This window comes from Colossoma macropomum, unplaced genomic scaffold (genome assembly GCF_904425465.1).
Source record: "Colossoma macropomum unplaced genomic scaffold, Colossoma_macropomum, whole genome shotgun sequence".
Taxonomy (NCBI): Eukaryota; Metazoa; Chordata; class Actinopteri; order Characiformes; family Serrasalmidae; genus Colossoma; species Colossoma macropomum.
The window spans coordinates 1,850,027-1,980,871 of record NW_023494802.1 but is presented as its reverse complement, the minus strand read 5'-3'; the positions used below and the strand labels follow the sequence as shown (position 1 = coordinate 1,980,871).

The following is a 130,845-nucleotide window of genomic DNA, read 5'->3' as shown; positions in this document are numbered from 1 at the left end:
TCTAATCAAATATGCATGCAATCAGCCACCAGCTAGCAGTAATTAGCATTAGAATTAGCCTCCACTGTGTTGTGTTTGTATAACCTGTGGCAAGGCCTTCTCCAGACACTGGTGCCCTGGTAAGTGGCTCTGATTTTGGGCAGAGAGACATTAAGGTGTCAAAACGTCAAAAGAAAGGTAGCAGCCATCAATTAGCAGTAATTAGCATAACAATTAGCATCAGCTCAAACATGCTGCTTTTCTTTTTACAACCTGTGGCAGACCATGGTTACATTTTCTCACACACTGGTGAGTGGCTCCAACTTTGGGAAGACTGATAGTAGGGTGTGAAATGGTCAAATGGAATCAGCAGTAATTAGCATTATTATTAGCATCGGCTAACGCATGCGGCCAAGCCTTTTGGCCACGTTTACCCCAAGCAATCAAGAGTACCTCTAACTTGTGGGCAGAGTGAACTAAAGTATAAAACACTGAAGAATGCTAGTACCCATCAGTTAGCGGGAATTAGCATTATGGGAAGGATTCCTGTTCACTGACAGCTAGTAGCTACTGATTGCCACATTTGCCACTTTGGTACCACTATTTTTTTTCACATAGGCAAAGGAGTAAAAAGAAATGGGGTAGCCACCATTTGGCAGTAATTAGCATTAGAATTAGCCTTGTAGAAATGGTTGATGGCTCCTTTAGTGGCTAGTCGCTACATTTGCCTTATTAGAGCAGAGCAATTTGGAAATTTGATAACCAGAGGCAATGCTAGTTAGTGGAATTGTTTATGTTAAACTGGAGAGATTGAACTGTGATGGCTGGAGTTAGATGTCTGCATCTTGATTGCTGTTGCTACAACTGCACAGGTCTTAGCTTGTATAGTTGATGACAGAAAACAGATCTGAGAACATTTAATCGTTTGGCAGACGCTCTTATCCAGAGTGGCTTAACCAGTGCAAACAGCTGTAGGCAAGGTGATAAAAAAGTACACAGAGAAACTGAAAAGCTTGATGATATCCTAGCTTGACCAAATGCATCTTAGAGCAAAGACAGCACGTTTTATCTTAACACCTTAACCCCTGTAGACCCATTAAAGTGAAATTCCTCACTCAAAACAATATATTTGTTAGCACTGTAGTTAATAAGTAATTCAAGTAGTTACCTGATAGTGTGTCTTGAAGGGAATCCCACCAATTTTGTAAAATTTCTGTATAATTCAACGGTTCAACAATCAAAACTAAGTCATCCAGAGAGCGCTGATGTGAAATGGTTCATTAATTTACCGTCAGAAACCACCAGTGAACATTTTGTATGCATATGTGAATGATTTTTATATGTTAATGTTATATTGATGGTAAAATAGTGTTAAATCTAAAGAAATATGTTTACCTGGGGGACTATTTTGCCTTGTAATGCCCTAAATGGATTTTAAAAATACGTTTTAGGCTAAAACTTTCTCAAAACTATTGTAAAACGATGTCTCAGGTATCAAGCAACATATCTACACCCATATCATGCAATAGTTTTCTGTGAGGGAGCTTCTAGAGGGAGCTTCAGGCGATAACATCTGTAGATTTTAAGAGGCTAACCAACTGTATTTCATTTTCTCTCTCCAGGTGAGCGTCCATTTTCCTGTCCTCACTGCAACCGGGCATTTGCTGACCGTTCGAACCTTAGAGCGCACCTGCAGACCCACTCCGAGGTGAAGAAGTATCAGTGTGGCACCTGCTCTCGCACCTTCAGCCGCATGTCCCTCCTGCACAAACACACGGTCTCCAGCTGCTGCCCGACCGCCTAGCCCACACACGTACATACGCTTCAAAGCCATTTACTGCCACCTCTCCACTGGCTGAGTGTGGGTAATGATCTCAGCCTAACCTGGTGCAAGGAGGCAATTTTAGGGGGCCAAGCAACTCAAGAACGAACTGAAGTTTTGTGGGCTTTTTTTTGAAGTTCAGTCTCAAAGTGCCTTACTTTTACCTTCCTAGCAGAGATATGATATATTTTGCCTTCTGCTGGTTTTCAGCCTGAACTTGCACTCTCACAAAGAGGCAGTGTGCGTCGTACGGACACTGAAGAATGTTTTCCTAACCCAGTTCGGTGCCTGCTGGGGTTTTTTCCTCCAGTTGCTCATTCCCAAGATGCCCATTGGTGCCGGCTGGTCCGGCCCTCACACGGGCAGCTGCTGGAGAGTGTGTGGGGGCGGGGGGTCGTCTCTCACCACACTTTGCAGCGATGTATTGAGACAGCTGCCTGAGCACCGGGCCTGAGGACAGATGCCTCAGCCACGGAAGCCTTTTCCACACTTCCAGTCTTGCACCAGCAAAGGCAATCTGATACTGGAACTGTCAGTTGGTGTCTAACTAGACTGTATGTGGAAAGAAAGTAATGCGTTGAATTTACTTGATTCGGAATGTGCAAATCATTTCTACATGAATAAAATATACTATGTCATGGCATTTACTGCCACATTTGATTTAGTCAAAGACAAAGTTATATCTATTTTATTCACATGGAAATGATGGAGGCGTTTAAATGCATGTTCAGAGTAAAGGCCTTTATACACCGAGCGTGATTTATATGGACACCATATATATATAATTGGTGATATCTTGCACACCAGAAATAGTTTCTTTCAAGCAACATATTTTTATTTTTCTGTTTCAACTTTTGCAGGCAACACAAACTCACTCCACCAATTGTCTCTGCTGTTGCTGGCAGCCAAAATGACAGGTTGGTTGTGTCCCAGCACTGATTAGTCGGCTTTATCACGGACGGTGTTAGCACCTCGAAAGGCAACTCAAACTGGGCTACGGACACCCAAGTTACATGTGGTTGTGGCACCTGAATGAAGGAGCTCTTCGCACTACTTTCACTTTTACGAAATGAAAAGTAGCACAAACAGTTTCACCATTTGTCTGTTTTGTAAGCAACACATTTTTCATTGGTTGGGTAACAAAATAGCAAAATTCCCAAGAAATCACGTCGTGTACCGTGATGTGAAAATCGAATATTCCTCATTTTCATGACGTTTATTAGCGTCACGTTTGCTGCATAGTGGCCCTAACAGCAGAGCCTCACCACTGATTGTTTTATTTCTAAATGTTTGTATTGTAGACGTATATTGCAGGCTGGTGAGTGTCTGAAACCTTTTTTAAAAACATAATAAAAAGCAATTTTGGCTTCATTTAGTCTGTGCACTAAAGTGCTCCAAAGCATACCACTGGAAAAAAATACTAGTGGTTTGCATTTACTTGACTGAAATGTATGAAACATACTACATCCTCTGAATTTTATCTCTCATCACATTTGTTTACATATTTTTGGCCTTAATTGTGTTGATGTTTGACATTTCAATCAAGCAAATTCAAAGTGTTGTAAAAGAGCAGTAGGGCTGATTTTTCTTCTCTGAAAAGGACACTACAGCACTGTGCTATAGGGCTCAAACCAAAGAGTGGCGCCACAACCTTTTCACTTTAAAGAAAAAAAAGAGAATTTTGCCTTAAAATGCTGCAAAACGGAGAAAGATTGTGGACAATATCCTGCAAGCCATAGTGACGTATGAACCTGAACCTGCCTGTGCATGAACCACATGTATTTATACAGTGACCTTCTCACAGAAACGCTATGCAATCACTTTTGTTTTGTTCTGTTTTTATTTTTTGGGTCCATTCTATATCTCCAGACTTTTGTACAGTCAACCAAAGTGTTTTTTCAATAAACTAATTTATGTTTGGATAAGAAAGAGCGTCTGTTCACTGTGTGGTATGAGTAAAGGCTGATGAAAGAGACTGACGGTGTTTGCTGTAAAGCTTTCTCAGCAGACGTGGCGCAGCGTGTGCGTGAGTAAAAGACGTGTCGAATGACGGATAGATGGAGCACCTGCACACACCTGTCATGCTCTCGGCTCCGGCTAACCTGAGCGCTAACATAGCAGTAATAACACAAGCCGGCAAACACTTGGACGAGCCGCAGATGGTCAGAGAGTGAGAAAGAAAGGGAGAGAGACACTGTACTGCACTGAAAAAGGGAAAATGGAATCGGGCCAGGGGGAGAGGGACAGGGAAAAAAGACTTGATCCAGAATCAAGAAAGTTCTCGTGTATGAGGGATTTGTCTTTGTGAATTTGGTGCTTATGTAGACAATACAAAGAGTAAGGTTCATAAGGCTACGTAAGCTTGTCATGACAACTGACACAAACCTACATAGACGGTTATAAAGGCTTGATCCAACAGACATTAATCTGTCTAAGGGCTGCTTTTGTCATCTCTGATGTCATACAATCGTATGGAAATTTTGGGTGCTCTGGTCAAATGACATGATTTGTTTTCTGAATGTAAATAAGTTACACATCCTCTACAGAGAACACACTTCTGCACATTTTAATACACAGTTACTGTTAATTAATATATTGGAAATCAACGATAAATAACTTGTACTTGGCTGTTTCGATTAGAATTATATGAAATTAAATAAATGAATAGGTGTCTCTGACTTTTGCACAGTACTATATGTATGGATCATTCTACCGCATTGGTTTAGAGTTAAAAACACATTTGGCACTTTTAACTGATCTTGGACTTCCTTGAAAATCCTTTTGCTTTGAGTGACCCTATATCTTTATTAGGTGAATTAATTTATTCCATTTTGTCACTTACAATACAATTACAACACTACCAAATGTTTCGGTAGAGACAATCTTAGCTAATTTTGTGCAGAACTCAAAAACACTAGCCAGTACATGACTAGCAAACACAGATTTGAACAGCTGGACAAACAAAAAATCATCATATGTTCATTAAAACACGAAAAGCGACAATTATTAATATTCCATGCTGATTTTTGGACTTTGGGGCACATTTACTTCAAAACAATGGGATTATTGTTTTGTATTATTGTTCACCATGTGGCCATGATGGACAGGGATGCAACCTCACTTCCTGGTCTAAAATGCTGGGGTGTGGTTAAAATAAGTCTCTGCCTACTGATTAAAACTCTTTGTTTGCTATGTTTCGGTAGTGACATAAAATGTGACACAGCAATTTCTGAATAAAGTTTTTTAATTTCAAAATTAAAAATAATGACAAATATAATTCATTAAATTAGACATTCAAAAAATGAAAATATTACTTTCGCAAGTGTAAATTTAGGGGTTAGGGTTTGGGACAGACACCTCCCAGAAGAAAGTAATGATTTTGTATATATTATACTATCTCTACTAATGACTTGGGTTTACAATGGCAATTAACTAAAACAAACACTGTCATATCACTGAACCAAACATTCAGTGAAGCATTTTGTGTTATTTATTTGTTTACTATTTATATTCTCTATTGCAGTTTCAAACCATGATTATTAGAGCTAGGCCTTCAATTCATGCCATAAATGTTAAAACTCGACCAAAACGTGTAGAAAAAAACCCACCCCTACGACAATACTAACTTCCTGCTAGCATTTCTATGGGATTCTTTGCTTTTATTTTATGATTTTATGTAATAATCTACTTAAAGCTTGTTACAGACATATTAGCTTATATTTTACCTTGTTTCAGTTTCACACTGACTTTTTCAGTAGTGAGCTCTAGTATACAGCTTTTTCCTGACTTCCAGAAGGCCTCTCATGAAATTGCCCCCATTGAAAATCAAAATCTGATTGGTTTGATTCCTTCATACAGAGCATTAGGACTTCTCTACAGCTCCTGAGGTCCTAATCAATAGGATACTTTGTTTAGTTATGTCTATCTAGATACCACAGAGAAAAATTGCTTATTGGGCAATTTTCCACTAAGTGATCTAGGAAGTTACCAGTTTTTTCCATTCAGAACTTAACAATGAAACAAAAGTAATATTGTAATACTAGAGTTTAAAGACAAATAGAATGCTTAAATAAAAATTAACTAAATATTACAAGCATGCATTTTAAGTTCCCAGAAATCAATGGGTTTTCTCTGAAGGCCTGGAAGTTCCATTCTGCTCTAATGTCAATTTACAAAAGCACCAATTTTGCCAAGAAAAACTCCTCGTACTTGCAAAACTACTTGCTGACTAAAGTGATTCTGAATTGATTCTAATTATAATGTCACAAAGCCTGGAATTACTATTCCATCTTCTTTTTCTGTGTAGTGCAGTTTCTCTCTCTCCCTTTACTCCGAATGTAGTCCTTCAGCCAAGGCATGTTTGGTGCTTCTTTAGTTTTAGCACTGGAGCAATGAGGCTAATGTAGCTAATGAATAATATAAGCCTATGCAACACCAATTAGCATCATGTAAACCGCAGGCCTAAACTCGCCTTAAACTGTGCTGAGTTGTTGAGAAATCTCTAACATGTTTGCTTATGAAGCTTCTAATTTTCTTTTCTAAGCATTTTCTTTCTCTCTTCCTTTCTTACACATTAAAAAAGAAAGAAGAGAATGCTAAAAAAAGAAAGAAAAGGACCAGCCAGCACCACACACACCAGTGCATCCAGCCTCACATGCACTGCTCCACGCTGGAGTCAGTTAAAGACGGGAAGCCCCAACAAACTGAGCCTCCATTCTGGCCTGAAGTCCAGGGGCTTTCCTCTCTCTCTCTCTCTCTCTCTCTCTCTTTCTCTCTCACCCTCTCTCTTTTTTTCTCTCTCTTTCTCTCTCACCCTCTCTCCCCCTCTCTTTTTTTTCTCTCTTTCTCTCTCTCTCTTTTTTCTCTCTCCTTCTCTCTCTCCTATATTCCTCTATCTCACTCTCTCTTTCTCTTTTGATCTCTCTTTCAGACTCTTTTCTTTCTTCTTTCTCTTTCTCTGTTCTCTCCTTTTTTCTCCTTCTCTCTCTCTCTCTCTCTCTCTCTCTTTGATCTCCCTTTCTCCTACTTCTTGCTCTCTTTCTCTCTCTTCTCTCTGCTGTTTCTCTCCCTCTCCCTTTCTCTGTTCTTTATTTCTTTATCTTCTTTCTCTCTTCTTTTTCTTCTCTCTCTTGCTCTCTCTCTTCTCTCTCTTATTCTCTTTCTTCTCTCTCTTGCTCTCGTTTTCTTCTCTTTCTTCTCTCTCTTGCTCTCGTTTTCTTCTCTTTCTTGCTCTCTTCTTCTTCTTCTTCTCTCTCTCTCTCTCTCTCTCTCTCTCTCTCTCTCTCTCTCTCTCTCTCGCTCTCTCTCTCCGCCCCCGCCCCTTTCCCCCTTCCCTCCAACCACATGTTGGATCTACAATGCCCTTGTGACCCGCTCACTGACGCCAGCCAGTCTTGCTGGAGTAACGATGCACTTCCTCCGCAGCTTCTGAGGCAGAGAGCCCTCTGTGTGTGTGTGTGTATGTGAGTGTTAGGAAAGACACTGAATAAACCGTCAAAAGTTTGGGAACATCTCGCCTTCTTTTGCAGTTTTCCACGTTTGATTTTCACTGTTACTTTTCAATTAAGTAATAAAACATCACTGTGAAGGTTTAGCAGCTCTGTGCTAATGCTTTTGTTAAAAGCACAGAAAGTCTTTCTGCCCAAATGTTTAAGTACTGACGAGGGGATAAAATTGGCTTTTGGTTTTATTCTCTAGGCTTGTAGTCTACTTTTGTTGAGGTCAGTTGTTTTTTTGCAGAGAAAAACAGCAAACATTTTTATTTAATTAGCAAATTGGCAAAGAAAACATGTTCAAACATTTTAAAGCCATTTAGGCTGGGCATTCCAAAACTTTGCATGGACACAGTATACCTGCACCACATATTGATTCACACTATATTGCCCAATATATAGTCATTTTTCTCTTTTCAGGAGACTCACTTTCAGGTTCTCAAAGAAATCTGCAGACACACCTCCAAAGTTCAGTCTTACAAGTTGGTTGATCATTTTCTGAAGTAATCAAACACATTCAGTGATGTTGAGGTCTGGACTTCTTTGTTTGATGTGTCTGTCTCCTTTTCTCAGTGAGGCGTCTTGACAGCTACACATCCTTTCAGACCCATAGAGCTGAGTTGTTCTCTCACAGTGGAAGGATGGACAGAAACACCTGTGGATGTTTTCAGATCTGAAGCAGCTTGATTTTCTCCTCTCTCTCAAAGACGAAAGCTTAAAGTGCTGTTTATGCGATGGGGGCAGCTTTGGTGTCTACCAGGTCTTCTAGGTGGTTGTTAGGAGTCCGTGTAGCTTGGATTATTTCATAGCTTGTCTCCCCAGAAATATCACCTGAAAAATGAGTAACTTAAAAATTAAATAAATGAAGGGCAGTCTCTGACTTTTGTACAGTACTTTACCTTTATACTGTATGATGTATACTACTATACTGTACTTGTGTGTACAACATTACTACTTAGTTGTTCTTTCAGTTATAAATGTAGAAACACAGCAAAAACAAGACCAGTTTCATTTTTAATATTGCAAAGTGACAAAGAAAATGGCCAGTGTGGGTGTTGGTAAGGTACGGGTTTTGAGAGTTTTCGGCCACTTGAGTTTGATGTGGTCGGCCTGTGCTGCAGACACTGACTCAGTCATGGCAGACACATTGCGGGGGGAGGGGAAGGGGGGTTTATCCCCTCCAGTCTGGGACTCATGTTCTGAGAGGGTGAAAAAATGTGCGTGGGTGGCTTGATGGATGACAAGGAATGATGTAAGGATGGCTCCTTGCACTGGAAGCGACATGGTTTACATGAACAGCCACTCTGGACTTAAAGGAAAAGCACTGCAAGAAATCAAACGTGCAGTTTTCCTCCTTAAATGTACTCAAGCAGCAAAGAGTTTGCTTTTTCAGCCTAACAAGCTCATAGCGAACGATTAGCATGGTGCTAACTGCATGCCTGAATCTTCACACTCTAAACTGTGTTGAGTTGTTCAGTATCTCCAATGGACTTGTTTATGTGCTTCTGATACTGTATGACTCACTGTTATTGATAAAAAAATATGGACAAATGTAAGTCTTCAGGATAGAGAAAGACCATTCAAACCATTAGGGTTAAAAACGGTTTTTGCTTCCCAATCTTTATGGTTACCACTACTTTCTTGTAGGACACCTTTAGATCCCATTAGGAAACAATCAAATGCATCTGGAATCAGTCCCAGAATGCCTGTTAAACCTTTAGAGTCCTTCACACTGTGATATCTGCCCATCAGGAAAAGCCAAAACACATTAAAAAACCACCAAAAACCAACACTTAATGGTTTCTGTCTTTTTTTTTCAGCCGGCATGTTTACGTCATACAGCATCAAGCAAGTCTGTTTGAGATTAATTAGCAACTCCATACAGGTTGACGCAGCTAGCACAAGCTAGATGTCGGCTAGAAACTTCCATTACTTAGCTGTATTAGCCTCTAATGGCTAAGGTAGCTAAGTAATTCAGTTAGCACAATGCTAATTTTGGCTGAAAGTTGCCCAGTTAGCACGATGCTAATTTTAAAATGCGGCGTTCACACGTTGCAGATTATAACATCGCTCCAGGCCTCATGGTGGTCCGCGAACGACGGCAGCAAACAGAAATGGAAACGTTGCCATGGTGACAGCATAGCTGGCAAAAATGAAAGTTCTCATTTAAGGTAAACAAAAGGCAAAAGGACTCTCTGTGCTCTTTTATTTATTTATAAATTTAATTTTTGTAGTACAATGGGTGGTCCTGTCTTGCTGAAAAGACCACCAGGCTGGTTTATGCTGGTTAATGCTGGTCTGGTGCTGATTTAGCTGGTCACCCAGCATGTACTGGTTTCTGCGGTGATCAGCTATGCTAGTCTTTGCTGTTTTTCTAGCAGAGTGAACTTAACAAGGAGATGTTCAGTGTTTATTGGCTCCCAAAAAAATCAACATTCAGTTTATTTCACTGCCACGGTTGGTGGCAAAAGTTGGGAAAATGAAATGCTTTATAGAATTCTGCTTCCCGCTGCTGTAAGCTAAAGCCTGGCAACACTGAAAACAGGGTTTGCCACCATTCGTCTACTGCCAAATTTTTAACATTTCAAAATAAGACATGCAGTTTGCACAGTGCTAGTTGTTGGCTACAACCTCCCATTATTTGTTAGCCATGGTAGCCTTGTAGCTCCAGAGCTAAAACTGAAGATGCAAACTTCAGACACCAAATAAGTCTGATCAACTGCATTTGAGTTAAGGGTGAAAAACTGCAAATTTGATATTTCGACAAGCTGGTCCTTTAAAACACTGTTTTGCTGTAATCATCTCCTTTTTCTTCACGTTCGTCTCCTGTTTGCGCCGCTGGCCATCATTTCTGAGAGCCTGACGGCGGTGTGTATTGTGTGTCTGTCACTAATGGAGCTGGAATGTCACATTAGTCAAGGACCACATGTGTCATGCTCACAAAACTAACACACACACACACGCTTAGGTCCTGTGAACACTCACAGACATGCACACACTTAAAGGGGAGTTCCACTACTTTTTCAAAATTTCTACATAATTAAAAGGTTGAGACATCGACATATAAATAATCAACAATAGTTTGGTGTGAATTGTTCCGTTCTGGAGAAACTCACTGAGTTGGAACTGATCACAGGGGTGGTGATAGGAACCAGATGTTGGAAGAGTTCAGTGCCAACGAAACTTTGCTTTACAGTTCTGGGTATTAACCAGGTAAACATGTGGTGCAAATGGTGGTGATTATTTTGTATAACTTAACTCCTTATCTAGTACTTTGAAGTTTCTACTTCTTAGTTACCTGGTTGATAGCTCAAATTTAGGAGATTGTAAAAGAAGGTTTCACCACTTTTTGTCTTGTCTCTTATATATATATATATATATATATATATATATATATATATATATATATATATAAGCCAGTACATGACTAACAAGCACAGCTTTGAACAGCTGTACACAGATATATCATATTCTTCATTAAAACACAAAAAAGTTTAATTAACTGCAAAAAATCTGTGTTTTGGAAGTGAGAATTCTTATTGTTCCACACTGATTCTTTGACTTTAGGACACATCTACTTCACAACAATGAGATCCAACTGCTCACCATGTGGCCATGAGGGACAGGGATGCAGCCTCACTTCCTTCTCTAAAATAAGGCCCCGCCTACAGACTTAAACTCTTTGCGTTTTGGTAGTGACATGATCCTGTGGGACAGCACTTTCTCAATGAGGTTTTTTTAATTTAAAAATCTAATCTAATCTAAATCTAAATGTAAACTTCACTTGCAAAAATCAAAAAGATCTTTTCAAAAACAACACTGAAAAACAAAATGCAAAAAAAATGTAACTCAATTTTTTAACTTATTTTTTCAGATTTATCACTATTTCACCATCATCAACATTCCATATAAAAGTGTAGGTTCACTGGTGGTTTTGGACAGTAAATAAAATGTCTATATTTGTGCTGTAGTCATGGCGACCCCTGGTTCCTATCAACACCACTGTAAAGAAATTGTAGAGTGTCTACAAACAACCATTTCACACAAAACCACTCTGAATGACTGTGTTTACATCTTAACCACTGAAGTATGCAGAAATTCTGAAAAATTGGTGGTGAATTTCCCTTTAAAAACTTGTGTCAACTCACATAAAGACATGTTTTGATTGATCTCACAGCCACAAGGTGCGTCTCATGCTGACTAAACCAAAAGTATTCGCCCCCTCCAGCTGGATAAAACATAAAACACGCCCTCCTGTTCCAGGCTGAGCTGTGCTCTTGTTCTGCATTGGGGAATTGGGGAGAGAGAGAGAAAAAAAGAGCAGAAATGTTGCAGCTAAAATTAGAGTGGTTTTTCCGCTGACTCTGGGATTGGGCGTTTAGGGGAGTGAGAGCAGAAAAATCTGAGTTGGTGTCGTGTTTGAGCTGCAGAGCTTTCTGTTTGTGTGTGTGTTCGTTGCGTTATGCGACAGCACTGACACACACTCTGGGAATGGGGCAGATTCAGTTTCTTTGTGAAGACTAACACTCGATTCACACTGGAATTCCCAGTCTTGCGCAAAACTCCAGTTCAATCCATTAAGTTTTATGAGCATGACCAGTTACAGCATTGCCAAAGCTCCACTGAAATAACAAGCACTAACAGTAAAATATTTAAAGGGCCCAAATCATGGAAAACTCACTTTCCTCACCTCTTTGAAACAAAAGAGCTGGTTGTACTTTGTAATCTAGAGATGCACTGAAATTTTGACAACAGCATTTCAGTTTTGTATAAAGCACCACAAAGTGTGTATTGTAACAAGCTTGATATCGTAACAATAGAAAAACCCTTTTTGGTGATATATAGAACCCTTTTCAAAAGGGACAGAACAGAACAGAACAGTTTAAGATATCCATGATGACGCCATGAGGGATGACGCCAAAGAGGCTGAATGACGCCAAAGAGGCTGAAAAGTGGAGCCAACCATGGAGAAATCTTTGAGTAGAGAGAATAAGCAGGAAAAAACATGATATTAACACAGGAGACAGTCGAATTCTGTAGTTTTGATCATTTTTGAGTGTTGAGAACTGTTCACGATTGATATCTAATTGACTGATTGATGATTAACTTTTGCAATGTATTTAAATCTAAGTTTTTTATGCATTAGCTAGACATTGAATACAGTTAGCAGGGCTGACGTTAAGTTAACTACAAGCTAACACTGATTAATTCCATTAATCAGATACTTACTTCTGCAATGACGATGCTGTTTGATGGTGTAGTTCAGGGGTCACAACCCAAATGTTGAGAAGAGCCATTTTGTCCTTTCAACAAAAATCAAACCACCTTGGGAGCCACAACATTTTATGTCCATTTTATTGTTTTGTCATCTTGGCTGTAAATATATCTCAGTATGTGCTAATGTACTAGTATAGGCTAAAAATATAATATAAACGAAAACTCAGACTTACTTTGTGCTTTTCAAGCTTTTTCTTAGCTATTGCCACTTTTCTTGCATCTCCAGCAGGAAACTTTTCCACAAAAGTAGGACAGTTTCTTGTAAAATGTCTTGTAAAACAAGGCTGAAGTCAGCTTTTCATTTGCCAGCTTATTGTTCAAATTTTCTCGTTCCACCTTAAATGGCGCCTGAGGCACCAGAATGTAACTGCTGCACCATTTAAGGTGGAATGGGAAAATTTGAACAAGAAGCTGGCAAATGAGAAGCAACTTCAGCCTCGCGACTTTTTTTGTGTTTGACAGTTTGACAGTTGTAAACGTATCAGGAAACCAGCTGGACTGATTATAAATGCAAATAAGTTCATTAATCTCCGAATTATTGTTGTTCATCTTAAATCTTACTTTGCCTTTTCGTTAGCTACTAGCTAGGCCAGATTGATGGCTGCATTGCTATGGTGACCAGCAGACTGCGCGCCAATCTTCAGGGTTAAAGGGTTAATAAACAGTTCTACATTAACTCCAGTGTTTAAAACCATTTATTGTTAAACTGTGTTGAACGATCAGCAGAGCTTTATTTTACTGCAAAGGAGGACCATTTTATTTTTATGTACAAATCGAATTCTGCTGTGGAGCCGCAAAAGTACATTAAAAGAGCCGCATGTTGCCGACCCCTGGTGTAGTTGAAGATTCAAAAGAGAATATTGCTGATTCTTCCACAGAGTAAACAATTATATGATTATATATCGATTTGTATGCTTTTAACTCCTGCAATGCATAAACTGATGCAATATTTAAGGTAATTATAGATGTCTGGATATGATATCGCAGGCACTAATGCATAATCAGCACTCAAAAACTACTTATTGATTCAGGATCAACTCCTCTGATCAAACTAACTTTTTCTTCATATCTTGATTTGGAAGCTTTAGTTGGTGTTGACTGCTCACACACATTATGCTGATGGAATGTCATCAATATAGCTGTGAGATGTTTGTCTGGGTTTCACAAATTCTGTCTGAGCTGCTTTTGAAGGAGTGAAAATGTAGTTAATTTAAGAGAAAAGGCTAAATTAATGGTGCATAAAATCACATTTTAAAAAGCAGATTTAATGAAAGTGTGGGAGTTTTTGTTGCTGTTGTGCTGCAGTTTCCAAATACACAGTTTCACCATTCCAGCTTCTCCCTCCTGGGCGGGAAGCTCATGCAGTTTACGCTGACCTAGTTTGAAATGGGGGGCTTTTTCTTTTTTTTTTCATTCTCAATCCCCCTATTAACTCTCTCTCTCTCTCTCTCTCTCTTTCCCTCTGTATTGCATCTATCCATCTAGCAATCTATCGATCTTCCATCTCCATTTTCTTCCTTTGTCTTTAAAAATTTCTCCCTCTTTCTCTCTCCCTGTATCTGTCTGTTTCTCTCTTTCTCTTTCTCTTTCTCATTATTTAATAGTTTAGTTTAGCCAAAGCATCATTGAAATAACATAAAGAGAACATCAACATTTAGCATTAAGATCTCTCTCTCTCTCTCTCTCTCTCTCTCTCTCTCTCTCTCTCTCTCTCTCTCTCTCTCTCTCTCTCTCTCTCTCTCTCTCTCTCTCTCTCTCTCTCTCTCTCTCTCTCTCTCTCTCTCTCTCTCTCTCTCTCTGTATGGGCCCTAGCCCCTCGACCTTGGGACACAGGAAGCTGCTTGTCAGCCGCATGTAAACAAGAGCCATCCTGTAGCTCTGATAAAAAGCATCTGGGTGGAGAGAGAGAGAGACAGAGAGAGAGACAGAGAGCAAGTGCATGTATGCATAATCACACACACATATGTGTGTATTTTATTTTAGTATACTATTAGTATGAAAGAGGAATTCCACCAGTCTTTTAAAATTTCTGCATACTTTAGGGGTTGAGATGTAAACAAAGTCAGTCAGAGTGGTTTGATGTGAAATGGTTCATTGTAGAAAAACCTACTGCCGTGTTGTGATGTCTACGACACAAATACAGCCATTGTATTTACTATCCAAAACACCAGTGAACCAACACGTGTCTTCTGAGCTTTATATGGAATGTTGATGATGATAAACTTGTGGTAAATGTGAAAAAATAAGTTTTCTTTGGGGAATATTTCACCTCTGCATGGACCTTTCTGCCATACAAAAAAAAGCCTTTTAAGCGGAAAACTTCACAAAACTGTTGTAAAACAATGTCTCAGCTATTAGTCAGTGTATTCATAACCATTTCATGTAATAACTTTCTGTGAGGGAGCTTTTAAAGCTGGATGTCTGGTTCCTATCACCACCACCGTGAACAATTCTGACTCAGTAAGGTTCTCTAGAATGTAACATTTTGCACCAAAACACTCTGAATGACTGTTTACATGTGAACCATTTACTTACGTAGAAATTTTGAAAGAGCAGTGGAATTCCCCTTTGAGCATTCCTTCCACTGTTTTGGCAATTAAGAATTGTTGTGGGTGAAAAACATAATAGTTAATAAAAATAAAGTAACCACTCAAGTATTTTCCACCACGGCAGTGGTTAATCACAGTTCCTAAATAATAAAAATGGTTTGATGATACAAGATTTATGAGATCCACTCAAAGCTTGTGTGGTTATGTACCAAAACAGTCATAATTCATTTTGCATAATGATTTTCCAACAGATTGTTTTTGTTACTGCACATTTTGAGACTGATGTATGTAAATGAGCTTTGTTATGATTGGCTTCTCTGTATTGTACCTTATCAAAAAGCAGTCTGTGGTGAAACACTCCTTATAACTTCATCACCTATGGAGTGACATCATGACATCACAAGAACAATGGCTGTTTTTGAGGCTTGATTTCCATATATGGACTGTGTGTGTACTGGGAAATCAATGGTACATTTTGAACGTTAAACAGTGTCTACACACCACATCAAAGTTCCTCCTGACATGATATCAGATCTTCCCCTTTAGATCCGCACAAACTTTTCCCAGTGCACTGTTGAGAGTATCCTGACCAGATGTATGACAGTGTGGTACAGCAGCTCCACTGTGGCTGGCAGGAAGGCCCTGCAGAGAGCGGTGAAGACGGCTCAGCACATTATTGGTGCCCAGCTCCCCACCATTGGAGACCTTTACTGGCAATGCTGTCTGCACAGAGCGATTGTCATTAGGGACCCCTTCCACCGCAGCCATACACTGTATAACCACCTGCCATCCATGAGGAGGTACAGGAGCATCCGGGCCAGAACCAGTCAGCTCAGGTCCAGCTTCTTCACAGCAAACATCACACTGACTCTACTCTGCACTGGTAGAGCATTGCTGTGTATACCACACACATTGTAAATAACCTTAGTGATTAATTTAACCTTATTATACTCAGTACACGTATGTTGTATTCTGTTGTATACTTGTTACATTCGGCATACTTATTACACTGTATACCGTATTTATTACACTCTGTCCACTGTACATTCTGTTCACACATAATCTATACATTTAACACACAACTCAAAACACCACTATTCTATACTTTATTTACATATTTATGTCTATATTTTGATATATGTTGCTATATATTTATAACTGTTATTTGTTTTTATTACTATCTATTAGTAACTACAGTAATATTATTAGAATATACACTGATACACTGGTCTTTAACTGTTCTTTAACTAGTTAATATATTTTGTATATTTATTACATGTACACTATTGGAAGCCAGGCCCTCTTGTCCAACATCAGTGTCTGAGCTCACAAATGCTCTTCTGGGTGAATGGGCAAAAATTCCTACAGACACACTCCAAAATCTTATAGAAAGCTTCTCAGAAGAGTGGAAGCTGTTACAGCCGCAAAGGGGGGGCCAACTCCATATTAATACATATAGATTTAGAATGGGATGTCATAAAAGCTGCTGTGGGTGTAATGTGTAGGTGTCCCAATATTTTTGTCCATATGGTGTATATATAGATAATATTACACTGCATTTTGCTTCATTTTGCTAACTGCATTTCATTGCCTTGTACTTGTGCTAAGCAATGATAATAACGTTGAATCTATCTATATGAACCCTTTAAGCATTTTACCATACTTTAGTAACAGTTGTTGGGAGGTTGGGGTGGGATTTATCTGTCACTAGTGGGCTGCAGCCAAGATGTATTGTTATGTAGATGACCTGGGGACTACCTGGAGACTACTGTAGCACAGGAAGAGTCTTGTATAGACATTTTGGTACCAAGTAACTCCTTCAAGGCAACTAATTTGAGAGCACGGATCTAATTAGAAAGAACAGATGATGTGAACAGAATGACCGCTGGTAAACAAATGACCACAATTACAGCTCTATTGCTGTACTGCACATAAATGACTAGAAATATGCTTTTTCCTGAAGAACATGCAGAGCAATTGTGCAGCTTAAGCCATAGGTGGTTGCTATGGTGGTAATTATGACATTTTTGGTATGAATATTATTTTTCCTATGTGTTTGCCATGGTATCTCTAGTGACTGCTATGGTGTTGCTTGGTGGTTGCCATGAATTTGTAGGTGGTTGCCAGGGTGTTGCTTTGCTAGGTGGTTGTTCTGGTATTCTATGGGTGTTGGCTAGGGTGTTGCTGTTGTATCCTAGGTGGTTGCTAGGTGGTCACAATGGTGTTCCAGGTTATTGCTAAGATGTTGCTATGTGGTTACTATAGTGTCATGGATGGTTGGTAGGCTGTTGCTAGGTGGTTGCTAGGGTGTTGAAATGTGGTTACTATGGTATCCTACATGATTAACAGTGAGTGGCCAGTGTAATTGTGTCATTGTGATATAAGTGGGGTGCACACATTTTTGCCCACTATTCATTCCTGTGTGGAAAAAATCATCATTTAACAAATATTGTATAAAAAACATACGTCAAAACAAAAAGCTGTATGCTAGCACACGATTCCAAATCAGACCGAACATTCTGGAGTTGAAAAGGTGTTGATATCTTGAAAACTGATAATTTAGTGGACAAATATCTTTGAAAAATAATAATAATAATAATAATAATAATAATAAGCGGAAGAAGAAGAATGGAAGTTGGTTCACAATATTGGAGCACATTGCTTCTATTATTCTAAACGGCTCCCATCAATCATCTGATCTTCCATAAGTCACTGTGAAAGGATCACCAATATACAAACCATGTAGAAGATAAATTTATAGCTTTAAACTGTGTAATAAGGGAACTTTTGCCAATCTGCTCCTGCTCATGGGCACCGTGGGTGTGTAATCCTGCCCCATGTGGTCTAAAGTTACATTCAGGGGAATTTAGGTGTGGGCGCTGCTCCTGGAACAGTGCTAAAGGGCCATATGTAACCACAGCTGGACATATATGGGAACATCATAGCTGAACCATCTCTGAAGAATGACATGTTTGAATGTTTAAGCCCTGACGTCCTGCATCTTTTGTCTGAAGCTGTGGTTTGGAGGGTTGAGTCACTTCTGTCGTCTGAGGCTGTCAGGGTGTAAGGGAGCTTTTGGTGAACACGTTTAGTTTATTTCTTGCTCTCTCTCTCTCAGTTTGATGCCAATCCAGTGCTTACTTTATCAGTATGCCTCACAAAGTGGCTAAATCAATCAAAAATTAAGTGTGGGCAATGTGGCAAAAATATAACATCACAGTACTTGACATTTTCACAACATACAGTACTGTGTACAAACTCAGAGACCACCCATCATTTATTTAATTTTCTGTCATATGGTCATTCACTACAAGTTATTCGTTTTTCAAAAGAGCACATATGTAACATAAATTACACAGAAGCCTCAAAAACTAAATCTAATATCAGCTGTTTAAGTGTTCAGTGTGTCACTCTTTAGCTTTATTACAGCTTCCATTCTTTTCAGGAGACTCACTTTCAGTTTCAAAAGAAATCTGCAGACACACCTCCAAAGTTCAGTCTTACAAGTTGGTTGATCATTTTCTGAAGTAATCAAACACATTCAGTGATGTTGAGGTCTGGACTCTGGGGTGGTCAGTCCATTGTTCAGCTTCTTTGTTTGATGTGTCTGTCTCCTTTTCTCAGTGAGGCTTCTTGACAGCTACACATCCTTTCAGACCCATAGTGCTGAGTTGTCTTCTCACAGTGGAAGGATGGACAGAAACACCTGTGGATGTTTTCAGATCTGAAGCAAAAATAAAATACAACAATCTCAACATAAGAAAAATTAGATACATTGACTAGATTTAGGACAGTTTTACTTGCATCATACATCCAATGGGAATCCCTGCGGTGTCAACCAGTCCTGACTGCTAGCCTAGCCACTGATCTATAATCTAATAATTCTAATGAATGCAACCAAGTTAGGATTAGCGTAACTCTTACCTCATTTATCAAACAAAATAAAAAAATAAAAAAACAGTGATTCTGTCTTTATTTTGCACAAATAGAATAACAAGACATTTCTTTACCCTTTCAATCAAAAAAAGATGGTGCTTCATTTTCTTTACTAAAGAACCCTTGTAGCACCATCCTTTTTAAGTGTGCATGTTTACGATCAAATAGCAAATAGATTTTTTTTAAAAAAGGTTCTATATAGCACCAGTAGGGTTCTTCTATTGTTACAAAAACATTCTCCATCTCTCTGATGAACCATTTCACCATGCAAAGAACTATTTAGTCATGCAAATGGTTCTTTAAGTGTTCAGGGTGCTAAATAGAATCATTATCTTTACAAAAGAACCCTTGAAGAACCATCTTTTTTAAGAGTTATGTTTACAACACGTAGCGATGGTAACATTCTTTATTTTGGCCACCAACAGAAAAGCTTTCTGACTTTAAGAATAGAAGAAATCATCATTAATATTTTTGGACAAGTTGAATAGTCACTAGTCTCTCAGGCACTGGCCTGTTTTTACTCATTTTGCAGCAAACTCTCTCTCTATTTCTCTCTCTCTCTTTCATTTCTTCCAGCAATGCTCTTTCCCCCAGTTTGTTTGTCCCCCACGCACATCTCTCTCTCTCTCTCTCTCTCTCTCTCTCTCTCTCTCTCTGAACAGCATGTACTATTCAAATAACTGCAATACCCTCATCTTCTCCTGTCCAGTTTCATAGCAAATCTTCAGCCCACCACACAGAGCAGAACTCTGCCTCCACTCCACAATGAGCTAATAGATTGTGCATGATATCCGCAAGCTATTTGGAACTGGAGCGAGGGATGATGAAACACATTACTGGAGGAAGAAGTGCGTGAGAGGGAGCGAGGCAAGCGGGGGAAAGGGGAACGGTGGGAGAATGAGTGTCACACTTGTGTTTTTCATTCCGTTCGGCAGTAAAAGAGTGATGCGTATCATGATGATGATGATGATGACGGGTTTGTATTGCGGTAAAGAAGCTTATGAGCCCCCCTGGCTTTAGTGAGAAAGAGAGAGAGGACAACAGAGAGACACAAAAGGGTGGCAGACATCTTTACGTCTCTCTCTCCGCACAAAAACACCTGAAGTGAGACAGGTGACCAGCTGAAGAGACACTGACACCAACCGCATGGAACTCAGCCAAAACAGACCATTCAGTCTCACAGATTTATTACAGTTCAGTGAAGTTAGCCAGCATGTATGACGTTATATACAGGACCACCACAGAGCAGGTATTATTTGTGTGGTGGGTCATTCTCAGCACTGCAGTGACACTGATATGGTGGTGGTATGTTAGTGTGTGTTGCGCTAGTGCGAGTGGATCAGACACAGCAGAGCTGCTGGAGTTTTAAATACCTCAGTGTTGCTGCTGGACTGAGAACCAAAAATATCCAGCCAACAGCGTCCTCTGGGCAGCGTCTGTGACCACTGATGAAGGACTAGAGGATGACCAACACAAACTGTACAGCAGCAGATGAGCTATCGTCTCTGACTTTACATCTACAAGGTGGACCAACAAGGTAGGAGTGTCTAAAAGAATGGACAGTGAGTGGACACAATGTTTAAAAACTCCACCATTGTAAAGAAATCTGACTCGTCTAGGTAAGTTTCTCTACAATGAACCATTTCACATGCCTATTAAGCCTCTGTGAATGACATCTCAGTGATTGAATAGGCCCTTTTCACAAGAAACGGAGTGGCATAAACACTGGATAAAAGAAGTTCCACTGTTGCCTTACAGACAGTTATCAACCTCAGAAATACAGGCGTTCGTATGACATCAGCTCACCACAGAAAGATGAGTCACTTTATCTTTGTCATAGTTGCCAAGACTGGAATTCAAGGATGTGTCCAGAATGGTTGGAGAACCAAACACACAACAATCTGAGAGTCCAAACTAAATAAAGGACATAAATGATTCGTGGAAAAACTCCTTCACTGCTATTAGACAACAATAACGTCAGCTAATGTCTACAGAGTGATAAATCGATGGATGGGTGAAAATAACTATAACCAAAACGCTAGATTAGCCATGTTAGCTGAAGTTGTTGAAACAGCTCGCTAACAAACTAGTTAGCAAAAAGCTAAAGACACACACATTGGCAGGGGGGCGTGTCGGGTCATCATGGTCTGTAGCGACACTTTTACACAAACACCAGCTCCACAGAATGAACATCTACTCCCTGCCGAGCACTCGCTCTCTCAGATGCCAACAGCTTTTGAGGAAGAAAATGTACCTCTGAAAGCGGCTGCAGCAGCAACTTTGAAGCACGAACTGCACGTTAATATTGGTCAGTAGCACTGAAATGCTGACACAGAGAGTCTTTTCCTCCGTATGACGAAGTTTATTCCTTTGCTAATTGCACAAACTCATTTTATCTCTCCTCATGGTCAGCTGACAAACCACTGAAAATGATATAAGGTTGTTTTTGCTTCAAACTTGAACACTTAAGTGAGCTGTACATGTTTTACTCATCATCGTTGTTGCTTTAGCGGAAGCAGCGTTTCCCTACAACAACTGCTACCAGCAGAAAAATGTGGAAATGTGAAATGGGCCTATTATGCAGAAACAGCACTCCTAGGGGACCCAAAGAGTAAAAACAGACTTAACGTCAAATTTTTTTTTTGTTTAAAAAGAGAATTTTCAGATCTTGAAATATCCTGTTATGTCTGACATCCTCTACAGCCAATTTCATTAGTCAGATTTTTGTAAAGTCTCATTTTTTAAATTTTATACCAAAGGAAAGCAACATTTCTTTGTATAACGGCATCTGCCAGCTTAAATGTCCCAGCTAGACACACTGTGATGCCGGACACTTTATTCAACAGTGCATAAAACCCGATTCTATCAACAGATCGCGCTACAAAGGGCGTAGAGTGCGTCTCATGATGAGGTACACAGCCTTGCGTAGGCAGGGACAGAAAAGAGAAGGGCGGAGGGCGGTAATTAGAAGGGGTTAATGAGGGTAGGAGAAGAGATTTAAGGAAAAAGGGGGCAGAGATGAAGTGAACAAAGCGAGAGAGGGAGGTGTAGGTGGAGGCAGGAGAGCGAAAGAAGAATTGCTGTTTTTCTGAGGATCTCCCAGGTTTAGGGGTGTGTTTACCACTGTGTGTGGTGCACCTGGCGAAAAGGAGAGAGGGATCACCTGCGCTCTCTCTCTCCAGCCCGCCCCCCTCCCCACCCACGTCTCTCTGCAGGTATTTGGCCCTCAGGATCCTTTGGATGGGCCGAGAAGCGCAAGGTGCACTTTTGTTCTCTTGTCTGGGCTTGCTGAGGCTCTGGGGCTCCTAACAGGGCTGCTTAGTTTTCTATTGTTCCAGTGCATTCCAGAGAGAGAGAGAGAGAGAGAGAGAGATAGAGAGAGAGAGATACTGCAATTGATATTTAACACTGAATAATTGTTGCAGTTGTAGAGAGAGAGAGAGAGAGAGAGAGAGAGAGAGTAAAGAAGAAAGAGAAGAATAAGAAAAAAATGAGAGAGATGGAGAGAGAGACTACAAAGCAAATAGAGAGATAAAAGAGACAGTTGAAATAGAGAAAGAGAGAGAGAAAGAGAAATGAGAAAAAGGTAAGGGCGAGAGAAAGAAGAGAGAGGAGAAAGAGAGAAAGGAAAGTACAGATAGACAGAGAAAGACAGAGAGAAAAAAGAGAGAGCACAGAGAGAGAGAGTGAAAGAAGAGAGCGTACAGAGAGAAAGAGAAAGAAGAAAGAGTACAGAGAGAGAGTGAGAGATAGAGGGGAAAGAAAGAAAGAAAAGAGTGGAGAGAGAGTAGAGAGAGAGTGAGAGAGAAAGAGAGAGAGAGAAAGAAGAGAGTGGAGAGAGAGAGTAGAGAAAGAGAGGAGAAAGAGAGAAAGAAAAGAGTGGAGAGAGAGTAGAGAGAGAGAGAGAGAGAGTGCTGGGGTTTAGGGTCAAGACAGCACAATGAGCACAGATTGCTCACACTCGTCCGCTGCCTTGTTCCTTCATGTCCCTGAGGAAAGCCGCGGGTGCGTGATTGCACCTGCTTGAAATCCAAACCCTCAGGCTGAACTCTTATCTCCACATCAAATACCCAGTGAGTGAGCGTGTGTGTGTGTGTGTGTGTGTGTGTGACATGCATGACGTGTCCTCTTACCACGACTTATGTCAGTATATCACGTTCCTCCTCACAGGAACAGCTCAGCACTCAGGAGCCTCTGAGATGTGGCGTATGCTGCACAGCTCTGATTGACTTTGTATAGCTGTAATTATTTTATAACTCACACTCACATTTGTATTACTGTCTTTACAGGGGTTTTCCTGTTAACCTCTGCATTACTAAAGCCAAACTCTAAATGCCAACAAATTTCTGCCTCACACAGCTGTGACCTTTAAGGGTAATTCCACACTTTCTTTTCAAAATTTCTGAATTCAGAGTGGTTTGGTGTGTAATTGTTCAGATTTCTTAACAGTGGTGGTGATAGGAACCAGGGGTCGCCATGACTACAACACAAATATAGACATTTTATTTACTATCCAAAACCACCAGTGAACCTACACATGTCTTCTGATCTTTTATACATAATATAAAATAGTGGAAATCTTGAATATACAGACTTTTCAAACTGAAATTTAAAAAAAAAATGGCAATGGAACAATTTTGAAGCTCTTTATTGTGAAAGAAGAAATTTCAAGACATTGCACTTTCTCTCTCTCCCTCTCTCTCTCTCTCTCTCTCTCTCTCTCTCTCTCTCTCTCTCTCTCTCTCTCTATATATATATATATATATATGTAGAAAGAGCAAAAAAAATTGTATCTTGTCAAGTGACATGAGCTTAAATCTAGTCGAAATATCTAATATTTCTAATATGAGACCCATTATCTTGAAAGTTCTTCATAGTGCAGAGCATCAAAACTTTTCATCCTAGTTGTTTAAGAAATAGCCATTAAGCCTTAAATCAATGTTTACAGATTTTGAGATATTTTGCAGTGAAGATATTCCTAATTGAAGTATATAAGTAAAATTTTCTCAGTATAAGCAGATACTTTTTTCTTCATTTGGTTTTAATTTTGACAGATTTCTGCAGTGTGCAAAAAAAGATTTTAACATAAAACCATATGATTTTAGCTTTTAGAGATGCAGGTCTGATTTCTGTCACCATGACTATGAGCAATTCTGACTCTGTAAGTTTCCCTACAGTTTTGAAAAAATGTTTTTCCATGGGTGAAATGGTTCTTCAGATTGATGGAAAATGTGTTGCATATGGTTATATATAGAACCTTTTTTAAAAAGGTCTATATAGAACCTTATACAATATGTTTTTCATCAATCTGAAGTACCATTTCATCAGGCAAAGAAACATTTAAGCATGAGATGATTCTATATAGAACTCATGGTTCTAAATAGAACCATTGCCTTAACTAAAGAACCCTTGAAGACCCATATTCGAGAGTGTAGAATGGAGCATTTCACACCAAACCGCTCTGAATTACCTTGTTCATAATGTATTAATTATGAAGACATTTTGAACGATCGGTGGATTTTCCCTTTAAACTAAGTAACCAAAAGTAAATCTTATGCCTTTTGATTTTTGTTTTTATTTTCATGCTTTTGTTTTTGCTAATATACATTCTGTTTCACTTCCTTCATCGCTATATCAGCAGGATGCTGAAGATTTGCTCTGGTATGTTGTTCTTGGATGAGTGCAGCGAGTGCCGAGAGCAATAGAGGATCACTTTCCTGACTGATTATTATTTCTATTATTTCCTTTTCAGTGAGGAGACACTACATGTCCAAAAGTTTGTAGACACCTGCTCCTCTAGCATTTCTTCTGAAATGAAGGGTATTAATGGTGAGTTTGTCCACCTTTGCTGCAGTAACAGCCTCTACTCTTCTGGGAAGGCTTCTAGATGTTGGAACATTGCTGTGAGAATTTGATTGAGCATTAGTGAGATCAGGTACTGATGTGGGATGATCAGTTCTGGATCACTCTAACTCATCCCAAAGGTACTGGATGGAGCTCCATCACTCCAGAGAATACAGCTCTGCCGCTGCACAGCCCAATGCTGGGGGCCTTCATACGCCTCTAGCCCACTCTTGGCATTGGGCATGGTGACCTTAAGCTCATGTATGGCTGCTTCAGAGCATCCCATTTTATTAGCCAGTGCTTTTCTATAGAGAATATACAAACTGTCTCAATAATGGGGCACTTTAAAGTAGCTGAATTCACTCATTAGAAGGACTTTCCAGATACTTTTGGACAGATAGTGTAAGCTAAGTAGATAATAACTAATTTCACAGTGTATTTGCCATAAAGCTAGTATTTTCTTGACTTGTATATCTACTTATGTACATACAAGAATAATATTGCAGTGAATACTGTATATATACTGAAAGTGCAATATATAAATGTATCAAATATGCTCCTTATAAATTGTCACTGCCATGCAGTCATATTGAAAAGTTTGAACCCCCTCAGTCAAACTACAAGTTATGCCATATTGGGAACAGTTTGACACATTGGGATAAAAAGTATGAAATATATGCCATAACTTTTACACAGGCCGTGTTTTATGTTGTGTGTAGAAGAAGTGTTAACAAATTTTTACATAGAAAATCAACAACACATGTCATTTGACTTGGGGCGCTGAACTTACTGCTTACTGCTGACTTACTGCTGAACCCAAAGTGGCATTTATGTATATATACCTATGATCCCACGTATTGTAAATAAAAATGTGAATGTCTGATTCCACTGTCAGTTTCTAGTTGGTAGCCTCAGGCCTTCAGTTTAGCTCCTGAAGTCCTAACCAATGGTAGAGCTTGCTTGGCTGTATCTATTTAGATACCACAGAGAAAATGATCCTGATTGGACAGTGTTCAGTTTGAGATTTTGACTCTTTTGTTTTCAACCAAAACTTAATAATGAAATAAGAGTATAACCACAATTCGTGCAACAAGCATGATGGTTACATTAACTGAAAATGAACTAAAATTGAGTCAGTGATTTTTATAGCACTTTTACAGCATATCTTATTTCACAGAAATATTCCCCACTGGATGTTACAGACTGTAGGTATTCTTCTTCCTATATGTAATTCCCATATACAATTAAATTCCACTCCACTGTATTCCAGAGAGAATCTGCTTTGTTTCCAGACACTGTTGCGTAATGGATGTGGGGTGAAACGGAGACGACTGCGATGGTAAAGGGAGACTGTTTGGGTGTATCTGGGGAGATGGAGGTCCCAGCGCAGAAGGCCGAGCCAGGTGGAGCGAGGGAGGACAGAAGGTGCTTTTGCCCTGAAGGCAGGACCAGGTGGGACCACACCTGTTCACCAGCTCTGCACAGAGATTCTGATTACACTGCCTGTCAGAAGTTTGGGGACACTTTGCCTTCTTTGGAAGTGTTCTCAGTAATGACTATCACTGTTACTCTTCAGTTAGATGAAAAGTATCCATGCAAAGTTTCAGTTAGGTGATAAAGCATCTCTGTGCTAATGCTTTGGGTGTATTTATCTTCAGCACTCAGCTTCATGTTCATCATGCAACTTCAACTTCAAGTGTCTTACTTGGTAAGAGCATTATTTTCTCCAAAATAAGGATTTTTGACAGCTTGCATTTCAAAACTATTGCTAAAAGATCATACTGAAGCTCTTTAGGCCCAAAGGTGCTTTATATAAAATATCTATATTTTAAGGGGCCCTAAGTAACTGCTTATATCTCTTATAGGAAGAAACGGCCCTGTATATAACTACCTAATTTTGATTACAACTATACACATCACACACAAACACACACACAAGTTGCTGAGCTGTGACAGAACGAGCAGCCCGTTTGGCTGAAGTGTGTGTACAGCTGTCACAGTGTAACTCTAGCCCTCTGCCCACCTGAGCACTACAGCTACAGCTATGACTCACACACAAAACAATAGCATACTTCTCTCCACTTCTCAACTACACACTGCAAATCCATGAACTAATCTTACCGAAGTTCATACGTACCTTTAAATATAAGGAATATTGAGAAATTAGGTGACATTAAAATTAAGATCAATCGCTATCTAGTTTACTGGCTGCCATAAAGGTTAAGAAGAGTGCACTTGTTTACTTATACTGTCATTAATTAAATCAATTAAAATGAGCTACATTACTAACTGGCATTAATGAATGACACATATCATGTTGTTAGTCAAGAATAGCTAGCTAGCTTTTGATTTTTATGGATTAATGTCAGAATTAGATACCTAGCTTACTGACTGTCATCAATTAAGGTTTGCTTTCTACATTACTGACTGGCTGTGATTAATGTCCAATTACATGTCATTAATGTCAACATTAGCTAGCTTACTGTTATCATCACTGAATGTTACTTGGATCGTGAGAAGCAGAAAATAAATCAAATCTAAATCAACTTCGAACTACTGAACTTAAAAATAAATGTCTCTACAGATTTCTTCAAAACACTGAAAGTAAGTAGATAGATAGATAGATAGATAGACAGATAGATAGATAGATAGATAGATAGATAGGAGAGAGGAGAGAGGAGAGAGAGAGTTTAGCTATATGTGAAAAAGCCTTCAAAAGCTACATCTGTGAAACCCAGCTGACCCGTATGGAGCTCTTCCTCTCCAGGGAAAAGAAAAGAGCAGCAGCGACAAACATTCACCACAAACCTGCATCTGTCTCTCTCTGTGTATGTGTGTGTGTGGGTGTGTGTGTGACAGAAAGCAAGTGCATGTGCTGCCACTGGGGTGTGTGTGTGTGTGTGTGTGTGTCAAAGAGCAAGTGCACACATTTCCATAAATGGTGTGTGTGTGTGTGTGTTGTGGGCAAGTGGTATGGGAGTGTTCCTGCTATTACACTGACTCCACAGAGCACATACATCACATCAGCCTACATACTATTACTAACTATCTCTCTCTCTCTCTCTCTCTCTCTCTCTCTCTCTCTCTCTCTCTCCTTTTCCCTCTCTTTCTCTTTCCCCACTCTACACTTTCACTATCTCTTTTTCTGCCCTCCATCTTTCTTTCCTTTTTGCCTTTCCACCCTCTTTCTCTCTCTTTCCTTTCTCTCCTCTTTTCTCTCACTCCCTTTTCCTCCATCCCTCTTTACCTCTCTCTTTCTCTCTCTTTTGCCCTTTCTTCCTCTCTCTCTACCCTCTCTCTGTCTATCTCTCTCTGTCTTCTCTCTCTTCCCTCTCTGCCTTTTGCTCTTTTCTCTCTCTCTCTCTCTCTCTCTCTCTCTCTCTCTCTCTCTCTCTGATGTAGTCATGGGGTCCATGTGTAAATCAGACTGAACAATAGACAATAGAACAACAGTAAAAACAATAAGAGAGAATGACAGCAGTAAAGGAGAAGAAAAGCAAAACTTCATGCCATCTTTCACTGCACTCTCTCAGTGCTGAAGGCACACACTGAAGTCATTACCGCACTGCTTGTTTTTTCAGGGTTTCAAACCCTGAGGAGAACGGCCCCCCTGCAGAGGGGGCTGAGAGAATTCCCACACACGCACTGCGGAGCCGGCACCGCTCCACAGACCCCCGCCGCCACCGCATAAGCCTTTCCAGATGTGCCTACATCCGTCCCACTGCAGAGAGATGCCACCAAACACACACACACACATATGCACGCACGCGCACTCATTTACTTCAGGAGCAATTTGCCACAAAACACGACAGTATCACATTAACAATGCACTGATTGTACATGCCACGTGTGTCTACTCAAAAAAAAAAAGATTTTGTGAGTTTTGTTAGCAAAACCAACTTCTCAGACTGAACTATGCAGGTTTGGAAAAATATCCCTTTCAAAAACTAAAAGCAAGATAGATAGATAGATAGACAGATAGATAGACAGACAGACAGACTGAGTTCTTTAATCAGCATGGATAGTCAAGGCTCAGTAAATTATCCAACAGTATAAGAAAAATGTTCCTCAGTAAGTAAATTCCACGGATTTTAGATATTTCCAAAGGTGGAAAAGCCAGGTTTGACTGAGGGAACCCAAGGGCTTGAATTTTGGCCCATTACTCCTGGCAGAGCTTGTGTAACTGAGTCAGGTTTGTAGGCCTCCTTGCTCGCACATGCATTTTCAGTTCTGCCCATACAATTTCTATGGGATTGAGGTTAGGGCTTGATGATGGCCACTCCATTACCTTCACTTTATTGTCCTTAAGCCATTTTGCCACAACTTTGGAAGTATGTTTGGGGTCATTATCCATTTGGAAGACCCATTTGCACCTATACCCATAACTTCTTGGCTGATGGCTTGAGATGTTGCCTCACTATCTCCACATAATTTTCATTCCTCATAATGCCATTTATTTTGTGAAGTGCACCAGTCCCTCCTGCAGCAAAGCACCCTCACAACATGATACTGCCACCCCCATGCTTCACAGTTGGGATGGTGTTCTTTGGCTTGCAAGCCTACCCTTTTTTCCCCCATAATGGTCATTATGGCCAAACAGTTCCATCTTTGTTTCATCAGATCAGAGGACATTTCTGCAAAAGGTAAGATCTTTGTCCCCGTGTGCAGTTGCAAACTGTAACATGGCTTTTTTATGGCGGTTTTGGAGCAGGGGCTTCTTCCTTGCTAAGCGGTCTTTTAGGTCATGTTGACATTGGACACATTTAACTATTGATAGAGATACTGTTGTACCCGGTTCCTCCAGCATCTTCATAAGGTTGTTTGCTGTTTTTGCACCAAAGTACTGTACATTCACCTCTAGGAGATACATCTTCTTTCTGAATGGTATGATGGCTACATGTTTCCATGGTGTTTAAATTTGCATATTATCATTTGAACGGATGAATGTGGTACCTTCAGTTTCAAAATTGCTCCCAATAATATACCAGATTTGTGGAGGTCCAAACTTTTTTCAAGCAAAGAGGCAAGTAGGCTTAGACAGACAGACAGACAGACAGACAGACAGTACAATACTGCCACAGGTTCACCTCCAATTAACTGAAATGATGTCAATAAGCCTATTAGAAGATTCTAAAGCCATGATGTCATTTTCTGGAATCTTCCAAGCTATTTAAAGGCACATTCCACTTGGTGTATGTAAATTTCTGACCCACTGGAATTTTCATATAGTGACTTATAAGTGAAATAATCTGTTTGCAAATATTTGTTGGAGAAATTGTTGTGTAGTGTACAAAGTAGATATCCTAAACATCCTGCTAAAATGATAGTTTGTTGACCAACCAAAGTGTATATAAATGTATAACTTCAGCTGTATGTATATATATGATTATTAATATTATTAATATACTATTATGTAATATAACTCACCTGATGCATTTTTTTTTTGCCAAGGAAACTTGGAATGAGCGTATATTTATTAAAAAACAAAAGTGGTTATCATGTAAACCATTAAATATTTTACATAAAGTGGTTTTGTACTGTTTTTAATCCAATAAAGCTCAAACAGAATTTAGTAATTATTGATTTCTGCTTTTAGTAACATTTCATATAGTGTCCCACATTTTTGGAATTGAGTTTTATTAGTGCATTCCTCTACAAAAGAAAATTGTTTAAAACTATTTATCATAGCAGTACGTGTTTGTGGATGATAAAAACACTTTTGGGGGCTTCACTTAACCCCAATTTTTGGCCAACATAAGCGTTCTAGCATTTTTTAAATTATTTTTTCCCCATTTGTGCTCCAACTTTTGAAGAAAATGCCAAAAGTTTCATCCCTTTTGCTCTTTGACACAACAGGCTTTTTGTGACAAAGCTTTTTATATTAGTCACAACAGAGCACAAAATGTTAAAAGTGTCTGAAAGGAGGTGAGGACGAGAAGTTTCACACTGCAGAGCCACTGAAATGCAAAGAGCAGAGAGAAGGAAATAGCTTTGCCTTTTAATTCTCATCCTCTAACACACAACCACTGAAGACAGGAAGTCATAAAGGGGAGTTCACAGTCACTGGAGCCAAATGGGACAGTGATGGCAGCAGGCTGCTGTAAGACTGTGGAGGAGACAAGGTGCAAGTGTGTGAGAGAGTGTGTAGTCGAGGGTATTTAACAGCTGTGTGGCAACAGTGACAAAAAACCTACAATGAGTTGCTGAGGCACTAACAAGAGGAGCAACACTTGTGTGGAGACGGAGCTCGGCTACACTAAAGCATTCTGCTCTCACTCACATAAACACAGGCCTGTGCATATAGCAGTAAACTGTGTATATAATGCAGTGCAGTTAATGTAATCTGACACAGTGTAAAGGGCAGCTGGCATTTTCAAATTATGTACAAAAACTGACATAAATACAGTGGTATAAATACTACAGTATACTGGTTAATATACACTCTTAATAAAGATGGTTTTCAAAGAGTTCTTTAGTAAAGACAGTGGTTCTATATAGAACAATGAACACTCAAAGAACCATTTGGTTCTTCAGATTAATGGAGAACGTGCTGTAGATGGTTCTATATAGAAGATTTTTAAAAATGGTTCTATACAGCACCAAAAAGAGATTTTACAAATAGAAATACTCTTTTTGGTCAAAAAGACAACACATTCTCCATCAATCTGAAGAACCAGTCAAACATGAAATGGTTCTATATAAAACTAAACAGAACTTTTCCCTTTACTGAAGAACCTTCTTTTTTAAGAGCGTGGTATATTATAGTAGTATACCGCTGTTGTCAGAACACAACCTTGTACGTCCAAAATGGTAATTTTACAGGAGAAGGAAAAAAACCTACTTCATTTTTAACGTAAGTCAAAGGAACCAGACGTTTTTGCCAAGTCATTTTGAGCCATTTCTTTTGCTCCATTCATCATGAAATTTACATACAATATAGAGGGCAAAAGGCATTTTCAAATTATGTCAAAAACTGAAAAATGTAAAAAATGGAGATACAATTTTTTTTTCTGACAGCAGTGATGTGCAGTATATTATATTTATAGGGCAGTACAGTTGAATAGTACACAATAGTTGTATATACAGTCAGGTCTCAAGTATTTGAACAGTGACACATGGATTTTTGTAATTTTACCTCTGTACTCCACCACAATGGATTTGAAACGAAGCAGTCGAGATGTGATTGAATTGTAGACCAAAATACTGCGTTAACTGTTTAGGAATTACAGCCATTTTTTATATGGTCTCTCCATTTTCACAGGCTCAAAAGTAACTAGACAGTTGACTGATAAGCAGCCATGGCCAAGTGTGGGTTGGTCCCTCATTAGTTCATGACAAATTAAGGAGATAAAAGGTCTGGAGTTGATTCCAAGTGTTGAATATGCATTTGGTAGCTGGTCATAGGAACTCTCAGTATGCGCTCCAAAGAGGTGTCAATGCAAGTGCAGGGGGCCATCACTAGGCTCAAAAAACAAAAGTTTTTCACTTACTGAAGACAAAACTAGAGGCAGAAAGAGCCACAAACTGAAGGTAGCTGGAGTAAAGGCATTGCAAAGCCTAGCAACGCATCTCAAGGGAGGAAACTCAGCATAATGTCCATGGTTTCCATGGAGTCCAAAAGATTTGTATCCACGTATTAAAAATAATCATTGACTGTGTCAAATTTAAAGTAAATCCTAAACAGTTAATGCAATATTTTTGGTAAAGCCATTGAATTAAAGTTGCACGTTTTGACTGCCTCATTTCAAATCAATTGTGGTGTAGGGTGGCAAAATTACAAAAATTGTGCCACCTGTCTAAGTACTTACAGACACTGACACAGAGAAAGGGCCCGAAGACTGGACTTAAATCGCAATGCAGCTGGATCGTGAACTTTAGTGAAAAAAAAGGAAAAAAGACGTGTGTGGTGTCCAGTCACCACCCAGATTTTAGGCTCATGTAACAGTGAATTATGCGACTGAGTACAGTATATATATAGTACAGTGTGGTTGCATATACAGTACAGTGTAGTTATATATAGAATAGAGTGCAGATTTATTTTTCAGGGACAGGTGCCATTATTGTACGGTATAAACAAAGCTGTAAATGAGCCACAGTGAAACAAAAGGATTCATTTTGACCTGACCAGATTTTAAGAGGCAAAATATTACATACAATTGTTGTTAATAGTATAGTACAGATCCATATATATCAATGTTCATTCAATATATTTCAAAGTTCATTCAGTATATATCAATGTTCATTCAATCACTGTTGCCCTGTAAAAAAAATGGCCCAAAATGACTTGGAAAAAAGTAAAAAAGTCTGGTTCCATTGACTTACATTAAAAGTAAAGTATGTTTTTCCTTTATGCATATATATATATATAACTTCTCATAAAATTTTGAGAGACCCTGGTTTATTAAAAATTTTTTGTCCCTTTCTAAATAAGTAGTAACTAAATGTACTAAATTAAAATCTGTTTGGTTTTGTGTCTTTTTGGTAAAACCTGCTAAACTGAAAAAATAACTGATGAGAGCCCTACCTTGTAAATAATATCAATAACACCAAAGCCTTCATGCACTCTATCCCCTTGTTGTGATGTTAGCACTCCAACCTTTCAGGGGTTTAAAGCACCTTTGGTCTAAAAAAATTGTGTTTTTAACAATAGTTTAGAAAAGAGAATTGTTAAATCATTACTTAGAAACTGCTCTTCACATCAAACAAGACACTTTACTGAACATGAAGCTGAAGATAAATACACACAAAGCATTAGCACAGAGCTTTTTTAAGCTAGCTAAACCTTTGAGGAGTATTTTTTCTTATGTATTTGCAAGTAACAGTGATAAAATTCAACTTCTAAAAGAAGTCAAGGTGTGAAACGACCTTCAAGGGTTGAGATGAGAGGCAAAGTTGGGTTGTGAGGGCTTCAGATTGCTCTCCTGTCTCGGCCTACGCAAGCGTGTCAGTGTTAGCGCGTTTATTTCTGTGTTTTTTTCCTCCTCTTCTCATCCTTCTTGCCTTGACATGGACATTAAAGTGGGTTGTTACTGTAGCGCTAACATGCTAATTCCATTACAGGCTGCTTTTCACCCAGGTGCTAAATGAGCAACATGTCTAATTAGCTGAGGCTCGGACACCTACTCGGATCAAAGAGGGACAAGAGCGGAGTGCATGTTGGGGATTGGTGGGGGGTTGTATTAAAGTAGCTATTAAACATCCCTCCTCCTCAGCCCTCCCTCCGTCCCTCCCTCCAGCCACACAGAGCACCCTCATGCCACAACAGGTGTGGGGAGGAGAGAGCATGGGAAGAAAGGAGAAAGAGAGAGAGAGAGTTAAAAGAGAGAGAACACCTGTTGTAGAAAACTCCCACTCGTGATTAGAGCTTAGACAAAGAGACGCTGTGCTGGAAGCCGACTCAGAACACTAACTTTGGAAAAACAAACAGGAATAAACATGAAGAATTTTACTGTAGCCAAACACTGAGGTCACACTCTTTATGGAACATTATTTTCATAGACTCTTATTGACTCTAACAGTTGCTAAAGCTCTTAGCCACCTTCAGACTGCATCATTACGATGCATTTTCCACTGCTAGTCAGAAGCGAAAGTGTACAAAAGCGAAAATTAAAATTCGTAGCCAAAAACTGAAACTATCAAAAAGTTTGCCTTTTTTAATAAGCCATTTTATTTACGCTTTTGAATAAACATACTAAGGATAAAATCTACAAAGCTATAGCTATAAGACAAGGTAGGACACAACTGAGCTGACATCGCATAAACAAGTTTACATAACATAAACTTGCTGAAGTGACTACAGTAAATAGGTCACAGTATGTGTCATGGCAGTTCAGAACGGTTGGTCATCAATGGCAGTGAATTACATTATTTTTAGTTATTCAGCACTTTGGCTGTCGTTTGTATCAATTTTCATTTCAAAAGCTGAGGCTGCAGATGGCTTTAGCACAGCTATTGAGAACGTTCCTTTCTGCTTCCTTAGCTTTGCTGTATTCTATATCTTGATGTGTTGTTATGTGCTATCAAACCTGCAGTGGACAAGTTTCTTGAGCCTTGTATCTCCTCTTGATGTTCAACATGAACATGTTCCAATGTTCCTCACAGAAACTGTGAAACAGCTACACATGGCTGATATTTTTACTGTTGATCTGCTGGAGCTCAAACTGTTTGAACATGTCTGCACTGACATGCTTTGGAGAGTGAAGATACAAACAGCTTTTTTAATCATTGTTTTTTTCATTTTCATTATAATTAAAATTATTTTTAAAATCTATACAAATGTCTGTGTTTAATCTAGAACAGCCTTTTTCAAAATTTCCATCCTGCCTTAAATGGTGGATTCTGGTACCTGAATGTACTGTTTAAGGTGGAGCAGAAAATACAAATAAGAAGCTGATTTCAGCCTTGTCAGAAAGTGTTCATGCAAATTGGCATTAGCTTAGTGCTTACCAGAATCCTGTAGGGATGCTAGCAGAAGTTAGCATTTTTTTTGAGGTGGGGTCATGTTTCAACCACGTTTTGACATTTATGGTCCAAATTGAAGGTCTAGCTTGGAATGTATTGTATGCAACCTTAAACGTTTTTGAGTTGTTTAGGTTACTATCAAGTTGCACGGAAATTGAGTTGCATGTAACTCACAACATGCAACTAGTTATATGAATGTTCTACAGCTTTAGGATGTAAGCCAGAAAATAAGAGCACTGCTTGTTTCCATTCTGTTGGCTTCGGGTGTAGCGAAACAGGCAGTGATTATTTTGTTGTGTAGTGTGGTCAGGTGAGGTGTCAGTGTGATCAGTTGGACTCTGCACTCAGATCTTGTATCTGCTATGTTGTAGAAGTTGGGTCATCCTGCTGGACCGAAAGCATGTTGAAAACAGATGAGAAAAAGTTTAGAGTCAGAATCCAAAACACTAATTAAAACACTAGTCACTACTTACAGTCAATACACTCAGCACACACACACACACACATTCACACACACACACACCAACAGACACTAGCACAGTGTCCCTCAGCAGATCTCACTCTGTCTCTCATTAACTCCTCTGCAGGTGGGAGCATCAAAGTGGCACATACACTACCCTCAGTCCTACCGTGGGGGTCTGGAGCCAGGGAGACCCACCCCCTAATGAGCAGCTCACACACACACACACACATACCGGTACACACATTCACATACACAGGCAGCACAATTATACTACATTAATAATACAATATAATGTTAATTCTTTACATTTAATGTAAATTAATGTAAAAAGATTTAAGTCCAAGCTAATTTGCATGCTAGTGTTTTCAAACGATGAAGAGAAAAAATCAACAAAAATGGAGATGCATGTTTTCCTTTGGACAGCAATGATAATATATAATATATAATATATATTTGTCATTCAGTAATAACTTAAACAGTGTGGACTGAAATGTTACAAACTAGATACCAAAACAGCTTCATCCTTCCCTGCACACTTAAAAAAGATGGTTTCTCAAGGGCTCTTTAGTAAAGAAATGGTTCTATGTAGAATCATGACCAGTCAAAGAACCCTTTGCATGATTAAATGGTTCTTCACATGGTGAAAGCGTTCTTCAGATTGATGAACAATGATCTGTTCTATATAGAACATTTTTGAAAATGGTTCTATATAGCACCAAAGAGAGAAGAGAATCATCTACCGCTCTGTTCATTATCAGAAATTTATTACATTTTACAACATCATACAAATCATTTGAATATTAGCATCATATTAGAAGGATTTTGTACATATATCTGTTATTTATACATATATCTGTTATTTATAGTTATAAAAACTGATTTAAAACTGTTGAATTATAACATAATATAATATAATATAATATAATATAATCCCCTAATTCCTATTACTTGGTTCTTAATATTGCCTTTATAATAATGATATAACTTAATTTGTTGCAATAAACTGAGAAAAGCACTCTCTCTCTCTCTCTCTCTCTCTCTCTCTCTCTCTCCAACAAACACAAACACACAAATTCCTGCTGTCTTGTCGGATTTTAGTATGTGTGTGTGTGCGCGCGTGTGTGTGGTGGTGTGGTGGGGGGGCAGCAATGTGGGGGTCTATGAGCTGTAAGTACACTTAAAGTACACCAAAAGCCTTAAATCCTTCCATCATCCCTCCATCACTCCCTCCCATTACCCTCTCTCTGTGCCTTTTCTCTCTCCACTGAAGGCTGGCAGGGCGAGCTTGGGAGTGCTGGAATGGGGTGAAGAGCAAAAGATGAAAAAGAACAGCAAGAGGAGAGAAAAAAAAGAGGAGGAGAGGAATCAGAGGAGGAGGAGAGGAAGATGAGGGGAATTAATAGAGAAAAAAGAGAAATACAAGAAAAAAAGACAGAGAAAGAGGCAGAGAGACAGATGAAAGAAAGAAGCAGGAAAGAGAGAGAGATAGAGAGAGAGAGAAAAGCAGAAAGTGGGTAGAAAAAAGAAAGGAAAAAGAAAGAGCAAAGGAAAAAGAAAGAAAGAAAGAAAGAAAAATAAGAGAAAGAGAGAGAGCAAAAGAGATAGAGATAGACAGATAGAGAGAGAGAGAGAGAGGATGAAGGTAATCAGTCAGTGATAGTAGTTGATGAGGATTGACACAGGCAGAAGGAGAGGGGTGGGGGGTGGGGGGGGGGTTGATGGGGGTGTTAAAGTGAGCAATCTGCCAAAAAGGCAAGTGCAGCAGGGTGTGTGTGTGAGTGTGTGAGGCACCTTGCAACAGCTGGACTCAATTAACTACCCCAGGGCCCGGGGGGCACAGGGGCAATGGGGGAGTAAAGGGGAAGGGGGGGTCCGAGACGGCCGGCGCCAGGAGAGGAGCAACAGGTCAGAGAGGAGAGAGAGATTATAAAAATACTGCGGCCAGTTGGCCTGTCTGTGGTCAGTGCAGAGAGAGAGAGAGAGAGAGAGAGAGAGAGAGAGAGAGAGAGAGAGAGAGAGAGAGGACGAGACACATTGCACATGAGTGGGAGGGTTGCTGATTGACAGGAAGAGAAAAAAGGAGGAGAGAGAGAGAGAGAGAGAGAGAGAAAGAGAGGACAAGACATTGCACATGACTGGAGCCTTGTTTAATGAGTGAGAAATAGAGAGAGAAAAGAGGAAGAGAGGATAGGAGAGAGAAACAGAGGAAGATAGAGAGACAGAGAGAAAGAGAGAGGGACAGAGAGAAAAAGAGAGAGAGAAGAGAAAGAGAGGGAGAGGGAGAGAAAGAGAGAGAAAAGAGAGAAGGAGAGAGAGAGAGAGGGAGAGAGAGAAAATGGGAAAGAATACAAACACATATGAAAGCAGGCTTTGCTGAATCAGTGCAGCAGGAAGTTAGCGAGGGCGACAGCATTGGCCTTTTAAACTCTGCTTCCTTTAGAGGAGTTTCCCATCCAAAACACAAAAGTGGGACAGAGGAAAACGGAGAGACGGATGAGGAGGAGAGGAGAGAGAGAACAGATAGACGAACAGAGAAGCTTGCTTCAAGATTCTTAACAAGACAGTGTATTAAGATAGCAATTGACATCATAATGACAAACATATATATACGGTACTACCAAAGTAATAGTAGTAATAAGCTAAATATGTACAAAATACTTTCTATTGGGAGATGTTTGTCCCAAACCCTAACCCCTAAATTTATAGTCTTACTGTACTGAATTTATGAATGTATTCCACATGTTTATTCCGGGTTAAGTGTTTGCAGCGTAAAAAAAGAGAAGGACTCTTATTTTGAAGGGCGGGGTTAGCCCGCTTGCCATGTTTATGCCTGTACAACGACGCGGAAGGGGTGTGTCGGAGCTCGGAAGTGAGAATTAGCAGTTAGCATATTCCTTCCAAGTGTGAGGCAAGGCTGGAGCCAGAGACAGCCTGAGGTAAGGCCTACTGTTTGAGCGGAAGCTGTGTCCTCCTTCAGTAGCAGGAATGATATAATAATAATACTTTTAACATTTTTTGAACTATTTTGCATTTTTTAAATGTTGTTTTTTTAAAAAAATCTTGTATTTAAAAATTCCTGTCCCACATTTCATGTCACAACCAAAGCACAGTTTTAGTCTGTAGGCAGAGTCTTATTTTAGCCACGCCCCTGCGTTGTAGAGCAGGAAGTGAGCCTGCATCCCTGTCCCTCAGGGCCACATGGTGACCACATGTAACTACCGAAACAGAATTTTTTCAATTAAGTAAATTTTTTTATGCTTTAATGAAAAATATTATGATTTTATGTGTGTTACTGCAGCAAAGGGGGACACACTTACTTTAATTCCCTTCATTTCAGAAGAAACACTGGACAAGCAGGTGTCTAAAGGACATCCTGTGTAGGATCTGCATCAAGAAAGCTGTGAAGAAGTTATATGTTGTTAATACTGCTGCTGTACACAAGAGACTGAGGCAGATGACACATAATGCAGAGTAAAATACTGCTAGGTTAAATTAAATTACATCAGCGGTCTGTTCAAATTTATGTTTTGACAAAATAATATTGTGTTAAAGGAACTTAATTTGTGCTTTCATATTCAGTTGAACTAGATTAGACTACTGAGTTACAATGACAGATTTATGCAAAAGATAACTGTGTTATGCTGATTACTTGATTACTGATTACTTGGCCTGATTAAATAGAGCATATGCTAAAATATTTCTGTAGGAATTTGTAGTCGTGTCCTATTTTTTGCTTAAAAAGGAATTCCACTTATTTTTCCACTATGTCTGTATAAATAAATGGTTAGGATGTAAACAAAGTCATTCAGAGTGGTTTGGTATGAAATGCTCTGTTCTAGAGATACTTACAGAGTCAAAATTGTTCACAGTGGTGGTGATAGGAACCAGACGTCCACCTCTAAAAGCTCCCTCACAGAAAGTTATTATATTAAATTGTTATAAATACACTGCCTGATGACTGAGACACAGTTTTCAGAAGATTTTTGGCCTAAAATGTGTTTTTAGAATCTGATCATGGTGGAGGGATACATGTAGGTTGTTGTGAAGCAAAATAGGTTCACTGGTGGTTTTGGATAGTAAATAAAATGGCTATATTTGTGATGTAGTCATGGTGACCTCTGGTTCTTATCATCACCACTGTAAAGACAATTAATCATTTCACACCAAACCACTCTGAATGATTCTCGTTACATCTCAACCACTAAATTGCACAGTAATTTTGAAAAATCAGAGGAATTCTCCTTAAATAAACACTGATTTTTGAAGTAGGCCAAAACAGAGCTAAAAATAATGCTTGTTTTAAATGTAAACTTCCCATCTCACCTTGCTGAAAAGAAAAACAGCACAGACTAGCATGTATTCCATGCTGGTCTTAGCTGGTTTGTGCTGGTTTATACTGGTCTAGTGCTGGTCTGGTGCTGGTTGACCAGCATGCCAGCATCCAAAACACAGCATATGCTGGTTTTGCTGGTGACGAGCCATGAAAGTCTGTGCTGGTTTTTGTAGCAGGGATGCTGCTTTTGCCTGAGTTCTCTGTGTTTATAAACTTATTAATGCTGATTCACAGCCAGAGTGTTAACTCATCCACAGCTGGAATGCCGAAGTAATAAAAATGGGAGCTGAAGCTAATGTGCTCCGCTGAACTCAGCTACAGATCAACAGCAACATCTACTGGCATCAGACTGCCATGACAGGTCAGTGTAGGCCAAAAGCTGTTTTGGGAATTCTATGAAAAGGAACTGCAGTAAAAAATACCAGAATTTATACAGGATTCTTATGAGAATATTATTATAGATTAATATAGCTATAGTAAATTTGTTTTTAAAAAATTAAAGGAGAATTCCACTTATTTTTCAAAATTTCTGTGTAATTCAGTGGTTGAGATGTAAACAGAGTGATTCAGAGTGGTTTGACGTGAAATAGTTGATTGTAGAGACTCTGATTTCTTTGCAGTGGTGGTGATAGGAACCAGGGGTCGCCATGACTACAACACAAACATAGACATTTTATTTACTATACAAAACCGTCAGTGAACCTACACAAGTTTTTATTTGTAATGTTGATTAAGGTAAGCCAGTGACAAATCAGGATATGCCCTGCATGTACGTCCAATATATGTCTCCAACATCACTAGCAATTTCATAACCATTTCATATATTAACTTTCTATGTGGGGGCTTTTAGAGGTGGACCACTGTGAACAGTTCTGAATGTAAGTTTCTCTAGAACAGAGCATTTCACACCAAATCACTCTGAATGACCCTGTTTATGTCTTAACCATTTAATTTTTCAGATATTTTGAAAATTTGGTGGAACTCCCCTTTAAGCCAGCTCAGTTCATGACTGTTGTTCCTTCAGCCAAACACGATTATATGTTTCGTTGCTAAACATAGGACTTTACTGTACTGCCAGTAAGTTTCCTATAAGCTGTCCCACTTTTGCAAACTGTGTCCCAGGGTCTGTAATATTTACATAAAAACTATATTCAATACAGTTTTAATGTATTTATATTAAAGAGACTTGTGACTTGTAACTCGAAAACCACAAAATATACAAATGTATAGCTTTTATGAGCATTTTCTAAAAAGTTTCCCACTGCTGCTGAGTTCACCCTCCTATAGTTTACTACAGGTAGTCTTGATTACTATACGTCATCATAGGAACAATACAAGAGGTGAATATATCGCTGCTGTCGGAAGAAAACCTTGTACCTCCATTTTATCGTTTTTCAGTTTTTGACATAATTTGAAAATGCCTGTTGCCTTTAACATTGTGTCAAAAGTTCATGATAAATGGACCAAAAGAAATGGCAAAATTATTTGGAAAACATTCTGGTTCCATTGACTTAAAAGTAAAGTAGGTTTTTTACCTCAGGACAAAGACAAATGGACATTCATGATTGAATCATGAGTCTGAGTGAATAAACAGGACGTGACAGCAGTTAGTGGTGAGGAGGGTCTGCATATCAAAGGCCAGCTGCACTCACCTTTGATTGGTCAGTGGCAGCGCACTTAATCAATAGAAATCTCGTCAAGATAAAACTGAAGTACCTTCAGAGAGAGGGAGAGAGAGAGGATTACTTTTCTATAGTCTCGTCACAACATTTACTCAATTGTTTTTCAGTTTTTGACATAATTAGAAAATGCTTGTTGCTCTTTACATTGTGTGTAAATTTCATAATTAATGGGCCAAAAGAAATGACCCAAAACGACTTGGAAAAAAGTCTGGTTCCACTGATTTACATTAAAAGTAAAGTAGGTTTGTTCCTTCTCCTGTAAAGTTCTCATTTAGGAGATTTTCACAGCAGCAATATGCAACTAATTCTCTTTCAGACTGTTAATAAACCCATCAGTGCTCCCTTAAAGAAGAATTCCAGTGTATAATTCAGTGTGTGAGATGTAATCAGAGTGATTCAGTGTGGTTTGGTGTGAAATGGTTCAGATTTCTTTACAGTGGTGGTGATGGGATCCAGAGGTTGTCATATCTACAACACAAATGTAGACATTTTATTTACTATCCAAAACCACCAGTGAACCTACATACATCCTCAACATTCTATACAGAGTGTTGATGATGGTAAAATAGTGATAAATCTAAAAAAATAAGGTTTCTCCAGGCACTATTTTGCCTCACAACACTCAGGGAATGTATCCCTCCACCATGAATGGATTTTAAAAATATATTTTAGGAAAAAACTTTATTTCAAAACTATCATAAAACAATGTCTCAGACCTCACGAAGTGTATTCATAACCATTTCATGTAATAACTTTCTGTGAGGGAGCTTTTAGAGGCGTTAAGCTCTTCAGATGTCTGGTTCCTATCATAATGTATAGCTAAACGCCACACACTAATTAACCCCTAAAATTCCTAGGATTGCTACAGGCTAATGTGTATTATTCAGTATTTACATGAAAAAACAACCCAAAACTAAATTCTGAAAAAACAAGAACTGTGGACTCACCAGCAGGTCCAGCCATTTAAAGGGTTACACAGAGTGATGTTGTCCTGTTGATATCTGTTGTTATCTGATCATATGTGAATCAGATTGAACCCATTTTAAGAGTAATCCATAGTAGTTACTAAATCATTTATAGCAGTTACTGAATAATTTCTAATAGTTATTGAGTAACTTATAGCAGATCCTGAAAAATTCATTGTAATTACTGAATAACTAGATGCTTAATAATTCATAGTAGTTACTAAATAATTCATAATAAATACTTTATAATACATAGTGAACAGAGAATAATGCATGGTAGATTCTGAATAATTCATAGTGAATAGTGAATAATTTATTATAGATTCTGAATAATTCATAGTAAATAGTGAATAATTTATGGTAGATTCTGAATAATTCATACTGAACAGTGAATAATTTATGGTAGATTCTGAATAGTTCTTGGTGAATAGTGAATAATTTATGGTAGATTTGGAATAATTTAGATACTGAATAATTCATAGTAGATACTGAATAACAGAGTAGATATTGAATAATTCATAGTAGATACTGAATAACAGAGTGGATATTGAATAATTCATAGTAGTTATTAAATATTCATGGTGGACAGTGAATAATTTATAGTAGATAAATTATGCTGAAGCACCAGCACTAAGAGAAATCTCTTTTATATGCCAGTATATTTGGTGACTAATATGATTTATGTTTTTGTTTTGTAATATTTGAGGCCTTTACTGTGCAGCTTTGGCTCCCTCTGGTGGCAGTGTTTGATAGTAGCATCACTTAATCAATTCAGTTGGTTTGAAAGGCTTAGTAAATGTTCTTAATGCAGTAATCGTACGAATATTGAATGCGTTCAAGCAAAAAGCCCCAGATATGTGGAATCTAAATCTGAATGTGCTTTCTCACATTGCAGATACCAGCAATCAGCTGAAAAGATCATCATTATTCAGTCTGATGAAATATCAGTTTTCCATAAATAAGTAATTCTGAGTAATAAAAGCTGTTAAATGCAGTAATAAACAATAATGACCTAACATTTAAAATCAAATTTTATAATCACAATCTCTGAATCCTGCATAATAGTAATGACACATTTAGAATTTAGTACAACAAAAAAGTTAATGACAAGGTTTTAATAAAGTAGATTAAATAAAAAAAAACAAACAAATAAATAATAATGGGAGATTAATTTTTTACAGTAATCAAATACATAACACAAAAAGAAACAGACCAGCTTCTTTCAGAAATTCCCTCCCATCACTGAGCACACAGTCCAGCAGCAAACAGGCCTTGAACTGACCTAAAGCTCACAAAACCAAACAGGCTTTCAGCAACTCAATACACTGCAAAAAATTAGATCTTAGTAAGTCTAATTATCTAAAATCTAGTCATATCATATTATTTAAAAACTGGTTGTAACATTATCAGAACAACCCCATCATGAGAAATATTAGGTGTATTTTTACTTGCTAAGATAACATTTTTTGCAGTAAACTCAAAGTCTGAGGCTTCCATATACATTAAAGTCTAATACAGTCCAGTTTATTATTACACACCCAGAATACGCTTTATAAGACCACTGCATTACTGCCAGTCACAGCAACATGTGTATTTAGTTACATTGCCACTTCACCTGCTACACAAGCTAAATCTCTTTAAGTTACACAAGACTGGATGTATAACATTAAAACAACAACAAAAACAATAGAAACCAACTGAACTGTGTGGACCGTATGGTATTTAGGTATTTTCCCTGATTCAATACAACAAACTCAACTAAACAACTAGTGATCAAGTCCCACATCACCTAGAATAACACTGTCATTCAAAAGTTTGGGACCACTCATCATATTAATGATTTTTTAAACTTTATCCAGTGATAACTTACACAGTATATATTGTTATACTATGAAATGTTTACCAGAATTACCAGAAGATAACTCAAGATGATTGATTTGCTCAATATTTTGTTTTTTGGGAATATCAAGAGGTTATTAAATGATACATGATATACTGTAATTAATCATTTATGGTTTATTTATTTTTTCATTTTTATTCATGGTAATTTAGTAGTATGTTATCTGCCTGAGATTTGACCATCATGTTACAGATATGAGGTATTCTGGGTATGAATTGTTTTAGAACTTCATTCTTGATGTTCTGCAGCTTTCACATTATTATTATCTCATCATTAACAGATCTGTACCTCAGCTTTCTATCGGATCAGTTGAACCTGCAGAGCAGCAGCATCATAATAGAATAGAATTTTGTACATGGAAATTTTTTTTTATAATGTTGAGAGCACTACCAGTATATATATATTATATATATATATATATATATATATATATATATATATAAAATGTGGCTTGTGCAAAGGTTATGGCACATCTCACTTTATATACTTTTTCCAATATGTTAACCATAGCAAATAAATAAAACCTGTGCACTAACATTGTATTTTGGCATTTTCTATAAATTTCTACATTATTATATTAAGAAATATATATATATATATATATATATATATATATATATATATATATATATATATATATGTCATTTTTATTATGAGACTGTTTACATTTGAAGGATGTAAAATCATTAAAAACATCTCCAGATGCAGTAAGATCGTTAGTCACTTTATTTAGATAGAAATGTCTAAAAATAGGTAAAATCATCTGACAATATTCTTACAATTTCATTATATTGATTGTTTTAAGTGAAAATAAGTGAACACACCCTCTACAGAGAACAAATGATGTATTTTCTACAAAATTTAGCAAACAATTTTGATTTGTTTGCTGAATTTTGTATCCTAATAAAACAAGCATAAACCAGGAAAAAGTTATGTGTCATAACTTTTGCAGAAGCCATATTTTATGTTTTATTTAATTTTATTATTGAAATAATTCATTTGACATCGGATGCCCAAACTTTTGCACACAACTATGTTATTTAAGATTTATTCAATATTTTTTTTTCGAGAAAATCAAAAGGTTATTAAATTATGCATAATATACATTGTATAATTACATTATAAATTACTCATTTATATTTATAGTTCCAACTCTTGACATGCTTTCACTCACCAAAGTATCATTTGATACAACTGTGAGACTCACTACTAGCAAACTAGCTCCTCTACTTTGACTGTTTACTCTATTTTTGCATTACATCACATTGGACGGACGAGTAATGAGACGAGCTAAGACGACACACACTACAGTCATGTAATGATTTCAGTTGGTTTATGACCATTTAATGCTTTTCGGACGCAAAAACTTTTTAAATGGGGAAAACACTACTGCTTTAATGTTACAATTACAGTGTACAATGTGCAATTACTCAACTACTTGAAATCACTCCAAGTATTCATGTAAATCATATAGTAATCGTGTAGCCCATGGGGCTAAACAAGGCCCTGACATAGTTATAGCGACTGATCACTTCATTTTCATCACAGATATTTACAGTCGTATGCAAACGTTTTTTTTAATTTTCTAAGCAAAAATAAGTTCATCTTCTACAGAGAAAACACTTAAATGTAGCATTTTTTCTGCAAATGTTTGTGCAAAATTTCTATTTATTTGTTTCTGAGTTTAATTTATTGGAAAAACATAAAACACAAAATATAACGTGCTATTACTTTTGCACAGGCCACATTTTATGTTTTATTCTTCCCCCCTGATATAAGTTGTGCATTAAAATGTGCAGAAGAGTGTTCTCTCTAACTTTCACTCAGAACATATCAATCGGCCAGGGTGCACAAACATTTGCACACGACTGTATGTCTCACCGTTTGGACAAACACTAACTAAGCAAACATAAACATAATCCAGATGTGAACGTTTTGTCCAGGTAGAATCAGCTACAGTCTGAGAGGTAAATTTATGGCACGTGCGTTTGTGCTGTGGCCACCACAGAGGAAAGCACCATAGGTGGAGAGGTCCAGCTTCACAGCATGTTTTCCATGTTAGAATACTGTACTGACCTCTCCTCATGCACCAGGAGCAGGTAGAAACAATCTGTCAGTACAAAACTGTCCAGACAAACCAGCTTGTGCCAGTCAACTACTTGTGATTGAAGGTGAAATCCATGAGCATTTCTGCATAATTTAACAGTTAAGATAGAAACAAAGTCATTCAGAGTGGTTTGGTGTGAAATGCTCTGTTCTAGAGTAACTCAGTTAACCACAGTGGTGGTGATAGGAACCAGACGTCCAACTCTAAAAGCTCCCTCAAAGGTTTCAGAGAAACCATGAAATGGTTATGAATACACTGCCTGATGACTGAGACACAGTTTTATGATAGTTTGAGATAAAACTTTGGTCTAAAACAGGCATGTGAAACTGGGGACTTTCTGGGCCAAAGTGCTACAGAGATTAGCGTTTACCCTCATCTAACGCTCTGAATTTAGTCCATGAAGGCTTTGCTAATTAGCTGATAAGCTGAATCAGGGGTGTTTAATGAGGCAGCGTGCTGAAGTCTGCAGTGTTTCAGCCCACGAGGACTGGAGCCCAACATAGGTGGGCTAAAACATATTGTTAATGGAGCAGAGAGTACATAAAAGCAGGAAAACATTTTTTTCCAGATTTTTGCCATCATCAACATTACATATGAAGTGCAGATTCACTGGTCATTTTAATAGTTAATAAAATTAGTTTAAAAAATGTATTTGTTAAATAAAATTAAATTGGATTCGTTTGTGTCATCAACATTGCCCCTTGGTTCCTATCAGCACCACTGTAAAACACCAAACCACTCAGAATGACTTACATCTCTACCACTGAATTATTCCGACTTTTTGAAAAATTGGTGGAATTCCCCTTTAAATGAGTAGTTAAACAATAAACTTACACAGTTTTATCCCAGATGTAGTCAGCCAAGACATGTTTAACGTCTGAGGTTTCCTCAACTTTGGAATGAAAAATCAGGCTTGAAGATGGATGCTGCTACTGTTTTTAGCTATGCTAATGTACTTTAGTCGATAATCACAGCTATTAGTGAGTCACACAATGTCAGAAACCACAAAATCAAGTCTATTAGAGATACTGAACAACTCCACACAGTTTGAGGCAAATGAGTGTTGATCTAGCATGCAATGTGGTGCTCATGAACTTCTATTACTTGATAGCTACATTAGCCTCGTAGCTCCAGTGCTAAAAGTAAATAAGCAACCTTCAGACACCAAACTTGTCTTAGCTGACTGACTACACCTGAAAGGGAAAAAAGTGTCAATTTTATTTTTTAACCACACTATATCCTTAGTCTTCATCCAAATTAAGACTCCCAGCAGTTTAATCCAATTTCTTGACTTGTCTTGACTTAATTAGTCTCAGCTTGTTTTGTTTTGTTTTGTCTTGCCTTGCAGTGCAATCAAACTCCCGATTCCCTCTGAAGTAGGTGAATGGACATCCATGAGCGGCTCTTCACCAACCACCATAACATAGGACATTTTTTACAACACGAATCATTGCAATTAAAACTGACATTCAAACTGGGTCAAGGATGCATCAAAACGGCCAATGCACTGTGCCAGTGTAGTGATGTTGAGGAAGAAGAAGCTTTTCTTCATGGCCTTTTCAGAGCTCTAGATGTGCTCAGGAACCGTCAGGAGAGCGTCTTCAGCATCTCTGTCCACACTGACGTTCTAGAAAATCAGAGAACAAGAAAAAAAAAAAACAGAAACGTTTTTAAAGAACATGTATAGCAGCTTTTGAATTAAGATCTAGTCTGTATTTGCATTCATATGTATCAATTGTTTAAAAACATACCTGGAATACAGGATTTAAAAGATTAAAAGATTCTTAAAATTAAGTGACTGGATTATCAAAACCAAAACAAGTTACCCATTTCATGCAACAGTTTTCACAATTTTCACATGCATCAGAGCTATTTAAGTCATATTAGAGTTGATTTTAAGGACATTACATTAATAATGGCAATTATGGGGTCCAAGCACTTTCACCCCTTAAATGGCCAATTTGATCTCCCTCAGACTCACTTTGCATATATGGAAATGTGTACAACTGTATCAAAAACATACTCTACTTTTAATGTAAGTCAGCAGAACCAGACAAAGTCATTTTGGGCCATTTGGGCAAAAAGCTAAAAGGCAGATTCATTTAAGCTTTTATTTACTAAATTAGATTTTCAGTGGGACAAAAGTTTACATTTGGTGTTACTGCTTTTGTAATTGCTTAACTTGTATCAAACACTTGGAGTAGCCCAAGCTTCTCACAAGACTTGCCCATTCCTCCTGACAGAACTGCTGTAACAGACACACTGTTTCAGTTCACTCCGCAGATTTACTGTGGGATTCAGGCTAGGGCTTTGTGATGGGCACTCCAATACTTTCCCTTTGTTGTTGTCAAGCAAAATCAGTGACGTCAGGCTGCCAGTCAACATAAGTGCTAAAATAAACATTTCTTCAGCTGTAAATACCAAGACCAACACCATGTTTTACAGTCATATCTGTTCTTGAAACCCACCCGCTGACTTACATCTTTTAATATACAAATAATACATTATTTACAGGCGGCAAATCTTGAAAATTATGAAAATTTTACAGATCTATATGACTCTCTATAAACATCAGAACAGAAACCATACATTAGACAAGAGCTACATAATGTAATTTTAAGTGAGACTACAGTTGTATGCAAAAGTTTGGGCACCCCTGGCCAAATGACATGTTGATTTCATAAGTGAAAATAAGTTAACACCACCTCTACGAGACACTTCTGCATATTTTAATGCACAGTTATTGTTTATTTGCGAAATTTAACAAGTGGGGAAAACACAAAAAGCATTAAATGTCCAAAAGTTATAGCACATTTAATACTGTATGTTTTTCCAATATGTTAAACTCTGCAAGGAAATAGAAACTGTTCAATAAAATTTGCAAAAATACCAAATTCAAGTTTTTCCCCTTAGAAAAACAATAATGAGGTGTTTAAACTTTTACACTACAACTGAAACAGTACAGGTACATTTGTCTTTCCATGCAGGTCTAAATCACAGCACACACACAAACACACACGAACACATAGTACAATCAACCTACAAACACACACACCCAGAAATAAAAAGAGGCATTCTCTACTTTTGTTAAATACAGTTCTGTGCAAAAGTCCACACTTCATTTATTATTAACACCCATCAAAACAGCCATTAAGTACAAGTTATCTGTTTTTCACAAGATATTTCTGAGGAGATTAGAAGTAAGATAATCCACTCGGATAAGAAAAGAGAAAGAAAATAAGTGGGGAAAAAAGCAAATCATCACCTTTAAACAGCTGAATGTATTGTAATTGAGATATTTGAGATTAGAGACCGTTGATTAGTGTTGATTAGCCGAATGAGTCTGAACAGTCAGAACAGACTGTTTGATCATTATACCTGCAGACTAAGTTCAGTCAAGCCCAGGTCTTGTAAGCTGGGGGCTTTGGTCGGAGTGGGACTGGCCATGGGGTGGACACGACTGTGGCGGTACAGGGGTGTGGGACTGCCCTGAGGTTCATCGCTCTGATGGAGAGGCAAGTTTGAGGTTTAAATCAATGGCACTACCTCACAGAGGGCCATTAAACGGAATCATCTCAAAAAGCCCAGTTCATTGAAAAGGCGTTTCCCTGCTTTTCTGAAATAAAAGTTTGTTGAAGGACATAAAGTTTTATTTTCCAGTTAATTCAATCCATATATGGAAACTAAGCTGCATAAACAGCCTGTTTTAACATGGGCTTGCGATGTCACAACCATGAAAACATTTACATATGACCACCCATTCAGCTTAGAGCAGTTAAGCCCTGCCCATTCCTGTTGAAGTGATGCGGAGTGTTGTTCCTGCAGATAGTCTAAAGTTACTGGAATTGACGATATGGGAAACAATTAAACATTGCTGTTCCTGGCTGTCGGGAAGCAAATGTGTCATTCCAGAATTCCACAGGATCCACACATCCGAAAGGAGCGGCTCAAGTTTTTCTCCTACCTCTCTAGCTGTTTCAGCCTGAAAACAGTCTATTCCATACATTTAAGCCCAACTGCTTTTTGAATGAGGCACAATACAGGGCAGCCAATCACAACAGAGGTTATTTAGATTTACAGTAATGTGCGAAAGTCACTTTATGTATTTAATTTCCAGTCAAAGTGGCCACTGAATACAAGTTATTAATTTTTTGGTGTCTAAAAAGAAGAAAGCATTTAGCAGTAAATTACAAAGAAGCCTCAAGAACTAATTTAAATATTTTTTGTCCACTCTTTATTACAGTTTCTATTCTTTTCAGGAGACTCACTTTCAGTTTCTCAAAGAAATCTGCAGACACACCTCCAAAGTTCAGTCTTAGAAGTTGGTTTATCATTTTCTGAAGTGATCAAACACATTCAGTGATGTTGAGGTCTGGACTCTGGGGTGGTCAGTCTATTGTTCAGCTTCTTTGTTTGATGTGTTTCTCCTTTTCTCAGTGAGGCTTCTTGACAGCTACCCATCCTTTCAGACCCATAGTGCTGAGTTGTCTTCTCACAGGGGAGGATGGACAGAAACACCTGTGGATGTTTTCAGATCTGAAGCAGTTTGATTTTCTCCTCTCTCTCAAAGATGAGAGCTTTAAGTGCTGATTATCTGATGGGGACAGTTTTGGTGTCTACCAGGTCTTCCAGGTGCTTGTTAGAAGTCCCAGTTCTGGGAACATCTGTTGTTTTTCACTTGTTTTCCTTTGAACTTTCTCCTTCCTTACACAAGCGGATTATCTGATATCTAATCTTGTCAGAAATATCTCTTGAAAAATTAATAACTTGTTCTTAAAGGCCATTTTGACTGAAAATTAAATAAATGAAGATTGTTCTGACTCTTGCACAGTACCATATATCAGTCTTAAGGGCACAGTCTGTTGAATTCTAAGGGATATAGAGAGGTTGGCTAGGTCATGTAGAAATGAATTATGACTGTTTTTAATACATAAAACCACACAGACGTCATAAGTTCACCACAGAGAAATAATAAAATACAAGACAAACATACGATATGGGCCCTTTAATGTCCTGGGCGTTTATGTGGCGATGGGTCTTTTTTCACTACATGGTCATTCAGCTCAATCCATTTTGAGCCACTCACGCACGCACCCATTCATTTCAGCACATGAATGCAGCCTTTGTGCTCTGCACTTTTCCTAAAGAACGCTGCAGAACACAGTGTCTGTGTGCAGAAATCACATGAATATACAGCGTTCCAGCCAACCCTCAGATTAACATCACTTAACTATACTGCCATTAACTCATGCCCCATCTCAGAAAGGAACATTTAAATTGCTATTTGCCTCCTTTGAGCCACTTCCATGGAGCAAAATCCAAGCTTAGTAGAGTCGAATAACACTGTTCACCCTCTAGAAGTCACAGCTATCTCCATGGGTAACAAAATCATGCTATAGTTTTATTATTTCTGACTCGTAGCCTGTTGAAACAAGCGGAGAAATTATGTGGAAAGTGCAGATTCTAAACTTTCAGTCTACTCCACATTAGTGTCTAAGTAGAAGAGGAGATATTTTGTTTTGATTTGAATTTGATGGAACGTCACTATTGTATTGTTGTCTTGTATTGTAGAAAGACATTTTTTAAATCAAAATGAACAGGAAAAGTCAACAGGAAGAGCCAATTCAAACCTGTTCATACAGGCTGTAAATCGACTGTTAATGTAGTTAATTGCATTCTTAAGTTACTACACTTAATCAATGTTGTACTGTTGTAACATTATGACAATAATACTGTTGTAGCATTGGGACATTTTGCTTGGTCTAAAGGCCACATTACACACTGTGTTCAGTAATTACTTATTTTGTGTTTTGGTCGCCAAATAAAACGCGCCAGCATCATAAAAAAAAATAACAACAGTGCTCTGAAAGCTGAAAGACATTTTTTTAATAAAACTTTTATTTTATTAAGTGTTATCAGCTGTACTGAACTTACCACAGGCTTATCTCTGTGCGTATTCACCGCCTCAACATTCAGGAAAACTGATTCGACTTTACAGCCTACAGAGGAGACGGAAGAAGAAAGAAATAGCAAGAGAAAAGATAAGAGAGAAATAGAAAAAAAGGGGAGCACTACTGTTAAAAATAAGAAAAATAACAGCATCTTACAAAGACTGTATGTCAAATAGGGCTAGGCAATATGATTATATTTAATTGTTATGATGATAAATTATGTCACAATACGCTTTTCTGAACATATCATGACTATTGTCAGTACTTAAAGAACACTGACTAACTACATGTTTCATTAGTAATTGAGCATAATAAGGCCTGTTTATTTGGATTTAGTGCAGTTAAATATGATGCCTGCAATATGTTCCAAAAAAGTTGGGACAGGAGCGACTAGAAATACAAACATCTTAACCAGGTGATGCAATTATGCTGTGATATAAAAGGAACGTCCAGGAATGGCCAATTAGCGGGTTACTTGCACATCTATGTAGGCACCATTAACGCTGAACACACATTGGAGCAACATATGCTGCCTTCTAGATGCTGTCTTTTTCAGGGACGTCCATGCTTACTTCAACATGACAACATCAAGAAAGCATGGCTGCGCAATCAGAGAGTGCGGGTGCTAAACTGACCTGCCTCCCATTGAAAACGTGTCTTATTAAGCTCAGAATACAACAATATAGACCCTGTACAGCTGCACAGCCTTGTATAAGAGAAGAATGGCAAAAGTTCTGCTTTTAAAATGGGATCAGTTTGTGCATTCAGTCCCCAAATGAATATCAAATACTGTTAAAAGGAGAGGTGATGTAACTTGTGGTAAACATGCTCCTGTCCCACCTTGCTGCAGGCATCAAAATTGGAATGAGCATTTCATGGCTATCAGGACAAAACCTCTTATCTCCATTTTTCATTTTCTGACATAATTTGAAAAAGCTTTTGTGTCAAAATTTCATCATGAACAGGACCACAGAAATGGTCCAAAATAAAATATTTCTCCATAAACTTCCATTAAAAGTTAGGAACTTTTTTCTTTGTCCTGTAAAGTTATCATTTTGGAGATACAAGGTTTTGTTCGAACAGCAGAGATTTATTTAGAAACAAGTTCATAAGGTAAAACATCAAATATTGGTTTTCTGTGCCATTTTCAATGCAATGCATGTCAAACAGAATCCCTTTCACATACTGTATATCTGTATATATAATTCTACTCAGGCTTACAACTGAGCATTAAGAACTGCATATAACAATCAATAATACAACAATTGCTGATTTCAAAAGATAGAGAAAAATATATCATGATACATTTTCTGGCCATATCGCTCAGACACTGCTTTTAATTAATGAAAATGAGTCGTATTGAAGACTAGGGAAAATATGTCATGATAATCTTTAGCCATATTGTACAGCCCTGTTTCAGACACTGTTTTGAATTGATTGACTAAAGGACACTGACCGTAGGCAACAGGTGTGAGTTTAAGCACTGTGTGCAGAGGACACTTCAGATACGCCAGCTCATCTAAAGAGGAGCAGAAGAAAGAGCGTGAACTTTCAATCAAACTCTGAGAGGAAACTGAGCTTTTAGAAAATTTACATTCTTTTACCTGCACTTTTGTCCAGGAAGTAGGCCAGAAGGCAGCGCATCACAGCCTGGTGACAGATGACCAGGACGTTCTCCTGTCTCTCCAGCTCCATGATGACTGGCTCCAGCCTCTGGACCAGGTCTTCATAGGACTGAGACAGAAAGAAGAGAGGCAGTTAAGTCATAAGCATAAACAAACTTATACCAGAGCAGTTAATTTGGCTACATTTATACTGAAGGGTTGAAGGTCTGTCATGGTGTTTGGGTTCCGTACCACCATGACACACGATACCATAGATGGAAACTGGGGGTGTGGGGCTGGGGTGGTAGAGAACGTTCAACTTTAAGAGCTACACTCTTAAAAATTATGGTTGTTTGAGGGTTCTTTATTAAAGAAAATGGTTCTATGTAGAACCATGAACACTCAAATAACCCTTTCCATGATTAAAGCGTTCTTTGCATTGTTAAAAGTTTTTTTCTGATTGATGAAGAATGTGCTGTAAATGGTTCTATGTAGAATCTTTTTGAAAAGGGTTCTATATAGAACCAAAAAGAGTTCTTTTATTGTGACGATGTCAAACCTGTAACAATAGAAGAACCCTTTATGGTGCTATATAGCGCCCTTTTTCAAAAAGGTTCTACATGGAACCATATAAAACACACTCTCTGTCAATCTGAAGAACGCTTTAATGATGCCAAGAACCCTTTAATCATGCAAGGAGTTCTCTGAATGTTTATGGTTCTATATGAAACATTTTCTTTACTAAAGAACCCTTGACAAACCATAATTTTTAAGTGTGTAGGCTACTGCATTTTGTGTATAATGGAACATAAATAGCAGACATACAGACATATAAGCCACGCAGAACAACAGCAAAACAGAACGTTCCTGTGATGCTTTTGGCTTATTCATATGGTGAACACTGATCTTTCCAACTCAGATGTGAGCCACTTTCATATGTGCTCCAGTGTGAGCAGCAGGTGAGCAACTTGAAAACAATGGATTACAGCAGCAGCGAGTGTAGTCAGCAGACAGGAGTGAAACAGATGATTTTGGAAAATGAATCCAGGCAAGATTAGAATAAACAGAAATGGAGCAATGTCAAAATGATTTGTTCTTGGTTGCTGTTTATAACACCGATAATGCAAATGACAAAAAATATGCACGTGAATAGTTTCAGGGAGCAAATGTGTTCATGTTACAGATATGGGTTACTTACAACAGGAACGTAAACCATAAAGATTGAATCTGAGCCCAAAATCAGAACTCATCAATGATGTGCAACATGTTTGTTTTGAGGAACCATTTTTTTGGTAAATAAGATGAGTGAAGAACCTTTTTGAGAGTTTAAAGAAATTCCACATAATCTAAAAGTTCTAGGAAGAACCCTTAAATTGATCCAGACACTTTACATTAGGCAAGGCAAGGCAAGTTTATTTATATAGCACCCTTCATACACTGCTGTCTTTTGTAAAGCAAAGTGCCTTACAAAAGTCATTTAAAAGAAAAGAGTCTTTTAAAAAGTAAAGGAGAATAAAAATGAAAAACATGATTAAAACGATTTAAAAGAGAAAATCATTAAATTTCAAATCAAATTAGAAATTAAATTAGGATAATTTAAAATCAAATTAAAATTTTAAAATAAAACTTGGAGTTGGAAATTAGGAACCTTTAAAAGGTTCTTTACACTCACACACCTTTTTTTTTCAAACATGATTCTTTATGAGCCTTTTTTTGAGAGTTAAGGTGGTTCTTTATATTCTCATTTATAATAATGGGGGTGTCCAGTGTTAAGTCCTTGTCATCTCCTAACTCACTGCTTCCTTAAGGATGTATAGTAGACAGACCGCTGGTATCGCCATTGTTCTTCGTCCTAAAACTTCCAGCAATTATTTGACCCTTACCTCACCCTTTGGATAGCGATAGCGGTATTTATCTTGGTCTCTGAGTGCAAACTCCTCCGGGTGGTGTTCCTGAATCTCCTCATACGTCATCTCCTCACACACACCCTGCCAAGAGACAGAAACACTTCCGTTAGCTGAGGAATAGTCTTCAGAGAGAGAAGCAGTCAGTTAGCGGAGATAAAAATACATAAGACATGAGACGCATACTTTCTAATTTCAGTAATTTTCCTCTATGAGAGGACACAACATGCAGTCATGATCCAAAAACAGCAGAAGAGGAGTACTGGATTGCTGTCCAAGCAGCAAAGCTGCATGCTGAGACAACAGGTGTTCATTTAGAGCAGTGAGTGTAATCAGCGTCGTATATTTAGAGGCTCAGAAATGCCTGGAAATGAACTCAACCCTGCTATCTCCTGCCGCCATCAAATTAAGTCAAAATGTCACTCCTCTACATTTCCAAGGCTCTCTTCTTTGAAGACTAAACCTAAAACACATCTTCACTCAGCATTGCCATGCTGACATTAATTACTGTCACGATTGCGCGATTGAAAACATTATCGATTGCAATTTATATTCTCCATTAATCAACTTTGTGATTAGTTTGTAATTTAACTGATAAACAGAGTATATGCTGTTCATAATAAAGATGTAGTTTGATAGCTGAAACTGTGCATGGGTTTCCATGGCTGAGCAGCTGCTTGCAAGCCTTACATCATCAAGCACAATGCGAAGCGTTGGGTAGAGTGGTGTACTGGACTCTGGAGCAGTGGAAACATATTCTGTGGAGTGACAAATCACAGACGAGTCTGGGTTTGGTGAATGCCAGGAGAATGTTACCTGCCTGACTGCATTGTGCCAGCTGTAAAGTTAGGTGGAGCAGGGGTTATGCTATGGGGTTGTTTATCAGGGGTTTGGTCTAGACCCCTTCGTTCCAGTAAAGGGAAATCTTAATGCTTCACCAGACCAAGACACTTTGGACAATGTATGCTTCCAACTTTCTGGGAACAGTTTGGGAAAGAACCTTGTCTGTTCCAGCATGACTGAGCCCCAGTGCACAATGCAAGGTCCATAAAGGCATGGCTGGGTGAGTTTGGTGTAGAAGAACTTGACTGACCCTCACAGAGCCCTGACCTCAACCCCACTGAGCACCTTTGGGATGAACTAGAACGGAGATCACAAGCCAGGCCCTCTCGTTCTTTAATACAAATGTTTCAAATGTCCGTGTTTGAGCAGAGCTGGCCTATGTACTATTAAACCCCGTGTAGAAAGTAAACAACACTGCCAACTGTTTTTCAGTTAAGTCCAGATTTAGTCAACTATAATAACCCTGGTACAGAGCAATTCAGATATTGGTCAGTACTCACAGCATCAATCTCATTGAGGGCTTTCCACTGCTCGTAGGGAACGCCCACTGCCTCTGCAGTCTGGATGGTTCTCTTCATGTGACTGGTCCAGATCTTTAGGTCAGGGATGCACTGGCCCCTGATGTATTTCCCAAGTGCAGCAGCAAACTGAGGGGGGCATGACACACAATTTCATATGCATGAAACATCTGGTTTTTGAGAAGGATGCTACAAATATTGAGTGAGATGCTCAGAGCTCTCACAGTCACTACTCAGCTTTTCTCTATCTAAAAGCCTTTGGCACATGTAAACTTGTGTGTTGGGAGCTGAGTGAAAAATATGGACTGCCCAGTGGTGCTTGAGGATGAGATTGTGAACCACTGCCATAATGGTCAAGGATGTGTTTACTTTGACAGAAGACGTGTGCTGTCTAATCTTAAAGAGCACCAAGAGGTAGAGAGTTAACCTGGACAAAACAATACATTTCATTAGCCTTATGACTAAATGATTTTACAATATTTTATGTTCCTTTTTCTAGGGAGTAAAGCTATAAGAATGATGATCCCTTAACCTCTTAAACTTTTCATCTTGCTAATACTCCTGACTCTGTAAACTACAGAATGCATACATTAGTTTTGTAGTAGATACTGAATAATTTATAGTAGATACTGAATAATTCATATTGGACACTGAATAATTCATAGCATATATTGAATAATTCGAAACAGACACTGAATAATCCATGGTAGATACGGAATAAATAAGAGTAGATAATCAATAATAGTCAATAATTCATAGTAGATAATGAATAATTCCAAGTAGATACTTAATAAATCAGAGTAGATAATGAATAAATCAGAGTAGACACTGAATAATTCATAGTGGATACTGAATAATTCATAGTAGATACTGAATAAATAAGAGTAGATAGTCAATAATTCATAGTAGATAATGAATAATTCCAAGTAGATACTGAATTAATTTAGAGTAGATAACGAATAATTCATAGTAGACACTGAATAATTCATAGTAAATACTGAATAATTAATAGTAGACTCTGAATAATTCATAGTAGACACTGCTATACTCCTACATCATGCCCACCTTGTTTCCCCGAGGGGACAGGCCAGAATCCCCCCCGATGCGGCCCAGCAGGTTCAGCTCGCTCTCTCCATGGCGACACAGGTAGATCGTGCGTGGTGTAACATGAATATTCATCAGATAATAGACAATCCTACTCTGGATATGATCCTGCACACGATTCACCAAATACCTGATCCCTGCATTAAAGATCTTTATATAGGACAGATTTCTGTGTGAGTGAAAGAGAGAAGAGAGAGAGAGAGAGAGAGAGAGAGAGAGAGAGAGAGAGAGAGAGAAAGAGAGGACAAGACATTGAGTCCCAGAGTGCTTTCACAGCTACATAAAGCTCATTGGTCATAGTTTTTGATATTTTATATGCAACAACAAACTATGTATATTTAAATTCATGAACAGAAATACTTACCAGACACCAATGAATCGTTTAAAAAAAAAGTAATTAAATTATAAATAATATACAAATAATTACACATTAATTTTGCATTGAAGAAAAACTGTACAATAGAGTGCCCAGGGTAGGTGTCTGTGGTGAATGACCTCAATGTAAAAAATAAATAAACAAATAAAAAGCATGACCTACAAAAAATGATTTTTCTTTCATTTATTATTTTAATAATTGTATACTGTCATTCACTGTAAGCACTTCCTGAATTTATGGAAAAATCCAACTTTCCTTTTGATATCTTTCAAATCGTTTTGTTGTGAGGCAACTCACCTCTGGGACTCATGTATACGCAAATGTGTTAACATGAACAAACAATTCACAGACTTGAAATGTATAGTTTATGTCACTGTTTGAGCTTGGTTTAAGTGAATACACCCCAAATCCCAGTGTTTACAACACCTGGAAAGGAATATTATTAAAAAGACAAGGCGCTTTATTTATAATTGCAGTGTCGATTGCCAGGTCTGACCTGTCTCTGTCGTCATCCAGAGAAATATAGGTGACCTTGTAGCACTCGATCCTCTTCAGAAAGTCCTTCACTGCCTCCTCTTTGTCACAGTTAATATAATCAGGGCTGCTGAGCTTCACTTGCTGCAGAGACAATGTAGCAGAAACCAAAGTGTTAACAACCCTGGAGCATTCAGAGATTTTATATCACTCATTCTATCACACCATTTGTGTCTGAAAGGGCAGCTGTCGTTTACATGATCCAACATGTCGTAAGGATCCAAAATGACCTGCAATAAGATGTTGTTACATCATAAAACATCTACAGTGGGGTCCAAAAGTCTGAGACCACTAGTGAAAATTTTGCACTTCTTTCTAAATTAATAGAAAAATTTTCATTACAAATTCTATGAGCAGCTTAAGGATTGAGTGAAAAGTAGAATCTTTGAAAATTTTACTTGAGTTTCAGAATTTCTTTCTATTTGATATGTCCTTCTTTTCCTTTAATGACAGTGTGCAGTCAAGCTGGAACAGCATGATGTCACAAATTTGTTTAGTTTGAGTAGTGAGCTAGAAATAGTGCAGAATCTTGAATATTTCTTCTGCATTTTACTTGTCATAACATTTATTTGTTTTTTAAATTTTTCAATATTGTAAATATTGTTGTTTATTTCCAAGTTTAAAAGGGAAAAAAACACAGATTTTCAATGTGGTCTCAAAAAAAGGACTTAATTGGAACTGATACGTTCTCTGCCCACAAGCACATTCTTTAGCACTTATTATATAACTGTCTGTTTTGATGCCCCTGGTCAAATGACATGTTTTTGTTAATTTGTGAAAATAAGTAAACTCGTCCTCTACAGAGACACACTTCTGCACGTTTTAATACATAGTTACTGTTTATTTGCTGAATTTAACATTGGGTAAAAAAAAACATAAAACGTGTCCTGTGCAAAATGATGACACATTTTATATTTTCTATTTCATGTTTTTTTCCAATATGTTAAACCAAGCAAATGAATATAAACTGTGCACTAACATTTGCAGAAAAAACACATATTTATGTGTGTCCTCTGTGGAGGACATGAACTTATTTTCACTTAGAAAATCAATGTCATTTGACCAGGGGTGTTCAAAATTTTGCATACAACTGTACATCTTTGCAGAACATTGTTTATGTAATGTTAGCTATTCATAAAAAGTTCATTCTGAAACGGAATCACAGCTGTTTTTACCTTGATATTTTCAGCAATGATTTCAGGGTCCTCACAAATGGACTCCACGAAAAACACCTAGAAAATAGAAACAGCTTAACTGTAAACTACACTGATATGTTTTAAAGGTCTCAATTGGCTTACAAGCTTCAAAGAAAAAAAGAATAAAATAAGTTAAGATGTAAGGTTTTTATGTGAAATGCTTTGTTCTAGAGAATTTTTCTTTATAGAAGTGGTGATAGGAAACAGGGGTCGCCATGACTAAAACAAATATAGACATTTTATTTACTATCCAGAACCACCAGTGAACCTACACATGTCTTTTGAGTGTTTATTTGAAATGTAGAAGATGGTAAAATAGTGGTAATTATGTAACAGGAAGTTTTCTTTGGGAACTATTTTGCTTACCTCTCCATTATGAATGGATTTAAAATATATATCTCTGCTGTCGAAACAAAACCTTGCATCTTCAAAAAGGTAACTTTACAGGACAAGGAGAGAAAAGTTTTTAACTTTTAACAGAAGTTAAAGGAGAAATATGTAATAGTAATTTAATTAGTAATTTGTAATTAGTCAGTAGTAATTTTGGACCTCTTTTGTTGGTCCATTCTTGAAATTTTGACCCAACATAAACGGCAACTGTCTTTTTTAAATTATATATATATACAATTTAAAAAAGGCAGTTGCCGTTTATGTTGGGTCAAAATTTCAAGAATGGACCAACAAAAGAGGTATATATATATATATTTATAAATATATATATATATATATATATGTGTGTGTGTGTGTGTGTGTGTGTGTGTCTCAGTCATCAGACAGTGTATTCATAACCATCTCATGTAATAACTTTCTTTGAGGGAGCTTTTAGAGGTGGACGTCTGGTTCCTATCACCACCACTGTGAACAATTCTGACTGTAAATTTCTCTACAACAGAGCATTTCACACCAAACCATTCTGAGTGACTCCCTTTACATTTTAACCATTTAACTATGCAGGAATATTGAAAAAGAAGAAATGGCAGAACTCCCTTTTAAGAATATCATTTTATGTTGTGAAGATTTATATGTAAGACAAACTATCACAGCTAATGAACTAAGACTGGTGTAACTGTAGAACAGATTCCGTCTCCACTTTCACTGACCTTGTAGCCGTTCTCTTTGGCGAAGGAGAGGATGATCTCTCTCCGTTCACGTGTTGTGTTGGTGGCATCAAATACCTGGAGAGATAAAGACTGTGTTAATGCCCCATTTCTCCAAACAACATAAAGCAATATAGGGCAGTCTCTTGCTACATACACACACAGCTTAAACACGCTTTCATTCTATTTGCAATTGTTTCATTTTATTGACTATTTACTCTGTTCTCCCAAATGTTACTGTTTTCATCTCATAATTTCCTACACAATTAATCAACTATTATTTCTCTTTCATTCTTGCGTGCAAAAGAACATGACTGGGGGGTGTCGGGGGGACCCGGATAGGATCTCTTAGGGCCAAATGTTCTGAAATGGCCTTGATGTAAAGTGTTTTCGAACACCTTGATCAAGAAGCTGGAGAGCGAAATACTGACTGGTCTGTTCAACACTATAAACACATCTGTGCAATGTTTATGTGAAATGTAAAGATTTGCAAGAGTCTGATGAAGTTTCAAAACGTACTGTTCCCTCCTCAGCACATACAGTCCAAATACCAAAGCCTGTTTTGAATTTACTGGTTTGGTGATGTCACACTTCTACATTTCGTCCCCTTGGAGTTACAAGATTCTATCTCACATTTTAGTCAAAATTGAGTTGTTCACATATTCTTATTCTGTGACAACTTCTTAACATTATGTGAGGTGTTTTTTTTTGAGTTGTGTGCATTTTTGGACTCTTTATTTAGAAAACAAAAAGGTTCTATCTCCAGAGTCAAACTCTAACTTTCTATAAGCTTCTATCTGACTGACCTGCTACACTGGACAGTTTATTACAGTAGCTGGTTGCTGTCTAAGCTAAAGGACACTTAAACTAATGTTTCCTACCTAAAACTGACCTTAACTTATACATATTCTATCAATCAATGCTTTTTGAATAAGAAAAGGATGATTTATCCTAAAACAAGAAATAAAAGTCCTAAAAAATAAATAAATAATAAAAATAAATGTTTATTTTTTAATTTTTGATTATTTTAATTGTCATTGTCATATATGAGAGAGATGTGTTCCACATACCAGTTTTGCTATTTGGAATACAAAATCTTTGAAACTCAGTATCTCAAAACTGCTAAGAACGCAGATAGAACCTTATAATGCTAAGGGGACGATTCACCCCCCTATTCAGTCTACAGCAGTTTATTATTATTATTTTAAGAGCCGTCAAGTCATTTCTGACTCCTCCATATGAACAGTGTTTCTCCAGAATGTCCTGTCTTCAGGCTTCTGAATGGCTGGTTCATGATTGTCTCCATCTATCTTGTATCTGGACATTCTCTTCTTCTTTTACCCTCAACTCTTCCAAGTATAATTGTCTTTTCCAATGAACAGGTTCTTCTCAGAATATGTCCAAAATTATAGCAGTGTAGCCCCACCCATTCACACTGAAGTTATTAGAAGTGTTTCAGCCCAGACCGCTTTTTAAATGATGCATAATACAATCGCTCTCACCACAGTAGGCCTGAAACTGTAAGTTTTGCTAGTTCAGCTCAAGCATTCCAGCTGCTGTGGGAACACAACAAGGAAAACAAATGTCTATTCAAGAGTGAGGCCAAAACTGATAAAAGTGCTTGCTATTTATATATGAGTATGTATTCTGGGCTTGAAGGATTGATGGATTGTACTCATGCCAGATGCTGGATTCCTGCCGCAGTTTTGTGTTTGTTGTTTGCTGGAGTAACTGGGATCACTTAGCCTAGTCCATCTCTCAGTTTGGTCATCATTACACTTACTATACTTGAATACAACTGCATGTGAGCTACAGGGACTGGACAGACTCTCCTGAGTCTCTGAGTACTTCTTATATAACTGCTTTACTTGCTTTCAGAATCAATAATTTAGGTTCATAAACAGCCCTACAATTTCCTCCCCCTTCCTTTTTTCTCCCACACAGTTATCATTCATCGTGACACTGCTATTGTGAAATTTAATGGGCACAATCAGAAAATTGAGAATTAATAGACTGATTATAACAAACCTCTGCTCCTTACTTAACAGCAATTCTACATTTATAAACTTTGAATTCAAAGTGTGATGTCACAACCATGAACACAATGATAAGCGTTTGCCCACTCAGCCTACAGCAGTTTAATCACACCTATTCATTTTGAAGTGGGAGCTATTAGAGTAAAAAATGCAGAAATGGCATGGGTGGGGCTAAACTGCTGTATGCTGAGTGAGCAGACATTAATAAATGTGTTCATGGTTGTGATACCACAGTAATTATGAATTAAAACTGGCTCAGCTTCCATAGATGGGCTGTTTTGAGTGTTACTAAATGGTATTTCTTTTTTTTTTTTACATCAACAATGTTTCTGTATCAAACTCTATTAAAAAAAAAGGGGACATGTTGTTTTCACATGATATGGGTGCTTTAAAATGGTATAACTCAAAGCAAATGACACTGCACACAGACCGTAAACTGCTTAACAGACTGTCACTGTTGACTGTCCACTCACCGCCACCTGGCCGTGATCCTGAGTGAAGTAGGTAGACACGTCCTTCAGTGCAGCGAGGGCGCACGCTCTGAACACAAGAACACACAGCTACAACAAAACACTGGACACACGGTTGGGCAGAATACTTTAAAGCAAGGGTTCTCAACCTTGTCCACCTCAAGGCCCACTTGTTTGTCACTAGTAAGCATGAAGGCCCACAAGAAAACAAAACGCAACTTTTTACTTAATTTTTTGGGAAATTTGTAGCACAATGTATCCACTTCTGCAATATGTAACGTGCATCAGTGAATATTAAAATATTAATTTGAATGTTCCTACAACAGTTTCTTTTTGTAGTGTGGGGGGGGTGAGTATTTGTTTTTTAGAGTCAAGAGGCAAAAATCTTTTGTGCTGTTTTCGCAGGCCTCGTATTAATGTTACTTTCCATTTCGAAACATTTTATACTTTTTTATTGTTAAGCCAATTCTTATTTTATGGCAAACTGCGATCACAGACCCAGTACGAACCCCTGGCACCCCCTCAGTATTGGCCTGAGGTCCACCAGAGGGTGTTTCAAAGCCCAGTGGTTGAGAAACCCTGCTTTAAAGAAGTAGTATTGGCCAAATACTGAATACGGTGTCCTTAATGTATTCACGAACATATTCCATTACAGTACATAAAAAGTAACATTCAGAACACATTTGGAATTCATATTGATAAGGCACACTGGGAGAACTCTGCCCATAAAGGAGTTTAGTAACACTGAGATTAATAACTGATCATACTGATTTATCAGTCTACTCAGGCTTTAGCAGAGCTCAGTAACTCTGAGATTAAGCTGGTCCGTAGGAAAAGGACTGATATTAGAACACATATGAAAAACATAAATACCATCAGTAGTGATTTAACATATGTATTCATTTGAAGCCCAGTATTAACTGTAGTTAGGATTCCATATCTTGTTTGGTTAATCAATACTTCATAGTATTAAATCAAATGTGTTGATAGTGAAATTTAACTAATCTATGTAATGGCTGTTGGCATCCAGGAAAAAAGAAATGCTTGTTTCTTTTTACTAACGCCTGTCTGCATTCAGTCTAATGATGTATAGTGTTTTATCTTATTGCCAAGATTTTAAACAATGTGCTCTGACAAATGAGTTTTGCCTGTAAGCAATAAACATATTACTTTTTTTAAAATGTGAACAACTGTTTGCAAAAGTTAACATGGGCTTGGACTGTTTTGTACATTTAGGCAACCAAGCACATGAAATAAAATTAATCATGTACGTCCTTACTTGCGAATCTTCATCGCTTCTTCATTGTCTGGCCGGAAGAACTCGAAATTCTTGTAGGTTTGGACAGCCTCTCTGCGGTACTGCCCAACATTGAACACTATTAATGTGAACGAGACAAAAAGAGTGATGATTTAATAAACAAACCATGAAAAGTGCTCTGTAAATAAATTTGCACTGCCTTATCTATTTTACTGAAGTGTAAATAATGTGCACATGTGAAGCAAATTCAGTGTGGCACTTTTTTCAGTCTATCCTGTTTTAATCTTGTTTTAAAAACACCTAACCTCCTTTGGCTTTTCAGTTTAAGTCTGGTCCTTTTCCCTGAGTGCATTTCCAGGCACTTAATAATCTGATGAATGCAGAAAAACAGATTTTGTCAGTAATTGGTTCAGTGCATTTACATGCACATGGGTAATTAGATAATGGGAAACTCTGGGTCGACATGAGTCGGGCAGCCAATAAACTCACAGAAGAAGACGTGACATAAATGTAACATAAAACTCAGCGCCATGCTGCAGCTTCGAATCACATTAGCAGAAAATATGAATATATATCATCCAGAAGATTAAAAATATTTTAATTCTTCATTTTGTTAAGCATGTAGTCTTGTGTTGTGTTTCGTGGGTGCTGTGTTAAACACTGCTTGCTGTTTCCGGGACAGCGCTCTGTCTTCACAGGTGCAGATGGAGAGAAACGAAAGAAATCAGAGTACACATGCACTGAAAAACCCCATTACTGAGCTCAAATCCAGCCTCTTTATCAGAGTCCTTAATCAGATTTTAAGACCTTTATCGGATCTATCTCTCAGAGTGTGCTGTTTACATGACCACCATAATCAGATAACCTCCGAAATCTGATAACGATCAGATTATTGGTGTGCATGTAAAGTGTTCACTGCTGTACCCAAAGAATCTCAGTGGAAAATAAACTGACCTTTAGTTGGAACTCCGATCCAGTTGAGGTAGCGTGTGAGTTTTTTGGAGATGTAGGTTTTTCCTCTGGCCGGCAGCCCCACCATCACTATCATAGTGGGCGAGTTAGTGAACTGAGGCACAGACGCTGGAACACAGCAAAAAAAAAAAACGAAAAAAAAAATCTCATTACACATGAAACTACAACTTGACGAGTCTGTGAATCTGGAAGCCAAATTGATTATGGACCTTCAGAAGTCTAAAAGGTTATTCAGTTCAGTCGTATTCAATTTACCTCAATAATTTAAATATGTGACACAATTAATGACACAGTTTGTCACATAATAATTTGCACTTATATTCAGATTTCAGCTAATTTCTGCTTTAATGTCAAAAAATGACAAAAACATAAAATAGAAAAGGATACTTTTACTGTCTGCAAACACACAACAATAACCTTTCAGAAAATTTAAACCCTAATAAAACACCTCCTCTTCCACTTCAGATAAAAATGTGGTGAGGATTGAAAGATTCTCTGTTTGTGTTAAAGATAAATGATTAATATAAAACTACATTATTACAAGCTTAATAAATTAATTTGATCACTTCACTGTTTAGTGAAGAGTGGTGAATATTATGGATTTAAGTACAAAATCTCAAAATAATTGTAAAAAATTAACAGATCAAATGTTACAATTATCAGGTTAGTTCCTGTCCATCTCTAAATAAACTCATAAAATTAATCAGGGATGTAACAATACAACATATTGCACTGTATTAAATTGTATCGCATTGTGTTACTGTATTGTTTCTAGCAATTCTAGCAGGTTTTGTTTCAAACAGTGCTGTCAAAGTTAACACTATACATTATTGATAAACTATTATTAATGGCACTATTTATCATATAATATCAAACAGAATTCTGAATTTCCTGAAGCATGAGTTCCCTATAATACAGAACAGCTGAAAAGCAAGAAAAAATTTTTTTCGTACTTTCATGAGAATTTCTGAAAGTATTCCATCTGGATGACAGAACAGTGAAGAACGAGGGTAAAAACACTCACTACATCTGCATCAGATGTTCTGCAGAGTGCCAGATGCTTAATATGAACGGGAGCAAATTAACACCCCACGCTTAATGAGAAACACTCAGGATTTTAGATGAATCACTCCAGCTGATGAAAATCTCCATGGAGACGTGACATGAGCCTTTATCAGACACCCACTCGTTTAATTACAGCGTGTTAATTCAGCCTTGTGTACCAAGTGCTCTTTTTGCACATGTGAGTCAGAAAATGGACTGAACTTGTCCTCTTTGATTGCGTCCCACGAGGTTAACGGCCCTGTGGTCAGTGTCTGAAGCATGCTGTGGAACACTGATAACAGTTTCCAAGATAATTAATACAAACTCTACACAGTTTTCCCCCTTTCACTAGACTTAATCAGCAAAGACATGTTTGGTATCTTAAGTTTGCTTAGTTTTGCACTGGAGCTGTGAGGCTAATGTACCTAACAGGTGATGGAAGCTTAAAGTCCACCACATACCTCAAACAGATCATCACATGCTTGCTTCAAACTGTGTGGAGCTGTTAAACTTGCTCTGACACTTTATGACACACAAGGACAAAAGTATAGTAGCATAGTTTGAGAAGCAGAGTTAGGAGCAGTTTGACGTCTACATTTTGTTCACTTTTGTATTTATTTTTTATTGACAATATATTTTTACAGACTTCAGACACCAAACATCTTGGAGGAAATGTTCCGTCAAACTACCGCTGTAAGAAAAAGCAACATCAACATTGCTCAGAAGGTCACTTACAGCCTCTTCTTCGGCTCAGTTTGCTGCTCATCCATGGAACCCAGATCTTTTCCAGGGGGTTCTGGGTAAGTTCACTTTGCAGGTGAGCCATTTCCACTAAGCTTGTGTATCAGTGAAAGAGAATCTATCCAGCCGGACCGCAGGATGTGTCTGTCTGTGATGGTGGGCCTATCTTTGAAAAGCAAACTCAGCAGTGGACTAAGCCCTGTGGGTGGACCTGTGTCAGCTGATCCACCTGAGCTACCATACAGGCCATTAGGATGGCCTTTAAAACTACGCCTGGGCGATAGCGTGATGTAGGAAGACTTTAGCGACGATTACCAAGCACACTGATGCAATGCTTCAAAATTCATTAGGACGGCAAAAAACAAATGTTTTGATAGTCTATTATTCATGGGAATTAATCGTCTAATCAGTTACTGTCTAATTAATTACTGTCTGCTAACACACAACAATAACCTTTCATAAAATTAAAATTCTAATAAAATATCACCACAAATGTGGTGTGGATTGAAAGTTTTTCTGCATGTGTTAAAGATAAATTAGCAAAATAATATTACAATATTACAAATTATTTAACAATTTATTTTATCACTTCTAGTAGTCAATTTTAAAGGTTTAAGTACAATATTTCAAAATAATGATCATGATTTTATAGATAATTATCAGTTTAGTTCCGGTTCATCTCTAAATAAACTTATATAATTCATAAGGGATGTAACAATAAAACATATTGCACTGTATTACGTCGTATTGTATTGTGTCACTGATTTATGCCCAGCAATTTAGCATGTGGCTAGTGTGATAGCTTAGGGCTAACATAATATAAACGCTATTATAAACACTTGAATTTGGGTTTCAAGTGAGTTGCTGGAAGCTTTACATTGTGCAACTTAGGTGCAATTTAGTTTCATGTAGGTTTCAAGCAACTAAAGTTGCACACAAGGTTCACTGTGTAAAGCAAAGCTTGTACAGAAAAGTTTTTTGAAACAAAACTTTTCAACATTATTTAGTGAATTTATCATGTTTTGTATCAGCCAACTAACTCTTCACAAACTCAGTGTTTTGAGCTAAAAGGTCAGAGGTGAAATACAATGTGACCAGGCTAGCTGAGGTGAACGATTAAAAACTTTAGATTGACGTAAAATTCAAACAAAACGTCACCTACTATGGATCTATGGTCTGCGTCTGGTTTTAATGTAGTACAGTAATAATAAGACACTGAGTGGTGTCTCAGGTGATGTCCAGTGTGTGGTAGCCTGTATTCTTAATAGAGTATTTTTCCTTACAAATTTGAATATCAATCAATGTAATCAATGATCTCGATGGTTTAACAAGAAAATATAATGCTATCCCTCAGGCCTATCATAAATTCCACAATTTCCAAGTTTACCACTAAAAAAGATATCAATGTTAAAGTTAAAGCCTAAAAAATAGTTTAAAAGTAAAAGAAGGGACAAAAAAAAGTTTTTAACTGCGATTATTTACTTGTAAATTAACCGTCAGCTAAAGTTCCATGACTGTGACAAGCCTAATGTGAATCTTGACCTCTGAATCAAAAACCATATTGATCCTGAACATATGTGTATCGTGACACCCACAATTAAAGATTAGAATAACCTCAGCAGAGGAGTGTGGGGCCAGAGGACCTATGCCAAGCTTCTGACTCAACAGTTTTCCTGACCTTCTTGACTGCTTATAAACCCCCAAACAGACAGAGTGAACGACCCTGTAAACTGACACTTGAGTCTCAGTAAATTGGCAAAGAGCGCCGGTGGCCTTGGCACCTCTGTGGACGGGTATTTCAGGCAGTGAAAGACTTGTTCACTTCCAAATGATACGAATGAAGTTAATCTAATCAAATACTAATCCTGGTGCTTCTTTATGCAAAAAACATTTCACCTCAGTTTTCAGAAGTGTTCAGCCATTGCTGTTGTTATACGATACTATTTCAATGTAACTACACTTTTTTATAATTCAAGTTTAGACGTTTAGCACTTTCTCTGCTTGTTTTAGTGAACTATGGGTCAGAAATAGTTATATAAAACTACAGCATGGTTATCACTGGCAAAAACTGTGGCATCTAAGGATAAATACGAGCTTAATCTCTACCAGAGAAAGTGGTCCTACAACTTATTTAAATGCAATATCCTGCTAGGTCAGTTTTCAACAGTCAGTCCTGGTAATTTATCCAGTTCAGCAGGTTATTCAACAAACCAGGATCAGTAGTTATAGCAAAACTAGACTCCCACTCATTCAAGCTTGGACATGATGCTACAGTGAATACATGAACCCATCAAAAGCAGAGCAAAAAACATGAATGTCATTATTCCTCAGTTCCTCCTTAGGAGCAATTTCTGAACAATGCAAGGTACCACAGACATTTGTACAAACAGCTGTATGCAAACATAAACATCTTGGGACCACAGAGATACTGCATAGCTCAGGAGGCACAAATGAACTCCCAGAGCAAAACAAACTGCCAAGACAACAACAGAAAAACTGATGACAAAGTTGGAGGCATCAGGTTTGGACATCTGGATCTGCACTATGTACGTAAGAAAAAGGGTGAGGCTTCTAATCCAAACAACACAATGCCAACTGTGAAGCATGGTGGTGGCAGCATCATGATTTGGGGCTTTTGCTGGGAAAGTGATGAAAAGAGATGAAATCATGAGGAAGGAGGATCATCTAGAAATACTGAAGCAACACCTCAAGGCATCAACCAGAAAGTTAAAAGTTGTCACAGTTGGGTCTCCCAAGGATGATGATTCTAAGCATTCTTCCAAAGTTGTTTAACCTCTTAAAATCCCAGGCGTATTGCATACTAAAGCCTATTATTCAGTAACTACGGGGACCTCAATGCAAACTGGCTGACCTATTCTTAGGTTTTAGGAGTGTGTAATAAAACATTGGGCCTGTTGGTGGCCCTGGCCATTTAAGGGGATAACAACAACAAAGGGAAAGCAATGGAGTGTGCATCACAAAGCTCTGACCTGAATCCCACAGTAAATCTGTGGAGTGAACTGTGTCCATTACAGCAGTTCCATCAGGAGGAATGGGAAAGTCTTGTGAGAAGCTTGGGCTACCAAGTGTTTGATACAAGTTAAGCAATTTAAGGGCCATAACACCAAACACTAAGGATGCGTATGTTTTGACCTGCTGAAAATCTGATCTAGTAAAAGCTGAAATAAATCTGTTTGCCATTTTGAAAAAACCTCTCAAAAGAAACAAAGTCTGTGCACTAACATACAGAAAATGCAGGGTAACATGGAATGTGTAGAGCTGTGAAAAGTTGAGTTTGAATGTCTTTAGCCTTGGGCTATGTTAACATTTAGGCCTCATTAGTATACTACTGTCCATAAAAGAAGTCATACGTCATGATGTCACTACGAGTAAGCCATATATAAATATCTTAAAAAGTATGAAACAAAGTAAAAGTAAGTGAGTCCAACACAATGAGTTTTGCTTTGGTGGAAAACAGAGATCGTCCAAAATCGGAGCCGACAGATTTTTGCTCTTTAATTATTTTGAATTTGGCCGATCTGTGTTGCCGTTTCGTGAAGTAAACAATGTGAGGCAGATTAGGGCACTCACACTGTATTTGAATGCTGCTGCTACACTTGTAGTGAAATGTCACATAATTATATGTGCTAAATAGCCAGTCGGCAATGTAGCACATATATGGCATGTATTATTTAACTAATTTTTTAATTATAAATCTAAAATGCCTGTTTGGCCTGTTAGCCCTAGAATGCTATATTAGGGGTTGCATAGCCTAGTCAACTAACATATCCACTAATGGGCACTGTGGGCAGCAGTAAACTAGTCAAGGACAGTGCCTGTAATACAGAGTGGTAAAAAGTACAGTGAACAGACAGGAGGAGAAAACAGAACTCAGTTTTCCTGCTGAACACAAAGCCCAAAATATTTTCATACAATGGAAATATTACACAAGATGAAACCAATTCCACTGCAGACCGTGTAAGACTGAGCTGAAATTCAGGCTTTTAAACCAGACCGGGTAGGTATGGCTAGGTATGACTGACAGGCGAAACATCCAATCACAGACTGTTCAGCACAACATACACAATAAAAGCAAGCTTCTATTAAATAAATGAAAGTAGCACTCAGCAAAATATGAGGACATCTTGTTTACTTGCTACATAGGATCTCAAACACAACTCAAGAATAACGTTTTGAAATGGGATATCACAAATGTTTCCTGGCTCAGCGACCAAGCTGATACCTCGCTCTAAAAAAAAAGCTTACTGGTGAAAAGATACAACTGCTTGTTGATAACTACAGCTACTACCCTTTAGCTTGATAAACAGTTATTTGTTCCCCATCATACTGATAAACCGGTGCATGGACGTGTGGACAGCCAGAGCCAGGTTAAATTCTTCATTAGAGGGGATATTCTGGGAGCTGTGGTGATTTTAGCATGCAGTTTACATCAGACAGTCTGAGTACTTCTGTGTGCAGAGTGCTTGAGACTCAAACTCCCTGAAATACAACAACTCCTCTGCAATGCACATCCCATATTGAAGAAAATATCATAAAGGTGTTCTTCAGATAGATGGAGAATGTGCTGTAGATGGTTCTGTGTAGAACTTTTTGAAAATGGTTCTATATAGCAAGAGTTCTTTTATTATTACAAGCTTGACATAGTAACAATAGAAAGACCCTTTTCAAAAAGGTTCTATATGGAACCATTTACAACACATTCTCCATCAATCTGAAGAAACATTAAATGATGCAAAGGGTTCTTTGAGTGTTCATGGTTCTATACAGCCATTTTCTTTACTGAAGAACCCTTGCAGAACCATCTTTTTTAAGAGTGTAGGTGTAATATTTCCCCATACATTTAAAATAAATGCATTTTAAAATATATATGGCTAATATGACAACATATTCTGAAATTAGTGTGTGGAATGTATTTCAGCATGGACTGCAATGTATTTGAAATGTATTTCAAATATACAAATATACATGTCCATATATTTTTTCCATATGGGATCTTACACCTTAAACTGCAGCATCTGCTGCCCTAGTCCCTATTAGCAAACTACTGATAAAGCATTGTTCTTAGATGTCCAGAACACTGACCTTTTAGCCCAACCTGTGCAAAATCTGCCATCAGCCAATTTGGCTGTACAGAAACAAAAATTATGATGGGTGCATTCATAGTGGAGAGTGTTACCAGCACCCGGCAGAAATCTCTGGCAACAAGAGGCTCAGTCATGGCTGCGGATACACAATCATCATCATCTGATCAGAATCAATATAGCCTGGCTAATCTGCAGGCCAACAATAAAGGCTACTCTCAGCGGAGGACTCCTCAACTGGGATATTAGCTACAGCATCAAAAAAAGTTCTGGCCAGCCTCCCAAGAGAATGATGAACACTTAATTAACTGAATTAAGTGAATTCAGGCTTAGCTTTAGCCTGCTGGGGTCTGAGTGAGTGTGTTTTCCTCAATAAAGACACCAGTTCACTCAAACACAGAGAAAGCCAAGAACCTAAGATATTGCAGTGAGCCCCAGCTCATCTCAACTTTGCAAAAAAAGTGCTACAGATATAATTAGAAGTAAAGTAAATAAGTAGGGGGAGTAGAGCACAACTTAATGAAGGCTAAAACATGACAAAGTGGCATTTTATGTAGTTAAGCAAGTTCACGTAGATTTCGTATTCCAGTAAAATCACAGCTTGTCAATTTTGATAACAATCGGTAGATATTTTTCCAGATTCTCCCTGTTTTTTCATTTTTTTCATCAAAAGTGTTTTTAATTACTGAGGTGTATTTATAAATCACATAATTCACTTCTATATAAATTCAATTTTACATTTAAACTCAATCTTATTACATACTAAGGCTTATTATTCAGTAACTACACAGACTTTAGTGCAAACTGGTTGAGCTGTTCTTAGGTTATAGAAGTGTGTAATAAAAGTTTGGGCGCATTGGCAGGCCCTGACCATTTAAGGGTTTAATCTTCTTCTTGGGGGCTGTAATATAGTAACTCCCAGCGAGAGCGAGCCAGGCTAAAGTACAGCCTCCACACGGAGGGGTTAGTTAAAACGTAAGCAATATATACCTTAACATATGAATTTGAATGCCCATCAATATTAGCATGTTAATATTTGCTATTCTACTCCACATATTTGCGACATTCCACTCAGCATCTTTTCACTAATCATACTTATTTTGATGAACATATTTTATGTATTAAGTTTGGGAAGCTTGTCTTGTTCAAGCAACATTGAAATGTACTGAATTAGTTATGTTTGCACTTTTTTTTTAGCGACTGTTCCAATCAGCCCCTCAGTCAGTTATAATTAACCCACCTCTGGGGTAAGTTTCTACATCTCCACTCACTCCACCTTCAGCTGAACTGGTAATAAACGGTAAGTGCTGGAAACACAGCTTATGTTTTCATGTGCAGCAGGGATGTTTAGGTTGCTTAAATAAAAATAATCTGGCTAAAATACTTATTAAATTACAAAAGTGTGTTAGCTTATATTGAATCAAAGCGCTTTATGCAGATAAGACAAAAATAATAAATAAAAGGACAGAACAGGCAAAACAAAAGGAGAACTGCTCAAGTCAGTGAGAAAGCTGTTGTAGTTTACTTGTGGTCTACTAGGAATTTCACAAAGCTGTAAAATGTGTGTTTGTTTTTGAACGTTTTAAGAACACAAGTGTCTCAACTTTGCAAGAAAACCAGAGGAAAATGGCTTAAATGCTTCTGATTTAAATTTCTTTTTCCAAAAGCTCAATGTTTCAAAACTGCAAAAGCACTTTTGGTTCCTGAGGTTAAGATTATATGTAGATACTGTATATAATGCATATATAACATATTGTTATTACTTAGTTATTTACTTTGACCTATACTTACATTTCTATAATATACAATACAAATAGAACATATCATTCTTACATATAGTTTTTTACATTGACCTATACTTACAAATATATAATACATACAGGACATATTATTCTTACATTTACTTACTTACACTAACCTATACTTACATATATATATTAACGGGACATATTATTATTACTTATAGATACACATATAAAATATTTAGGGGACATATTATTGTTACATACAGTTGTGTGCAAATATTTGGTCAATTGACATGTTTTTGTTGATGTTGTAAGCGTAAATAAGTTATCACGTCCTCTACAGAGAACACACTTCTGCACATTTAAATGCACAAATACTATTTATCTGCTGAATTTAATATATTGAGGGAAAAACAAACAAACTTTTGGCCTGTAAAAAAGTAATGGCACAATTTAAAATGTATGTGTTTTTAATCAGCATATAAATAGAAATTGTGCACAAAAATATGCAGAAAATGACATATTTCAATGCGTTCCCTGTAGAGGAACTTCTTTTCACTTAGAAACCCTTAAAGAAAAGTCGTATGAATTTCACATGTGAATAAACGCATTAACTTCCCATATTAAAAACACGTTCATTTGTGAAAAAACACGTGATTGAAATACATGAGACTTTTCTGTAAGGAATCAACAAAACATGTCATTTGACCAGGGCGTTCAAACCTTTACATAGCACTGTGCAGATGCTACAATAAATATGGGAATTATTATTATTATTATCATTGTTGTTGTTATATAGGTACTTACACACTCTCAAAAAACATGGTTCTTTGAGGGGTTCTTTAGTCAAGACAATGGTTCTATATTAGAACCATTAACAATTCAAGAACCTTTTGCATAATTAAAGAGTTCTTTGTATCCTGAAAGGTTCTTCAGATTGACAGAGAATGTGCTATAGATAGTTCTATACAGCACCAAAACAGTTCTTCTAATGTGATGATGTCAAGCTTGTAACAAGAGCAGAACCCTTATGGTGCTATATAGAACCTTTAAAGGGTTCTTTGAGTGTTCATGGTTCCATATAGACCCCTTTTCTTTACTAAAGAACCCTTGAAAAACCTTTTTTAAGAGAGTTCTATACTGAGCCAGTTCTTGCTTAAAAGGTTCTTTACATGGTGAAATTGTTCTTCAAATTGGAAAAACAATGGAGAATGTGTTGGGTATGGTTCTATACAGAACCTTTTTAAAAATGGTTCTATATCGCACCAGAAAGGGTTCTTCTGTTGTTCCAAGCTTGACATGACATGACAACAGCTAACAGCAGAGCCCTTTTTGGTGCTAGGTAGAACCATTTGTAAAAAGTTTCTATATAGAACTATATACAATATATACTATACACTATTCAATCCGAAGAACAATTTCACCATGCAGAGAACCCTTTAAGCGAGAAATTGTTCTATGGTTCTGCCTCTACTAAAGAAGCTTTACATAAATAATACATATGAAGATCCTGTTACGTATACTTACCCGCATACATACAACACGTGTTAGTGTGACGTCACGTCCGACGCTGGACAAAAACAAGCGCGTGTAAGCCTGAAGTGTGGATCGTCCAATAGGAATGTCCCTCATAAATAGAGATTATGTTTTTGTGAAATACTCACAGTAGCCTCTGCCTTGTCCTCTAAAGGCCAGTTACGGCTACAGACACAATTACACTGAAGGCCTTCTGATCTAGACTCAGCCGAACAGCAGGACCCCCGCTGACCCAGGTCAGAGCAGGGAAGTACCAGCCAAATACGCAAAATAAAAAAAGCAAACATGAGACCAGTGTTGAGGGACAGGCTAATAGCCTCGGTTCTCACCTGTGCTCTCACGGCGCGCGCGTTTCCTAACCTGGACCCTCCAGCGCTCCATTGCTTCAGCTGCAACTGATCCAGCGTCCTTCCGAGGAGAGCAGCGTGGACACCAGGCTGGACTCTGAGCTGTTCCTGCTCTCCTTATTCACAGAAAATGTGCCTGCAACCCCCTCAACCCCCCACCTCACTGCGGGGACATTGGATACGCCTTTAGTGCAACTCTGCTCAGCTCAGCCGCAATAAATACCAGTGCATGTCATCGCCAAAAAGCAAAATAAAGCCACACCTTGCACTAATCTGACCCACCTTAGCCAGAATACGAGGCTTAAGTCGGCTTCCTATTCGCCAGCTTTTTGTTCCAATTTTCAGTTCCACGCCGTAAATTCCCGTTCCACCTTAAATGCATAACATTAAAGGCTTGCAATTTGCCAGCTTCTTGATCGAATTTTCCCGTTTCACCTTAAATGCACCACCTTAAATTCCCGTTCCACCTTAAGGCCGCTTATTAGAATTTCCTCGTTCTACTTTAAATGCACCACCTTAAATTCCCGTTCCACCTTTAAGCTTCTTATTCGCCAGCTTCTTTTCCAAATTTTCCCATGCCACCTTAAACGGTGCGACAGTTGCAAGCTGGCGCCAGAATGTCACCGCTGCACCATTTAAGGTGGAACGGGAAAATTCAAACAAGACGCTGGAGAATAAGACGCTGACAGTCAAGAATCCTCTGCCTACTATTTTAACTCTATCATATGCGGTTCATGACAGTCCTTGCAGCCAAATGCATACAAAGAAGCATTATTTTATTGTATTTTTATTATTATTTATTTTATCTCGTGCATGGTTGTAGCTCCATGCGCGCCGTCACTCAGTGCACGCTGCTGCCGTGCCACTACCGCAAAAACAAAATGCACCCCAACACAGATCCCCCCATTCCACGTTTTACGGCTCAGCTTTGACTCACCATGTGCTCGCAGTGAACGGGGCTCTGCCCCGCCGCCACCAGGGGGCGCCACCGCAGACTGTGCCATCGATGATCCGTTCATTTTGCAGGGAAAACAAAACGTCCAGCTATTTTTGGAGAGGCTCACGGTGGGTCTGTGCTGTGGATATTGCGTGTCAGATGTTATGCAAGCACACCCACATGGCTCTGATTGCTGTGAGGGCTGGGCTCTAAACTGAGTTTAGGCCCCCCCTGGTGGAGAGCAGTACACTCTTACAGGATCAGTTTAGCTAAGAATCTGCATTTTCACCAAAAATGCTGCTTAAGAGGATTTTTTTATTTCAAAAATATCTGCATAATTAAATTCAGTCACAGTTCAGAGTGGTTTGGTGTGTAATGGTTCAGATATCTTTACAGTGGTGGTGATAGGAACCAGGGGTCATCATGGCTACAACACAAATATAGCCATTTTATTTACTATCCAAAACCACCAGTGAATCTACACGTGTTATCTGAACGTTATATGTGATGTTGTTGATGGCAAAAATATATATATATATATATATATATATATATATATATATATATATATATATATATATATATATATACTGCCTTAAAACTGCCTGCATGTATCAGAATGTGTTTAAGGCCAGAATCCTTTCTCAAAACTATTGTAAAACAATGTCTCGGGTATCAGGCAGCTTTTAGAGGTGGATGTCTGGTTCCTGTCAACACCGCTGCGAACAATCCTGACTGTTTCCAGCGCCCTGTATTCCCAGGGTATTCCCAAAACATTACCAAAGTTAGCTTTTATGCTAATAATGAAATCTTTGTGTACATCCTCTATCAGAACATCTACCCTCCGTTTCAATGCTCTTATTAGCATGTCCTTATCGACTTCAAGTCTCAAATTACAGAAATTCAAAAAGTTGGCTTCCTATTCACCAGCTTATTCAAATTTCCCGTTCCACTTTAAATAATGCAGCAGTTACATTCTGCTGCTACATCATGGTGATAATTCACTTTTTCTAGCTGTATAGTAATCAATCTATGCATAAAGCAGTTATGCGTTTCTCATCTTATTTGCAAAAACATTAAACAGATACACCAACACGACACATCAGTTGTGCATTTAAACATCTTTATTACATTTCATTCTGAGCCGCCTACAGCTTTTTTCATTCTTACATACCAGGAACATCACATGCACAGTAGCGGTGAGAACGTCCCTCAGGGATATTCTTAGAAGAAGGGGGTCTGTTCCTTCCTGCTGACCTGAGAATAATCTAGCTTTGTAATATATGGTGCTATTAAACATAAGGGATATTATAATAGAGCCAGGAAACTCAAGCAATTTCTAAATGTGAGGATTCCACTGAGACAGAGGAAGATTAAAGGGAAACTCCACCAATTTTTAAGAAATTAAAAAGTTAAACGGGTGAGATGTAAACAGAGTCATTCAGAGTGATTTGGTATGAAATGCTGCATTCTAGAGAAACTTACTGAGTCAGAATTGTTCACAGTGGTGGTGACAGGAACCAGATGTCCACCTTTAAAAGCTCCCTCACAGAAAGTTATTACATGAATGGTTACATATACGCTGCCTGATATCTGACACATTGTTTTATGATAGTTTGATAAAGGTTTGGTTTAAAATGTATTTTAGCCCATTTATTTGAATCCATTACTGGCGGAAAGGTACATGCAGGGTGTTCTAAGGCAAAATAGTCTCCAAAGAAAACTTAATCAGATTTATCACTATTTTACAATCGTCAAACATTCCATACAAAACTCAGAAGACGCGTGTAGGCTCACTGGTGGTTTTGGATAGTAAATAAAACGTCTTTATTTGTGTTGTAGTCATGGCAACCCCTGGTTCCTATCACCACCACTGTAAAGAAATCTCTGCAATCAATTATTTCACACCAAACCACTCTGAATGCCTCTGTTTACATCTCAAAGAATCAAATATAATATAGACCAGCAGAATTAAAAAAAAAGTGCAACTGCAACAGAAGGTGTGTAAAAAGGCCTTATCTAAGATGTAGCACAGAAGGTCAGAAAGGTCATCTTGCATAACTGGGCAGAAGGAGAACACATTACTCAGCGTACACTCCTTACACTGCTGTAAGAGAACTTATTCAGCAAAACCACATATTAGTAAATCTCACCACACAGTGATTCCATTTGATTGCAATCCAGTGTGTCACGAAATCCTACATATCACCATGATTCAGTTGAATTTTATTATTTATTTTTTGTATGATTCTGAATATTGTTCAAAAATACATAAAATGTACAAAAGTGACTGAAGGAACTATTTACACAGCAGTGGAATACAGACCATAAACACAATTAAGGCAAAAACTCAAAAAAAAAAGAAAAAAGTGTGCCTTACTTCAAAAACACTATATGGCTAAAATTATGTGGACACCTCTGATTGAGTTCAGGTGTTACAGCCACACTCATTGCTAACAGGTGTATAAAATCAGGCACATAGCCCTGCAGTCTCCATAGACAAACACTGGCAGTAGAACGGGTTGTACTGAAGAGCTCAGGGACGTTAAACGTGGCACTGTCATAGGATGCCACTTCTGCCACAAGTCAGTTTGTGAAATTTCTGCCCTGCTAGATCTGCCCCGGCCAGTAAGTGCTATTTTTGTAAAATGAAAATATCTAGGAGACTTCACAAATGCTTTTTTGACTGAATGGGCACAAATTCACACTCACAGATGCACTCCAAAATCTTTAAAGTATTCCCAGTAGAGGGCAAGCTGTTATGACCACAAAGATCAGATTAACTTCACATTAATGCCCATGGTATAAAATTGAGGTGTCCACATACTTTTACCATACAGTGTTATATGCAAAACAAAGGCCGATACTGTGATTACATATCCTGCAGCCAAAACCTTTACCTTCAAGTAGTGTTATGTAAAGTTATATAAAGGTTAACACTTAAAATATAAACATTTCAAGAATCCACACCTGAATCCAACTCTTTCCCTCATCACAGTGACACAGCAACCTGCGCAGGTTCTTTCCACTAAAAGAAAACAAAGGAAATGGGCTGTGTCCAGAACTTCCTTGCTTTCTTTCCTATTCAACTTGATACAGGGTCATCACAGTTAACCTCAAAAGGAGGTTTACTAGGAGGCAATGGTGAGCAAATCAGAGCTTTGGGACATTAATAACTGTGAGTAGCTGTGAGTAATGTGTTCTTTCGTACAAGGAAAGGGAACTTGCTGTATAAGACAGCCGGCATGTGACCGTCATGTGACCATCAGCCAAAAATGTCACACTCTCTTGCAAAGAAAGCAGAATTATCCTCCATATGGCCACTCTGAAATTAGCTTTTTCTGTCTCAGCAACTTGGACAGTGCTTCCCAAAACTGACCATCTTCTTTGGTAAAGATTCATCATGTCTCATTTAAAGAGCCCAGATCATCAAAATCTAAATGTTCCTTACCTTTTTGTCACTAACATCAAACTCTGTTATTAATGTAAACACTGGTAAAGTTTCAAAACACTCCCGAGTTCATGGAGTTCATATGGAAACTCATTGCTTTTGTGATGTCACAAAAACCAGCAGATTTATGTACACCCACCCATTCAGCCTCCTACAGTTCAGCCTTATTTACTCCTTAGCTACATGGAGTGTTTCAGCCTGGACTGTTTTTTAATTGAAGCGTGATACAAGACAATCCAAGACAAGCCAATCAGAACAGAGCTAATTTACATATCAGTCTTAAAGGCATGGTAACAAAAACAGATTTGATTCTGCAGAGCCCCACTGGTGACATCTTGTATAAATAAAAATAATGCGTGGCCACGACTTAGTAAGGCGTGGGAATGAGATGATTAAGTCGTGGCCATGACTTAGTAAAGCGTGGCAACGAGATCCTAATGCATGGCCATGACTTAGTAAGCTGTGATCTTGTTCCCACGCCTTACTAAGTCAAGGCCACGACTTAATCATCTCATTCCACGCATTATTTTTATTTATACAGGATGTCATCCTCAGGGCTCTGTATGATTCTGAGGAAAAAAGAGATGTTAGAAAAAGGTAGTGTAAAAATGACTGATTTTGTAACTGCTTTTTTTGTTTCAAATTCATACATAGAGATTCATACATTTGAACATATTTGTCCCGAAAGCCTGTAGATATAAATGTTTGTGAAAAACAACGACGTCCTGTATAAAAGTAAATTAATATGTTCAACTAAAACACGCTCAGGTTTATAAGACATTCTTTAAGAACACAGTATAAGACATTCTTTAAGAACACAGCAGCACTCAGGAATCACAAGCTCATTAACTTTGTTAACTTTATTAATGCTAATATACATCATCTAATACCACGACACTGCAACATTTGGGGAAAAAGTGCAATATTGAATTTTATCAGTGTCCTGTACTACGGAGCCCTGTTGGTGACACCCTGTATAAATAAAGGCCCAATCCCATTTCACCCCTCGCCCCTACCACTTGGCCCTCAGCCCTCAGTTTTGTGCATTCACGTCTCCCGATTTTTGTTGAGATAGAGGGGCAGGGTGAAGTGTTAGGGCTACATGGCCCTCCAAGCAAAGGTTTTTCAGACGCACAGTCCAAACTGAGTGTTATGAGAAAAAAGCAAGATGGCTGCACAACTGACTAAAGAAACCCACAAATGTGACTATATTCTCTGTTAAAAAATACAGTAACTATTGAATTATCTTATTTTATTGTCGTTTCCTTTTCTTCATAACAAACATAAAATCGCTAGTAGTATGCTGATGTCTCGGCAGCTAACTAGCTGGCCTTCCCATTTAACTTTAAATGGGACCATTCAAGGTGGAACAGGAAAATTCAAACAAGAAGCTGGTGAATATCTGAATACTGAAAAGGTTGTTATTTAATGTACACTCTAAGTGTAAATCACCATCAACAAAATGTCGTAAATAGTTTATTGTTCAGAAAAGACAATTTTACATTACATAATAAACATATAATTGAGACAGAATTGGGGTACACTGATGAGAACGATCAAGCATAAAGGAGTAGTCTATACGTTATAATAAAAAAAAAAGGGAAGAAAACAATGCCTCTTAGTTCACTGGGAAATCTATTTTTTTGCTCTACATCACACTAAAGTGAAAAAAGTAACAGTTATAAATTGAAGCAGAAAACTTCCCCTGAACTCCGCATTAGCCATCAATTCATCAAAGTGATCATGATTAATTATAAAAATGCACATCAGCAGAATGAGGGGAAAAAAACAGCAATAATGCAAAATAAAAAAAATACCTCATGAAATTTTCATACAACATGGTAAAGCGTAAATATGTTTAAAATCTAAGAAGACTAAAATGAATGCTGTCGATAGCTGTTAAGATGCTTGACATACTTTGCTTGTATGAGCAGAAACAACTATGACCATAGAGGTTGGAACTAAAAATTAGCAGTAAATTATCAGGTGGAATTTAAATTTCCATTACAAATAAAATTCCAGATGTGTTGGGAATGTGGGAGCCCCTTCACTCGTTAGGATTCGGATTTGCGTCTGGATACTGGGAGAGGTCGAAGGTCAGAACCTTACTGATAACACAGTCTCCTTGCTGCAGACAGAGAGAATCAAATTAATTACAATATTATTTATTCATTAACTCACAGCGTGTCTGCTCACTGAGACTAAAGCATCAACATAATGACAAAGATATCAATTTTAACTGCTTACATTTCAGATAAGTAAGAAAAATTCCTGTAAAGGCTTAGTTTATTACAGATTATTATAACTTACTACTGTTAAAAGCTTATACTGAAGCTCTTTTGGCCCAAAGCTCATTTAAACACCTGAAAGGTTTGAGTGCTGATGATGGTATAATCTTCGGCCTTTGGTTTCACTGTCACTAGTACAGACTTTTTTCAGAAATGTTTGTTGGTTTCAACCAACACAAAAAGGTTGTTTGGTTTCAAAAAATCATTGCCGTTTCAACACTATGTATTTATTTAAAGAACATGATTAAAGCAAAATAACATTAGAAACATCTGTTTGACTGGTTAAACTGTAATTAAGGATTCCTACATTAAAAGGAACTTTGAAAGTCTGTACATCTTTCACTAAAGGGATTTACGCTCCTTTACATAAAGGTGTGTGTGTGTGTGTGTGTGTGTGTGTGTGTGTATATACACACACACACACACACACACACACAGTTTAGATAGCATGGATTGCTAACACATGCTTCATACAAACGGCAGAAGAGATGAAGCTACGCCAGGCAGCTGCTTCCATCTCTGATGTGATATTGCAGCTAGGCAGCCCTTCAGTTGGACCACACAGGATGTATATCAATGCCATATGTACAGGGCCTTTCATGGACAGTGTTCATGGGTACACATTTTTAAACATACTAACCTCAGGATACACTCCAATTAGGGAGTCAGCCTTGGTGTAGAACTCCTCTTTCAGTGAGATGACAATGGCTTGAAAGTTCTGAATAGACTGATCCTTGATGTAGTTAGCCACCTAGAGGACAAACACAAATATAGGTGTGTATATTCTTTATGCAGGAATAGGATTTGTAAAATTACAGGATATTTGATCACTGGACATGTCTAGCATGTCTAACATCTAATAAAAAGATTTGCAGATGAAACATTATTCATTTCCAAAGGTAAAAAAGTGCTTGACTTTGTAGACATAGACAGACATGGAAACAGGAAATATCCATTGGCTTTTAATGTTCAGCTGTATATCCACAGTAAAACATTTTACTGAGCTCAACGTTCTCTTGCTGTCATATAGATTAAGACAGGGTGCCTCTTACTGGGCATAACACCAGGAGATCACAAGTTTGAATGTCGTGACTGAAAAAGTTGATGTGTTTTAGCTGATATTGACTAAATTGTGGGTCAACAATCTCAGCCAACTGTTATACTGGTTGGTCTCTAATCTGTAGTCATTTCAGAACACACAGAACGGTTCTTTAGTTTGACTATGGAGTTGTTATCTTCAGGATGTGCTTAAATACCCAAGACTGACATAATTAACAGTATGATTTGTGAACACCAACCTTGCCAATGTTAGTGTTGTCCAAGGCTGCATCAATCTCATCAAGGACGAAGAAAGGAGCAGGTTTATAGCTGTCAGAAAGGAGACATTTTATGAGTAAGATTAAGCTTTATGGGAACACTGTATAAAAATGAAGAAAACTTCTAACTTTGGTTGTTTTTAAAGGAGGACTAACCTGTGGATGGCGAACAGAAGGGCCAAGGCAGCCACAGTCTTCTCTCCTCCGGACAGGTTATCCATAGGCCTGAAACGTTTACCTGGAGCCACACAGTTGTAATTAATCCCATCCAAGTAAGGCTCCTCTGGGTTCTCCGGTCCAAGAAAAGCCTGCAATTAAATAACCAGATTTTTACACCATTCAACTAGAAGAGTTCTTCATACAACTCCTGTCTGTGAATAAAAATAGTAGATGTATGAAAAAAGACACTGTAAACAAATAGATTATTGTTCAGAGAGTAGATCCAGAATATCAGGACCTATGAGTACTCACCTGAGCGCTGCTGTTGCGTGACAGGGCTTTGTAGATTTCATCAATGTTGGTGGCGACAGACTCAAAGCATGCGTTGAAACGATCAAACCTCTCCTTCTTTATCTGCTCAAACGCCTGCTTGGCTTTCTTTGCTCTCTTCCTGGCAGCTTCAAATTCTGAAAATTTAAAGTGACAAACATTTAATCTTTTACCTCTGAAGTTCTTAGTCCTATTCTGAGGATTTGCATATCGAGCTCAACTCATTAACACTTTAAGGACAATGGCAAAAATTGTTGGTTTCTGATGTTTAAAGGGCTTATATTAAAGCAATAAGCCATGAGAGGCCATGCATTACCGCGATTTTATCACAGTGAAGGGTGTTTTTAGGCATGACGCAAAGTGGCCAACATAAAATATTATAAAATACACAATTTTTCAGAAAATAATTAAGTCATTATTAATGATAACCGACATAAAGTATTCCGCCAATAAACATAGTTCCTTTAGAGTAAGGTATCATTGGCAAGTAACCATGGATCGCTGAATTGAGCAGAAGAACCTTCAGCTGCCCATCACTGTATGTTGCAGTCATTTCATGAACTTTTTAACTTTTTGTTGTACAACAATGAACATATGATAAAGCACTGTGTAATGCATTAGCTTCGCTTTATAAGTACTTTTTAATCACCAAATTACTACCGCAAGTCTTATTTGGCACCAATCCAACAGCAACCCTCTTCCCACACTGTGGCTGAATCTTAAATGGCTCCCTGCTCCTTACATAGAGCACTACATAGAGGTTTACATACTGGATCCTGCTGCTCAACAGTGCATAATATAGCCAAAAAATAGTCATTTGGGATTCAGCCACATCCATACTCAACAAACAGTGCACTACGTGGTTGTAGAGGCTAGAATTTTTAAACTTCCATAAGCTAGCACGCTATTTAGGGAGTACGGAGCCATCTGGGATTCAACCTGGGTTTGATGCTACTTCACATTTGAAGCACGTAAGCTATTCAAGTGACATTCTTTAGACTTTTGCCGTTTTACAGTGAATCATATTGTAAGTACTTTAATTCAAGCCTGTGATATTAATGATTGAGTTCTTTTAGCCTGTTAGTCAGCTAACCAGCCTGGTTCTAGATAAGAAAAAAAGTTTTCAGCCCCTCCATTTAAACAGAAACAGGTTCTTACTTCATCAGTACACTTGGTGTTCCATGTGAGGAGCATTAGTCAGATTATCCCATTAGCAGCACAATGATTTTTCATGTCGTGGTGCAGTAATACAGAGTTCAGATGTGAGGCAGTCATAGGTGTGCGTCTATCATGTATTTCACAATGGCTTCAAATGCAGCTCAGCCAATCAGATTTCAGGACCCATCAGAACCCCTGTTTATAATGGACCTTTTTCTTGAATTTAATGATTTGCCCTGAGGTCCCACTTATGATTCTTGTGTGGGTTTATATACAAAAACAGCCAGAATTAATTTTTCAACTTCTCTTTACATCTTAGGCTGGCTTTACGTGGTGAAATTTCCATGCAACTTTAGCTGCTTGGAACCTACATGCAACTAAATTGCGCTTGAGTTGCACAAAAAGTGTCCAGCAACCCGTTTGAAACTCCATCAAAACAGTTGCAAGTGTCTCAGCACTGCAGAACAAGTTTAATGATGCAACCAATCAAAACAGTAGTAATGTATCATGTGATCACGTCAAACCATTGATTTCACTGGATCCATAGGCCAGAAAATAAAACAGGTTTACTGTTCGGCTGTGATATGTAAATGAGCTCTGTTCTGCATTGTCCTGTATTGTGCCTTGTTCAAAAGGCAGCCAGACTGAAACATTCCTTATAACTTTAGTGTGAGTGGGTGGGGCTAAACTGCTATAGGCTGAACAGGTGGATATATGTAAATGTGTTGTTTTTGTGACATCTCAGAAACAGTGAATTAAAAATGGTCTGTTTTTGCAGCTTAGTTTTCATGTATGGACAGTATAGACTGCAGAGTGAACAGTATGTTATACGTAGACCTCAAGGGAAAAACGTACTGAAGTACTACATAGTATACTGACATAGTAATTTGCACGGAATTATATAAAAAATGACTGACATGATTCAGACAAGACTAATGTACTGAGAAACACTGGTAATTATTAAATAACCCCACCTCCCGATGAAAAATATTCCTGTCCAAACAGTACTTACTATTTGAAGACCCACTCCAGAAATTTGAGATAAGAACTGATAAGCACATTATTAGACTGAAACATTATTTCGGTCTTATTCATTACTCCTATTGTCTCTCTCAGTTCCCCTGGCTCTGCTCTCACCGTCGCTGGTCTCCTGGAACTTATCCCGGACGCTCTCCAGCTTCTCCATGGCCTTCATGTTTGGAGCGCTGATTCTTTGGAGAATGCTCTGCTGCTCGTTCAGCCTCTGCTGCAGCGTGTTCATCTCTCCCTTTATCTCCTCTTCAGACAGGGCGTCCTGAGTTATGAAAGATGTCATAAAAACAGGATATATTAGTGCACTGAGCATGTGGTGATAAATCAGACAATTCCCTTCTTAAGGAGATCAAACTGAAAAAGGTTTTCTTAGGTTAGTCCACTATAACAGCTTATTTGACTTTAAATTCTGTGATTTATAAAGGATGTTCAGGCTCCAGCTGCAATATATAAGACACAAAAAAGAAAATCCTGAGTTATGATGCTACCTAGAAAAACTGCTAAATTAAAAACACATGCCGTTACTGGAAAAGAAACGCATCTCTTGCCACGCTTGGCTGCCATGCAGGAAGTAAATCGGAAAAACAATACATGAACTGATCTTTTTGAGTGCTTTTAAAACAAACAGACGGTCAAAACCTTGATTCATTATGTTAAATTCAGTATTGAGAAGGAGGCCTTGGTTGCTCTTTCCTGTAAAGCTTCAACAGCGCCGATATATCGGCTGGCTAATAATACTGACAAAGAACCTACAGTTTTATTGATATTAGTGAAATGCTGTCAATAATCAGCATTACATGAGATCCTTTTTTGAGCAGTTTTTGGTCCTAGCATCACCAGGATTCAAACGATAATAGACACCAAAAGCACCAAGACTTGTCAAAGAGACTCTCTCCTAAGTCTCCTGGCCATGGACGGCTGATAGATGGCTGTGCCCCTCGGGAGCCCCACTGCAGCCCCTTTGAACTACACACAGCAGAGCAATGACGACCCTGACCCCGCACATGTTCTGCCCAGTACACTCCACTGTAAAGGAAGGAGTCAGTAAGTTTCTCCATGATGAACCCTTTCACATCAGACCACATTAAATGTCTTTGTTTACATCTGAACATTTTCCTTATTCCGAAATTTTAAAAAATGGATGGAATTCTCTTTTCATTTCATCATACCTTAACAAACACATGCCACCATGTATGATTAATTTAACTACAAACTATAGTATGAAAATATCGTTTGTAATATGTAAGTGCAGGACTTAGCAGTTTTCTTCCCTGTGCTTCAATGAAAATCAGAACCCATGCCCCTGTATCTGTGCTGGTAAATAATTACCTTCAAGTCATCCGACAGACTGCTGTAATCAATCTCAATAAGAGCCTCTTTGGCCAGAACACTGCTGGACGTCTTCTGGCTGCTGCTTAGACTTTCCTCCTGAGAACTTCCCTGCAGGAGTTATGTAAATTACACATTACATATACATTCATTTATCCAAATACAAAGCAGGGATTTGCTAGAAAAGAACTTGGAGAATTTAACTGTACCTCCTCTTGGCTGATGTCATCCATGGTGCCTGATCTGAGGGGCAGTTTGATATCCTGCATCTTGCAAGCCTGCAGAAGATTGTGTCTGTCACTGCGCTTCTGTTCCAACTTGGTCTCAATGGCTGTCACCTCCTTCTGAAGCTGCGTCAACTCTCTAAAACACAAACACACATGCTATTGATTATTTCTCTATGGCAAGCCTATTCAGCTGAGGGTGCACGGACCAAATCTGGTCCAAGAGCTGTCTTCAGTGGTTCCGAACGCAGTCAAAATCAATTTCTACAAGAAAAGGTTATAGTTAAGTAAATGGATTGAACAAAATAACATAATGCAGGAGTTCTGAGGTAGTAGACAGTTCTGACATCTGACAATTTTGGATTTGCTTAACACATTTAATAATAGTTAGCAATAACTTAAATACCTATTTATTTAAATTAGAAATGAGTCAGACGGTATTTCAGATGAGTTTAAGCAACATTTTAAATGAAATCTTTTTTTGATGAAAAACAAGATATTACAGGCTAAATAATACACTAACGGTTCGATACGATGCAGAGGTGTCTCGATTTGATACAGCAGAAATAAGGACTGGCTGACAATCTTCCTTATGTTAATATGCTAATATTACTAGTTTAAGTTTATTAGAGCATTCAACATTACAAAAGAACATTCATAATAATGCACTAACTACAACAAACAGAAGCTTTATATGCAGTGCTTTTCTTCCCTGCTCTTGATTTTGAAGTAAAATGTAAGCAATATTTTCAAAGAAGCCTGAATGTGCCTTTATTGTGGGATTACTTGATAAACGTTTGTTATACTTAATTTAATATCATCTGTATTAAACAAAGCACTTCATTTGCTCCAGTCTTTTGAATCTATCGTTTGACACGTATTATTGCGCTCTTAACTTATCAGCAGCAATATTCTGGACACACCTAAACTTTAAGTTTTTGAAAGCTTCATCAAATTATTCAACAACTTTGAGGTTTTAGAGTATTAGCATCATATTATAACTATTTTATATGTGTATCTGCAACAAAATATGTTTGAAAACAGCAATTCCAAACTTTTGAATAGAATGTATGTATCAAGCTTTACAGCAACATAAATCATGCTACAAGTGACAGATGAGAGTGACCGCCTTTGGCCTGGATTCTGGCCAAAAGGAAAAAGGTCTTTTATAGACTCAAAGCAAATATGTTTTAAAATGTGTTGCCTAAAACATTTAGCCCATGAGCTTGTCTCAGTTTTGAAATCTGGCTCACTAAATGTGTACTTTAATATTCCTGCTTGACTGTAATTTCCTCCATTACAAATAAAAGCAGCGTAAATGGAAGCTCACTTGTTGGCAGAACCAAGCTTCTTGCGGATCTCTTCCATTTCATGGTTTTTGTCGTTGACCTCTGACTTCTTGGTCAGGTGCTGGTTTTTCAGGTCCTGCAGCTGAGCCATGGTCTCATCGATGATCTTCATGTGCCTCTGCTCTTCCTGTTTAAAGTCATTTGTTCACAGTCAGATGGATACATTCAATTAAGGTTTTACACTGGAATCACTTAAGAACGATCAGTGAATAGTAGGCGTTTTTTTTTTTTACTGGTGTATTCTTTAGGTGCTGCTGACTAACTGAATTTCCCATTTGGATTATGAACTTAAACTTGCAAGTGTTCTAAACAAACCTGAGACTGTGATTTAATTTGCAACTGTTTTCTAGGAATTAAGGTCCAGGGTCCTTATTACAGAAACGTCTTATGTCTGAAATCTTATTGGTTTACTCACCATGACAAATTCAGTTAGGACTGTATTTAGGACAGTAGCTATTATAGAATAACAGTTCTTAATTTCATAATCTTATTCATTAACTCCAGATAAGAAAACAGTATTAAACAAACATCCTAACTACACAAAATGTCCTTAACCTGTCCTAACTTTAAGACAACTTCAAAAGGTGACTTAACTTCTGTTTAACCTTCTACCTCTACTGTTTTATGCAGTGACATTTTTTTTGGGCATAATCTCAGACACTGCAGACACGTTCCCTCTTATTACCTTTGTGTGTGAATGTTGACGAAAACTTGCCAGATAAAATATATCAGTGATGGTGGTGAATAATGAGGAGAGGATTACGAGGAATAACGTTAGCACACTTGGCTAAAGTGTTTGGGAAACGGAAACTGAATCCACAGAGCAGCGATGCTCTGATGAATGGCAGGGGGCGCTCTCACAATATTCATAATCAGGTTTTTCGCATTTTAGTTTTGTTCACCTTTTTTTTTTTTTTAATCAGTAACGATAGCTGCCTATATAACTAACTTGATTATTTTGATTACACGTTTATATTTCAGGTGTGCGCATACGGTCGGTTGCTAGGTAAAAGACAGTTGATTGTCGATTTTAACTGAGTAGGTTAAGATTTCCTAACTAGAGATAAGATGCTGTAAGATAAGATAAAATTCCTAAATTAACATTTACTTCTGTAATACAAATTTGTGAAAAAATGTATCTTGACCTGTCAGATCTTAGGACAAAAATATGTAATATGGTCCCAGGCCTACTGTTTTGGCCAAGAACACCACCATATCCATTTTTTCTTGCTTGGGAATTTAATGCTGAACGTAGCGCATCTCTACACTGCATATGAGTGTTTGGCTGCTTGTTTAAACTAATCCACTGGCAGTTCATAAACTCTGTAGTATTAAGTTTATTTTTCCCTTACTTAGAACTGGTTAAGACAATTTTGTTGTTGCCACTTCTTATTTAATAAATGTATTGACTGTATTATGTACATAGGTCTTAAGCTACACACTTCACCTTTTTTAGTCTTTCAATTTCATTCTCGTCCTTCTTGACGGTCTGCTCCCACATGACGACCTTCTCCTGATCCTCCTTCAGCTGGTTCTTCTCGTAGTCAAGCTGGATAGCGAGACGAGTCTTCTGGGTTTCAAACTCCAGGCTAGAGGAAAAAGGCAATGTAAATGTAATTAAAGCTTTTCCTCCCCTCTTCAATTATTTATCTGTTTACTATTTTCAATGTCATGTTAGTCAGGTCAAATTAGCACATAATTCTCTACAAAATCAAGATAAACCTACCGTTTCTTGGCGATCTCGTTCTGTCTCTTGACTTTCTCCTCCTCGAATTCACGAATGTTTCGGACTCCGATCTCCTTACAGAACTCAACAAACACCTCGTCCTCCACCTGGAAAGCAACATGATCACGGTGGATAAACACACAGGCCTCTATTCCACATACTACATATACTCCTTTATGTCCATATCAGTCTGGTTGTAAAACTGCATAATCTCATTAGAGGATACTATTATACACCTAGTTCTTTAATTATGTTGCTACATATTGTGATTACGATATCAATTCTTGAGCAGTATTAATGATGCAGATTTTGCAATGTGATATATATGGTGTCTTACCAAGTTCATGCGGTCTTTAAGCTCCTTCATGTCTCTCTCCCGTGACTGGATGATCCTCTTGATATCATTGATACGAGGCCCAAAGTTGGCCAGCTCACTCTCCAGTTTGGACTTTTCCTAAAATTCAAACAGCAAGAAGTATAAGATAGGGGATCAGCAGATATTGTGTGAAGTGAAACTACCCTAATTTTAGTCTATCTAATATTTCTTATTTTTAGATGGTTGTGCTCTTATTGTAAGACTGTCTAGCTTATTTCTAGACATTTTTGTATCTGTTTTAGGTCAGTTTATCAAGAAAAATCCTCACTATATTGGCAGATAATTTTGCTGGTTTAAAGCACGTTTCTTAAAACATGCAAAATTATATGCCAATATAGGGAGATAAATTTACTTTATAAAATTTACTTAATAAAATCACTTAAAACAAGTAATAAATGTTTGGAAATAGGTTAATCTTAAAATAAGCTTACAACAATCTCAACACGAGAAATACTAGATTCACTGACCAGATTTAAGATCATTTTACTTGCCAAGATACCTTTTTTGCAGTGTACCAATAAACACTGCGCAGCTTAAAATGACTGATGAATGACCATTTTTCCCCACAGCCTTTTCCACCAGAATCATGCTAAATTTAACTTGTGATAACATCTCACATCAAAACTTTTAAGAAAGCAGCAAACAAAACACAAAAAGTAAAGTTTTGTTAATTCCTGTTTTGTTCATTTTTAGAACATTTGGGTGAACCTAACAGATCACTGTGAAATGCAGACATACTACATGACAGCACACTGCTCTTTACCTGCATGTTCAAAGACAGATGGCGAGTCTTTGTCTGCTCAAGGTCACTCTGAGAGTACTTCAGCCTCATCTGCAGGCCATGAGCCTGTGACTGCACCTGACGCAACTCAGCCTCCTTTCTTTTCGCTTTCATTTGCTCCTACAATGGGGAAAAAAAAAAAAACATTCATTGAGTATGTCCTCACACTCAGGTAGTCTTACCAGACAAATAAAATAGTAGTAAGCTTGGGAGGTTCACCTTGAGTTCATCTGTGAGCTTCTCCTTCCTGTCCTTCAGCTTATCCACAGCTTTCTCGTCCCAACGGCGAGCTTTAGCTTTCAGATCACTGGCACCTCCTGAGATCACACCAGACTTCTGGAACAGAGTTCCATCTAGAGCCACCGTCTGGTGAGAGTGAATAAAACAGATACTGCTATTTGGCTCACACAAAAGGCATATGCCACACCTAATTTGCGGTATAAATTTCAAGTTATTGCCACAAATTACAACTATTGCCATTTATGTAACTCAACAGTAGATGGTACGTATATGCATATGTTTTGGACAAGTCCCATCATGGATGTCTTCTGGTCATACGGTCAAGATGCTTTCTCTAATAACTTGGGAAAATCTGTACACAAAGATCCCTGGAATTTCTACTTGATGACTCTGCAGAACTGCCTTTATTAAAAAAAAGATTTTTTCAGCCAGCCTCACAGCAGCCAAAAAAGACAATATTGACAATATGGTATAAACCCTCCGTCCCTGCATACCTACTTTGTCTTGCTTATTTTCGGTACGTTACTGTTTTGGAATGTACAACGGCTAAATGAACAAATAGGGCCAAAATAAGAACAACTGTATCCTGGTCAAATACTGAGAAAGAACTGTTAACAATAATTAGAACATAGCAACCTTCGCTAACTGATATGAGGATAGAAACTCCAGTATACTGTGTTAATTTATTTATCTATCTATTTATTTATTTATTTGTCTTCTGCTTTAATACATATGTCTTTTTCTCTTACATGAGCATACCACGAACCATCACTACTGTCCTCATTGATGTTGCTACTCTGGTATCTAGCAGTAATTACTGACTCTATACTGTATCTATTGTGAAGAGCCGTATGGGCTTTCTGAACATAGTTCTTACGTTCTGTGTGTTAACTTGTTAATAATATATTGATCACAAAGTACTGCTATTTGGCTTGCACCTATCTTACACTACAACGGTACTGTTAACTTTAGTCCAATAAACTGACAGAGCAACGGATATTTGTGAATAATTACTTTAATATGAACATAACACTAGTATGATTCTGATTTACCTTGCAATATATTACTAACACAATGGTGAATCAATAGCATTACATAGTTATACACTGGCCTGTACTGTTTTGACCAAAATAAATTTCCAGAAATAGACAATAAAGTTATTCTACATTTGAAACTCATACTACAATTCTGCTCAAGTAATCACCACCACAATACATCAAAAAAAAAAATACTAGTGCTACATTGACATTAAAAAAGCTTTTAGGAGAAAAAACACAACACAATCACTCACATCGGCAAGTAAAATGACTGAAAATACTACTGGGCCTCTCCTAATAAAATAAACCCCAAATGAACAGGGATTATTAAGTCTCATACAGTACCTTGTGTCTGTAGGGCCCCCCAAAGGCAATCCTGCGAGCATCCTCCACATTCTCACAAACGAGGGCGTTCCCACAGGCATACTGCAGTGCTTTTTTTATCTGCGGCGGTTCGTAGCGAATGACATCGATCACCAGTTTGGCACCACGAAGCTCACGCAGCTTCTCATCTGTCGGCTTGACCTGTCAGTGGAGAGGACGGTGCAGCAAGGGCACAAATTCATTCATGACAATCTAACTGTAATAGATCCTCTATTTAGCTTACTTTTCCACTGCTGCTATGAGGTTAAAGTAGCCAACAAGTAATAAAAGCTTACACCCCACTAATTAGCACCATACACAGCATCACTGCATGTCTAAACTATCACAAATTACCTTAAACTGTGTGGAGTTGATCAGTATCTCTAACAGACTTGATTATGTGTTTTCTGACACTGTGTGACTCACTGATACAAATAAAAATTGACAAAAGTATATTAGTGATCTAAAGACAACTGTAGTGACAATTTGAATTAGGAACATAAAATGCTGTCCATTGTTTTGTCCCATTTTTATAGATAACAGTATGCCATACATGTATGCGAGATACTACATAAGCAAGTCTATTGGCGAAAATATGCTAAATATGAAAATTGCTAACTGTTAGGGTATACGCTTCTATTACTTATTAGCTTAATTATTAACTAAATAACTAACTAAATAAATAGCAAACTCTGGACACCAAAAACTTCATTTGGAGATGGGGGAGAAGTTGTGGAATTTTTTGGTCAAACTATTGAGAGCAGGTCTAAATGCTTAAAATAAATTTTCTGAATGTAGTTAAGTAACAAGAACATTCTAAAATAAACTGCAGATGGTACCTCAAGGTAATCGAGGGGCAAAAAGGTTTCAGGTTCTCCTCGCTGTTCTTTTATATACTGGATGCAGTCACGTCCGGTCTTCTCAGAGTCCACGATGATGGCATCCATGTTTTTGCCCAGCACTTTGGTCACAGCAATCTGGTATTTCTTCTGAGTGGGCTGACACAGATCTATGAGCCTGCCATACTGGGGAGAAAACAGAAATGTTTCCTAAATGGAAAAATCTGAATATACGTGGTGTCGCAGACAAACAAAAGCAATCGATATTGTTAATATGATCCACTCGCAATGCAGGGCTGAACAATTTGGAAAAATATCTTACAGCAATTTTTCTGACCAATATTTTGACTGCAATTTAAATGCAATTTTCACTACCAATTAAGCTCTTCCCCCTCCAACAAGACCAGCATTTCCATTTTTTCAGACTTGAGGCTTGAATGCTCAAAGTAGTGCGCCAGACTCTGTATTATAAGGTAAATTTCAGTACTTAAAACAATGTTAAATAAGATATATTTAACATTTTAAACTGTGATATTGCGACAAAAACAACTGTTCAGTCCTATTACAATAAACTACAGGAACTGTCTTTCTGAGCAATAGTAATACAGTATAAGAATAGTGGGGGGTGTAGTTTTTTTACTTGATTAATTGAATAGCACTCAATACATTAATCTATTGTAGAAATATAAATCAAAGTTGCAGCCATAACTGTGGAAAAAATAAACCGTATTTGCATATCGACTGCCTTACCACTGAGCCAGGGTACAGCCTCTTAATGCTCTCCATGATCTCGGCTTTGCGCTGCTGTCTGCTGTTCTCCTGTCTGTCTATACGAGCATCACCAAGCTGCTCCATAACCTGGCAAAGAAATAGGAATCAAGTGGTGATGCTTTCCCTCTCATTTGAAAGGCAGACAACCTGTATTAAACATACAAATAGTGCTTTAGGTAGGAGAGAGCTGAAAAAATATGAAGGTTATGAATTCACGTTTCCTCTTTTCCATACTTCACATAAATTATTTTCATCATTGTAACAATTAAAAATAATGAAGTGTGGTTTTGTGTACTATAATGAAGGAAAGAGCCACATCAGAAGAATAAATAGGTATTAATAGAAAATGTGCATATAAAATATTTTTAAAAATAAACATACAAAGAACCTTGCATAGATAGCTGGAGCTGACTACTAAATTAGAATAAACTGGGGCCCAACTGAAAACAAGCCCTGTAGTACCTGGTTGAGCTCCATGTTAATTTCATCAATCCTCCTTTTGGCCTGCTCCACCTCCTCTGTGAGCTCCTCTTCCATTCTCTTCTGTTCATCCAGAGACTGCCTGCATGACAGAAAACAAAGATAATGATACTAAAGCAGCTTTCTGAATGATGTGGAGTTTTGGATTGATTATAGGTATATACGCAGATGTTTAGACACAATGCTGGTTTCAGTTTAGTGTGCTGCCTGTACCTGCTCGTGGCGATGTAATCCTCAAGCTTTTCGATGCGTTTCTGGTTCTCCTCAATCTCTCTAATCTTCTGCTTGATCTTAGCCTACGGACAAAACAACATTCACTCATCAGCTTCTTTCTGAGACATGCTGCAACCTTCTTTACTAGATTTGATTATACTTCCTCCTCTATACCTCCGTTTCCACTTTCTTCCTCTCCTCCAGGTCCAGGCGGTCCTGGTCAGCTTTCTGGTCACGATTAAACTTCTCCAATTCCTGAGCGAGGGTGGCAGCTCGTTTGCTAGCTTCTTCCTTCAGGCGATGATATGCTTTGACCTGTACAAAGAACAAGGCAGATAAAAAGAAGGATAAGTAATTAAAGGCGTATTATGTTTTTTTGCTTTATTTCTCATGAAAGAAACTGGGTGCACAATATATTGTAAGATAGTCAGGATCCAGTATTGACCTTTTCTGTTAATAATAACAATAATGTAATCCAATAACCATTTATAGTTTCACATATGCAGCAGCAAAAACGCTTTAGAATGAAAAAGTAAATGAAAAAAAAAGGGAAAAAAAGGAGACAAGACAAAAATAAAATTACACAGAAGATAAAGTGAAAAAACACAACACAACTGATGTGTATAATATTTAAAAAAAAAAAAAAAATTTGAATCAAAAAGATTCTTCTTTTCTTAAAACATCTGAAAAAACATCTGTATCTTTTTGTTCACCTGATTTTCCTCTAGCTGGAGGTCCTGGCCCTGACTTTGTGCCTCCTCTTCCATTCGTTCCTCAAACTCCTGCCTGGCCATCTCCACAGCTTTTTGCTCTCGGTCCAGCTCATCCATGTCTGCCTTGCGTTTCTTGTAGCACTTCTGGGCATTCTGCAGGGACTTGCGTGCTGCCTCGAGCTTCTTAATCTTGTGAGCAGTGTTCTCTTTTGCTTTGATGTACTGTGGCCTTTTCTGGTTCAGTTCTGCGTCCTTCTCCCTTTTAGTTGAAAAAAGAGTAACCTATGAATTTGCTACCTAAAGGAAAACTAATGGATTTTTAACTTAATCTCTATTTGCCTTCTCAGTAGCATGTGGCTGATAACCAGGTACGACTTTGACATATCTCCTGTTAGCACTTCATAACTGAACAGAAAACGTCTGACTCAAACAACATTTATAATAGAAGGTAAAAAACAACGGCGCAGAAGCAACCAGACACAGACACAGCAGACACAGCTAAATCTGTTAAATCACTCACTTGATCTCCTTCTCCACTGCCTGTTGCTCTCTCATCATCCTGCCCAGCTCTTTCTTCTTGTCCTTCAGTTCCTCTTCCACACGGTCCATGCGTTTGCGGTCTTTTTCAATCTCTTTGTTGCGCTGGGCCAGCTCCCGGTTCAGCTTCTCAATCTCAGACTCATTATGGTAGAGCTTGAAGAGCTGCAGTTGAACATTAGCCCGTACCACTTCGTCCTTCAGCCTCTGATAGCGCTCAGCCTGAAGCAGAGAGAGAGACAACGAATAAGAATGAGGCATCTCTGTAAAGCTTTTTTTTTGTGGCAAGATCGGTCTTAAAAGCACTTTGTATAAGAACTACAGATGTACAGTGATATTTGAATCATATCGTGTCACCAAATAATTAGAAGTATCTCCATCAGACATGATTAGATTTGAGGATGAAGTCAAACCGATATTTGATAATGCACTTACAGTACTGGAAGGGCAGAATGTTGGCAGGCTACTATGCCAAGATGTCTGCATTGTACCCATTTTACTGCACTTGTAACACACTACAAATAAATGCTACATTTTCTCCGTAATGCTATTCCTGATAGACTTAGTACGAACATCCACATTTTCTTAATGCATGTATTTGCGTACTTGCATCAGCAGATATGTCTTAAAAAATATCAGCCCAAAAATCTGATATTGATGCATTTTAAATACAAATGTTTCAATAAAATTAACTAAATTTTGTGTTTCTCACCAAAGTATACTGACAGCCAACTTAACTATATTGCGCTTTTCGTATTTCATATTCTTATGAATATACACAGGCATAACACGTAAAGCAGTTTCTGCTGCTTGGGTTTCAAATCACACATGCCTCATTTGAATACCCAATTAAGTAAAAACAATTCTGAGCTAAGATTGGACACGAGTTGGGATATCAATCCACGGATGTATTTTCTTTATAGAAAGCAGTCCTTCTCCTTCTAGAGATAATTTTGATAGATAGAAAAAGAAAAAAAAAGCGAGCCTTCTAAGTAAAATGTACAAAAGAACTGCACACCTCTTCTTTCTCCTGCTTGGCCTCCTTTCGCTCAGCAGCTATGTTCTTCTTACGATGGTAGTTGAACTGAGTGTCCTCCTCAGCCTTCACCATCTCCTTCTTACAGCGGTCATACTCCTGAGCCAGCTCACCAGAGCGAGAGATCTCCTCAAAAAGAGCTGTTCTCTCCTTTGGGTTTTTCATGGCAATGGACTCCACCGCTCCCTGTGAGACAAGCAAAATGGAATAACAAGATGTAATATTGTACACAATTCGTTTAGTCCCCACATCTGCCAGTTAGTGGGGTTGGGAGGAAAATCGATACAGCATGTTATCTCTATACTTTGTCTGGCAATATTGTATCAATACACGAACATCAAGTATTGATATTTTACAATGTAAATTGCAAATACGCTTTGAAACTTTTGGTACAAGAATAATAAAATCAATTGCTTTTCGGTCCACTAGGTGCTGAGTTTTTTTTGTGGTGAGGTCAGCAGAGGACCTTGGTCAAAACAAATACAGATTTTTTAACAAGGAAGGAACAAAGGAAATGGATATGACAAATGTGATTTGCAAGGAGTGTTATCTAAAAAAAATAAAAGAATCCCTGGGAATACTACAAACATGAGGGCTCACCTCACACTCCACCACCCAGAAATAGTGTTAATCGATGTTGGCAATGTTAAACCAGCTCCATTAAAAAAAAACAAACAACACTGGACACACTTAGCTTGACAAAGCTACCTTACAATTCTGAGTGAGCTAAGGAAAACATCATCAACTGCATGTGCAAAGACCTGCATCCACACAATGCTGTGGAAAACAAGACACTGGAACCCAAGTATGTGACTCCGCTGTGACATTTTTTTCACCAAAGCTCTAAAGAGAAATGAAGCTTACAGGGATAGGACTGCACTACCTTGCAATGCGTGGATATCAAAGACAGTGGATTCCTATGTGAATATAACAGCGCATTATCTCACAAAGGACTGTCGACTGCTGTCTCATGTTCTCCAAACTAGAGCAGTACATGAAAATCACAAAAGGGTAAACACTGCATTCCTCCTGTAAAATGTAGCACAAGAATGGGGAGTTGCACATAAAACCTGGGGGTTGTATATGCACTTGGAAAAAGGTAACTAAGCTCAATACAAGGTGGCGCAGGACTGCAAAATGTTTAAAATCGCAATAATATTGTATCATGAATTAAGTATCGTGATAATATCTTATTGTGTGGATAAACCCTACCGGTTAGGTGGAAAAGTTTTACGAGACAGAGAGAGACCTTAACGGGAATCCTTGCTTACTTAATTTTTTTCAGTAAACAGGACAAGACAAAGATCTGAATTATAAAACTGTACTAGTTCATTTAGCATTTAAACTCCACAAATATGTTGCTAAAATATGGAACACCATAACTAACCTGAAAGACCAGGAAGTTTCTGGCCTTGATGAGAATTCCCAGTTTCTCAAGTGCCTCGCTGTAGTCAGGCAGGCCCACCACTTTATTATTAATGCGATACTCTGATGATGAACCTGTCAGAGGGCAGGAGGGAGAAAAAGAGAAGTACAGTAAAAGTCTCCACATGCAAGAAAGGAAACAGACAAAAAAAGAATATTTTAAACAATATTTGTAATGAAATCTACAGCAGCAGGGGGCAATGCATGTCATCGTTATATATCATAAATTTTCACAAAGGTTTTTGTACCTTAAAAGTAACTTTTTCCCATCACAAATGTTTTTGATTCCTGAGTCATGTGTATGAGTTATCGAATTCACTCCTGTATTATTTTAATCTCCCTCTTGAAGACTGTCATATCGCACCATTTTTAAGCATATAAACGACTTCCTCTGAGCACTATCCAGGCTAAAGTAAAGCCTCGGCATGAAACATTGCATATCGAGAAAACATCTTCACCTTAGGGCTGGGCAAATGTGATTTTCATCGCTACTGTGATAAATTACATGCATCTTTGCCTGTTTGGTTTGATTTACTGCAGAGCATTAAACATTGAATAAAATAATTTGCATCCACTATTTTTACCCATCACCACTGGTTCGTTTTGGTCTGTTACAACTTATCACTTCTCAGAAAAATTAAGTATCATGACATATTGTGCATCATGAAAATTTCTTGAAATACCATGACACTATATTTTTGCCATATTGCCCACCCCTGATTTAATGAGTATTATCATACCTATAATGACTCTGGTGAAGTTGCGTTCCTCGCCGTTGTCCTCCTGGTACACCATGCTGACGTACGCACGATTAGCTGCTGGCTTACCAACAGGAGCGCCATGAATCAGGTCTTTCAGTGTTTTCACACGCAGGTTGCTGGTCTTCTCTGCCAGGACGAAGCTGATGGCATCCATAAGGTTAGACTTGCCTAAAAAGAACAGTGAATATGTATTATTAAGGAAATGTGCAGCACAGTTAGCACATTACCACTTTATTATTAACATGCAATTCACAAAAAAAATATTTTTAGTTTATTTACAGTTGACAATTTCATACAGTAGACGTTCCTGCCAGTACCAAGTACTAACTTTGATGAGAAGCGAGTTCTATGAGATAAATAAATTTTTTCCTGTTCTTTTCCCTAAACAGCTAAAAACAAGTCTGCATGTGCTGGCTTATTCTTATTATTTTTGCCCCTCCTAATGTTAACCCACCAATGAAAAATTCTATTACACCTTTAAATAACCGTGCACCCACATCAGAAAGAGCTTTCAAGTTTTAAACTCTCTAACAAGGGGACTTCCACCATTTATTTTCAAGTTTTTTGCACAATTCAATTGTTGACAGGTAAACAAACTTAGCTGTACATGCAGAATGTAAGGCAAAATGATCCCCAAAGAAAACATATTCTTTCAGATTTTCCACTATTTTACCATCATCCACATTACATATAAACATCCAGAAGACAAGTGTAAGTTTACTGGTGGTTTTGGATAAGAAAAAAAAAGGCTATCTGTGTGTTGTAGTCATGGCGACCCCTGGTTCCTATCACCACCACTGTAAAGAACATCTGTGTTGGCAAGTTCTTTCACATCAAATCAGTCTGAATGACTTTGTTTATATCTTAACCACTGAATTACAGAGAAAATTTGAAAAATCGGTGGATTTCCCCTCTAGCACAGAAACCAGACCATGTCCTCCTACATAATAATGTTAAGCCGGAGTAGCTCTCTCTAATGGGACAGGGGCTTCATAACCACTCCAGACTTTCAGACTAAAACGATTTAGCACATGGAAGATGTGACACAGAAGACTGTAGACACTTGCACGAGACTGAAGTTGGCTTCTTATTCGTATTTCCAGTTCACCTTAAGAGATACCGCAGTTATTATAATAACGCTTAAGGCGCCACAATGAAAGCGCTAACCATTTAAGGTGGAACGGGAAAATAAGAGCTGGCGAATAGGAAGCTAACTTCAACCAGGTCATGAAATAGTTCTGTACATAACTCATGGTTCTAAACACAAACACTGCCTTTGCTAGAGAACCCGTTTCAAGAGTGTAGTTAGCTCTCTGTTTTGAAAAAAGACTTGTTGTCATACACCGTTAGCTAGCTAGCTTTAGCACTTTCCTACCTGATCCATTCGGTCCGATGATCGCAGTGAACTTGTGGAAAGGGCCGATTATCTGTCTCCCTTTGTAGGATTTGAAGTTTTCGATCTCGATTAATTTTAGATAGCCCATTTTAACTGATGTAAAAATGCAAACAAATAAAGAGAGAAACAGAATTCGGGGTTTTAGCTAACGTTAGTTAGCGCTAGCTAAGCTAGCACAACAGCAGTGCGCAAAAGCAAAATCCCGTGCAGCCCCTCCAGCGGCGAAAACAGACAAAAATACGTCATAAGCCGAAACAAATGCCAAATAAATTTGCAAGGTTACATATAATTTTCGAATATGTATTTCTCCGGGTCCCACTGCGCTGTATTTCGGGCTTAAAGCCCTGCAGCTAAACGTTCAGTGCTGCGCGGGACCCCAAATCCCGTAAAATCTCGCGAGATTGGACCAGAAAACACACGCGGGTAAAAACATATAATAAATTCTAGGGGGTTGAAGCCCATTTCCTCCACACGAAAACTAACTATTAAAAAAACAAAACAAAAAATTAATACGTTTATATGTGTATGTATATATATATATATATATATATATATATATATATATATATATATATATATATATGTATGTATGTGTGTGTGTGTGTGTGTGTGTGTGTGTAGGCGACAAACAAATTATAACGGAGAATGTTGTATATAGTGCTATATAGAACCCTTTTCAAAAAGGTTCTATATAGGACCATATACAACACATTAACCATCAGTGTGAACATCCATCCTTGAAGCTCCATCTTTTTTAAGAGTGTAGCAGTAGCAGCAGTAGTTTATTCAGTATAGGTTTGAAATAGGGCAGGTCAATGTGACAATATTGTACTGTGATGAATTACATCTCAATGCAGTTTTCTGAGTATATCGTGCATATTATAAGTTCTTAAAAAACTGTCCAGTTGCATGCTTCATAAAAAAGAGAGCATGGTTAGTCACATTTTCTTGGATTTATCGCAGCACAGTGTGTGAAGCATTAAGCAAAAGTCATTGTATGCTGTATTTGAAAGTATTTTTAAAAATATTTCATTTTTTTCAGAAAAATGAAATATCATAATACATATTGTGAAAATGTCATCAAATACAGTGATATTATATTTCTGCTATGAGTTTATCGCGTTATAGCCTGTAGTTGGACTCCTACGTCCTACGTAGATTGCGGAGCTGCTTGTGTCCGGTAGGGGTCGCTCCTCACTGCTGCCCCGCCTGCTCTGCTGCTCTGCACTGGAAAGGGGTCGTGCCGAGGCTCAGCTGCAGGTTCCTGGAAAGCTTCGTGTGTCGCTCATCCTGCCAGAACAAATCCGGGAAAATTCCAGGTTTAAGCCCGTGACGTGAGGCTGACTTAATTTACAAGTAATTAGGGGAACCAACCACTCGAGGCCTTCACTGTAAAGCCTGCTGGACAGAGGACATAGAGTCAGGAGATCCAAGAACGTCTGATTGAGCCTGATTTTGAAACCAAATTATGCTGCGAAGAAAATTATTTGTATATATTTATATTAAATTAATTTATATCTAATACGTCTTTTTCATAATTTTAATATGAAACGATATAATATATAATATAATCAGGAAATAATGTACATTTATAAGTAATCTTTAGAAGGACTACAGTCGTGCGCAAAAGTTTGGGTACCCAGGTCAGATTACATGTTTTGTTAGTGAAAATAAGTTAACACACATTTTTGTAAGACAATTGCTGTCTACTTACCGGAAACAACATATTGTATGCGAAACATATAATGTGAACATATATATATATATATATATATATATATATATATATATATATATATGTATATATATATATATATACATATATATATATACATATATGTGTGTGTGTGTGTGTGTAACTTTATATGTGTACACATAAAACACAAATAAATTCACATACATACATATGTGTATATATATATATATATATATATATATATATATATATATATGTATATATATACACACATATATACACATAAATACATTCATATATGTATAGAGAGATAGATAGATAGATAGATAGATAGATATATGTGTATGTGTAGAGGGAGGTATGCTAATCCAAATAATTTAAAAGCGTTTCTCCGGACAATAACTGTGTTTTTGCTTATTAAAACACCACATAATAATGAAATAGATACAAACAAACATAAATACAGTAGAAATAAACCCAGTTTCTTGTTTTCAAAAAAATATTGATATCTTTTTGGATCCAGTTAGAAAAATAAAGTCTGGTTCCAGATTTCTCCTCAGCACCCGGCATGGATTTGTTAAGTTCCCTCAAAACCACACCTGATTTACTTTAATAAAGGATTGATTATGTAATGCAGGTATTGGATGATAACTCAAGTAATACTGGGCTACTTTGAGGAATTTTTTGTATTATGGTTATGGTATTTAAATTTCTTCTAATATTAGTGTTTGTCTGATAAATAAATAAATAGCCTTTTGCACAGTACTGTATACAGAGACATACACATGTATATGTAAGTAAGCATGTAGTGGCGTCATCACTGACGCCGTGGATTGGTGGAGCTGAGCCAGATCACACACACACCCACACACACTCACACAATCACACACCCCACCCCCCTCCACACACAGGCACACGTGATCTGTCTTTCTGGGAATATTCCTGGAAAGTGGTGTGCTGCCTGAGTACAAGGGAAACGCTGTAAAAAATAAATGTGGGACACCGCTGAGTGGAATCAACAGCAGATCCTTCATCAGCAAAGAACCGAGCACAGCATATACAAGCGCAGAGATTATGGCCTGTTGTTTAAAGGCTATAAAAGAGTAAAATAGTGAGCTGTTGTTGGAAACAGGGAACGGGAGCTTCCTACTCTGCCCTGCCCGCCTGCCTGCCTGCTGGGTTTGATGAATGTGGTTTTAGGGAATTCATTCGGGACAGAGTTCCAATTAAGGATTCTGGATTTTGAAATGGGACAGATCTCCAATTAGAGTATTTTGGAAATTGGTCTGGAAACTAATGCACACCTGGAAAAACCCCACTGGGATTTAGTTAATACAGCTGCTTCACTCAGCGGATCTGTACGTGTGACATACATTTTTTCATGTCTGGATCTTCAGCAATGGAGAATTAACACTGCAGAAAGACCAAAGGTGCTGATACGAGTCTATACGGGTGAAATTTTGGGTCCGTTCCCAGAAACATTAAGCTGGAAAGGTAAGAAAAGGTTTATTTTTATGTTTGCAGCACAAACCAGATATAATATAACACAGTATACGGCATTGTAGGGTCTCAGAAGCTGATTAAGCCTAGTTATGGGCTAAACTACAATATCACTGGTTAAAAATGCCCCAAAAATACCATTTAATCTAGGTTTGGTCTTAATCTGGGTCTAGGAAACCAGCCCTTTTCCCTTAGCATAAGGGCCACAGTTATGCAAATAAGACATTTTACATAAAGTTTGAACCTACAAGATATGACACATAAAAGCACTGTTAAAATGAGTTAGGAGTTTTGTTCTCATAATCTTTTGTCTCTTTTGTCAACTTAGATTCACTACGTTGTTCAACAGAGTCAGATTTTAAGCCAGCCAGGCCACGTACTTTGTTTTTTTTCAGGTTTAAACAACAGAAAATCACATTTACAGTAAAAAGAAGATGCACAAACAGGATTTTATGGTTGAAATAGACAGAAAAGGGAAAGATAGAGACAGGAACACAGGTTACTTTGAACAAATACCATGATTAACATGCATTTAAGGTAAGACAAATTAGTATTGATAATAAAATATTCAAAAATGGTTCATTTCAGACTATAGTGTCAATCTGCTCAATGGTCTTTGCATGTTTACATGTTTCCTGCATTAAACAGCTTTGGTAACCAGGAACTTTATTGTATTTGTTCATTTTTTTCCTCAAAATGAGTTAATATTGTACAAATAAAGTACCAGCAGCCTCCAGGTCTGACCAAATTTAATATGTTAACAATCTCAGAGCCCTTTTTGAAGAGCTATGAGGTGGTTTTGCAACAATTTGAAGACACATTTGACAGGGCCTCGCTTCATAAAAAGGTAAACAAATGGTTTTAACAGTCATGACCCAAAAACCTAAACCGGCTCACCCATCTTAAACCTCTTAGACCCGACTCGGCCCCATCCCGGCCTGGGTAGCCTTTCAGAGGCTTCAGCGACGTCCTGTTCCATGGCTGTTTTGCTGCACTCTTGTTTTTCTGCTTCCCAGTATCAGCTGCAGGATTCCTAGAACACGTCATAATTACTTTTTAACTCCACTGCTGGAGGCCGTGTGATGTATCACAGATAAAACCCAAGTTTTTGGGAAGTTTATCACCAACTAAATCAATGCTCCTTATCAAAGGCACTTTGTGTTTTATCACAGTTGACTTTATGCACACAAGGCATTGTGCTTTTTCAGTGCAGCCATCGGTAATACCTTCCAATTCAATTATCTGAGCTATATTCAAAGAAAAATGAAGCACTGTCCCAAAACTGGGATGATTGAATTACAGTATTCAGCCAGCTACTACCTTGAACTTGCTATCCATAAATTAAGAGGAGCTGTGAAATGTATGTATATATTTGCAGTAGGTGTTTATGTATTTTGATTTGCAGCACTGTGCAAAAGCCAGAGACCATCATTCATTTAACTTTCAGTCAAAACAGTCATTAGGCACAAGTTATTCAAAAAATGATTAAAAGCTACAGAGAAAATGAGACTCCCAACAGCCACCTGGAAGACCTGGTAGACACCAAAACTGTCCCCATCAAATAAACAGCACTTAAAGCTTTCGTCTTTGAGGGAGAGGAGAAAATCAAGCTGCTTCAGATCTGAAAACATCCACAGGTATTTCTGTCCATCCTTCCGCTGTGAGAAGACAACTCAGCGCTATGGGTCTGAAAGGATGTATAGTTGTCAAGAAGCCTCACTGAGAAAAGGAGACAGACACATCAAACAAAGAAGCTGAACAATGGACTGACCACCCCAGAGTCCAGACCTCAACATCACTGAATGTGTTTGATTACTTCAGAAAATGATCAACCAACTTCTAAGACTGAACTTTGGAGGTGTGTCTGCAGATTTCTTTGAGAAACTGAAAGTGAGTCGCCTGAAAAGAATGAAAGCTATAATAAAGATAAAGAGAGGACACACTAAATGCTGAAAGTGTTCATTTTTCGAGACTTCTGTGTTATTGTATGCTAAATATGTTCTTTTCTGACACTGAAAAGTATTAATTTATAGCCAATTTAATAGCAAATTATATACATGAAGGGTGGTCTCTGACATTTTGACAGTACTGCACATCAAAAATATTTCTGAAGGCTTCAAAGTGAAGACATCTCAAAAAGGGTGTACTATATTAAAATGCACCAAGGATTGTATTTTGCATTACCAAGTGAGTTAATAGCTGTGTTCAAAGTGTTCACTTAATAGGTGATTATGCAGGAAAGAAATTATTACAATAATACAAATTATACACTACTACTACACTACTACTACTACTACTAGAAATAATAATAATAACAACAACAATAATAATAATAATAATAATAATAGTAATAATAATAATAATTATTACTATTATTATTATAGCAGTAGTGGTAGTGTAAATGTATAGTGTTTTAAAACATGCATACAATTTAATCAAGATTTAATCAAGTAAACTACATCTAACAATACAGTCGTATGGGACTCTTATTTTGATAGCAGTGCCATAACTGTTGAGTTAAGTTGTTGCGAGGAAAGTGTTGGCAAAGTGGCTCGATTAATTCTCAGAGTATTCATTTTGATATTATCGTTCATTCCTGACTCACTGTATCTCCTGCTCTGTCCTGAATTTATCCACAAAGGCAGATTTAACTATCAGTCTAAATTATAATAGTTAGTTAGTTAGTTAGTTGTAGCTAAAGTAGCCATGCCCGCTCAGCACGTGCAGCATTTCCTCTGCATCAGGTTTTTATTTGAGTGGTTTCTTTTTCATGCAGAGCTCTGTTTTTGCTTTTAACGCTGTGAGCATCAGCTTAAGCTGATTTTATATCATTTATGCTGGTAACCAGCCACAGTGTCTGGTGGGTAAAGCAAATGTACCAGTCATATGTAATTACTGGGTCAACTAAACGTGATTAAAAAATAACTTAAAGGGGAATTCCACCCATTTTTCAAAATTACTGTACAGTTCAGTGGTTGAGATCCAACAACCAAAGTCATTCATAGTGGTTTGGTGTGAAATGTTTCATTGTAGAGAAACCTACCAGCTTGAATATTTTTACAGTGGTGGTGATAGGAACCAGGGGTCACCATGTCTACAACACAAATATAGCCATTTTACTATCCAAAACCACCAGTGAACCTACACATGTCTTCTGAGTATTTTTATGGAATGTTGATGTTGGTGGAATAGTGGAAGATCAGACAAAATAAGTCTTCTGGGGGGCTATTTTGCCTTGTACGTAGCTCTCTGCCATTAACATATTTAAAAATTAATATGTTTTGGTACAAATTTTTGGACATTTATAATAAAACAATGTCTCAGAAATTAAAACAGTGCATTCATACCATTTCAGGCAAAACCTTCTTCTGAGGGAGATTTTAGAGACATAAAATGCTTGACACATCTGGTTCCTACACTCTTAAAAAAGATGGTTCTTCAAGGGTTCTTCAGTAAAGAAAAAGGTTCTATATAGAACCATGAAAACTCGAGGAATCATTTGCATGCTTAAAAGATTCTTTGCATCGTGACATTGTTCTTCAGATTAATAGAGAACGGTTCTATATAGCACCAAAAAGGGCTCTTATATTGTTATAAGCTTGACATCATCACAATAGAAAAACACTTTTTAGTGTTATATAGAATATTTTCTTTACAAACTTCTCTTATTTCTAGATTTTGGATGGGGCACACACAGTGCATCTCCAGATCAGCAGGGACTGAACAGATTTTGGTACAGAGGGGCAACTGCGGGCTGGATGCTCCAGGCCAGCCGCTGCCCGAACCCCCCGGGCCCAGAGCGCTGCATGGCCAAGAAATCGTTCCCAACATTCAACCCGAGAAATCACACACCGCCGTCCAAGTGAAGGACCGCGAGCTGGAGCCAAATAGAGTGGAATCGTCAGAGCATGCCAAGAGATTGCAGAAAGCTATGACTCACCTTAATGAGTCTGGTGAGTACACAGTAAAAAATATGGGTGATTTTATGGGTTCGCAAAAGAGTGGCTGCATCCAAAACCACTGCTACATAGAGTACAGTGCAGACGTCAGAGAGCACCAGTCATTAATTCAATTTCCAGTTTAAGCAGCCATAAAGTACAAGTTATTCATGTTTCAGGAGATATTTCTGAGGAGATTAGATATAAAATAATCCATTTGTATAACAAACTAAACACTCAGACATCTGATATTAGATTTAGTCATTAAGGCTTCTGAGTGATTTATGTTGTGTGAAATATGTTTTCAGCTTTTTTTCCTGACACTGAAAAACTTGTGCTTAGACTGGAATTTAAATAAATGAAAGGGGGTCTCTGACTTCTGCACAGTACTGTACTCAGCCTGCAATGCACACCCATCATATACACTCTAAAAAAGATGGTTCTTCAAGGGTTCTTTATTAAAGAAAATAGTTCTCTATAGAACCATGAACACTCAAAGAACTCTTTCCATGATTAAATGATTTGCATCACTACATGGTTCTTCATATTGATGAAGAATGTGCTGTGGATGGTTCTATATAGAACCTTTTTGAAAAGGGTTCTATATAGCACCAAAAAGGGTTCTTCTGTGGTTACAATGTCAAGCCTGTAAAAATTGAGGAACCCTTTTCAAAAAGGTTCTGTATAGAACCATATAAAATACATTCTCCATCAATCAGATGAACTCATTCACGATGTGGATAACCCTATAATCATGCAAAAGGTTTGGTCAGTGTGCATAGTTCTATATAGAACCATTTTTTTTACTAAAGAACCCTTGAAGAACCATCATTTATAAGTGTGAAAATAACCTTTTTGGTGCTTTATAGAACCCTTTTCAAAAAGGCTCTATATAGAACCATATAAAATGCATTCTCTATCAGTCTGAAGAACCATTTCAAAGAACCATTGCAAAGAACCCTTTAATTGTGCAAAAGGTTATTTAAGTGTTAAGGGTTGTGTATTTCTTCTTCAAATTCTATAAAAACACCTCTTTGAGTTAAAGAGAATCCTATGTGTAAATATATATATATATATATATATATATATATATATATATATATATATATATATATATATATATATATGTATTTACATTAATTTTCTTCCACAAAGATTATGTATAATTACTGAATATAATTTTTCACTGAAGAAGTGAAGGAACTGTCTGATGAAAAGTAAAATATACTATTGTTTATATCTGTTTTGTTATATCACTTTCACAATGGTATTTTATCTCTGCAATCTTTTCCTCCTTCTAGTCCTCTGTGAAGCACTTTTTTGTAACTAAACAAAAAGTTCTATACAAATAAAGATGTTTAATAATTATTATTATTCTGCCAGTCAAGCGAGTGAAACATGAATAAAATGAATAAAGTAACATAGTTACATAGTTATACAGACTTGCTGTAGAATTTGCATATTTTAATTGAATGTTGTTAGTATTCAACTGAGAGGTTGAAAATGGACACCCGTAAGTGTCCATAAGGAGATGCCACCTGTCTGTGTGTGTAATTACAACTCAAGATATTAAAATTTTAACACTTTAAAACGTGTCTTGACCTTAGAATCAAAAATCATATCCAATCTGAAAATATATACAGTCTTATGAAAAAGTTTGGACACCCCTGGTCAAGCTGTTGTTCACTTCTGCACATTCTAATACACAATTACTCTTTACTTGCTGAATTTAACATACTGAGGGACAAATAAAGCATAAATTGTGGTCTATGCCATGTTTAATCATATTCTCTGTAGAGCATGTTTTTTTTTTTACTTATTTTCACTTAGAAAATCAACATACCGTCATTTTACCAGGGGTTTCTATGCGCCTGTAATTGTTCTGAAATGGTATTTCTCCAAAATAAGAGTGAAAGTGCTGTATAAATAAAGTTTTTATAATTAGTACTACCATGATTTTGACACTATTTATAGTGTTATAATTATTGGTTATTATTAGTATTATCTTATGATTATTATTGGTTTAAGGTGCTTTTAAGGTATTATGCTATTATTGGTTTATTAGTTTTATTAGATTATTAAATGGAGACTTTTATATAAGGTTTAATAAGGAGACTTTACTTTGCAGTCTATTTTTTATGAACTAAACTAATCTGTGTGATATATAATAATCAGAGCTCTGTGTATTAAAGACACTTTTGACATATAAAATATCAACAATGGACTGAATCTTAAACTCATCTTCAATCTGAAAATATGTATATTGTCACACCACTAATACTGAAATAATAAAACACATCATAATAGCATGCACTGCAAAGAAGCTCACTGTAAAATTGCAGTAAATTACTGGCTACTACTCTTGCAAAAATGACGGTTCTTCAGGGTTTTTTTAATAAAGGCAATAGTTCTGCTTAGAACCATTAGTTCTATATAGAGCCATTTAATGCTCAAACGGTTCTTTGCATGTGAAATGGTTCTTCAGATTGATGGAGGATGTGCTGTACATGGGTCTACATGGAACCTTTTTGAAAATAGTTTTATGTAGCACCAAAAAGGGTTCTGCTAATGTGACGATGTCAAGCTTGTAACAGTAGAAGAACTGCATTTGGTGCTATATACACTCTTGAAAAAGATGGTTCTTTAAGGGTTCTTTAGAAAACCACAAACACTCAAAGAATCCTTTGGCATGACTAAAGGGTTCTTTGCATTGTAACAGTTCTATAGATTGATGGAGAATAAGCTGTTGATGGTTCAATATAGAACCTTTATGAAAAGGGTTCTATATAGCACCCAAAAGGGTTCTTCTATTGTAACAATCTTGACATTATAACAATAAATGTGACCTTTTGGGAGGTATATAGAACTCTTTTCAAAAAGGTTCTATATAGAACCATCTACAATACATTCTGAATAACAATTTCATGATGCAAAGAACCCCTTTAATCATGCAAAGGGTTCTTTGAGTGTTCATGGTTCTTTATAGAACCATTTTCTTTACTAAAGAACCCTTAAGGGACCATCTTTTTTTAGATTGTAGAACGATTTTTCAAAACGATTCTATATAGAACCAGATACAACACATTCTCCATCCATCTGAAGAACCATTTCACCATGCAAAGAACCATTTAAGCATGAAATGGCTCCATATAGAACTTATGGCTTTAAACAGAGCCATTGCCTTTATTAAAGAACCCTTAAAGAACCATCTTTTTAAAGTGTTGTTTCATTACTTATTATTACTTACAGTATTTAACTGAACCATATTAACAGTAAGTGACAGTAAAATAACAGCTGTTTACTGTGACTCCACACTCACCTGCACCTCAACATTACCACAAAGTAGCTGCAATTCTGCACTGTAAAAATTGTTGTTTTCACTTTAAAAAGTTAGTGTTTTATGCAGTTAATTTTGGTGCCAAAGGTTTCAAATGAAATGATAAAATCTGCAAGCAAAATATTGAGTATCAAAATGTCCCTGGATTTTATTATTTTAGTTGAATCGTAACTCCATAGGCTGCTTTGAAATTTTGAGTTAAGTGAATTCCAAATAGTAAGTTAATAGAACGAGAATCTGTGTTTTAAGCTATTTCAACTCATTTGAAGTTCAAATAACTCAAAACTGTAAGGACACTAACTTTTTAAAGTTGAAACTCCCAATTTTTTCACAGTGATGATGTACATTTAAAGCAATAAGATGTAATTTTAATACTCTAAAGCAATAAGATGTAATTTTAATACTCTAATCTCTTATTTTTACAGAGCAGCTATAAAAGTATTGCAGCTCAGTAGCCAGAAATTTACTGAAAATTTACATATGATAATTGATTTTTTTTTTCAGACCTCTAAATATGTGCATTATTTTACAATTTAATCTTTTTGTTTTTACTCTTTTGCAAAGTTTGAAAACCACAGTTAACCTGTACTTTGTGTTGAAATTTCAAGGTAAAATGACCAACAAAAATGGACCAACTTGAAAAAAAGCTTTTTACATGAACCTCTATTATAAGTTAATGTCCTTTAATGTTACCATTTTCCGTAGATAAAAGGTTTTGTTCGAACAGCAACAATATTTGTTGAACATGTTTTTACACTGTGTATGTACAGAAAGTCTCAAGAAAACATTTTTTACATGACAATACACATTTCACAGACCTTTTAACTTTAATTATAATTTGAACAAACATGACCAAAAACTGGCAACCAATAAACATTTTTTTATCAGTGTTCGATATTTAAACAATCCGTAAAAAGCCAGTATAGCTTTTTATGACTGAATAAAAACAATGTTTTGATCAAAATGTTTATGCCTTTTTTTAATTACCAGTTGTCCAGTTTAACGTTAATCTCAGTAATTTGCTGTGTTATTACAGAAAACATGTTAAGATGAGTAGATTTCACAGTAAAATGTCAAATACGGTATTTTACTGTAAAGATACTGTTGAATGTTGAAAATTTCTGGCCTTATTTTACAGTGTGGACATGAATTTATTTCCTGTTTTCCTCCTTTCAGGCTGGTACTGGGGATCCATAACAGCTGCGGAGGCCAAAGAGCTTCTGAACGGGGCTCTGGATGGGGCGTTTCTGCTGCGGGACAGCTCCAACCCGGGTTATCTTCTCACCTTGTCCGTCAAAACCTCTCTGGGCACCACCCACTTGCGTGTAGAGTATTCAGGTGGACAGTTTGGCTTTGATTCCATGGTGATGGCTCGTCCTCACCTGCGGCAGTTTAAAGGTGCGGTGGACCTGGTGCAGTATTACGCTCTGGCTTACCAGCGGCAGGCCGCTCACGGGGAGCCAGAGATGGACTGTAGAGTGCAGGACACTCCCGCACCCCAGGCAGCCTCAGAAACCACCCTGCAGCTGAAACTGACCAGGCCACGCCACAAAACGACCCGCAGTTTACAGCACTTGTGCCGAGTGGTCATAAATCAGCATTCGCGAAACCACAGAGATTTACCTTTGCCTGAGAGACTCAAAGACTTTCTGCTGGAATACCCTTTTGTACTGTAGACTCGAAACTGAAAATCTGACTTCATTCTAATGTGTAGCTCATTTCTACACAAATAAAATATCTCACATTCGCACTATTATTGCCAAATAGAAGATAACTGAACTTAGTAATATGATGTAGGAAATGGTGCACGCATTCAAATCATGCAAATTCAGTACAGTGACACAAAAGGCATTAGACACACTATGGTGTTAAAGGAGAACTCCATCAGTTTTTCAAACTTTTGACGTAATTCAGTGGTAAACAGAGTCATTCAGAGGGGTTTGATGTGAAATGGTTCAGACGTCTTTACAGTGGTGGTGATAGGAACCAGGGGTCATCATGACTACAACACAAATATAGACATTTTATTTACTATCCAAAACCACCAGTGAACCTACACGAGTCTTTTGAGTTTTATATGGAAAGTTGATGTTGGTACAATAATGGAAAATCTGAGAAAATACATTTTTAATGTACTATTGTGTCCTGCACATATTTTTGCCAATTGATTTTAAAAAGCAAAATTTTAGGCCAAACTATAACAAAACAATTTCTCAAGCATCAAACATTGTATTCATAATCATTTCATGTAAAAACTTGCTGTGAAGGAGCTTTTAGAGGTGGATGTGAACCTAGTGAACCTACATATGTCTGCTCAGTTTTATATGGAATGTTGATGATAAAATAGTGGAAAATCTGAAAAAAATTCTTTGGGGACTATTTTCCTTGCAGGTACCTTTCTGCCATGAATGGATTTAAAAAAAATTGTTTTAGGCCAAAGGTTTTATCTTAAAACTATTGTAAAACAACAATAACTTTCTGTGAGGGAGCTTTTAGAGGTGGACGTCTGGTTCCTCTCACCACCACTGTGAACAATTCTGACTCAGTAAGTTTCTCTAGAACAGAACATTTCACACCAAACCACTCTGAATGACTCTATTTACATCTTACACCATTCAATTATGCATTTGTTTGACAGAATCTGAGCTATGAAAGCAAACACAATCATTTTTCATCACACTTAGACTAACAAGCTTGACGCAAACAACACATTTAATCAAGGTGCAAATTGGCTCTATTGAGTTTACTGTCACTCGAGTCAGATCTGTTTCTTGTGTTAAGTCGGGGGTCCGCTGCTTTACTGTGTCAGCTTGTCATCATATGCTCAGAGCATCAGCATGGCCAAAAAGGAAAAGACCAGATTCCGTGTGTTTATTGTTCAAGGCAAAGATGAGATATGTATCAGATATCTGTAAACAAGCAGGTTTAACATCTTCTGTTAACAGCCGCTTCAGAGAACTCCGCTTTACTCAGGTCTGACGTTTTTTGGAAACTTAAACAAACAAATAAATAAACATACTGTCAGCAAGGAAGGAAACTAGCATGCAGAATGACCTGAAATATGGAAACTTCCACTATAATGACATGAAACTGGAAAGTCAGCACTGTTTCCACTCACTGTGCTTTTATTTATAGAGGCCAAATCTAAATACAAGTATTGCTACTTATTACCTGAATTAATGCCTCAAGCACAAAAATGAAGGTGCCAAGTTCAAGGAACCTTAAAGGATGGTTTTTTGGAGAACAATTTTTGATAAGACGATGTGTGAGAAACCTTTAAAGAACCCCCACATGGTGTAAGGATTCTAGGAAAAATCCTTATAGGGGAAATTCAAAGTTTCTCTATAATTAAACAGTTAAGATGTAAGCAAAGTTATTCAGAGTGGTTTGGTGTGAAATGCTCTGCTATAGAGAAACATACTGAGTCAGAATTGTTCACAGTGGTGGTGATAGGAACAAGACATCCACCTCTAAAAGCTCCCTCACAGAAAGTCATTACATGAAATGGTTATGAATACACCGCCTGATGCCTGAGATGTTGTTTTACATCAGTTTTTTAGAAGACTTTGGCCTAAATGTGTTTTATTTTAGCCAGAGAGGTAGAAGTGGGCAAAATAGTCTTCAAAAAACATATTTTTTTCAGATTTAAAACTATTTTACCATCATCAACATTACAAATAAAACTCAGAAGGCATTCACTGGTCGTTTTGTATTGCAAATGTAATGGCTGCATTATATGGCTATATTAGACATGGCAGCCCTGGTTTCTATCACCACCACTGTAAAGAAATCTGAGTCTCTACAATCAACCATTTCACACCGAACCACTCTGAATCACTTTGTTCACATCTCCATGACTGAACTTTGCAAAAATGTGGAAAAAATAAGTGGAATTCCTCCTTAAATTCATTAAGAACCTTTCTTATGTTGAAGATTCACACTTACAAATTTCAAACTTCTTTTTCTTTTGTGCCATCACTCAAAAAACCCTTTTGAACACCTTTTTTAACCCTTTAAATGTTCAAGTTTTGTTTCACACTTCTATAAGCTAACAATAGCTCAGCTAGTTTGCATTTAGGTCCCTGTAGTTACTGAACAATAAGCCTTAGCATGTAATAAGACTGGGATTTTAAAAGGTTAATAGTGGAACTACAAAAAAAAACAAAAAACAAAACAACTTTGAGTACAAAGGTTTGAGGTCCAGAAGTCTTCCAATACTGAGTATCTTCTAGAACTACAGTGGAACTTTTCAGTCCATTCAGCATCTATCAGTATAGGACAGGGGTCGGCAACCCAAATGTTAAACAAAACCATTTAATCCTTTCAGCAAAAATCAAACCATCTTGGGATCCACAACATTTTATGTCCATTTTACCATCTTGGCTGTAAATATTTTTCAGTATGTGCTAATTTACTAGTATAGACTAAAAATATAATGTAAACAAAAATGCAGACTTTGCTCTGCTTTAAGCTTTAGCTCAGTTACAGCTGCATTTCTCGCATCTCCAGCAGGAAACTTTACCACAAAAGTAGAACAGTTTCTTGTAAAATGTTTCTAAATGTTCGCTTTATAAGGCTGAAGTCGCTTCTCATTCTCCAGCTTCTTGTTCCAAATTTCCCGTTCCCCCTTAAATGGTGCCTGAGATGCCAGAACGTAACTGCTGCACCATTTAAGGTGGAATGGGAGAATTTGAACAAGAAGCTGACTTCAGTTTCGTGACTTTTTAGTGTTTGAGAGTTTCTCGTTGCAGATTAAATGTATCAGGAAACCAGCTGGAGTGATTCTAAACGCAAAACGTCTCCAAATGATCAATGTTCATCTTAAATCTTACTCTTTGCCATTCCATTAGCTACTAGCTAGGCAAGATTGTTGTCTGTGTTGCTATGGTGACCAGCAGTCTGCACACCAACCTTTGTTAAAAGGGTTAAAAGGTGAATTAGCAGTTCTACATTAACTCCAGCGATTAAGACCATTTATTGTTAAAACTGTGTTGAACGATCAGCAGAGCTTTATTTTACTGCAAAGGAGGATTATTTTATTTTTACCTAAAAACCTAATTCTGCTGTGGAGCCACAACAGGGCAGTAAAAGAATCACATGTTACCGACCCCTGGTATAGGAACGGAAGTTTGTTGGACTCTATTCTTCTTCTAAAATGCTAAACTTCAAAATAAGAGGAGTAAAGTAGTAAAGCAGAACAGGAGCTGAATCAACACAACAGAATGAAATTAAACCCTAAAAACAAGAATTTGGAAGTAATCGTTAAGGACTGCAGTGCAACTGGACTAATGAGGTATAAGTTGGAGAAAATCTTCTGAAAAGCTTGATCACAAGTTATCTGTCCTAATTTCACTCTAGTATTACAAAGGAAAGAATCATGTTTGCATTGATTTGGACATTTGATTTGTGCTACCTTCTCAATTTATTCTGGACGTACATGCTGACCCATTCTGACTGTTTGAACCACACGCTCCGCCTAATTCAAATAAGTTCTTTCACAAGGACTTTTATCTTTTGGTCCTGCCCACTTTTTTGCCTTAACATTTTTAGCCATACAAGCGTCGATCTGTCTGCTTTCCGTGTGGGTTAGATTCTGTATAACTGACTGAAAGGCCAAATCCAGCTGCACATTTGCTTGCTTGTGACTGTGTGACACAAAGAGAGAGTCAACTCCTCCATTTTAATTCAATTTCAGTACAATTTCCGTTGTACCAATATAGTCATTATTTTGAGGAATGGACTGAAGTGTAAGCTGAAAACAGTACTGCAAAAGTCAGAGACCACTTTTTTTTGTTTTTCAGTGTCAAGTAGAAATATAATACAATAAAAATATAATATCAAATAGTTTGTCAACTCTTTACCTTTATTACAGTTTCTGTTATTTTCAGGAGACTCGCTTTCAGTTCCCCAAAGAAATCTGCAGACAAACCTCCAAAGTTCAGTCTTAGAAACTGGTTGATTATTTTCTGAAGTAATCAAACACATTCAGTGATGTTGAGGTCTGGACTCTGGGGTGGTCAGGCCATTGTTCAGCTTCTTTGTTTGATGTGTCTGTGTCCTTTTCTCAGTGAGGCTTCTTGACAGCTACACATCCTTTCAGACCCATAGCGCTGAGGTGTCTTCTCACAGTGGAAGGATGGAAAGAAATACCTGTGGATGTTTTCAGATCTGAAGCAGCTTGATTTTCTCCTCTCTCTCAAAGATGAAAGCTTTAAGTGCTGTTTATCTGATGGGCACAGATGTGGTGTCTACCAGGTCTTCCAGGTGGTTGTTAGGAGTCCCATTTTCTCTGCAGTGACTTGTAGTCATTTTTTGAAACTCTTGCTTTGTCACTTATTCGCCTTTGCCTTTGTCCTTCCCAATGCAAGTGGATTATCTCTAAAAAGTGATATGTTAAATAACAACCCACTTATGTTACCCATTTTAGCACTTTTTGTGTCATATTGTTTTCTGATTTAACACATTCTGTGTCAACAGTAACTCAGAATGTGACATCTCCAACTGAACACACTGATGTGTCTAGTTAATTAATAACTTGCACTTACTGGAAATTAAATAAGGGAAGGGTCTTTGACTTTTGCACAGTACTGTATGACTGCAAATCTTTTGCATAGTAGGAGAACTTTTTCTTCTTTTTAACTCCTTCTTAATGACTCGTACAGTTTTGAAGCATATGAATGCTTTTATTAATACAAAATATCAAACAATGGAGGGTTTGGATTTACCACTTTGTATTTTAGTTTGTTGTTTTATTTCAAAATGTCACAAATGGCTTGCTGTATGTGATGAGATTTACTGTTGTAGCCATTTGTTTTGAGCTTATTTTTTATTGTAACACCATTTCACTATTTTGATAAATAAAAATGATCATTTTATTGTATAAAAGCAGCTACAAGTGTGTTTTTGAGTTCATGCACTCGGCCTGTTGGAGTAAATTAGGGAGTGGCACACTGGAGAGATTTCACATTGCACACTGTGTTCCATGTATCATGTACGCTATCATTACAGAGCATTTTTGTGTTCTGGCAAAGTGACAGTTTTGTTTCACTGCGTACCAGTGATGATTTGGGTAAAGGTGGGGGGCTGACAGAGGGGCTGCACTGTCAGATAAACAAGATACTGTACAGGCATATTTTGCTCATAAAGGTCCTAACAATGTAAATTTATAAATAACATGGTCCATAAGATGGAAAATCACTTTTTTAATAAAGGAATTGGATGTAGTGTGTAAAACATTAAAGTTTTATAACATACAGGCTATAAATGGAAACTAAGCTGCAAAAACAGCTCATTTTGATTTTCTTTTGTTTTTCTGATGTCACAAACAACAACACATTTGCATATATCCACTTTTCAGCCTCTACCACTTTAGCACCGCCCACTCACACTGAATTTATAAGGAGTGTTTCAGTCCATACTGCATTTTGAATGAAGCATGATAGAAGGCAGCCAATCAGAACAGAGATCATTTACATAACAATCTTAAAGAGACATTAACAACAACAGTGTTTAATTCTACACTCTTGAAAAAGACGGTTCTTCGAAGGTTCTTTAGTAAAAAAAAATGGTTCTGTATAGAACCATGAACACTCAAAGAACCCTTTGCATGGTTCTTTGTATCATTAAATAGCATTCTTCAGACTGATGGAGGATGTGCTATACATGGCTCTATATAGAACCTTATTGAAAAGTGTTCTTCTAGTATTATGATGTCTAGCTTTTAACAACAGAAGGACTCTTTTGAGTGCTATATAGAACCCTTTTCAAAAAGGTTCTATATAGAACTGTCTATAGCACACTCATGCGCATTTTCCATCAATCTGAAGAATTCTTTCAAGTTGCAAAGAACCCTTTAATCATGCAAGGGGTTCTCTGAGTGTCCGTGGTTCTTTATAGAACCATTTTCTTTACTTAACAACCCTTTTTTAAGAATGTACCCTTGAAGTCACCACCCCACTGACAAGACAGAAAGAAAAAGAAAGAGGGAAAAGGGTAAAACAAAGAAAGAAAGAAGAGGAAAAGAAAGGACAAAGAGAAGAAAGGAAGAAAGAATTTTTTTAACCTAAAAACAGCTATTAAAATGAGAAATCTTTGTCTTTGATGGTTGCTAGAGTGTCACTATGTGGTTGTTATGGCATCTCTGGTGGTTGCTAGGTGGTTGTTATGGCATCTCCGGTGGTTGCTAGGGTGTTGCTAAGTGGTTATTATGGCATCTTTGGTGATTGCTAGGGTGTCACTAGTTGGTTGTTTCGGCATCTTTGGTGGTTGCAATGATATCCCAGGTGGTTGCTATGATATTGCAGGTGGTTGATAGAATGCGCAAGATGTCACTAGATGGTTGCTGTTTTATAGCGTGTTGTCAGTGTACTTGTATTGATGTGATATAAATGAGATGTACAAACTTTTGCCCACATAGGTCTGTCATTCCTACATGGAAAAAAGTCATTTAACAACCACTCCACAAAAACAGTATGTCCAATCAGAAAGCTGTGTACAAGCTCACCATTCCTGATCAGTCTGAAGTTCCTGAGGAGGAATGATGTCAATATCTCGAGAAACTCCGGGTGAGTTAGCAGACAAAACTCTGACAGAAAAATAAGAAGAATAAAAAGGAGAATTAGAAGAACTTCTTAGCAATGTGCAATCACTAATCCAGTACCCGCTTTGCATGCACTGTAGGTTTGACTGCACCTTCCTTCTGTCTGCTCTCCTGGACCAAAAAAGGACAAAAAAGTAACAGTGAAACTCAAAAGCTTTCAAACAGCCAGAACAAAACGTTTTAACAGGCAGTGTGCTGGATGAAATGATTTACTGAGAGAGTATAAATAAAAATGTGTCGCTGGCGCTCAGCAGAAGTGTTTACGTTTCCTTTACTGGAGCCTTCTATAACTCTCTGTTCCCCCATCACCGTGTTCAGCAGTGGCTCAGAGCTCTTTCTAAGAAAAGGAAGGGGGAGGTAGCACAAGTGTGTGACTTTCCAGGAAGAATGACTGAGTCTCCTTACGCTTTAACCCTCGCACACCCACACTCGGCCCCTACGGAGCGCAAAATTAGCAACTTTTACCACGAACCACCGGAGTCATCGGAGTCATGAGCAATCTGAACTTTTTTAAACCTGCTTTCAACAAGAAAGCCTGTTTTGTATACACTGTCTATACAGTAGATACATAGATAGATAGTTATATAGATAGAGAGAAAGAGAGTAGGGGCGTGACAATACAATTTCATTCAGTTTAATACAATTATCAATTCTGAGGTTAAGATTCAATTAAAAAAGAAAATAATTATACAGTCCATATGGCAAGTCTCGCCCCTTTTTATATATAACGCTGTTGTCGGAAGAAAACTTTGTATCTCCAAAATGATAATTTTACAGAAGAAGTAAAAAATGTATACACACATATATATATATATCAGTAACAGTAACTTGGCTTTCCCAAACCAGATGTTAGCTTTGAGAAACTCACATTAGATGTCACAGCTCAGGAAACTGACTATAACAAACTACAAACCTGGTATAAAGTTACCTGATATAAGTTGTTCATTGATGGATAAGAGTGAACTCAGTTTACAGTATATCGTTGATATGATCATAAGAGGCATTATCAGCATTTTGACTGGGTGTTTCATGAAACCTATTCATGAAGTTGAGACACTTGCAGCTGTTGAGACTGAGTTCTAAGTGAGTTGCAGGAAACTTCACTTAATGTAACTCAAGTGCAATTGAGTTTCATGCAGGTTTCAAGCAACAAAAGTTACCATATAATGCCATCCTATCAATGTAATTAACTATGTAATTATGTAATTGAGTATGAATAGCAAAATAACAACAATAACTAAGGGTTAAATCAGTTGTGTCGTTGTGTCGTTAGCTTCGTAAATATTCCAAATGCCTATGCTAAGTTCTAGCATGACCCATTTGTTTTGGTAACAGGCAGCACAAGGTCACATTGATGTTACATAGAGTGATGTTGTGAATATGTATTAGCACTATATTACAAATATCCAGTAATTTATTGGTGGCAGAGTAGTTTAAACACACACTACAGTCAAAGTACTGGCACTTCAGCGAAATAAAGACTAAAGTAAAAGGGGACCCCTACACTCTCAGAATTAAAGGTATGAAACTGTCACTGTGCCCCTCTTGTCACTGGGGTGGTGCCTTCAAGGGTACATCTCAGTTCCTTTAGTCAGGGAACATAATTGTACCATAATCCATTGAAATGATATTTTCTAAGTTGTATTGACTCCACACACCTCGTTTCATCTCCAGGCTTTGTATTTTGTTGTTCTGTTTTAAAACAGTAGCTTATGAAAAGGTACAAATATGTACTTTTTACCTGGAAAAACGTATTAAAGTTACACAGTTGGACCTTAAAATCACTGTTGTACCTTTGAGAGAACATTTACATTGTTTGCATCAGGTGAACGAAAAATGTACCTGCACAGACCCTTTATTTCTAACAGTGTACAAGAAAAAGTTTCTCCAAATGCGTAAATTGAAATCACAAAAATTTTAACATATACTATTTGAATATGTAGATTTAGCGGTGTCCTCTATTCGTCTTGTGTTTTAAGTCAACTTAAAATCTTTGTATTGTTTTATGGACCTGAGCATTATTTTTTCTTTTTTTTTTTACTTTTTTCTTTTCTTTTCCTTTTTTTCTTTTTCCCTTTTTCTCTTTTTCATTCTTTTTTTCCATTTTGTCTTTGTCTTTTTCTTCTGCGTTCAATTTAGTATATTAATTGTAAAATCTTCATCCTCTGTTCGTTTTGCTCTTGCTATGCTATTGTTTTATTACCTGGTGTTGACCAGAGGTTGTTTTGTGTTATGGTACCTTTAAGACAGATATATGTAAATGAGCTCTACTCTGATCGGCTGCCTATACTGTGCTTCATTCAACAAGGCAGTCATAGCTGAAACACTCCTTATAACCTTAGTGGGCGGGGATAAACTGCAGTAGGCTGAATAGGTGGATATATGTAAATGAGCTTGTTTTCACAACATCACAAAAGCAATGAATCCGAAACAGGATGTTTTTGCAACTTAGTTTCCACATGTGGGCTGTATGGAGTGAGGAGCGAACAGCATGATTTGAAACAATAAAAATGTTTTCACTCTTTTATTTCCAAAAAGTGAGTAAAATATGATTTCCCTTTAGCCGTTTAAGCACTGGAGAACTTTACAGATGTTCTTTCGGTTACTACATAAAACTTTTATTGAGTGATCCAACAGAAAACACTGATCTTTCTGAGAATAGAAAAGTGATGTTGTCAGGTTGGGAGAGTTTTAGAGAACTATGTGAACTGAGCATTAATAGACCGGTTTTGTGGCTTATGTTTGAGTACGTGTGTCTGTGTGTGTTTGTCACATTTTCCAAGAAAGCAGATTCCTACTCTCTCCACTGTCTTACAGTCAGCATGATTTTCTGAGAGAGAGAAAGAGAGAGAGAGAGAGAGAGAGAGAGAGAGAGAGAGAGATTTCTGTTTATTGTTTATTTATTAGGTTGTTTGTTTGAAGGTGAAAGTGAACACTTCACTACCACTCTACTGTTCAAAAGTTTGTAATCAATGTTTTCAATGATCTTGGGGATGTCCTGGCTCTCCTTTTCTTCGGTACAGCAAAGCAATATTACTAAGTTATTATTGACAGATTATTACAGTAGACTATTGTATTTACAGTAGTATTACAGTAGACTAATATATTTACAGTATTATTACAGTAGACTATTGAACTTGTCTATGAGTTTATATGTGTATATGCTTTATATGCTTATACATGTATATTAACTTTATTTGTTCTGTATACTACCTGTCTGTCATTATTACTTTTTTTACGTTTGACTTGTCTTGATTTTTTCACTTTATTTGTTTGTCTTATATACTGCCTGTCTGTTGTTATGATTTTTGTTTGGCTCGTCCTGCTTTTTATCTTATTTGTTTGCCTCGTGTACTGTCTGTGTATTGTCATAAAAAAAATCACAAAAATTTCAGATTATTCATAAGAAGCTGTAAATGAAAATGAAGAAAGGTTACATGTGTCCAGAATGATGATCAGAGACTCCAAAATGACCAAGAAAATTGCAGAACACTGAGAATTTATAAGTTGTAATAAAATTAATATCCAGAATCCAACATAGTTGAAAAGTGGAGATCGAATTTGTCTAAAATATGTAAATAAACAATTACAGTATGTTATTTATTATTTTACAACATTCTTGTTAACAGCATTCTTTAAGTTTTGAACAAAACCTTTAAAAATAATCTTTTGCAAACATTGTGTAAGTTATTATTGTGGGCTGATAGAAAATGGCTAAAATCATTCATATGGCAAGTGATTCCAGACTGTTGAGTTCTAGTGTACATTGGTCAGAACTTTTCAAGGTCAGTCTGCGGTGCACGTGTTAGTTTGCATTAAACAGCAACTGTGTTTTAAAATAGGCAGGAGTGTGTTAATTTATTTACATCTAGGAAACAACAACAACATGTCATTTGACCAGGGTGCCGAAACGTTTGTATATGACAGTAAATGAAAGTGGGCCTCTGACTTTTGCGCAGTGTTTCTAGAGTACTGTGGAGTTTTGTGGCTGGATTTTCATTTGTGGTCTCTAATTGTGCTGCTGTTGTTCATGGAGACCAGGGGTATAAAACTCAACCACTCAAAGAGCCGTATTAAAAAATCTCAACAAATCTAACAAATGGGCGAGTTTTTATTTTATTTTTAAAACTGCAACAGCAAAATAGACGGTTCTATATAGAACTTTTTTGAAAAGAGTTCTATATAGAACCAAAAAGGGTTCTGCTATTGTTATAATGTCAAGCTTGTTACCATAGAAGAACCCTTTTCAAAAAGGCTCTTGTAGAACTATCCATAGCACATTCTCCATTATTTATTTATATGGCACATGATTTCAGACTGTAAAAGAACCATTTCATGATGCAAAGAACAATTTATGCATGCAAAGGGTTCTTTGAGTGTTCATAATTCTATATAAAACCATTTTCTTTAGCAAAGAACCCCTAAAGAACTATCTTTTTAAGTGTGTAAACCTTGAAATATTAAATGAATACTTGAGGTATTCAAAAGTAATTTTGTAAATATTTATTTATATATGTAGGATGTATAGGATGACGTAGGATTTTTCAATCTTTGTGGGGAAACCGCTGTTGTTAGACTGTCCTTGGGGCGGAGGGGGGGTCGGAACCCACGTTAAGCTGGGAATTGTAGTGCAGCGCATTGTGAAATGGGCTAATATTAATAGAAAATTAAAACACATGGACACTGACACATTGGATTTAGACTGTAGTGTTTTTATATGTTTAATGCTTCACTTACATTCCTGTGTAAATCACTTCGAGATACTGTATTATTTTATTATTACTTTTTAGATTTTATTATTAGCCTTGTCTGTCAGTTGTTTCAGCAGTACAGTGTAAAGTGCACTAAAGTGAAGTGTAATAAGAGATGGAGAAACAGTCCTGCTGTGCGTGATCAGTAACTTCTACTCTCCAGCCTTGAAGTGTTAATCAGGCAGAGGAACACCAGGAACCCTCATTCTGAGAAAACTCACTAACTCTGTCCAAAAGTTCAACAACACGCTTACAGAATACTGGCTGCAGTCTTAGACTGGACAGCTCAGATGGTGCGATGCACTATAATGAAAAACATAATGATTCGAATTGCTAAAGCTAATTTTAGTTGCTAATTCTTTACATTTTTTTAATTGCTAAATTTGCCATTCAAAAATAAAATATAAAAGTGCAAAAAAGTTATGGCACATTGCATTTTTTTCATTTTTTTCTATTCTTTTTAAAAAAATCACAGAAAAATGGCATATTTAACCCCTTTAATGGCCAGGGCCCACCGGCAGGCCTGAAGTTTTATTATACACTTCTACAATCTAAGAATAGTTTAACCAGTTTGCTTTAAAGTCCCTGTAGTTACTGAATAATAAACCTTAGAATGTAATGAGCCAGAGGTTTTAAGGATCTAAGTGTGTTCTCTGTACACTCTTAAAAAGATGGTTCTTCGAGGGTTCTTTAATGAAGAAAATGGTTCTGTGTAGAACCTATTCAAAACGGTTGTATAAAGAACCATCTACAGTGTCAAGTCTGTAACAATAGAAGAACCATTTTGGGTGCTACATAAAACCATTTTCTTTACTAAACCCTTGAAGAACCATCTTTTTTAAGAGTGTACCTCACTGCTCTGTATACTGTCCTGTAGGGGGTCTTCTTTTTCCATAATTATGTAGCCATGCAATATTACAAGGCAAGGTTTGATACGTCACCTATAGACAGACGACTGTCCCCCCACATCTGTGCGATGTCCACTGAAGAGGTCTTTGTTTTTTCATGTTTTTGTGAGTTTACATATAAAAATATATTTCTTATATACAGCAAACTTGAAGATCTGTAAATCTTGAGAAATGTCAGCAATAAACAAACAAACAAACAAAAAAAGAGTGTCTCTGTGGTCAGAAACTGATCACTGGTGAAGGACTGGAGGATGGCTAACACACACCGTACCTTAGTAGACGGCAGATGGGCTACAGTCTCTAGCTGGACACCAGCGTGGTGGAGCAACAAGGGAGGTGTTTCTGATAAAGTGGCCAGGGAGTGTAATTGCATCCTTCATGTTTATTCCAGAGTCTATTGCACAATCAAAGAAGAACAGACACGTGTTTGTCTCACTTGTTATTGTTTTTATTAGTCACACAAACCCCAAATCACAATGCAGCACTCGGGAGCTGCACATTCTTGTGTTTTCCACAAAAACAAACAATGGTTCCAAGAACACTTGAAGAACGCTTTGCATGATTAAAGTCTTCTTTGCATCATGAAATTGTTCTTCAGATTGATGGAGAATCTATATAAAATCTTCCTGAAAAGGGTTCTATATAGCACCAAAAAGGGTTCTTCTGCTGTTACGATGTTGAGCTTAAAACAATAGAAGAACACTGTTTGGTGCTATATAGAACCCTTTTAAAAACGTTCTACATAGAACCATCTATAGCAACCCTTTAATCACACAAATGCTTTTTTGAGTGTTTATGGTTCTATATGGAATTATGTTCTTTGCTAAAGAACCCTTGAAGGACCATCTTTTTTAAATGTGTAGAGCAATATTACGCTTCAATGGTTCTTTGCATGGTGAAATGGGTTTTCAGTATGATATAGAAAGTGTTGTATACGGTTCTGTGTAGAGTCTTTTCAAAAACTGTTCTATATAGCACCAAAAGGGTTCTATTGTTACAAGCTTAACATTCTCACAACTCTTTTTGGTGCTATGTGGAACCATATTAAACACGTTCTCCCATCCATCTGAAGAATGATTTGACCGTGCAAAGAAGCATTTAAGCAAGAAATGGCATATAGAACTCTTGGTTCTAAATAGAACCATACCCTTTACTAAAGAAATCTTGAAGAACCATCTTTTTCAAACGTGTACATCTCAAAGTTATGCAAAGATGTGGCCAGATTTGTAACTGATGTAGGTTTTTTATGTTTTATTCCTACTTTTTTATTCTACTTTTTATGTTTCCTACTATCAGTAAGAAGAAAGATAAACAGTATGATATTATTAACCTTAACTAAATGTCATGTTCGTACGTGTGGCTGAAGTAATGCCAATTTTTTTTTTTAAAGCCATCATTCATTCTAGCTATAAAAAAACCTGTCAGTGTTGTTTGTGTTATTTGCCCCTGGCTGTTCTGTGTATTTATATTTTTACTTCCAATAAATGAATAAATAAGTACATTTGGGAGATAATTCCAGGAAAGAGGAGGACAGGGTGACGGAATATGAAGATTTTGCTGAAACGATAACAAAAGCACGCCGTTGGCTTTTATTCGTGCTACAGTGACACCCAGCGGCCGATTATTTATATAAATTATACAGTATTGACGTCGTTCATTCACACAGCTTGGAAACTTTTCAGCATGATGTTCTTTATATTTCATGTCATGTATGTAACAAAATATTGCATCTTAAATACCGTAGAAGATTTAAGTTGATCTAGTTTGAGTCATTTAATATATTAACGTAAACACTGTGTATTAAATTACGCAATGTTAAAGTTATTTACACACAGCTTGAAAGTGATACATATTCTTCATATTTCATGTTATGTTAAAAACACATCTCGTCTTAAATATCATAAAAACCAAGTTTGTGTCATTTTCTATCTCGATGTTTTTACAGGCGACAAAATGATCACTGGGTGTCAGTTAAAGCTAAATAATTCGTTTTTATGTCATTTGTTTGTTTGTTTGTTTATTCTTTAATAATTTATAAAATTCAAGATGGGGTTGAAAAAACAAAACTTCAAATGTCAGTTTAGAAACAGTGGAAAATAGGTGGTTTATAAAATCAGTCTGTCTCGTATTCAGAGCTGTTTTTCCCACCTGTTTTCAGTCAAGCAGCTCCGTTATATGGCTAAACTGGTTCTACTGCAGTCAGCATTAGCCAATCCCAGCGCGCCGTGGCGTTCTAACTCTGCATACTGCCCGAACTAGCCAATCGGAGCACAGGTGATGAGTACTAGCTACTTTTTTCGAGTACAAACAAACACGTAGAGTAAGTACAGGAATAAATAATGGGAAAAATACGTGCAATGAAAACGTTCTTTTTAATTTTCGTTGTTCTTTCATTTATGTTTGTTATTCTTACTCCTGTGAAGCGCCGAAGCGCTGCATGTCTGCCTATGAAAGGTGCTATTGGTTATTATTATTGTTATTATTAGTGTTACTAGTAGTTCTAACGGTTATTATGATGGTATTAATAATATGAATAAATACATGAATAGATAAATAAATCACTCATTTCTCAAAATGGCAAGCATTATCAATAATAGAAGATAATAAACGCTGTTCTGCTACAATTTCCCTTCCTTTTCCCCCAAAAAGGGAGAATTTTTA

The 130,845-nt window shown here is 37.4% G+C and overlaps 4 protein-coding genes across 6 annotated transcripts in view; 2 read left to right on the top strand and 2 right to left on the bottom strand.

Moving 5' to 3' along the window:
• snai1b (snail family zinc finger 1b) overlaps positions 1 to 3,702 on the top strand; it is a 5,892-nt gene extending 2,190 nt beyond the window's left edge. Inside the window, exon 3 of the mRNA XM_036592321.1 lies at positions 1,602 to 3,702. Coding sequence (XP_036448214.1) covers positions 1,602 to 1,783 — 182 coding nt within the window. The 3' untranslated portion in view covers positions 1,784 to 3,702. The remainder of the gene's footprint in view (positions 1 to 1,601) is intronic.
• A 41,709-nt stretch (positions 3,703 to 45,411) lies between these two features.
• LOC118823120 (6-phosphofructo-2-kinase/fructose-2,6-bisphosphatase-like) lies at positions 45,412 to 77,407 on the bottom strand. 3 transcript variants are annotated; one of them, XM_036592527.1, is made up of 15 exons: positions 77,171 to 77,407; positions 66,656 to 66,781; positions 65,723 to 65,819; positions 64,447 to 64,513; positions 61,941 to 62,015; positions 60,820 to 60,876; positions 59,607 to 59,728; positions 58,696 to 58,903; positions 57,613 to 57,759; positions 56,249 to 56,353; positions 54,366 to 54,495; positions 54,218 to 54,280; positions 52,745 to 52,809; positions 50,189 to 50,314; positions 45,412 to 48,437 (listed from the first exon to the last, which is right to left on the bottom strand). In XM_036592527.1, exons 1-15 carry the CDS (start codon positions 77,220 to 77,222, stop codon positions 48,378 to 48,380), a joined length of 1,500 nt encoding a protein of 499 aa, XP_036448420.1. In that variant the 5' UTR covers positions 77,223 to 77,407; the 3' UTR covers positions 45,412 to 48,377. The 3 variants fall into 3 exon arrangements, with proteins under 3 accessions (XP_036448420.1, XP_036448419.1, XP_036448421.1); XM_036592526.1 differs by lacking the exon at positions 77,171 to 77,407 and adding an exon at positions 68,453 to 68,648; XM_036592528.1 differs by lacking the exons at positions 50,189 to 50,314; positions 77,171 to 77,407 and adding an exon at positions 68,453 to 68,648.
• A 5,632-nt stretch (positions 77,408 to 83,039) lies between these two features.
• On the bottom strand, positions 83,040 to 103,844 carry LOC118822280 (structural maintenance of chromosomes protein 1A). Its single transcript, XM_036591221.1, has 26 exons — positions 103,435 to 103,844; positions 102,039 to 102,227; positions 101,261 to 101,373; positions 99,856 to 100,059; positions 98,821 to 99,059; positions 98,301 to 98,559; positions 97,762 to 97,902; positions 97,588 to 97,670; positions 97,357 to 97,456; positions 96,874 to 96,981; positions 96,124 to 96,309; positions 95,267 to 95,446; positions 93,864 to 94,010; positions 93,627 to 93,764; positions 92,825 to 92,941; positions 92,488 to 92,594; positions 92,209 to 92,350; positions 90,743 to 90,888; positions 89,398 to 89,551; positions 89,189 to 89,299; positions 87,965 to 88,121; positions 85,652 to 85,806; positions 85,337 to 85,488; positions 85,163 to 85,232; positions 84,505 to 84,615; positions 83,040 to 83,704 (listed from the first exon to the last, which is right to left on the bottom strand). The coding sequence occupies exons 1-26, from the start codon at positions 103,541 to 103,543 to the stop codon at positions 83,624 to 83,626; spliced, it is 3,699 nt and encodes a 1,232-aa protein (XP_036447114.1). The 5' UTR covers positions 103,544 to 103,844; the 3' UTR covers positions 83,040 to 83,623.
• A 2,254-nt stretch (positions 103,845 to 106,098) lies between these two features.
• On the top strand, positions 106,099 to 116,279 carry LOC118821967 (suppressor of cytokine signaling 2-like). Its single transcript, XM_036590684.1, has 3 exons — positions 106,099 to 106,645; positions 110,327 to 110,604; positions 115,103 to 116,279. Exons 2-3 carry the CDS (start codon positions 110,334 to 110,336, stop codon positions 115,600 to 115,602), a joined length of 771 nt encoding a protein of 256 aa, XP_036446577.1. The 5' UTR covers positions 106,099 to 106,645; positions 110,327 to 110,333; the 3' UTR covers positions 115,603 to 116,279.
• The last annotated feature ends 14,566 nt before the right edge of the window (positions 116,280 to 130,845 follow it).

Excerpts from the sequence above, each read along its gene's own strand:
- LOC118823120 (XM_036592526.1), bottom strand. The coding sequence starts at position 68,543 with ATGGCTCACCTGCAAAGTGAACTTACCCAGAACCCCCTGGAAAAGATC. Across the intron at positions 65,820-66,655 it reads GATCGGAGTTCCAACTAAAG|TGTTCAATGTTGGGCAGTAC; the intron begins GTCAGTTTATTT and ends TCACATTAATAG. Across the intron at positions 64,514-65,722 it reads GAAGCGATGAAGATTCGCAA|AGCGTGCGCCCTCGCTGCAC; the intron begins GTAAGGACGTAC and ends TCTTGTGTTCAG.
- LOC118822280 (XM_036591221.1), bottom strand. The coding sequence starts at position 103,543 with ATGGGCTATCTAAAATTAATCGAGATCGAAAACTTCAAATCCTACAAA. Across the intron at positions 89,300-89,397 it reads ATGACATCAGCCAAGAGGAG|GGAAGTTCTCAGGAGGAAAG; the intron begins GTACAGTTAAAT and ends TAACTCCTGCAG. Across the intron at positions 88,122-89,188 it reads GTCTGTCGGATGACTTGAAG|GACGCCCTGTCTGAAGAGGA; the intron begins GTAATTATTTAC and ends TTCATAACTCAG.
- LOC118821967 (XM_036590684.1), top strand. The coding sequence starts at position 110,334 with ATGGGGCACACACAGTGCATCTCCAGATCAGCAGGGACTGAACAGATT. Across the intron at positions 110,605-115,102 it reads GACTCACCTTAATGAGTCTG|GCTGGTACTGGGGATCCATA; the intron begins GTGAGTACACAG and ends TCCTCCTTTCAG.